General features: G+C 47.2%; 2 protein-coding genes across 4 annotated transcripts; one reads left to right on the top strand and one right to left on the bottom strand.

Annotated features, from left to right (window-relative positions):
- The first annotated feature begins 2,158 nt into the window (after positions 1 to 2,158).
- On the top strand, positions 2,159 to 65,894 carry Sting (transmembrane protein sting). Of its 3 annotated transcripts, none has more exons than XM_077632900.1 (8): positions 2,159 to 2,180; positions 25,766 to 25,923; positions 33,137 to 33,330; positions 38,158 to 38,253; positions 45,110 to 45,254; positions 48,737 to 48,972; positions 57,727 to 57,904; positions 65,776 to 65,894. In XM_077632900.1, exons 2-8 carry the CDS (start codon positions 25,773 to 25,775, stop codon positions 65,853 to 65,855), a joined length of 1,080 nt encoding a protein of 359 aa, XP_077489026.1. In that variant the 5' UTR covers positions 2,159 to 2,180; positions 25,766 to 25,772; the 3' UTR covers positions 65,856 to 65,894. The 3 variants fall into 3 exon arrangements, with proteins under 3 accessions (XP_077489026.1, XP_077489027.1, XP_077489025.1); XM_077632901.1 differs by lacking the exons at positions 2,159 to 2,180; positions 45,110 to 45,254 and adding exons at positions 5,529 to 5,682; positions 45,955 to 46,063; XM_077632899.1 differs by lacking the exon at positions 2,159 to 2,180 and adding an exon at positions 5,529 to 5,682.
- A 38,714-nt stretch (positions 65,895 to 104,608) lies between these two features.
- Positions 104,609 to 105,091, bottom strand: LOC144098037 (uncharacterized). Its single transcript, XM_077630603.1, has one exon. It carries the CDS (start codon positions 105,089 to 105,091, stop codon positions 104,609 to 104,611), a length of 483 nt encoding a protein of 160 aa, XP_077486729.1.
- Between the last annotated feature and the right edge of the window lie 16,805 nt (positions 105,092 to 121,896).

Raw genomic sequence — 121,896 nt, 5'->3', positions numbered from 1 at the left:
GCGTCTGTGTCCGTCGCGTTATGGGCTGAAGACTGGGACGCGTTGGAGGGAGTGTGGCAAATAGCGTCTGTTTCCATCGCATTATTGGTCGAATCCTGGGACGCGGTGGGTGGCATTCTAGCCGCAGTGGCATTCTGTACCTGATGCGCTTGTAACAGGCGTTTAATGTCAGCCAACTCTTTTTTAAGGCTGGCAATTTCTCTGTCTCGGGATTGTAGTTGGATCTGAAACTCCTTCTCTCGAGCGTCAATAGATTGGGAGGCCTCTGCTGGCCAGCTCACCTTTTTATTGGAGCGGCTATCGCTGCGTCCGCGGCTTGAGCTTCTCTTGTCGTTCCCTGCAGGGTTCCCCAGGGGCGGGAAGGAGCTGGAGTTGTTCCGGCTGTGGCTTCCTCCTTTTCCGGTAGCACCGTGTTCCTTCTTCCTGGGCCTAGACTGGTGTCCGTGTAGTGATGAGTCGTTGTCCCCTTGCTTGGGTGTCTGGTTGCCATGGGGCGTTCCTTGTTTGTTCTTGTTGATCAGCCGGAATTTGCAGTTCCGGCTGCCTGTGTTGTGGCCCCCGTTGCAGACGATGCATACGGGTTGGCAGGTTGGCTGTTCTCCCTCAGGTGGAGGCGAGTGATTTTCTCCGCAGCGGCGGCAAAGGTTCGTTGTAGGTTTGTAGCAGACATCGGCCCGGTGTCCTACTCTCCTGCAGTTGTAGCATACCTCATGTTGCTCCCTGAAGGGGTGGACCCGAAAGGCGCCGCACTGATAGATTACTTGGCTGGGTAGCTTCTTTCCAAAAAAGGTGATTTGTATTGTTCTGGATTTCCCGATCCTTCGGGCATCCACAACTTCTATTCCTTCGTTTCGGTTTCCGAAGCCTTGGCGAACCGCTTCGGGCGAGTCTCCCGCGTAGGCGTTGTAAATGACCCCTTTTACCGAGTCTTCGGGCGCCGCCACGTACGACGTTACGTTGTAGGTTTGATCTTGGAGGTTCAGTTTTTCAATATTGGCGTATGCAGTCGCCCGTTGACGATCGGGCGTGCATAGCGTAAAGGTGTTGTTGACCGTATTGACTCTGATAATGTCTTCATTCTTCACCGTATCATACGGCAGCCTGGCCACCTCGCAGGCGCAGAAGAGTAGTAGTCCGGGCGCAAAGTCCCTCAGATTCCAACCTTGTGGTCGGCAGACGATTTTGTAGTCGTCGGTCGGTAAGCGCGGGAGAAGGGCTTTCTTGCTGAGTGCAAGTAGCTTCTTCCCGTTCTTTCGCGATGGAAAATTGGAATTAGACTTGCCTTGGCCGTGCCCCTGCGCAGGCTCGTCGTCGGTTGATGCGGGCCCTTTATTCTTCAGGCCTCGTTGTCGGTCGCGGTAACGAAGAATGGTTTCCCATTTTCCGGCCTCGAGCTCCGACGGTGATATTTTCTCGCCTTCCACGGCGTACTCCATCTGTGCGGGTCCCTGGGCGCTCAGTTCCCGGCGGAGAGGTGACGAGCTAGGTCGAGCTCGATGGCTAGGCCGGCAGTCAGCCGGCAATATGCCTAGGTGTCCGTAGATTGGCAAAATCCGGCTGCAGCAGGCACTGGACAATGGCCCGGATGTCGTCCAAAATATTCGAGCCCGAAGGCTGACTCTTTCTGCCGAAAAGTGGCTTCGAGGCGGGAGCCCATGCGAGACACGTCAGCACAGCTCCGTGGATTGGATCAGTAGAAGCAGACGAAACGACAGGAACGGCATATTCAAACGGCCCGCGCTCCTTGCAACGCTCTCCTCGACGGCCTTGTCGTGACGCTTTGCACTACCGCAAACAGATGGCGCCACTGCCGCCCTTCAGCGAAATAGCGTCGTCTGTGGGTTTTGGTTATTATTATTTTGGTTGCCGATCTCTACGTAGACGATTACGTTTTCGCATCATGCACGGCTCAACTAAGTAAGTACCGTTGTCAAACTTGCTACGATACAAAAGTTACCATAATACGCAAGCTCTGTGTGCAGTTTCACCGCAAACGAGCCAGTGGTTGAGGCGGGGAAATTTTTGAAAGTGTCAGCGTCACGACAGGCCGACTAGGCTTTCCGCTGCCGAAAACAGATGGCGCCACTGCCGGTTCTCAGCGAAAAAGCGTCGTCTGCGGGTTTTGGCTCGCCGATCTCTCGTAGACGCTTACGTTTTCGCATCATGTGCGCCTGAACTAAGTAAGTACCATTGTCAAACTTGCTACGATACAAAAGTTACCATAATACGCAAGCTTTGTGTGCAGTTTCACCGCAAAGGAGCCAGCGGTTGAGGCGGGGAAATTTTTGAATGTGTCAGCGATAAAAACGCACAATACTGTATATGGACCTCCTTCACCCCGCGACGTCACGAAGATGCGGTGGCGCTGATGTTAGCAGCGACTTTCGCATGGTAGGCAAAACAGGTTCCGCTTGCCCGTGCCTACCGCAGGTGCCGCAGCTACCGCGGCGGCTGCTTCAAGCCTGCGCATTGCAGAAGCAGCATGTATTGACCAGCTGCGTCACTGCTGGATCCGCGTAGTAGCATAAAAATATTAAATTAGCCTCGATAGGTTTCTCGCGCATAAATGCCGCATTCGGAAACTGGCTAACAGGCACTGGGCTACGGTAGTAAAGCGCGAAGTCTGGGAGTCGATAGGCACTCCCACTCAATGCACTTAATAGCATGCAAGTTACTGCGTTCATTCACCTGAACTTCAGGATAGTAGGCTGATAATTGCTCAAGGAAAAAAAGACATATGCAGCTGCACACGTACTTAACACCTTGAGCCGGAGTGCACGGGGCGCCAACAGGTTCACTCGCCCCCAAGGAATGCGTTTTTTTTTTGTAATAGCACACCATGTTTTAATGGCGCGTTTTATGACATTTAATATTTACTTGAAACTGTTTCTTGATATGACGACGTAATTATTTCATTCGAGTAGAAAGAAGTCAGGTAAGTTGTGTCAATCTTGCGCGGTCGCGTTGGTGTGCTTAGAATAGCGTACCTTAAGTGTGCTAAACGCCATATGCTTTTTCATTGCATCATGCATGCGCCATGTTTCATGAGGTAGTACATGATCGCGAAGCTTGTTTGGAACGAAGCAGCCGCAGGCGTGCTACTAACAGACACGTGGCGAGATTGAGAGGGGACGCGGCAATGAAAAGTGTTTTCGTTATTCATGCATGCGATATGTAACTAAACTTGGTGCAAATATGAAATTCCTACGCTAGTTTCAGTAATTCCTTTTATTTATAGCTATACCTGGTGCAGTTCTGGGTAATTAATAATATAATTAACACCGTCGTCAAGTCCCCCCAAGGTGTCAAATAATTGAGTAGATAGTGCGCTGTTTTTTTATGCCAGCATGCACATAAAGCCCTGCTCTGTACGAAGACGCGATTAGTTCTTTTTCTATATGATCAGTACTTATGCATGCATAGTTACATGAAAACGTTTCTTACAAGAAACAACTAACACAGTACTGCACGTGTAGGGAAAAATATCGAGAGATTTATTACGGTCCTCAACGTCTCAGGAATAGTTTGCGACAAATGGAATCATTTGATTTTCATGCGAATTGCGAAGGTGAGTGATCCAGTCGCAGAAAATGTGAGAGGTCACAAAACAAAACTTAAAGTTTATTCCCTCGTTTATGGCATCTTCGCTTTCGCTTTGGTCAAAGAAATGCGGCACTGAAATCAAAGAAATTACCTCACAATTTTTTACGACCACACTTCTAAAAAGCGTAATTTATAAATTTGTACTCAATATTTTGCTATAATTTTTCGTCACGAAACTAGACTTCAGGGCTAGGAAAGAAAATAATTCTAGAAATCAAAAATTTTCACCAAATCGACGAGCTTAACAAGAGGACAAGTCGGCCTGGCTGGTGCGTGGTCATGCGGCTAAAAACAGCGCTAAGCGAGAAAGAGGAGATTAGGGACACGACGCTATCACCACTTTTCGCACAGCGCGACACGTACGTATGTCAGCAGACGATGAGCGCATGTCTGCTCCGACGAAACAAGGCCAGCACTTCCCCTCACTATTGTCCCGAAGTAAAATCATTCCGGCTAGTGCAGAGTGTCAAAACTTGTTTTATTCAATGCCTAGCGCATAAACGGCAGGAACGCTTTCTACATGTTTACTACTAACCATATATACAATACAGTGGCAAACTATTTCTCTTTATAGGCCGCACGTGGCCAACGCGAGCTCGTGTACTTCAACAAATTACTAAGTTGGAAGCATCGACCATTGCTATGATTCGCAGAAACTGGAAACGCGCATACAAGTCTTGAAAACCCGCGCTCAACACCTATCCGCGATGCCACTCCTCGACCTTTTGCCTACCACGAGCTCGCTAGCGACTGCAGCGCCACCTCGTTTGTTTACAAACATGCAGGGGGTCTATGGACCTATTACTATCTATCTAGCCTACTATCCTGAAGTTCAGGTGAATGAACGCAGTAACTTGCATGCTATTAAGTGCATTGAGTGGCAGTGCCCATCGACTCCCAGACTTCGCGCTTTACTACCGTGGCCCAATGCCTGTTAGCCAGTTTCCGAATGCGGCATTTATGCGCGAGAAACCTATCGAGGCTAATTTAATATTTTTTATGCTACTACGCGGATCCAGCAGTGATGCAGCTGGTCAATACATGCTGCTTCTGCAGTGCACAGGCTTGAAGCAGCCGCCGGTAGCTGCGGCAGCTGCGGTAGGCACGGGCAAGCGGAACCTGTTTTGCCTACCATGCGAAAGTCGCTGCTAACATCAGCGCCACCGCATCTTCGTGACGTCGCGGGGTGAAGGAGGTCCATACTCTCTCATACTAGGGCCAGTGGCGGTTGCCCATTGAGCGCAGTTATTTCATATAATTTTGACAGCAATGACTGAGCCAATGATGAATGCAATTCAGTATGTTAAGCTGCTGATAGTTCTTATTTTAAGAATCATTTTAGTTTTGCCTTGTTTGCCGAATATGCAAATGTTCGTGTGGATTGCGGCCCAGCTGTGGCCACTTGAAATCTAGTGGTACCACTTGAAAGCAAGTGGGACCATTTGTAAAACCACTTGCTTTGAAGTACGCGGTACCACTTGAAAGCAAGTGAGACCACTTGTAAAACCACTTGCTTTGAAGCGGTACCACTTGAAAGCAAGTGGCACCACTCGTAAAACCACTTGATATTTTCATCTATAAAACCACTTTGATATTTTCACCTGGGATATAGTACTGCAGCAATAGGCCGCAGCGTACTTTGCGTGACCAACCTCTCGCGATCAACCATTAATTTAGCCGAGACCTGGCAGGGTTGGCGCTTTGCCTACCCAGTGTGCAGAACGCACTCGTTGCAGAGGCCTCTACAGAGGCGTCTACTTGGCCGATACACCACAGCTTTCGCTCTCGCCGCAGCTTTGCCGGGACCACGACCTACTGTATACGGGGCCGGGACCTGCTAGCGCAGTATGAACTGTGGAGGCCGGGTTCTTCAGCATAGCCAATGGATGCCTGTTTCAAAGAACATAGCCAAATCCGGCCAAATCCTTATCCAGAAGCGTACATTTGTGGCGAAGTGGCACGCTGGTGCAGCTGCAACAGTAGCAGCTTATCTGCCGGAATTGTTTATTTGTGATGTTTCATTCTAGTCACAGCATCATCCACATTACGAAGTTCGTAACCAGCTCTTCGGAGTTATAGGTAGGTTTTATTTTTTTTTAGTGTTTCGTACTGTGTTTCCTATGTTTACTAGAACACGGCGGCGCCTGAAAAGGGACATAGTTGGGACCACGAGCAAGCGTTACCTTTAAATGCGCACATGTAGTACGTACTTTAGGCCGTATTTGCGGGAATAGCCTCCTCTCGGGAAGAAAAAAAAAATTGTTTCCTTTAGTTTGCCTTATCTGTGACCTAGTGTGTGCGCGTGCGTCTGCTGCGCTTTTACTCAGGAAAACGCCGTAAACATTAGCGATGCCCGTGTCGCACCTCCACGCGCGAGGCGCTTTGCATAATGAAACTGAGGTTTATGGCGCAGGAGACGTTCAGTGCCAAGCTGCTCCAAGGGCTGTAGCAGCACCCGAAAGATAACAGCAACGCAAAAAAAAAAAAAAAAATTCGCATCAGGAAGGAAACGCACACACGGATGATCGCTGCACTCGCAACTGTATTCGATTCGGAGGTGATTCACGGCACCAATCCTGAAAGTGCCGCTGGTGCCAGCGCGGTGCAGAACCAGTTCTGTGGTGCAGGTTGGATGGATGGATAAGGCTGAACCCTTTATATCGGGCGGTGGTTCAAGCCACCTAGCCGTGACTTGTGAAATCTTACTCTTGTCTTGATTTTAGCCACCAATCACGTAACCTTTGCTTGGTTACTTCTACCCGCGTAAAATCTACTTTCCCTTCACTGTCCTTAAACCCCAATGCCTTGGATAAATCAGCCCTGCTTTCCACTGTAGGGTGAAGCCCTCTACAGAAAAGCATCAAGTGTTCAGCCGTTTCCTCCTCCTCCGCACGCAACGCACAACGTGTCTACCTCGTGGTACTTGACTCTTATATGTCTTAGTCCGCAAAACTCCCGTCCTGGCCTCAAACAACAAAGAGCTTCCCCTACAATTATCAGATATTTTCTTTGGCAATTTCCTGCTTAAAGATCCTGTATGTACCCAGTGCTGATTTCGTCAGCATCCCTGTTTTCCGCAGGGCTCTCTCTGTTTCTTTACCCTTTTTCTTAACCGATAATTGCTGATTTTCTTCCCTACTTCTGTCCAGATATTTGCTTGTCAATTTTCTTGTTTGCTTTCTCCGTTCCATGTCAACATTCCTTATGTACAGGTATCTGAAAACTTTCCTAGCCCACTGCCTTTCCCCAAATTTTCTCAATCACTCCTCAAATGCTATCTTACTACTAGGTTCTCTGCTCTCGAACGACGCCCATCCCATATCCCCCTGTACCCCCTGATTAGGTGTATTGCCATGAGCTCCCAAAGATAGCCTCCCTACGCCGCGTTGTTGGATTTCTAACCTTGCTTGAACATCTGGTCTCATGCACAGGACCGCATTTCCAAAAGTCAGACTAGGAACGATCATCTCTTTCCAGGTGCTTCTTACGACTTAATACCTATTGTAATTGCACAGTGCCCTATTTTTTGTCAGCTGCATTCCTACTAGCTTTATTCATTACATATTTTTCATGCTCTGTCAGATACTCAGCACCATTATTTATCCACACCCCAAGATACTTCTACTCATCCACTACTTCTAGCGTGAACTTCTGTATTCTATGCTCGCCACCCTCATCATTAAATATCATGACTGCAGATTTTTTCCTTACTAAACTTGAAACCTAATCTATCTCCCTCTGTACCACAAATGTCTATCAACTTCTGCATATCTTCCTTGTTGTCAGCCCTTAGCACTGTATCATCCGCGCACATTAGTCCCGGTAATGATTGTTTAATCCATTCCCCTTGCTTGAAGAAAGAAAGATTGAAGCCTAGTCCGCTCCTCTCTAGTTTGGTCTCTAACTCTTGCAGGTGCAACATGAACAACAAAGGAGACGACATTGTTGCCTAAGCCCCCGCTGTATCTCTACAGGCTCTGATACATTTTTTTTCCATTTTATAAGCACTCTGTTACCTTTATATATATCTTTTAAAAGATTAATTACTCCATCTTCCTGATATAATGTGCCCAGTATGTCCCACAAATACTCTGGAGTAACGTTGTCGTAGGCCCCCCTAATATCCAGAAATGCTAGCCATGGGGGCCTGCGTTACGGCAGCGCGTCAGCAGCGCCGCACCTCGTAGGGACTACAATTAATTTACAATCAAGAGCGGGCAGGGTCATCTGCTCGTTGTGGAGGTGTTCAATTCTAGCGTGTATTTTTTGTGTGCGGTCGCTTTCGTGCCTCACGAGACTTGAGTCGGTCATGGAGTAGTCCATGGTTGACGACGACAACATCACATAGTTCCTTGTTATTGAGTAGTTCCACTCTTCTGACACTGAATATGAGAAAACCGACTCCGTGCTGTCTTTTGTCGCAACTCACTTGTTTGGACCGACCGCTGCCGAATTATGAAGTGCTATGAAAGCGTATTGCAAGATACTTCAATTTCAAATCCACGAGGGTGTTCAGACTCTCTGAAGAGAAGTTTGAATAACTTACAGCGCGCTTTAAGGCCCCTGCATATTTTCCGACGCCTAGGGATCACCGCCGAGAACACTCCCTGCTCGTTTAGCTCTTTATAAGCAGTAATTAAAAATAACAGTTCTTTGGCAGTGCCAGAGGGCTTCCTTGTTGCTTAACGCTAGCCCTGGCGCCCCGTAGCCACAGCAGAATGGCCAGGCAGTGGTGAACCAGTGGCATAACTCCTGCATGCTTAGTGCAGCAGGCAAAGGTTCAGGAGCCGGCTGTAGCAAAACACGCTTGGAATCGCCCTGCCTGCAGTTTGCCAACTGCCCACACACAGTTAATTGTTGCGATATCTGAAAAAAAAAAAATGTTTTCTGTGATCTCGCACGCACACAGATGGCCCATCACAACATGGCACCTACAACACAAAACAGAAAGTTACCTGCTGTTGCATAGATTTCAGCGCCATTTTCTCCCAAATTGCTATCGGACCCGTTAACAGCAGCAAAGACCTCCCTCAAATCACCTTCAATATTTACGAGTATGTTAACGTCACCTACGCGTCGTCTGCTGAAAGTTGTCTGCATGTGTACAACTTTTTAGCACCTCCTTGGTGGCTGGTGCGGTAGTTCCTTGCACCAAAGCGGCACCATGGCTGCACCCAAATCAATCGCGGATGGCTGTGCAGAGAGCACTGTGAATCAAGGGCTTTGGTGCAGTACACCCTGAACCGGTGCAGGTAGTGCAGTGAACCATAACCGAATCGAATTCAGCTTGTATCAACCACTTCACATATTTTGCAACTGTGTTTCCTTACTTTTGTGCATGTGTTCTTTTTTTTCTCTCTGCTGTTCTGTCTCGAGAATGCAACCAACTTTCCCAAAAGCTTGTTTTGTCACCGCATATTAGCGCACGCTATTCGTGTCATGAGCGCTTGTTTATGCTGGGTGGTCCCACGTGTTGAACACACTGTAGACGAGTGTGACGGGCTCGCCACAAAGTATGTGCAGTCGTAAATGGGGCATTGTAAGTGCTTACAAATATAGGCGAAAAACTGTCTGCTGCTTGGGTTGTTATGGGGTCGTGACCTAGCTGATCAAACAACACTATCACTGCTTCGTCTTGCATTTATGCGATTTTCGTACCCAAGACTGAAAACGGCGCGAAAAACGGGACAAGATAGAGAGAAGCAACACACACAGCACCGAACGTACAACTGAGTGTATTTCATGCGAGAGCACAATAAATACAGGAAGTACACATAAAAAACTAAAAGAGCACCATAATATAAGATTGACACTATTGCAGGTCAATATCTAAAAAGGCTATCTCTTTTCTCGATAAGCGAAGAGACGGCAGGCTCAAGCACTTGTCACCTCTCGTGTGGACGACGAAAGCTTCGTATAGTTTACGTTTTTGTTTGCTTGCGTACATGCGCAACACTTTGCTTTTGTTGAACTGGGGAGTGCATTTGCAAGTTGTCACATGCTTGGCGAGTGTGATCCCTCTGCCTACACTGACGTTTGCGTGCTCTCATAATCTGTCATTTAAGCAGTGGCCAGTCTGGCCAACATAAGTGGCACCGCATGACATAGGGATTTCATATATCACCTAGCTTTGGCAGTCAACATATTGCGTCACGTGCTTAGTGCCGCAGGATCCCCGCTTTTTCTCTGCCCCGTTTACTTTTCTGCACAACCTGCGCAACCTGCTGGGTGCCGAAAACACTACACGCACATCGCCTCGTCCCGCAATCTTTTTCAGCCGATGGCTGACGCCATGGACATAAGGGATGGCCGCTGTCTTGGCCAAACTTCGCTCAGGCTGCTTAGAGTCGGCAGGTCTTAGCAGTTCTTTCAAAAGATGGTGGGCAATGCTGTTGATGATGGCCTTCGGATAACCAGCAGCACTCAGTCTTTGAGCTTGCGCCTCTACACTTTCGAAAATGCGGTGGTGACAGGACCTGTTGAGGGCATTCTTTAGAGCACTCACAGCTATTCCACGCTTCACCACTTTGGAGTGCGCCGAAGAATAGGGTAGAAAGCCCTTCTGCAAACATGGAGCGTACTTCCAACAGAGGTGCCTGTCTTTCAAAATGAGCCTTGTATCAAGGAACTGCAGCTGGTTCTCCTCAGGCACTTCTTTGGTGAGTTCAAAGTCACCCAAGATGCTTGTAAACAGGGTATGAAGGTCCTCAACTTCCCTCGAGAAGCCGCCACTTGAATGCCTGAAGATTATCAAGTAGTTGTCAACGAACCGAAAAACCCGCTCGACATTTCTGTCATGAAAGGCCTCATTCAATCTTCTGTCAGCTCGTGCAAGCAAAAGGTCACTTAGCAAGGGCACAATACAGGATCCTATGCAGACCCCTTTTCGCTGGATGTACAGCTCTCCCTCAGACTCAACGAAGGTAGACCGCAGGTAGAAGGACAGCAGCTCGAGAAAGTTTTCGTTGCTGGCGCCGCAGGAATTTTGAAACCTAATGGCTCCTTCCTCTCCAATGCATTCTCTGACAACTTCACACAGGGCGTCGTGCGGCAGTGAGTAATGCATATCCTTCAGGTCAACCGAAAAAGCACCTACTCCCTTGAGAGACTTGCTTCTGAGGAAATCTGTGACTTCACGAATACTTCGAACGAGAAACGGGTCGTTCACATTTAGCACCAATGACGACCGTTGCAAGAATAGTCCTTGATCCTCACGTTCCTTGATCCTCACGTTCCTCCTCACACTTGATCCTCACGTTAACACCAGCACACTGCCCGACACAATCGACGTGGGATATTTTAAAGTCAATGTAAGACCATACATACCCAATCCTCGCAGATGTTCCAATTGTCAAAGGTTCGGCCATGGCTCACAGAGCTGCCGCGGTTGCAAAACTTACACAAAATGTGCTTCGAATGATCACCAGTCTGATGCATGTGACGCAGCGCTGCACTGTGCAAACTGTGAAGGAGACCATGCTGCATACTCCAGGGTGTGTCCGTCGTGGAAGAAAGATTACAGAGATAATCACCATAAAGACAAAGGAAAACATTTCATTTAAAGAAGTGAGAAGGCGTTTCGTGCTTACAAACACATTCTCCTTCACAGCAAAACAAAACTTCACTGATGTGGTGCGCAGGGGCGTAGCACCGCACAGCACTCTGGCATCTGCCAAGGCCGCTTTCACAGAGCCTATTGCAGGGCCATCCACGCCCCAGGCAGGGTCAGCGAAAGCTGCCCTGTCATTGCCAAAGCAGGGAGCGCCGGTCCACAGGTCGGCATCCCGCAGGACCTCCCTCCGTCGGGAGAGGCCTGAAACTAACACAACCGCGGCTGCGCGGTCCGCCAGCACCTCGGTTGAGGTGACGGATACAACACCCACTCCGCCTCCATTACAGAGGCGGAACAGCTCTCTTGAGCGGAAAAAAGACAGGCCCCTCATAACGGGCCCACCACATAAGTAAATCCCCTTTCATTTCCTCTCAAAAACATAAACATGGCTTTTTTAATTCAGTGGAGTTGCAGAGGACTTATGCGGAATTACAGTGACATAACACATATATTAGGGTCAATGTTGCCCATAGTTTTATGTCTTCAGGAGACCAATCTTGTTCCACAATATGTACATATCCTAAAACATAATAAAACATTTAGAAGCAATCGAGAGCAGGCAAATCTACTCTCGGGAGGTGTCGCAATTGTCGTTCAAAGCGGCGTCCCTGCTCAAGAAATCAAGCTCAAAACAAAACTTGAGGCGGTAGCTGTCAGCATCGTCAGCTACAAAACACTAACAATCTGTTCCGTATATGTTCCTCCACACTTTACATTAAGAGTCCATGACCTACAAGAACTGATAGATGAACTTCGAGAGCCATATCTGGTAGTTGGGGATTTTAATGCTCACTCCCATTTTTGGGGAAGCGAGCGCTGCGACTCTAGGGGGCAAACAATCGAAGATTTTATTCTCACAAACTATATATGCCTTTTAAACACAGAAAAGGCCACATACTACTCTCCAACTTCAGGCAATATGAGCTGTTTAGATTTGTCTTTTAGTTCACCATCTGTTTTTATGGGATGTTATCGACAACACATATGGCAGCGATCACCTTCCTGTGTTAATAAGTTTGACATCCGCACCAGAAATCATCTTAACTAAACCGCGACGTTGGAAGTTGCATTTAGCAGACTGGGAAATATTTAGAGCACAAGCCAATTTAGAAGATATAGTTTTAGAAAACGTCAGCATCGATGAGATAAATGAAATGTTCACGAATTGTATAATGACTGCCGCAAACTTAGCTATTCCTCAGTCTTCAGGAGTGGTGTGGCAAAAACATAAAGTGTGGTGGACAAAGGAATGCAAGGAAGCAAAAAACAACAAAATTAAGCTTGGGGAAAATTTCGCAGGTACCCTACGCATGAGAACCTTGTACATTTTAAAAAGGTAAGAGCAAAAGCTCGGTACGTCCGTCGCAGTGCCGAGAAAGCCTCTTGGCAAAGTTACATTTCATCTATAAGCTGTCAAATAACAAAAAAAAATGTGGGAACAGGTTAGGAAATTAAATGGCAACTTCTCACCGTTCACGATTCCTCTTTTGACAACACCTGGCATACAAGCAAACATAAGGGAACAGGCAGACATATTGCGGGAACACTTTGCTGCAATCTCCAGTTGATCTCACTATACGCAGTCATTCCTGAAATACAAAAGTATTGCCGAAAAACAAAGACTTTCAACAAGTGGAGGTGCAAACCAACAATACAACAATTTAATCACTCTCCTAGAAATCAATACTGTACTGTGTGCTGGCAAAAAAACTGCTCCAGGGCCCGACCAGATACACTATCAAACGCTTGCCCATCTTTCCCAGCCTGCCGTAGAGGCGCTCTTGAATTTTTTTAACAAAATATTCACAGAAGGAAAAATAACTAAGGAGTGGAAGAAAGCCGTCATAGTGCCATTCTTGAAACATGGAAAACCACCGACTTCCCTAAGTGGCTATAGGCCGATAGCCCTCACAAGCTGTCTCGCGAAATCTTTTGAAAGTGTCCTTAATATAAGATTAACATTTGTCCTTGAATCCCGCGAACTTCTTGATGTCCATCAATGCGGTTATAAAAAGGGATGCTCAACAACAGACCATTTAGTTTGCCTCGAAAACACAATAAGAGAAGCTGTTATACACAAACAGCACTTCGATATGGAGAAAGCGTATGATACAACCTGGAGGTTTGGGATCCTCCGCGACCTGGGCGACCTAGGTATCCGCGGTAGGATGTTAAACTGCCTCAATGACTTTCTTTCCGACCGCTCATTTCAAGTACGCCTGGGATCAACCATTTCCAGGAGCTTCGTTCAAGAGAACGGGGTTCCCCAGGGGTGTATTTTAAGCACTACCTCCATGGTACAATCCACTACCTCCATGGTACAATTTTCCTGCAATCTGTGATCTCATTCTTACACAGTTCCATAAAAAACAAACTCCGCAACGAGACATATAGTACAAGAATTCCTTGCACTCGAAGAAAAATACAGTAGTTTTATGTAGTTTTATACAGATGGTCAAAAACGGATGTTTACGTAGGAAGCGCAGCGGTCCGAGGGAAGTCGGAGAAAACAGTACGACATCCACAGTGCTCATCCATCTTCTCTGCAAAACGTTGCGCACTCTGTGTGTCTGTAGAAAAAATAGAAAACGAAAACCTCACCAACAGTACTATTTTCACAGATTCCCTCAGTATAATTACAGCTCTGCACTCTAGAAATGCAGTCACTCCGATTCTTGTTGACATCATACACAAGGTAGTAACAGCCACAGCTCGAGGACGAAACATAAAATTCTGCTGGGTTCCCAGTCATGTCGGAATAAGAGGCAACGAGAGGGCAGATTTCTGCACTGCTGAAGTTCATGGCAAGGAAATAAAAGAAGTAAATTACTTTTTAAGGATTGCATAAACTTAGTACAGCGTAAATTAAGAGAAAAATGGTAGTCGGCATGGAATGGCAAAGTGAATAATAAACTACACTTGGTAAAACCGGTTTTAGGTGAATTTATATCATGTGTTCACCAGGAAAATTTTAAGGAAGGGATTTTATACCGTCTCTGGATAGGCCACACGCACCTTACGCACAACTTCCTGCTAACAAAACAAGACAAACCTGTTTGCGAATGCGGAAATGATCTTACTGTTGATCACATTTTATTTTCATGTGTGAAACTTGAAACACTAAGAAAGAAGTATTTTACTCAATTTTATAATGAATGCATTCCTTTTCATCCAGCACTGCTCTTAGGTGATAATGCCATTGTTAGCATACCTTCCGTTTTTAGCTTTTTAAAAGAACCAGGGGTACTTGAAAAACTGTAAATTATGAACCACTGGTTTGCTTTATTGCATGATACACCTCAGCCACTTTCTCATTCCTGAGAAGAAGACTGAGGTCTTTATTTGATTGGTTGGGAGCGTCAGGATCCTTGCCCAGCCAAGGATAGCCGCTGAGGCTACCTTACCTTCTCTGGGGCTTTTACCATTAGCTATTTCCAGATTTCTTCTTCTCTGTTTTTTACTAGGCAGTTCAATATTTTTAGGCCATCTACACCATCGACGATTTTTCATATTCCTAAACATTCTACAGAAAATCAATTCTACACCTTTAGCTTGGCGCATGATGGCCTTAGCTGCCTATGTGCCATAAAACCCAACACAGCACAACACAGTTTCTGAGCTGGAAGACCCCGGTTTAGTCCTTTCCATGGCGGCTGGAATTAGATGGCTGTAAAATGCAATAAAGCACCCATCTGCTGTGAAAGCTCCTAATCTGGCCCAAATGAAATCTGTTATGTAGAAAAAATTGATGTCCATAAACTAGCATGTGTAGGAGCAGGATAACTCTAAAACATCAGGAGATCAAAGTCTCGTCGGTTCTTTATAAGTTTTTTTGCATGATTCCAAATGGAATCATTGGACTTAGGGTGTGTGAAATGCTTTGTTTTTGTGGCTTTTTCAAAAATTTAAATAAATATCATCTGCTTTGAAACTACGCTTGTCTCTACTGGAGTAGAGGATGCCACAGTTCTTACCAAGAATACGCGACAATGACATGACTCAGAGCTTGTACTTGTGTTGTTATTTTCTCATTGTATGCGGGCCAGTGTGTAATCCTATGTAAGCAGAATTCTTGAGTTGATTGACGACAGACACTGGTTCTTTTGAGACATGCTATGTAAGAGGCAGGGCAACCACGCAGCCAGTATCCAGATTTTCAGTCCTGAGCTCACAGCATCTACTTGCTACAAAGACAGTGCAAAAAAGGCAACCACAGAAGAGAAGACGACATGGCACAAACAGTGCTACTATTAGCTGATTTGTTTTGTCAGCTAGTCGTATGTATATAGGCGGTCACATCACATGGCACATTTGGGTAGCGCCAGCTATCTTAGACAGACTGAAATTTTGCAGATGTGAATGATTTTATCGCCTCTTTGGTTGTGAAGAGTAGCTGTTGACAGGAACAAGGTGACAACAAAAGAAGGAAAGAGATATGTCAAGGAACAGCACATGACATAGGAGCAAGCATGAAAGGCCTGCTAGCCTTCTTTATCTTTACACATTATTTCTCCACAAAACCACGCTAAGCCGAGTACAAGCTTATCGAGGAATCGCTGATGCGCTGATCTACTTTCTTTTCTATATGAAAAGCTTCGAGCAAAGCTCTTGCTTTTGTTCTTAACACTCCTGCGCAGAATCTTTGCCTCTTTAAAGCCGGAACACACTTGCATGCCTTTACATGCTTAACTAGCTGAGTTCGCGAGCTTATCTTGTTGCATTAAGTTTTGAAAAGGCTCCCTTAAATGGTCATGAAGACAACGCCCTGTCTACCGATTTAGCATTTTCTGCAGGGCAGGGGGATCATATTGCAGCGGGTAGACGACGACGACATTGAGCGAGTGAACGAGTGGACGAGAAGAAGACGAGAACTCATCTCTGGCTGTGTTCTGAGTGCCGCCTGTAGCTTTTCATTCGTTTTGTAAATAACTGTAAATATATTCTTTCCCGCAACATATTTGGTGGAGGTGCGGCTTTCCTCTACGCCTACCGAAGACGGAGCTCCGCAGCGGCTGCCAGCTGACTTCGCTCACCATAACCCAAGACGCCTCCCAGCAAACATCACAATCGGCAATGCCATCGCTCGTTCTTTCTTCCCCTCGTGACCCTGGGACATTTTCTGGCACCGACAACGTTGACGTGGACGACTGGATCAACATGTATGAACGCGTGAGTACGTACAACCGCTGGGATCCGACTCTTATGCTCGCGAATGTCATCTTCTATCTAAAAGACACCGCCCGCGTCTGGTACGAGACTCACGAAGATGATTTGACCAGCTGGGACGTCTGCAAGCAGAAACTGCGCGAGCTGTTTGGACGGCCGCTGCCGAACACTCGCCGCTAAGAGGGAGCTTGCATCCAGAGCTCAAACGTCTACGGAATACTATGTTTCCTACATTCAGGACGTGTTGGCCCTCTGCCACAAAGTTGACAATAACATGCCCGAACCTGACGAAGTGGGTCACGTGTTGAAGGGGATCGCCGACAACGCCTTCAACCTGCTCGTCTGCAAGAACTGCACTACAGTCGACGGCATTATTAAGGAATGTCGCCGCTTCGAGGAGGCTAAAAGCAGACGTATTAGTCAGCCGTACACACGCCTCCCCAACACGGCTGCGACTTCCTCATGTGAAGACCTGCTGCACCGGCAAACTCCTGCACCTCCAGAAAATGTGACCCGCATCATTCGACGCGAACTCGAAGCTATGTCCCCTGCCTCCCTGCCTCTACGTGATGGCGACAACCACTTGCCCACCATCTCGATGGTACAAGCCATCGTCCGTCAAGAGCTTGCAAACCTTGGTCTCCAGCCCGTCAGCCCTGTGCGTCCTTCATCACCACCCGACATCACTGCGATTGCTCCTGAACGACCTTCCTACTTCGCTCCACGTCGCCGTAACCCTAACGACTGGCGGACACCCGACGACAGACCCATTTGTTTCCCCTGCCACCGCATTGGCCACATCTCCCGTCACTGTCGCAATTATTGGTCTCGTCGTAGCCCATACAGTCATCTAAGCTCTCACCGCAACGATGACAAGCCCCGCCACTTCACGCCCCCTCCAGCCCAGCAGAGTGCTACCGTTGACGGCCAGATTTCCCGCTCCAGCCGCTCCCTGTCCCCCCTGCGTCGGCAGTCTCGTTCGCCCCTACGCCGTCGCTCCTCTCCTGGCCCCTACGGACGCTCGCAAGCGGAAAACTAGACGCTGCAGTGTCTGGAGGTGATGCTGCAGTACAGCCCCAGTCCCAAAATCCTCGCTTAGCCCTTCGTGCACACCAAAATTTGCTCGCTATTCATGTCGATGGAGTCCCTGTGAGAGCCCTGATCGACACGGGTGCGCACGTGTCCGTCATGAGTTCCACCCTACAAACGCCGCCTCAGAAAGGTACTGACCCCTGCACCCACAGCCGTTCTCCGCGTTGCCGACGGTTGAACGCCTCCTGTTGGACTATGCACAGCCCGTGTGACCATATCCGGCCGCCATACATCCGTTCTATTCTCTGTTCTGGACCAGTGCCCTCATGACGTCATTCTTGGCCTCGGCTTCCTGTCTGAGCATTCAGCCCTCATCAACTGTGCCACCAGTGTTGTCCAGCTTGACCTTCCTCTTTCTGCTGAGTCGCCGTCCCCAGTTGTACCTCGTCTTTGTGCTGTCGACTTTGTCCGTCTACCGCCTCAAGCCGCAACTTACATTTCTTTCTCATCTGTTCCCCCTGTCCCTGATGGCCCCAACGTAGTCACTCCAAACCTTGACGTTTCCCTCACGCGAAGTATTGCGCTTCCGCACACTGTCTTTACAGTGTCGGCAAACCGTGCGTACCTTCTGGTTCTGAACTTTGGCTCGTCTATCAAACCGCTCCCGCAAGGCATCTCACTCGCCACGCTGTGCCCTGCTGCCGAATGTGTCATATCAGTGGTGGACAGCTGCTTACCTTCCACTCATCAATGCCTGTTGCCTGCGGCAACATCACCAGAGAAACCAACGGATGACTACGCCGACATGATCTGTTCTGACCTACCAGCGATGCAAGCTCACGATCTTAGGTGCCTCTTATCATCTTTTCGCGACATCTTCGACTTTGATGCCCGTGTTTTGACTCGTATATCTGTGGTGACGCATCGGATAAACACCGGTGATGCCGCTCCTCTCCACAGACGTCCGTACCGCGTGTCCAGCGCTGAACGCACCGTCATAAATCAAGAGGTCGATAAGATGCTTGCAAAAGACATCATCGAGCCCTCGTCAAACCCTTGGGCTTCTCCAGTTGTCCTGGTAAAAAAGAAGGACGGCAGCTGGCGCTTCTGCGTTGATTACCGGCACCTAAACCGCATCACAAAAAAAGACATATATCCTCTCCCCAGGATCGATGATGCATTAGATTGCCTCCACGGCGCCAAATATTTCTCTTCAATCTCTTCAATTGATCTTCGATCGGGGTACTGGCAAATTGCCGTAAATGTAAAGGACCGTGAAAAGACCGCCTTCGTGACGCCTGATGGCTTATACCACTTTAAAGTCATGCCATTCGGACTCTGTAACGCGCCGGCTACCTTTGAACGAATGATGGACTCCCTTCTTCGCGGCTTTCAGTGGTCTACCTGCCTCTGCTACCTAGACGATGTTGTGGTTTTCTCGCCTACTTTTGCCACGCACCTTGAACGCCTCTCCAGTATTTTGACAGTGTTTCGTAATGCCGGACTCCAGCTGAACTCATCGAAATGCAAATTCGGTCGCCGCCAACTCACTATTCTCGGACACCTGGTTGATGCTTCTGGTGTACGCCCAGATCCAGTCAAAATTCAAGCCGTGAAGGAGTTTCCTCTTCCTAGGTCGTCGAAAGATGTGCGCAGCTTTGTCGGCTTGTGCTCGTATTTTCGCCGTTTTATCAAAGATTTCGCTGGCATCGCTCGCCCCCTCACCGACCTTCTTAAGAACGACACCCCCTTTATCTGGGGCCCTGCTCAAGAAAACTCATTTTCCTTCCTCGTTCATTTGCTAACCTCTCCGCCCATCTTAGCCCATTTTGACCCGTCGTCTCCCACAGAGATTCGCACCGACGCCTCCGGATATGGGATCGGTGCCGTGCTAGCCCAACGTCAACAGGGCCAAGATCGCGTCATCGCTTATGCCAGCCGCCTACTTTCCGCCGCAGAGCAAAATTACTCCATTACTGAGCGCGAGTGTCTCGCCCTTGTCTGGGCTGTCGCTAAATTCCGCCCGTACCTGTTCGGCCGCTCATTTACTGTCGTCACTGATGACCACGCTCTCTGTTGGCTGTCTTCACTAAAAGATCCCACCGGTCGCCTTGGTCGCTGGGCTTTGCGCCTTCAAGAGTATTCATACTCTGTCGTGTACAAGTCCGGTCGTCACCACCAGGATGCTGACTGTTTATCCCGATACCCTGTGGAGCCACCTGACTTCGAAGACGCTGAGACCCTACCCTGCCTCTTAGCTATCACTGCTCTCACCGATATCGCCAACGAACAGCGCAACGACTCATCTTTACAACCTATCTTTGATGGCCTCCGCTCTGCAAACCGATCTCCGTCTCTGCAACTTTATGTGCTCCAGAATGGCATTTTGTATCGCCGCAACCTACGCTCCGACGGTCCTCCGCTGCTCCTCGTCATACCCCAACATCTACGTTCTTCTGTCCTTGAGGAATTGCACGATCTGCCGACAGCCGGCCACCTTGGCGTGTCCCGCACGTACGCTCGAGTGCGGCACCGCTTCTTTTGGCCTGGTCTGTATCGTTCCGTCAAGCGTTACGTTGCTGCTTGCGACCTGTGTCAACGCCGGTAAAGGCCCTCCACTTTGCCTGCCGGTCTTCTACAACCCATCGACGTACCTCCGGAACCTTTTCACCGTGTTGGCCTCGACCTTCTTGGCCCTTTTCCCACGTCCCTCTCCGGTAACAAGTGGATCGCTGTCGCAACTGATTATACGACTCGGTACGCCATCACGCGTGCTTTGCCCACCAGCTGCGCTACCGATGTCGCCGATTTTCTTCTCCAAGACGTAATTCTTCACCATGGCGCCCCTCGTCAACTGCTCACCGACCGCGGTCGTTATTTTCTGTCCAGAGTGATTGATGACATTCTTCGTTCGTGTGCCACGTAGCACCAGCTCGCGACAGCTTACTGTCCACAAACCAACGGGCTTACGGAACGGTTCAACCGCACGCTCACCGATATGTTAGCAATGTACGTCTCACCGGACCACCGCGATTGGGACGCAGCCTTGCCTTATGTGACATTTGCGTACAACTCTTCACGGCATGACACAACAGGCTATTCCCCTTTCTACCTTTTGTTTGGTAGGCACCCCCTATTGCCTTTGGACACGCTCATGCCGCCTTCTTCAGTCCCCACCACTGCTTACGCTCAGGACGCCATCGCCCAGGCCACGCTGGCTCGCCAAATAGCCCCTAGTCGGCTCCGTGCCTCTCAAGCTTCCCAGAAGTCCGCCTACGACCGCCGGCACCGGGCCGTCGAATATCACCCCGGATCACTCGTCCTTCTCTGGACGCCGTCGCGCAGCGTCGGTCTCTCCGAGAAGCTCCTTTCTCACTACCGTGGCCCTTACCGTGTGGTGCGCCGAGTCACCGACGTGAACTATGAAATTGCTCCCCTTGCGTCCTCGCCATCGTCCTCTGGCCCCTCTACCGACGTCGTTCATGTATGCCGCCTCAAACCTTATCACGACGCTCCTACGCCACCACTCTAACGCCGAGACGGCGTTTCATCAGCCGGGGGTCCTGCAGCGGGTAGACGATGACGACGACATTGAGCGAAGTGAACGAGTGGACGAGGAAGAAGGCGAGAACTCATCTCTGGCTGTGTTCTGAGTGCCGCCCGTAGCTGTTCATTCGTTTTGTAAATAACTGTAAATATATTCTCTCCCACAACAATATAAACTACTCCTAGGCAAATTCTTCTTCGTGTTGCTTTTTGCAACCGCGCTTGCTCTCACCGCAGATGCGGGGGCATAGCTTAGTCAACTTGTTTGCCACAGAGAAAACAAGCGGCACATTGTGCCTGCTGGCCACTTTTTGAGGTTATGCAATACCTTATGAATATAAGGCATCACCTCTGGTTTGCCCTTCGCGCATTCAGAAGCAGCCACCTTTTGACGGAATCCACGTTTATTTAGGAGGGTTTCAGCAACTGCCGTGAGAACTGAGCAAGGGAACACAATGGTCAATAGCTTGCATACATGATAGTCCAAACTAAGGCCATTTCGTGCGGACTTGACTTGCGAAGCACCGATTCCAAACAGAGTAACGCAAAGGCTCTTTTGACAGTCTTGGAATGTGACGAGTCATAGGGCAAGTGGGAAATACACTCAACTTGTTTGTCCCTTTGATATCCTCAGGCTTAGGTCTAAGAAGTGAATCACTCCATTCTCATGGAAGTTCATGGGTGAAGGACAGGCCTTTATTATTCTCATTACCGTGCCTAAGACGTGTCGAACACAATTTTCAAAATAAGATTCATTACAGTCCTGTAAAAAAATACAAAAATCATCGGCATATTGAAAAACCTTTAAAACTGTGACTCCCATAAAAGATTGATCCAAAAGACGATCAACATGAGCTAAAAAAATATCACATAGAAAGGGCGCTACACAAGAACCTATACAGATACGATTACGCTGCACAACAGGCTGCTTGTCAAAAAGAATAAAAGTGGAACCCAAATAAAATTCTAAAAGCTTTAAAAAATCGTCGAGGGATAGCCCTGCTGATGACTGAAAAAGAAAGCCTTCCCTATGCTTCAACAGTTTCTCTCGCAGCAGCTAAAGATTCAGTTTGAGGAATGGAATAAAGTAAATCCTCAGCATCAACATAGAAATCATAGCCCACCCAGTGGTTATTCTGGAGAAAGTCTGATACTTCTTCTTTGGACTTGTTAGTAAAAAAAGAATCATTCACTTTGATCAACCTAAGCTTATTCAACAGGAACCGGCTAACACATTGCTGCCAAGAGCCATTCTCACTAACAATCGTTCTAAATGGAATACTAGGTTCCCGAGTCTTAGCAGTGAAAAAAGCATTCAGGCAATTTTTTCTGCAGTTGGAAATATCATTAGCTAACTTTGGCAAGTTAAAATCTTTGCAAAAGTTCTTAAATTTAGTTCTAACACGGATATCAACTTTCTTCACATGGAAAAAGTTCTTCTCAACAGCTTGCAGGGCTTTTTCCTTGTAAACACCCTGCTGAATGACGACAAAGCCTCAGTCTTTGTTCGTTTGTAGCCAAAGAAGTTCGTGATCTTTGAAATATTTTGCTATACCTGACGAATTAGAACACGGCTGGAACGGCGACTGGTAGTTTTTGCACACACATCATGATGCTGTCTACACACTCGAGAAGGCACCTCTCGCGGTCTTCTACACTGGCCTTCTGGGCCATATTTCTGTTGATGGTGAGTAGAACGTGAGCTCGCACTTGTGCATGAGAGGCAAACTTAAGACTTCTTTGTAAAACTGCTCGACGTTTCCTGGAATTGATATCCCCCAAGACGACCACTGGCTTCCTGGGTTCTCGCTGATTCCTTCCAACACTTCTGAGAAGGCATTTTAGTACACAAGCCCAACTAACCTGTGTAATTTGAACAGCCTGGGACTTGAGGGTGTGATACATGCATGGAGTGAGCTAATCAGGATAATGGCTTAAACATGCTAAGTGCAGGCAGTCCTGGAAAACCCTTACTTGATGCCATAACTCAGCTCTGAGGATCCGGCACAGTCTTTTCATATGGCCCCAGGAAGGCTTGACGGCTCCAAAGAGCGTGACCACTTCATCCGGAATCCAGCCTTTCCTTAGGCAGACAGCAAGGTGCCTGGCCTGGCATGCGGCATTCCCGATGTGACAAAGAAGAATGTTGATGGAAGAGGATGAATTGAAGTGATACGGCGGATGAGGGAGCCGCATGCCAGGCCAGGCACCTTGATGTCTGCCTAAGGAAAGGCTGGATTGCGGATGAAGTGGTCACGCTCTTTGGAGCCGTCAAGCCTTCCTGGGGCCGCATGAAAAGACTGTGCAGGATCCTCAGAGCTGAGCTATGGCGTCAAGTAAGGCTTTTCCAGGACTGCCTGCACTTGGCATGTTTGAGCCATTATCCTTATTGGCTCGCTCCACGCATGTACCGCACCCTCAAGTCATAGTCATAAGGTATAGCATAACTTCAAATAAGTGGCCAGCAGGCACAATGTGCTGCTTGTTTTCTCTGCGCCAAATACGGTGGCTAAGCTATGCCCCCGCATATGCGGTGAGGGCGAGCATGTTTGAAAAAACTAACACGAAGAAGCATTTGTTAGATGTGCTTTGGGAGTGGTTTATATGATCCCCCTGCCCTGCGGAAAATGCTAAATCGGTAGACAGGGCGTTGTCTTCATGACCATTTAAGGGAGCCTTTTCAAAACTTAATGCAACAAGATAAGCTCGCGAACTCAGCTAGTTAAGCATGTAAAGGCATGCAAGTGTGTTCCGGCTTTAAAGAGGCAAAGATTCTGGGCAAGAGTGTTAAGAACAAAAGCAAGAGTTTTGCTCTAAGCTTTTCGTATAAAAAAGAAAGCGGCTCAGTACATCAGCGATTTCTCGATAAGCCTGTACTCGGCTGAGCGCGGTTTTGAAGAGAAATTTGTGTAAAGATAAAGAACGATAACAGGCCTTTCATGCTTGCACCTATGTCATGTGCTGTTCCTTGACATATCTCTTTCTTTTGTTGTCACCTTGTTCCTGTCAATAGCTACTCTTCACAACCAAAGAGGCGATAAAAGCATTCATATCTGCAAAAATTCAGTCTGTCAAAGGTAGCTGGTTCCGCCCAAGTGCTACATGTGATGTGACCGCCTATATAAATGTGACTAGCTGACAAAATAAAGCTCTTTGTGTCATGTCGTCTTCTCTTCTGTGGTTGCCTTTTTTGCTCTTGTCTTTGTTTCAAGTATGAATCATGAATTAGCCCAGCACCATGTTTTATCACAACATCTACTTACTGCAGAAATTAAAAACCTGTAATACGAAAATCTCTAAGATTGAGTCAATGTAGAAGTGTTTGAAGTATTCGTACGATGAAGGGCTTCTTTCAGTGGGCGTTGCTACTTACGATTTCTGCCTTGTTCAGCACTATCGTGATGCATCCACAGTAAGGATTTTTTTGTTATGACTTTTTTGGTCATACAGCACTAACTGCTACGTGAGTCGATTGACATTTTGGATTTTGAAAGCTGTATGGCTTTCAGTCTTCAGTGTAGTTGTGTTACCACTCGGTTCTGCATTGTCCTGCAGGTTTAAATTTGCTGATATCAATTATATTCCTTAGAGGTTCAATTCTTTTGTGTTATGCTTTGCCTTTGGGTTGTTGTTGCTGATCTATGTGCGATGAATGCTATTTCTTCATTATCGAATGAATTCAATCAACTCCTCAACACGTCTGGTGGGCCACTCTTGAAACTTGTTCCTTTCAGTATGAAAAGTGCTTGAGCTGAATGTATGCATCTTTTTCGGAAAAAATGTCTATTGTTATATATAGACTGCAGAAGAGGCAACATTTGCACAACACAAGTGGTCACAGGTATCTCAAATCAGACCGCGCTGATTATTCTACAATAGGGCCTCCAGGTTGCAGTGATTACATTTGGAAGCATTTTTAAAAGAACGTCTTGCTGGGCAAGTTGGTACATCTTTGGATTACAGGCGCGAAAACAGACAGACCACAAGGTAGATAAACGGGACGGCGCTCCGTCCCGTTTATCTACCTTGTGGTCTGTCTGTTTTCGCGCCTGTAATCCAAAGGAAGCATTTTTATTTGCAAAATATTTTAGTGGTTGTAAATGTGTTTAGCTGAAAGAATTTATTTTGACGGAGTAATGTGAAGTTTACTTGTACCTTTCCATGTGATTAGAGAAGAACGAAAATGGTTTTCGTTCTTCTACACGGTGTCTGGGAGCACGTGGCATCAGGTGACGGTGACAGCAAAGCATACGCAGTTTCTATATCCTCCTCCTACCTACTAGCATATGTCAGTCAGGTGAAAGGCCATTAGCATATGTTGATGAATTGCTAAAGGTTGGAACTACTGCAAAAACAGCACAACCTTCTCGCTCAATTCAAGACTGGTGACCCCTAAATTTGGTGAGTCCCGTTGGAATCCAATTGGAATTGGTAAGTATGTAGGGTGGGTATGCCTCATGCACAACCACTCATCCATCCATGTAAGGCAGGTTTCCAGCACGGCAAGACAAGCACGGTGAGGATGCAACGAGGGGTGTGGGGGTGTAGCACAGTCAGTGTTGGAGTAGCCATGTACTGTAAACAACCATGGGGTGGGGAGGGACGTGGCACGTGTTGACTTGGATGCCGCCATCAACGGTAATGCGATCTTGTAGGATGGTATCAGTAGAGCTGTAGCTGGGAAAGAGTGCAGTTGTACGGATGCACAGCTGCCTGCGGGGTGTGCTTCATTGAGTGAGAGAAACAGTTGAATGCTTTCTTTACTTTCTCTTGGTCTTCCTTCTTTTCCCTTCCTCCTGTGTGCAGGTGCAGCATGGATGAGGGGAATCGGCCAGGCCAACTCAGGCTCCAAGACAACGTCGTACGATCACGGCGGAAGAGTTCCCTGCCACATGTCCTCTTTGCCACATTTGTGGGCCTTGTTTTGGTGGTGCTGATTCGCATCAAGCCGCCCAGAGAGATTGGTGGGCAGTCAGTTTGAATGATCTACTTCTGTGTGCATGCAACAAAAATACATACTGTACGTGCCACCCACTGGGTGCATACGTGTTCCCCTTCTTGAAGGTACCTGCAAACTCATCTAACAGTAAACGCTAGTTACAAATTCATCATCTTAAAAACAGTCAAAAGACGCAACACAGCAAGGAGGAAAGAACACGAGATGACATGAGAGCTTGTTTTTAAGATGATTCAGTACCCTATCACCCAGTTGACAGCCTTTTACTAATTCATTAGAAGAGTGGATGAGGGAGCAAACGTGAGTTAATGCCATCTAGTTGAAATGAAGAAATGGGCTTGGGCACGGCTTGTAAGGTGAAAGCAAGGTAACCAATGGTCATTGAGGGTAACAGATGGATTCCAGAGAAGGCAAATGTAGCAAGGAGCGGCAGAAGGTTAGGTGGGCGGATGTGTAAGCATTATGCGAGGATAAGGTGGCTGCTGCTGGCACAGAACAGGTTTAGTTGGAGAGAGATGGGTTCAGCCGTGGGCGTAGCGAGGCTGATGATGATGACAAATTCTTTCATTCCAACTCTCCTAAAGGACCTCTAGAAGAGGCTGTTACATTGGGGAGAGTTGACTTTAAATCACTATTTTGCAGCTTTGAATAACTCAAAAGAATATTTTAATTTTGATATTCTGAAGGGTACGCATTTGTTCACAAGGGAAGGGAAGTAATTCACACACAAAGCAAGACCTGCGCACCAACGTAAACAGCAGTGGACATGCCGCACTGTCATGACCTATGGGTTTTATTATTCTTTTTTTCACCTTCAAGTAAACAATGTTGTGCTCAGTTGGGTCTTGTGCATATAGTACGTTTGCATTCTATATCCACTGATGAAGGCATTAAAGGTGCGCTAAAGAGGATTTTGAGTTTGTATTTTTATCACGGGAACTCGATGTATACACTCCAAAAATTCTTAGAAACAAATTATCCTGTGTGGCCGATTTCTCTATTAAATTGGATTAAACGTCCCTGTTCCTAGCTTTTTTTCCTTAACTCTCCACGGAGAGTAGGAGTCAACCAACATGGCTACCATGGTGAAACGCACGTGCAATGTGCCTTTCAGCCAGTCACATGGAAGCTTGCTGCTCTGTCATTGGTGTAGTAATGTGTGGAGTGATCTTTGAAAATATGCGAATTGCTGCTCAGACTATGCACAGCCTGAGCAGACTGCCGGAAGCGTCATCCCTGTAGTAGCAGACGAAGAAAAAACATAGTCCGCTTGCTTCGAGCTTGTTATTTCGGTGATATGTTCTCTGAACCACAAATATGTAGTGGTTTTACCGAACTACTACTTACGTTGTGTCCAAAAAGAACAATAAAAATTACTCTGAGTTTGTCTCCAGATTATAGTATTTTCGTTGGCCATCGCAGAGTGATGAGGTTGAGTCTTATGAAAGCAAATAATCCATGTGCATTTTTCCCGAATACTCTTTAGTGCTCCTTTAAAGTGTGATAATATAGAGAAGCGTTGCTGGGGAAAAATACTGACAGTTTAGCTGGTTTCTTATAAAAAAAAGTAATGTATAATACTTTCAACCTGAATGGCACATTACTGTGGTTTAACCCGCCGTGGTGGCTCAGTGGTTACGGCGCTCAGTTGCTGACCCGAAAGACGTGGGTTCGATCCCGGCCGCGGTGGCCGAATTTTGATGGAGGCGAAATTCTAGAGGCCCATGTACTGTGCGATGTCAGTGCACGTTAAAGAAACACAGGTGGTTGAAATTTACGGAGCCCTCCACTTCGGCGTCCCTCATAGCCTGAGTTGCTTTGGGACGTAAAAACCCCATAAACCAAACCAAACCAAACCAAAACATTACTGTGGTTTAATTGGCTGGCAGTAACTGCTAATGTTTTGCAGTCAAGAAAGTCAAGAAAAAGAACAACGCTACTCAGGCGGTTCCACTGCATGTCTGAACCTGATATGCCCCGAGACTACCAAAAATGGTAAAAGAATGGTAAAATGGTAAAAGAGCCTACTTATAACAAACGTACGGTCACACGAATTGCATTTGTCGTATTCGGTGTTCGTAGTAAGTGACTCCCCCCCAATACAGAAAAGTAGTGTTAATTTGGTAGAAACTGCTTCTTGCACATGTACTGCTTGAAAGCAGAATCTACCATGGTGCTTTCTCCAAGGTGGTCATGTTCTCCTCGCCAAGACCCTCGGTGGCAAAAATCTGCTTTAGGGACAGGGTGTAACTAATTGTGGTTCAAGCATCCACGGCAACTGGTGTGAGGTCGGCCACAATAATCACGTTCCTGGATGTTGGGAAGTGCTCGTACTTTGTATACAACAGCTCCGTCAGAGCATGGCTCTGCAATATTGTCTGTGCATGAACGTAGTCATCTGAGTCTACATCTGGCCAGCAATGCATCAACGACAGGTTACCACAAATCTACATGTGTGATCGTGTGCGTTTTCGACAGCGTCATCTATTGTTCGTGGGCACATTGCAGCGACAAAAGCAGCGCAGCGCACATGGGTACACAATGTGCCAACTGCGCTGTCAGCTATCCGGCATTGTCTGTACATGTTAGCAGCACAATACCACAGCGTGGCCAGCAAGGTATTCAAACTTCTCAAATCACTGCTGTTACTTGATCCACAACCATGCGCAGTAACTTCTGCTCCCACTTTGCTGTCACCAGCCGGTGCACATGCAGGCACTGATTCACCTAGTAGGCGATTGGTGCGTGCAGATTGGCGGTTTCATACAGTTTCAGTGCTGCCTTTTTATTTTCTTTCTGGGGTGGTGTAGCGGGGCTGAGAGACGCTCCTCGGTCTCCATGCTTGCTGGAAGTGCGAGTTTTCCATCTTCAAGGTTGAGTTTATGGCACCTCCTTGTTTGCTATAACCAGAGTCCTTCAATGTTTTTACTGGTCACGAAACTCCGGTCAAAGTTTCATATAGGGACAGCGCTTGCCGCTAGTGGCGCAGCTGTCGGAGAGGGGGTACGAATCGGCCACGCGCCCTATTAGCAGCGGCTGTTTTGCGGCCAGCAGGCTCACTTTCATTTGATGTCTGTTTACTGCCGTATGGACGCTACTAGCATTTACCGGTTGTTACCTGAAAGCTTGGCTGCAGCATCGAGGCACTGAAAACCGCGATCGACGACGGCCGCTAGTAAACTTGCTAGCAGCCGCTTTCTGATCAACGCGCTTTTCTTGCCGACTGTTATGGAACAGCGATTTTTGTTCATGGGTCCAGGCTGCGCATTGCTGTGCCATTAATTTTTACCGGAACTTGACTGCAGTGTCACCATGGACGATCTAGCGTAGCGGTTTGCGTTGTGGCTGTGCTTGCCGAGTCCTTGCTTTCGTCGAAGTGCATAAGACTATTGAAGAACGCTTATGGCTGGCGCTTACCTTGCGACAAATACTGCAAGCTCACTGATGCTGAAAATCAGAAGCTATCACATAACGAAAGCAACAGCAGTTTGATAGCGCTATCTGACTAGTTTTTGCTGACACTTTTGGCGGTGGCAAAGCCAGCTTCTGAAGACTTGTGCTGCATAAGCCATTTATTTGCGGTTTGTCACGCTGCGATGACGAAGACGCTGGCGAGTGAAAGGAAATAATGAAATTTATTGTTCACTGCTCACTTGCTGGCTGCGTGCTACCAAAATTAGAAACAAGCTGTGAGTGGTCACGCAATAAACAAAAAAGTGAGCAGTGATAAGACGCATGGAGCAACATGCACAAAAAAAAACTATAAGCAAACGAAAGAGTACACTTGTCTACCAAACCAACAGGGTCACAGATAGGCATGAGCATATGTGTATGCGATAGTGAGGTAAAATATAAAACATACTAAGAAACACACACAGTGCGTTGTTACATGACAATGTGCTCACAATAAAATAGCAAAACATACATTTGATACTAAAAAAAAAAACTACGACCCAGATGCTTATGGTTCCAGTAAAAAAGGCAAAATAAAAAAGCATACAAATTCCTGAGGAACACACATCCTGCATCATTACACAAAAGCTATAAAATACAAAAATGAAGAAAATGAAGACACAACTATGCATGTTTTCATATCAGACCACACAGAATAACATACATGCTCCTGAGAGATGCCTGTCATGGATTTAGAAAAGCCAGAAAACAAATTTAAGATGGCAGTAATGCTTGCAAGTCTCAAGACTGTAAGACTGCGCTACTGCCGATGCTTCCTGCCACCACCTACTGGGCACGTAGACCGCTTTGTTGCCCGAGATTGCTTGTTTTTTTTTTCTCGAGTAAAAAAATGTAAACGACACCTCGGGAAAAAGTGAACAACCTATGCAGTGGTGGTTACGTAATGTGGTGCACAGCCAATACCAGCCAGAGCAGTACGTCTGTCAACGAGAACTTCAACAGTAATGCTTGCATATACGCCAGCACATGCAACTGTGTTGACAGTCAAATCCTCTACATGACTTTCAACAATTTGCAAGAGGCTTAGCAGCTGGCTTGATGGCACTTGCAGAAAGCCTTTTGATTTGGCTTGTATTAGAGCCGCTGGTTCCTATTTTTGGCTCCTAAATGTTTGCACACAGCTGGAGAATGACATTAACGAGAATTTTTTTACTACATAGCCAGCAAAGTAGTCCAGGATGCAGTCTTTTGTAGACAATTCATCAAGTGCACGAGAATGCTCCCTGCAGTCATCTGGCTCCACAAGAATATCGTCGAGCAGAACTGTCTCTGAGCGTCGAGATTGTGCGAAATCATGGCTTCGGCTTGCTCAAGTACGCTGGCAGTCCTTCGAATATCCGTAGAACGGCACCGGGCCTGAGTTTCAGCTTCTCGCGTTGCAGCGACACTGCTTCTCCGCTGACCATAAATTCCTCAGTTTGAATAATATCCGTGGAATCAAAATGCTTCTCGCAGACGCGGACATCCACCCCTTTCTTGTCGTGGTATCGCCCGCTTACATATTTCACACTGCTCGGCGTCGCTGGGCAAACAGAACAGTGAGACCTTTTCTTGCGTACCTCTGTAGCCGGAGCGGCAACCCGTCACGCAGCAAGTCTTCGGCATCACAGGTGAGCGTGTAACATGCGCTGCAGTTGTTTACGAAAATCAGCACAAAAAATACTAGCTGCCACACCACAGGCTCCGCAATCTGCATGTGGTCGGCTACACAGGCGCTCGCTTGCTCACGTCGTTGCCCCCACCGGCCTACTGGCGCCGCTTCGTGGAAGGTGCGGTCAACATATGAAGCTCTCCCATAGCGTTACGGAGAAGTTTCATGACCAGAAAAGCATTGAAGGACTCTGCTATAACCGAGTTGTGTGGCCACAGATGTTTGTTGTAGCCGAGATGAATTGCCATTGCCTTAATGCATGTTTTGACGGTAGCACTGCAAACATTTGTAATAAGCGAGCGTTCATTATATCTGTGGTCATGACAAGTGGGCTCGACTGTAAGGCACTTACTCGATAATGCATTAGCTTGGATGGTGTGTAGTTATGACAGCTGTGGAGATGTTGCACAGGTATTGCAGAAACGATTGTGACATTCACCAGGCACCTAAGTTCTTCCTTCCCCTCACCTTGTTTACTTGACCGTGCAGGGTAGATTCCTAAAAGAACTTGGACAACATCCTTTCTGGATGGCAAGGTACCTTTCAGCAACTGCACCTCATGCTGTGGAAGTGCCATTTAATGGCTGTTGTGAAAAGCCCGGACAGTGTACAAGAGTGTCAGTAAAGAGCCTGCTGGGAAGGGTTGTTCATGATGCCACTGGCCAGTAAAACTCCCAGCCTTGTACCACATTTGCTCTGGCTGCAAGGAGCCGGGTGTAATGTCACTGTTGACAGGCAAAGAGCCAGCTAAACAGCAGCAAGGCGATTCCAATGTCGGCGCTGAGCACAGTCTGCAGAGTTTCCAGATGCACAAAGGAAATACAGCTGACAGCAAAAGGTTATCCATCCCTACCTAGGCAAGGCTGGCCTGTGCAGGCTGAGCAACACCTCCGCATTGCCTGGAGGACAGCAATGGCACCGCACCGTCACAATGTTTTTGTCACATGATTCATGCTCACTACTGCTGGAGGGATTTCTCTGTCAAGTACACCCTTTTTAAGCTTTTTTTTTTTAGTTTTGGGAACGAGAAGATTAGGACTCCTTGCCTGTACCTATTTCTGCTTTGTTTCTTGCTGAGCCACAAAAAGTACAGTACTTAGCTTTGGGGAAAACCAGTCACTGAACTCATTTCGTCTGCAGCTTTTCTGAGTCATTTGCCACACCTGCCTTTACATTTCTTAGTGTGAACTGTTTCATCGACTTTGTGTGCATAGTCTGAGCACGTCACAGCCAAAGTTCACAAAAGAGTAAGAATGTTATGTTTTCACACAAAAGCAGTATTTCACAGTTTCCACTAAGGTAATAGCTAGCGCAAAAAAGGGCAATCTGTTTGCTCACTTAGTTGCATGTTTTAGGCTAGATGTGAATTAAGTAGGTGCGATAGCACTGTGTGGCCATTTTTTTGCACTGTTTGTCTTTGTTTTGCTTTCTTTGCCGTGGTTATGCTTTGTTATTCATGATATTATTATGTCATTAGAGTGGTATATTTTAAGTGCATTCTGTGTGTTGTGTGCGCTTTTGTGGGTTGGATGAAATACAGTAATTACACGAGACCATATTTATAGCAGTCATTCTTTGCATGCATATCAGTCAGGGCTCCCGTTCCGCAGAAAATCTGGCGGTGGCAGCGTTGAAAGCAGAAAAGCAGGTCATGTGACTTTGTCACCTAATTGCCAGCCCACTGTGGCAGGTGGCAAACACCTGCTTGTGAGAGCGCCAGAACGACAAGCGGCGTTTAATGCAAAATCACTTCTAGCCGCTCTGTCTGGGTTTTAGCGGTGTGTGTCTGTGTGTGAAGCCTCTGAATAACGAGTGCAACTGGGTCACTCACTGGGCCACCTCAGTCGCCCTGTGAGGTACATGGCAGTGGCGTCCACATGCAAAAAACAATGCTTTCGCACAATATATTATGCTTAACAATGCTAACCAACCAACCACTTTTTCCGTAAATGTGCTAAAAACTGCATTGGAAGTCACCTGTGCATTGTTACTTTATTTTTTTCTAACTATGAAGAATTGGCCCACTGGGCTGCGCTAGAGGTGCATCAGCTTTCCGCGCATTCTTTCTCATTTCGTGGTTCCTGTACCTGTGCAGGAGTACAAGTGGCGGTGATTGCAATGGCTGTGCTGATGGCTGTCGTCATTCGCCAGTGCTGCTACTGGCTCTGTGAGCTGCAGCGGCTGCCAGTCATGTCTGCCCGGGAGGTGTGGAAGGCAGCTGTGGAGTGCTCTCAGCTCCCAATCAGCACGTGGCTAGTCTTCCTTATCTGCCTGTTGCTCTCTCTCCTGGCAAGTACCAGATTGGGTCACGCAGCAACCAAACATTCACCTACATGTAATCTTCTGTTCTGCACATGCGCGAAAATGCAAAGGCATTTGTGAGAGCAAGTAATGCCGCATATAACAGCCTTAGAAGGACCTGGTTGTAGGCCAGTTGGTAGGACATTGTGAGGAGCAAAAGCGCAAAACAGGATGGGACTGAGGCAGGTGACAACACAGGGCGGTACTGACAACTGAACATTTATTGAAAAACCAGCAGAGCTTATATGGATCAGTCACGCGTGTAATCTGGCAAGCAATCGTAATATGAAGATGAAGCATGAGAAAACAGTTCAATGGCAACTATGAAGAAAACAATCGGTACGGCAAAGGGGAGGCAACAGAGCAAGGATTGCACAATCAACCTGTTTAAAACCAAACAAAAACAACCAAGTGAAATGCTGACAGAAACGCTAATTCCTTCTGAAAAGTCGACACAGAAGGCGTGCTGGCGCACTTATCTGACTCCGATCCCAGGATGGCAACAGCTTCGACAATTTCTCTTTCCAACTGTCCCTTTCTTCTGCCTACGATCTCTGTGTGATTCAGCTTAGGATAGCAGCCTTTACAACCGCGACAGTGAGCGGGCAGGGCAGGTCCTCTGGGCCTACTCAAGGGACGCGCATGCTCTTGTAAACGAATCTTTAAACATCTTCCAGTTTGTCGGAAATAAAATCAACCACAGCTGAGGGGAACCTTATAAGCCACCCCAGTTGCGCATGAAACATACTTCTTCGTATGCCTCATGCCGCAAACTACATGTGTTTAAGTCTGCTTCCTCACCAAATTGAAGAGTTTTGATAGCTTGCAGGGCGCAGACATGACCATGCCAAAGCCATGTCTGCCTGAGACCTTAAGATTGTGGGAAATATTAAGAAGATATGGTAAGACTACATACTTATTTCGGCTAGGTGGCTCAAGGGAAAAGGTGTATTTTTTTTGCCGTCTGGCGAAGCTTTTTGAGCAGCGATTCGGCCACAGATCTTAACAGGGAGCTCGGAAAGCCCGCCTTTTTGAGTTGCTCAAGTTGAAGATGAAAACTGAGCTGCACTTTGTGTTGGTATGATTTCAAAAGCGCAGACCTAAAACATGAAGATGCCAAGGCCCGTTTTACGAGCTTTGAACGGGATGAGTCGAACGGCAGTAAAGCTTTCTTCGATCTCGGCTGAAAAGCCCAGCAAACATGGCCATGTTGATTAAAATCTAACTTTGTCTAAAAACTGGATGTATCCATCTTGCGGAAGCACAAGAGTAAAATTGAGAGAATGTGAACGTCTAGAGAACACAGCTCATCGGCCACGTCAGCTAGTACATCATTAGGTGAGAGCTTTAAAATGATGAAAATCATCTATGTATCTAAAAACACCAGAAATGAAGGCATGGGTCAACCTGCGTTTGAGCACTCGATCTAAATTGGCCAGAAAGATTTCGTACAGTAGTGGCGCAGCGCTGGAGCCAATACAGATTCCTTTCCTTTGAACATAAAATTTGCCATCAAATGAGACAATGGTAGAACTGAAACAGAACCTGAGCAGCTCCAAAAAGGAATCCACTGACACACCTCGACTTCCAGAACTCTTGTGGTGAACTCTTGGGACTGAGCCAGCACCAGGCGTATGAAGACGCATGCCCCTTTTCGACACCTGGCGTGGGGTGACGCTTGACGCACAAGTGTGTGGCGTGTGCGCCTTGCGAGTGTCCACTGAGTCAAGTGCGAAATGCAGCGCAAATAAATATGTGCACTTTCCTCGCTCGCATCATTTGTGTTTTTGCTATCCAGGAATTACACTTCATATTATATTCGGGTCCATGTTATATGCGGGTTTTTACGGTAATCCATTCTACGCCCGCTGGTGGGATTGTATTGCCTGAAAAAGATTTATTACTTTGAGTAGCTGGCTTTGATCAGCCTGTGGAGTAACTTGACAGGAGGTGCAGAGACAGGTTTGCATGTTTGTGCTCTGAAATCGCACTCTCTACAGTCAGCCCCTTAGGAGAACCATCGTGGAGGGAAGAAAACAGCCGACAACAGGTAGACGTTGCCGAGTGGAGGACTGGGCAGCTTAATGCATTTGTGGTTCACTTTTGTGCTTTATTACAACTTGAGGTACATCAAGAACATTTAAAGATTGATCCAGTTTCCGAAAGAAAAAGTTGAAGAAAAAAGAGTTAGCCAAATGAACTACTGAGAGATTGCCATCGTACATATGTTCCAGGCTTTTAAAGCACCACAGCCTGTCCGTTGTATATTTTAGGCATGAGTAACGCAGGCGTCCATGTGTTCTTTGAAGCATTGTACACTTCAGCAATATGCTGAGGGCACTAATCCATGTCTTTTTTGATAATGCACATGTTAACAAGGTCTGGAAAGCGATTATAGATGCATTTCTGCACTGATAAATTGTAGTGAAGTGGTCTTTTAGCAAATAATTGTTTCAATTATAGTCGTGTGCCGAAATAGAATGTGGAAAGAACCAGCTTCTACTGATCCAGGCACTGCATTACAAGACAGTAGTCTTACGATTTTTGCTTTAAAGGAAGGGGACAGAACACTGAATTTTAAGCATATAATTTTTTTTTTTGGTGCTACAGAAAGCTTGTTGCTTACAGTGCTTGATTCCGCAACAGTTTTGTTAGAAACGCTGTAGACAATTTTGACCAACAATTTTTCGATCAGTGCGTGCACTTGTTTTTATTTACAATAAAACTGTTAATTCTTAGTCATTGGAGCCATGAAAAATGTTCAAAGAACTGGGTTTTCGAATTAACCAATCACAGCAAAGGAAAGGGACCCAGGCAAAAAATTATCTTGTGGGAACGTGTTACCTTTGTTGGGACAAACTTTTTGATTACCTTATCCTGCCGTATAAAAGTCGACGCCCTCAACCCGTAGCCCTTGCTGCCTTAAAGGGGCTGTGAAGGGGGGCTCTAATAAAGTTGCGGCATGCCTGGGATATTGAAGCACGCCGCTTCACAAATAATGTCCAGCAAGGATTTTTTAAATGCGCTTTGTAGAAGCTGAGTTATCTGTAGTTAAAATTTGAATTTCAGCGTCTTCGCGCCTTTCCCTCTCCTCTCGCCACTTTTTGCACGCTGGAAGGCAGGCTCTCCTTCGCGAACCCCCCACTGGGAGCGGATCTTCCTGACCTGGCGGAGCTAAGCGGCTTGTTGGCCGCGGCCACGGTAGCTGCCTGACGTCTGAAAGAATCTAACCAATGGCTGCCTCTCACCATGTCTACGCAGATGCGGGGGACGGAGGAGGGCGCGAGCATGAAAAAGTCGCCGGGAAGGGCTCGCCAACTTTGACGCGTGATTGTGGGTCGTCTGCTGCGTGTAGAAGAGTATTATTTGGCTCTGGTTTTCATGGCAACCGAGTGCAGTGATTAAGAGAGTTAATGTGCTCTCCTCAGAAGGCGTTTCCGAGCCCCTTTAAAAAAGTTGATTCAAAACACACTACAAGGCCATTTATGGAATTTCGCATGAGGTCAAGTTTAGCAGTGTCCAAATGTGATCTGCCCGCGTGATAAACTATAGAGAAGAAAGTGAACAATATCTTTGTATTGTCTTCCTGGCACTTTAAAGTTGATTGTCGGTAACGCGTTACAAGTAACGGCGTTACCAGTAACGCGTTACTTTTTTCGGTAACTTAGTTACGTACTCGTTACCAATTCGGAACTGTAACGGGTGACATACTTACATTAACATTTTTCGGTAACGTGAGGTGTCACGTTACTAGTTATTTTTTGTTCCAGTTGTGACCTACTCCGCCCCCTTTTTTAGAAATAAAAAACGCAGAGCACCTAAAGTGATGTAAATAAACAAAATGTACAGCTGCTCCCGACAACCCTTGTTGGGGCTCGCATGCATGCCAGAAAACAGCTGCCCTTGACAACGCAAACAACTAAAAAAAAAGACAATAGCCATAAAGCACGAAACACATGCACGGACACGCATTCCCATGCACACTCGCCTTCGCCTAGCTCCCCTTCCCAAACCACTTGTACAGACAACTCTACAGAGTGGAAGCATGCTGAGCATTTTGGAACATCACATTTTCAGAATTACTCTAAATTTGTTGAAAGTTCAGCGATGTTTTCTTTGTGAAGTTAGAATTGATGATGGAGTGTCATTTTGTGTTTAATGCCACATTCAGAAGATGGCTTCACCATGTGCAACAGAGTTAGAATCCAACACTTGTAACATCTACAGACAACTTTACGCCACTATAACATTGCTAAGCTCCTGCACATTTGTGCAAACTATTCTCGTTAAATCACGATATAGCGTAAAATCGTTGTTTGGGCTAGATGTTATATGTGAAATGTGAGCTTTATAAATTTGTTATCGTAAGTTCTTATATCCATGAAGTAACGGCAAAGTAACGTGCTGTACTTTTTTTCGGTAACGGTAACGCGTTACCTTTTTTTGTAGGTAACGTAGGGCACTAACGCATTCCTTTTTTGTTAACGTAACGAGTAATGTATTTAGTTACTTTTTTTCGGTAACGCCTACAACACTGGTTAATTTGCCGATATATTAAGTTTTGCCACGGTCAGTGAAAGTCGGCGTAGTATGCAATCACTGGCAAATATTTGGGAATTTTTTTATATTTGGAAATTCTCGAATATGAATATAGACCGAATATCAAACATATTCGATTCTTTTTTTAAATTTCAAATATTCGCACACCCCTACTTTTCATGTCTTCTTATGGCAGTTCAGTCGAAGTGGCAGTTTCCTGGCTGCATGCCTTGGGTTTTAAAACAGTTGTCTCCCTCCCTCCCCATTACATTTCAGACTGTCCTTGAGGATGCTGATCACATCTGGGAAACAATCAGCAGAGATGGCCACATGCACTTTCTTGTGGCTTTAGTCACTGTGCTTTGTCTCTGGGTGAGTGGTCATGGGGCTGTGGGGGCTGTAGCTTGTTGATGTACAATGCGTGGTGTGACTTTCTATGTATGGAAGGACTAAAAGCTAGCCTAAAGTTGTAGAACATGCATATAACAAAAAGAAAAATGGGACTCATACGAAGGAATTCCAGAGTTCCGGTTCACTGCCTTTCCTTCCTGTTTTGAAGTGTTAACTGCAACCTTGCACAATAACTCTGGCCAGTAATACCTGAGCCCATTAATTCAGAGAATTAGTGTTTCCTTGTGAATAACTGCCCATTCCTGTTTGTTATTTGTGATTTCCTAATGTCACCTTCGTGCTTGCGCACTTTCTAATATTTTGGGCATTTCTGTTGAGGGCACATTGACAATAACTCCATCTAATTGCTGCTCTGAGTACAAATTGACCCTATAGCTCTCTCTCGGTATATTGATGTTTGACCACCAGCACAAGATGGATTGTTATATATGGTAAAAGCTCGTTAATTTGGATTTACGTCTGGGTCCTGGCATAGCCCTGTGTATTTCAGTGGGGGAAAACTTCCGATAATTCGAACAAGTCGGCATCTGCTACGATTAATTCGTACTAGGAGCCACTGGCTGACACCACTCCTCATAGATAGAACTTGACCCATAGCGAGTACAATGCACTGCAAGTTTACGAGAGATGTAAAACAATAAAAAAAAGCCGAGCGCATGAAGCTGGCGAAACCCGAGCTTCAGTGCATGCCGGAGCAGCTTTTTGCTGCCGGAGCACTCGCCCATGCCACCGATGCTTCGGCGCAAGCTGTTTCAGGTTTTCATTGTGCCACGGTCGCTGGGTCGCAATCACGTGGTGTACACAAAGCAGTATGGAGGTTCGGGTGCCAGCATAGAGTTTCTTAGCTAGAGGGAAAGCTGGCGGCTCTGGACGCCCGAGGCATACTGGGAAGACAGCAAACCGGATTGACATCTAGTGGCTTGTTGACTGTGCTACAGATTGGATTGTTTTGGTTGTTCAGTTTCGTTTCCACCTCTGTAGTTTTCAGTGATGTTTTGTGAGCTTTGTGGTTGTGTACTGCAGCTGCGCACGCAGTTCATTGGAGATCCGAAGCATTCGAAGGCGCTTGACTCGAAGTGAGCTGAGCACAGTGTCTGGTGCCTGGTAGGCCTAAAGTCCGTTTGCCGCCTCACTGGGAGCCATTTATGCAGCAAGCTGGATTTTGCTCAGCGGGAACCTGTGCTAGCTGTGCATTGAAATGAGAAAGAAGGGAACAAGTTTTTTTTTGTGAACATAGAGCGCTACAGTCCGCTGCTGTAACCACTCTGCACATTTCTCGTAGGAGTCTCTGAGACACTTTAAAAGCGCACAATTAAGTACTCCGACAAGTGCAACTTATGTTAACCATACTCGCCAAGGATTGTGTTTCATTCATTTCGAAGACTGGCAGTAGCCGCGCATTGCATGCAGGAACGACTTCCACTTAATGAATTAATTCACGTAAATGCTCGCATGTTGCACTTGTCAGCATGAACACGGCCATCACTTACTTGTGGTAGGAGAGGTGTCGCTTCCTAATACATGTTTTTCTTGGCAAAATTTGCAAACGCAGTGCCAGGACATACCAAGAGCCGGCACTTAATTAGTGCGCGCAAACTAGCTTCTCATAGAAAAGCTGTGGATCGGGTTTGTTTCTCACGGTACAAACATATCCTATGCACGGACATTTGGTGCATCCCACAGTAGCAGATTCCACCAATGAAATGTTTGTTTTTCACAGTGCGAAAAATGAAGCTTCAAAAGTATAGTATTTTAAAAATTAAAAATGTTTTTGAAAGAATATTTTCTCTGAAAAGCATGTCTGTTGAATGCAAAAAATTATTTTCCATAGTTGGGTATGTGTAGCGGCATGAAGAGAAAGCCCTCTCTCGCCATGGGAAAATTCGGTGCAATCTGATTTTCTGCTCATTTATTGCGATGTACAGTGAACATATTTTATTAACACACATATTTATTGCAAAACAACGCTTCCTTGGAATATATAATTTGCGAAAATATGTATTTCTGATGTCGCAGTCATGTTTTAGGGCCGAGCCAAGTGTGTCTTGCTGCCTTACCGGAATTCCCATGGTAGATGAAGTGCTCTTTCATGGCTCTTTAAGCCGCTCGCATGGATGGTGGCGCCAGCTTTCCCTCTAGGTAATATTTAGAAACTCTACGGGCGCCAGCGTCGTGCTTCTTGTTGCCGTGAGCTACGTGTACAGCAATGTGGAGACGTTGGAGCTCTCGAGTGACGCCGATATAATTGAGGGAGCATGCTGTCAGCAGACGTCACAGGGCTCACGGGTGGTGAGCACAGCCGACAGTGATAAGTCCGATTGCGGCGATGAGCCTATGCCACCGCCAAGTGCATGTAGTGCATGTGAAGTAGCGTCGGCGCTCGATGTTGCAGCACGCCACTTCTCTGCCAATGAGAACTCGGACGTTGTGCTGGAGCTCTTGGGCAAGCTGCAGATGATGCTGATCGAGTCTCGGCAGAAGAAACACAAACAAATGCACGTCACTGATTACTTTCGATTTTGACAACCCTTCCGCGTAAATAAACATGTTTTGGAGCATAAATAGCGTCCTACATTCCAGCACTAAAGCTCACTGCTCACGCGAATGCATTTCGTACTTGTTTCTGGTGCATAACTGGCCGATCGGTTTGTTTCATTTGCCATTAGGACCGCATGAATTTAATTCTCAGAACCGCCCGCCACAAACGTGTAGTAGCGCCTAGCTTGCGATGATGGGTCTAGATGTGACTGCTTCTGATTCTGCAGCGTTGTGGGGTGCAATGACCGCTCGTTCTAGCGCCCATTCGATAATTCGAGCTTCGCTTAATTCGAACAATTTTTCGGTCTCCTTTGAGTTAGAATTAACGAGCTTTTACTTTACACGTGTGTATAATGCACTCATTAGCGTCATGAAAAATTAGTGACAGATTTTAGAAATGAGAAAGTAATTGAAAAATATTGGAACTTAACTGCATAAAGAATTTCTAAAGGCACACAACGCAGTGAACTGTCTGAAGAATCCATTGTTGTGCTACATGTTCTGCAAGCAGAGCAGTTGTGTAAAAGACAGTTCTGAGAAAAGTGGCACTGAAATTGTACAAGCAGCTCATGACTATCAAAATGCCCCAGGACTGTACCGTTCAGTGCCTTTGGCTGTGGGGGCCTTGTAAACGCATGTATCTGACAGGAGGAGGATTGCAATGAAGGCAGCTTTCCGGTGATACCAATCTTGCCCCAAGCAGCCATGCAAAAGCCGAGTTATCACACTTGAAAATCTGCCATTTTCGCAGAGATTTCAGCCAGTTTATTTGCTACATACTGTCACTGAGCTATTTTTTGAAGTTTCTTCTGGGTTGCTTTTAGCTATAGTTTTTTGGGATGCGATTAAAGAGACCTTAGCGATACCGGATTTGATGTTTTCTAGGTTGTTTTTTTTCGAGATTTTCATTATTTGAAAGCTGCGTCTCCTCCTAAATGGCATTTTTTCTGTGAACGCAGTGTCCTTGTTGTTACAATGCAGTAATTTGTGAATGCAGATCAACTTCAGTTCGTCCTCAGTGTCTCTATAAACAGCGCAAAGGATAACAGGCACACGGAGAACACGCGACAAGCGTATTGATTTGTATTGATTCAGTATGAATCAATTCCAACTTGCCCAGTTCACAGCCTTAAAGGGACTATGCAACGAATAAAAAGTCACTTGTAAATGTTTTCAATGCTTAGAAATGATGCTAAGAAGCATTCACATCAAGTATGAGTCTTCAGAACTGATCCGGCAATTTATTACGAACTTTTAAAAACCGTGTTTTTTAAAATTCGCGGGCCGATTGGTGTGCTCGTAGTGACCGATTTTGGAACTAAAATCGTGGAAGAAAGACGTCACACTGCCCATGACGTCGCCAGGCCACCACACGCTGTCATTCGCTCGAGCCACGGCAGCCACGACGTCACGGGCACACTTCCGGTAGCCGTGAAAATCGTCTGCTCGTGCCGCCGCGCGACCCTCTCGGGCAATTTGGCAGGCCAGGGCATTGCGTTCACGCATATGGTTTCAATTTTCCTCTGCCGCCTCCTTCTGTCGGGAGTTCCGGAGTCACTCGGACGGCTCTTCGAGCGCACGCATAGGGCTCGATGCCAATCGCGGCCGTAAAAGCGAGCAGTCGCACCTCGAGGTCCGGGTTTATCACTGCTAATTACCACAGATGACAAGCAAAGAAACCCGACGCGCGCCACAATAAAGGAAGGCGAAGAGACCGAAGAGATGCCGCCAAGCCGGCGACGCTGCTGCTGGGGGGCTAGGAGCGATAACCGGAAGTTGCAAAATAAACGTCAGCGGATGACGTATTCATGGGCGAGGCCCAGTCCCAGAGCTGTTCTCTTTATTTTTTTTTTCTGGTGCTCCTCGTGTACGAGTTGAGGGGGTAGAGGAGGAGCGTAATTTTTAATCGCCTATATCTTCATTGGTATTGATTCTAGCTCAAAAATTTTCGCACTGGGGTGACGAGTGATCGAATGACTATCTCTCGTCTGCTTTACGTAATCTCAAGTAATTTATTGCATAGTTCCTTTAATCTCTGTGAACTGAACATCTGATAATAAGCTGAACAAATTTGCAATAAGGTTTTTGTCGAGTCTGTCATTAATGGGCTCAGCTGTAGTTGGAAAATGCAGAGATGCCCTTCACACTACGAAAAGTGTAGCCTACAGAATTCCTTTGTCTGCATTCATCACATATTCATCACAAAGCTGTTGATCTATGTGAGTGGAAGTTCAAAGTCCTGATGTCATAGTTTTTTTCATAAATATTTTTCAAGGAATATGCATCTAAATCAGATTTCTCCGTCAACCAGTTACTAAATTTCAGCATCCTTGCCATGTGTGTGCATGTGTGTCATTAACCCTGTAATACTCAGGAATTGAAATTGTTGGATAAAAGTAATGAACTTCCAGGTTTTATCACTTATTGTCCCTTCATTGCAGAAGTGCAAAAAAATAAAACTGGGAGATTCATTGAGAATCTTGAGCGTGATTAAATTTTTCAAATTTTGATCATTCCTGGATGTCTTAAAGGACAAAAATTATTGTGGGCTCTAAAAAAGAGTGAAAAATAAAGTGTCCCTACCCATACCACTGTAAAGCGGCTTTATGTCTTAAAGGACAATAAAACAGTGTGGAAACATACAAGAGCAAATGTTGAATCCGCACCGTCAGCTGTCAATGCCATATTAAGACCACAAAACTTTAGGGTGTTTAGCCATTACCTTCTGCACGGATTCATCTTTCACAAGACCTCCTGCATTTTTGGCATCCGACACTTTGACCTTGCTTCAATAAGTATGCTGGAAAAGATGGCTTCTGAAATTATGTTGGCAATTTGTGCAGTTTTGGAAGCATAAATTGAAATTATTCACATTTTTACACTCTATTGGTGGAGGTGGTGCGATGGGCATTAATAGGGTTAATGTCCTGTCCTTCATATCCTTGCAGCACTAAGCAAAGCTGTCGGTTATTGCCATACTCCTATAGGCCAAGCTGCTTGCTGCTAAGAGGGTAGTTTATGTGTAATTTCAGAACGTATTCACCCGCCGCGGTGGTTAGGGCTACTGATCCGGAGTTCCCGGGTTCGAACCCGACCGTGGCAGCTGCGTTTTTATAAAGGCAAAATGCTAAGTCGCCCGTGTGCTGTGCGATGTCAGTGCATGTTAAAGATCCCCAGGTGGTTGAAATTATTCCGGGTCCCCCACTATGGCACCTCTTTCTTCCTACTACTTCTTTCACTCCCTCCTTTGTCCCTTCCCTTTATGGTGTGGTTCAGGTGTCCAATGATATATGAGACAGATACTGCGCCATTTTCTTTCCCCCAAAACCAATTATTATTATTATGAACGTATTCAAGATGTTTCACAATAACTTCAGCCAAGGAATTGTAAAAGCAGTGCACCACAGCTGGGTGAAATGAACAACATATTATTTTACGTCGTGTGGCGCTCCTTAGAGTAATTTTCAAAATTTTGCTTAATTAGATAATTAGCTGAGGTTAATTATGCACATTTTTAAATATTCATTTCGGTTCAAGTGCATTTATTTAAGTAGTGGAAGGGTAGGAAAAATTGGATTTTTTAAAAATTCCCTTTACAATTTAACAGAACACACTTGACCGTAAAGTGAATATTAAAATTTTTGCATAATTCATGCGAGTTCATGAGCTAATTGAGCGGAATGTATAAATTCATCTCATGAGTGCCATATGACGGCAAATAATGTATTGTTGGTTTGGCCCAGCTTCAGTTTCCTGCTTTTCTTAAATCCTTTGTTCAAGTTAAGTGAAACACCCTGTATGCATTCACGGTTATCTCAGTGCCTGCTGGTTGATTGAAAAGCATAAGGGCACATGAGAGTAATTGATGCAGTACCTCCCATGTTTTTTCTCCCTGCAGCTAAGACGGGATCCCCATTTACGTTATGCTACATTGTGTAGCGAATTGTTCATGCTAGGACAGTGCATGAATACTTAGCTTCACTGGCAGAGAGCAGCACCTTTTCATAGTGGGATTTCAGCCTTTAAAATACACCAAGGCACATGCCTTGAGTAGTTGATGTGGTTCCCTTTCGTAGCAACAGTTGCTATAAATGCTCATAAATAAAATTCAATTCACTGGAGACCTTTCTCCTGTCTTGCACGTTACTGGTGTCATGTTGGGTAGCTGGGCTAGGCTATGCCAGATCTCATTAGGAGTTTTCCGAAATCTGGTGTCATGCATTTGGCCCTGACTCGAACACCATGCTGGGATGGGTCACTGTGTGCGTGGGGCTAGTAGCAGGCGTCCAGGATGGAGCAGCAGTACCACCACTGCCACCTGGGGGTGTCTTACACGGGTGAGAACCTTGCCTGGTCCTTCACCGTCAACTACCTGCTGATGCTCGTGGATCCCTGCGGCAGGCTGCATGACCGCTCGCTCTGCTGTGAGTGCCTGCTAGTTGCGCTGCGTGCGTGGATGCGCGAGGCATGTGGGTGCATGCTTTTCCGGTCGCCCCCACTTTGACCGCTTATGGTCTCAAGTGTACGCTGCGCAGTTACTCTCACCTAGCTGGGCTACTCTGGGCACCCGGAAGGTGTTGCTCTGTGCAGAGTAGTCCCTGCACACTTTGGTGGTCAAGCTGGATGTGCTGTAATGTTGGCACACATGAAACATAATTCATGCACACATGCACACGCGGCAGGGTGCTGGTCCAGTCAAAGGCTCGATCACAGGACATTTCGATCAGATTTAGCGGATGGTGTTTCCCGATGGTGAGTTGAGTGTGCAAAGCCATGTTTGTGCCCTTGTGTGACCTCTGCTCTGGTTTTGCTATTGCGTGCCATTGACGTGCATGCTGTGCAAGGGAGTCTGGTCTAATTCGTCGCAAAATTTGTGGCTCAGTTGCACCTTTGGCTCGATCTTCGTTTAAGTTTTTGCTGCAAGAGGTCCTTTTCGAAGTTGTTCCTCATCGTTTGGTTTTAGATGCTGTTTTTGAAAGTATGATGCGTCTTCTGACTTTGGTCTGTTGCTGGCTTACACAGCGTGGGAGTTGAAAAACTTTGGTTTGTTAGCTTGTTGTCGTATGTTGAGAGTGGAAAGGAACGTGCCTCATAGTTCCCCCTCTCTGGTGTGTGACTGTGCAGAATCGAACTGTGCTTGGCTGGGCCATGGCGACGACCAGCAATGGCCCAATGCCGGGGGATGGCATGGCATGCAGTGTCTTCTGCGGCTACTACAGGCCGCTGAGTCAGAGTGAGTCGATCTGTGCCACGGTGCACATATGGCCACACAGGTCGTGTCAATCTAGCCGCACTCTCATGATGTCCACTTCAACTCTCAGTAGATTTCTGAAATTGCGTCCCCAGTACCCACATTTTTGGATTCCAAGAGAAGCCAAGCATAGCAGGGGTAGGAGAGGGAGTCAAATGAGTGGATGAACTTGGGAAGCTTGGGGGAATAAGGTGTGTCGCAAGGTGGGTTAGTTTGACCCTTTTCAAGAGCCACGGCTTGGGTCGGCATTTTCTTTCACTTCTAGTTCAGTCTTTTTCATTTGTAGTCTTGGTTTCAGCTGATTGAATTCAACAGGAGTGTTTGTGTTGCTGGCCTGGTGTCTGGCCCAGTTACAGCTCTGCATTAGACCTCCTCTGTGTGCCAGTATCCCAGTGCCTTATTTGACCGAGGGAGCAAAGGGACTGCAACAGAGCCACAGGGCACGAATTACATGCCTGTGATGGTATTGGTGGGCCAAAATTCAGGAGCCTCAGAGAGAGCAAACAGTGACCACACACGCACGAACAACACAGGTGTGTTATCACGAGATGGACAGGAGAAGTGAATGAAAAACGAGAGAAGCTGGAAAACAGGCACAAAAGGGGAAAAGGACATCCTACTCTGGCCTCTGTGGTGGCTAGCATTCATCCCATATGAAGGGCATTGTTGAAGGCGACATGAGCCTGAGTAGTCATCTGGCTGGTAGTGGCATGGCGGCCGGTAGCGGGGTGACACCTGGCAGGGGGTGCGGTCTGTGTCATCAGAGTGCCCTAGGGCTCAAAAAACGTATCATGTCATATGTGCACACTCTTATGCATGTGGTTTTCTTCTATATCGGGAGGCTGTATCGAGCTGAACTGGCAGCAACAAATGTCACCAACACAACGCCATGGCGCGCTAGAACGGTGTTTGGACGTCTGTCCATGGCATGGCTCGAATATGGAATGGCTGTTTTAGTTTTCCCTGTTGCCCACCTTCTGGAAGGTTTAGAGTTTCAAAATTGATATGGGTATTTTATGTATATTCATGTATATATTCATGTATTGAACGCAGAAATTCATCTCCTCGTACTTCTTTGAAAGAAGTGGTCAGCAGTCACGGATTTTAGTTATCGTTGTGGCCACCAGGGGCTATTACTGCTGCATTTTTAGCTTAAGGTGATTGTGAAAAAATATCGTCACTTGCCAGAAAAATTAGACAAGACAGACTTTATTCGTTTGGTTACAAAGTGCTGTTAAAGAGTGTTGTCTACTTAAGAATTCCTCTAGTTTGCTTTAAGTTCTATGCCAGATAGTGCTGCGGTGGCAGCAGAGGTGATAATACATATAGCTGTGAATTGTGCACCTTTACATAAAAGAACATTACTCGCAAAATTCTTTGGAGTGTCTGTGTTTGTAGATATAATGGATATTTTTTGCGACAGTTATGTTTAAAATGTCTCTTTTTCTTGAAAAAAAAAAAAAAAAGCTTGTAATGTCCTTTCAGCAGTGGGTCGTTTCAGTGCTACTAAATTTCTCCTGTGAAAATTAATGCCACCTTGAACTGGGGATGTTAAATTTTGCTGAAAGTTTTATTTCAGCTCCCAGTGTGCACAGTAGCTTTTACAAGCAACTACGCATTTTACATTGGAAATATGGCTGAACACTTGTGCCTGTATTCATTTTTCTCAAAGAGTGAAAACTTTTGGTAGCCCGGAAGGTTAGTCATAAGGGCTAGAAAAGGACATGCTTTATTTTTTGTTTTTCTTTCATGTGTTGTGCCACACACAATTGGACAAATTTTGTAAATTGGCATTCCTGTTAGACACAGTTTTGAAAACTGAAAATTGGTTTTTGGGGAAAGGAAATGGCGCAGTATCTGTCTCACATATCGGCTGACACCTGAATGCATAAGGGAAGGGACAAAGGAGGGAGTAAAAGAAAAAAAGAAAGAAAGAGGTGCTGTAGTGGAGGTCTCAGAATAAATTTGGACCACCTGGTGTTAACGTGCACTGACATAGCGTAGCACATGGGCCCCCAGCGAAATGCGGCCGCCGCGGTCACACACTTAATTTTGCGAGCAACATGAGTTTGGGGCAAAGCATTCCAATTAGAGGCTCAGAAAAGCTTGTAAACCTTGCAGTGCAGACGGATAGGTGTAATGCCATGCCAGTGTCTGTAACATGAATCTCTGGCTGGATTTTTCTGGATAGGGCTTCATTGCTTTCATGATGAAAGACTAGTTTCAGCAGGAAATGGTTGACGTGTAGTGCAAGTAGTTACTTCAGATGGTTTGCAAGTAGAATTTCCACTTGAAATTGATGAAAAACGTTCGATTTTTTGTTGTTAAACTATCAGTGTTCATACTCAAAACTATTCAATTTGACTTGCAGTTGATTTTTATTATTTGTAAAAATGTATTAAATGAAAAAATTGATGTTTGCAAAACTGAAAAGCTCAGCCGTTTTTTTTTTGTTTTGCCCTTGGGTCTAAAGTTAATCATACACTGTCCCAGTGTGTGGCAGTGGTGAATGCAACAGAATTTTACACCGGTCTTGTTTTGCGCGGGTGCTCGTGCCTAAATTGTGATTAAGTTCTTCAAGATGCCCTCCCCAGCAGCAATAGAGGATGCAGACGTTTGCGGTTCTTCAAATGCTTGCGGCCATTTCTTGTGCAGCACTGCGGGAGCGGATGGCCCAGTACGAGCAGGACAACGATGTGGTCCTGGCCGTCAAGAAACTGATCATCCTGATGCCTACGTCGTGCTACATTGAGCCCGAGCTGGGTGTGGGTGGAGACGAGGACATTGAAGTGGCCAACCGCATGGACAACCTGGTGATATCCCGAGCGGGCAACAAGGAGCGCATCTTCACCAACACAGTCTACAAGATCAGGAATGATGACAACAGCCCCGTATGTACCCATCGAGCTTCCTTTGTGGCCTACCTGTCAGGCTTCGGACACTGCTACAGTAGACTCTTGATGATGCGGTCACGGTTGATACAAATTTGTGGAATTCTCTGGCCAGAATGCATTTTGTACAATGTGCAGAATTTCATGTGATGCCACTACAGATGATACGAACTTGCGAGCTATGATGGCACCCTTGAGTAAAGGCTGCCTGCATGTCGCCAGTCATGTGGTGTGCACCGCGAGCAGTGGGTGGTGGCGCACAACCTGGAGATTGGCGAAGTCGCAATCTCCATTTGCATGGTATGAATCGAAGCAGTGAGCGATGGTGTGCAGCCGTAAATACATCCCATCGACTGGAGACAGATCTGTGTGAATACATTTTCCATGCTTCTACATGCAAATTTTGGTCATTTTGCATGATACAAATTTAGGGTGATACGAATACCGTATTTACGCGCATAATTTGCACACTTTTTATTAAGAATTTAGGGCTCCAAGAAGGGGGTGCGCAAATTACGCGGGGATTTCGCGAGCGCGACTTAAAAAACTCCACAAAGGTCATAACGCGCAATGTAGGTATAGTGTATGTTGCTGCGTATACGTCAGCACCCGGACCCGCACGCCACACTGGCCGGCCCCCGAAAAAACTTCACTCTAAATGAAAGGCCGCGATCGTAACAGCGGCCCCTGACACCATTATGAAAGCCCAGTGCACAAAAGATTCAAAAAGCCTTCCGAACAAACACGGTGAATAGCCGAATGCTACTGGGTAGAGCCATAGGGTAGAGCCCGCGTGCATGATGGTGGTCTAGCTCAGCGCGGTGCGTAAATATGCGAGTAAAAAATTTTTGTAAACCCGGGTCATAAGTTAAGGGTGCGCAAATTATGCGCGTAAGTACGGTATGTTTCATGGCCCTGTGAGATTTGTATTGCTGAGATTCATCCATAGTAGTCTTGCGACGGAAATGTGGACATTATCCACTGGCAGTACAAGCACACTTACTCACTTGTGCAGACTGATCCCAGGAATGGTTTTTTAACTTCCCTTTAAAGGGGCATCGCGATGCTTTCCTAAGTATTTACTAACATCATTAAACAGATTCATCATGTGTTGCAAAGAGCAATGCAGAAAGAATTATTGAAATCAGAGCATGCAAACGAAAGTTATTTCCATTTGAAAATAAAAAATAAAAAGATCAGACGAAAGAACGTTGTACTCACCCATTTCACTCGCCCAGTGTTGAAATTGGGCACTACCAATCAGAACCGCGTCTAGCGTACACACAGCCACCCCACAGCCCTGCATTTTGATGGGGCTGTAGACAGGACCCAAGTGACCAACGACAAAGGAAACTCCCCGATGTTTCTTTGTTGGTAGGATTGGAAGGCTGTCCCCCCACCCCCAACGTCTCCTCCAGTCTCTTGTCCAGCCTTTCTCTTATAATTTTGGGCAAGGTGTGTCGACTGGCTTTTCTTTTTTCATTGCCTTCTTGGTGTGGTTTGAACAGCGCTCGCCCCCCCCACGAAGGCTTGAAGTGGAATAGGAAGTGTCACCCCTAGCGTATTTCTTATTAGTTTTTGTTCTCTTTCACTGCCTTTTTCCAGTTTTTGTGGCATGTGAAAAGCTTTCAGTACTCAGAGACATTATATTTTGAATCCATTTTGCGAGTACTATAAAGGAGCGATATTCGAACTGGACACTCAACCAATCAGAGAGGCAGCGCCCAATCTGAATGCCGCATCTTTTCCACTGCCAAAAATGGCTGCTGTGTCGCGACACCATCGGCTGGAAACGAGAATTTCTTTAGAGGGTCAAAATATTAAATATTATGATTTTGGTGATCTCTTTGGGATTTCAGGCATGAAATGTCCCTTACTCTGCATACAAAGAATAAAGACCTTGTGCTTTGTATATGTCACAGGGCCCCTTTAAAACCAATATGCCTTGCCACAAGCCCAGTCTGTCTTGCACAGTTTTTGTACCAGCACAGCCTAGGAAAGACAAATGTTTTCTGACAATCTGTTGAATTGGTGTCTATGACTGTTATGCCATGACTGTTATGCCAAAATGCAACAAAATTTGTGCATTGTGTTGTTGCAAGCCTTGGCCAAGAATTTTTCTTTTTTCCTTGTTCGGGAAGGGACTGCCACATTTTTCTGATTTTCACATTCAGTGATGCAGAATGAACACCTGGTGTTTATAAGCAAGCAAGTGCAGTTTGTTTCACCATGAGTACGCATCACAGGTCTGTAGCAAAGCATGCCAGCCAAAATGCACATTGTGTTGGCACGCACTGTCCCAGGTGAAGAAAAGTGCAGGGCTGTTTTATAAAGCTGTGTTTGAAAGTGTTGGAGCCCTGTTGGGTCTTCTACTTTTTCTGCCATTGTGCGTTCTTTTGCTGGAATCGGCAGGATGATATGAACCCAGCTTTCGTTGCCGCAAAAAAAAATCAACGTTTACCGATTTATTTACCTTACCTTCATGGTCAGAGACTTGACAGAAAGGAGTAATTACAGTGTAGAACAGTGGAAAAGAGAAATGCTGTAAGACATGTATAAATAGGCATTGGTCTGTTTGGTTTTCATTTTTTCACTTCAGCAGATTCCTTTCGATGTTGATTTTAACATGCAGTTTTCAGTTTTTTTTTGGTGAATATTATTTGCTGCTGCTGAATTACCATACTTTTTTTTGTTTTCGCTGATATAATATGATATCACTGTGCGATCAAATGTCACTCGGATTTATGTCAGCGTCTTTTATCAGCCTAAGCATTTGATTTTTTGATTTACCTGCAATTAATGCACATACAGTCGATCCCGGATATATCGAATTATTGTATATATCGAACGGCTGAAAAATCCCCTTGGGAATCCCGTGCAAAAATACAGCGCTATTGTTCGCGTATATAGAACTCCCATGCACCGGCATATCGATGTATCGAACTCCGTGCTGAGCTGCGCCCCGGCAAGTGCGCTTCTCCCACCATACCCCACCCTTGCAAGTGCGCTTCTGCCATCGCATCCCACCCCCGCAAGTGCTCTTCTCCTCACGAAGCTCTCGTGATGTTCCTGCGATCTCACGCGCGGCCCCGCACTTGAGAGAAAGGGGCGTGTGGGTAAAAGGCACGTGACGAGGAGCACTTGGAGTGCGATTAGGTGTGAAAGGGAAGTGGGAGGGAGAAACCACGCTGACCGTAGGCGCCCGTTTCCTGTGTTTTGGTTGGCTGACACCGCTGGCGCAGCGAGACGAACGAGGTCAGTGCAGCTTGGGCTTGTGGTAGTGCGGAGACGCTGAGCGGTGCGTCTTTCGATTCGCTTTGTTCCTTATATTCACGAGGCCAACGCAAAGGATTGAGACTCGTATGGTGCAGTGCTTTTTTCTGTCTGCTTTTGGCATGTGTTCCGGAGCCATGGCTGCGAAAAAAACACAAGACTTTGGATTTTTCAACAAAGGCGGACATCATTCGACGGGTGGAGGCTAGCGAGAAAAAGTCGTCGGTCGCCGCGGCGTCCTGAATTCCTCGCAACACCCTGAGTACGATCCTCAAGAACAAAGCCGATGTTAAGCTGAAGGCAGTGCAGTCCAGTCGCCCTGGAGCGTGTCGTGTGCGCGTCCCAACCTTTGACAAGGTCGGGAAGGCATTGTACGCCTCTTTTTTGGAGACACGTGCCAAGAACATACCTGTTGACAGCCCAATGCTCATGGAGAAAGCCAAATGGTTTGCTGTGGCCTTGAGAGAAGAAAGCTTCACTGGTGGCACTGGTTGGCAGCAGCGATATAAGAGTCGCTACAGCATCGTCAGAAAGACCCTTTCGGGCGAAAGCGAAACGACTAGCATAAGTCATATAGAGAATGGTTGTCCGAAGAGTGGCCAAATATTTCCGACAGCTTTTCGCCATCGCAAATATTCAATGCAGATTAGACGGCACTGTTTTGGCAAATGCTGCCAAACAAGAATCTGCATCTGAAGGGCGCTGCATGCCATGGTGGAAAGAACAGCAAAGTGCACGTATCGATTTTGCTTGCTGCAAATATGGATGGGTCATGCAAACTACGGCCGTTTGTTATCGGAAAGAGCAGGTCGCCATGCTGCTTTAAGAACGCGAAAGGCCTCCCGGTTTGATACGCGTCCAATAAGAAAGCTTGGATGATATGTGATTTTTTATTTGAGTGGCTACAGGCGTGGGATGCCGAACTGGCGAAGTCTGGCCGCAAAGTTTGTCTTCTTGACAATTGTTCGGCCCATCATGTCATCTGCCCATTAAAGCAGATCACCCTCAAGCTTCTGCCGCCAAACACAACGGCAAAACTTCAGCCTCTCGACCAAGGCATTGTGAAAGCGTTTAAGGTTGGGAACAGATGACGACCGGTGATTCCTAATCAACCTTCGATTAGGAATTGAACTCAAGGTGGACCTCCTCGGAGCCATTCATATGCTGGCTGGTGCTTGGAACGACGTGAAGAAAGGCACAATTGTGAACTGCTTCTGCAAAGCAGGCTTTGTGGTAGCTGCAGACGACGGAGGGTTTGACAGTGAAGACGATGACGCTGGATGCCTGGACAGCGAATTTCGCGAGCTCTCGGCATTCCCAGGCGCCATGCGGCATTACAGCACGCGATTTCGTCAGCGCTGACGGCGTGCAAGCTGTAGCGGCGAAGGTTCCGACGAAGAGGACCAACCACCATGCACTGCAGCTGAACTTGCATCAGCTTTCAGCGTCATTCGCCGCTGTTGTGGCGCAATGGAAGGAGCTGGCCTTTCTCATTTGGACACTGGCAACAAGCTTGAGGAGAGCGTAATGAACTTGATGGTGCAGAAGAAAGAAAAAGCAAGCAAAGGTCACAGATTTTTTTCTTCCGAAATAAAGTGCTCTGGTCATCGTGCTGTGTTTTTGTTTTTTTATGCGCCTTTGAGGCACAGATCGGTAAGTTCCCGTTAGTCACGACATCGGGAAGCTGCCTTGAGATGTGTGGAGGTGTTAGAGAAGCTTTTGACATGCATATTTTATATTTCGAATTGTCGATATATCGAACTATTTCGTGATCCCCTTCGAGTTCGATATATCTGGGATCGACTGTAGTGGGTAATTAGTGCTAAAGCTCTTATAGATGTGTTTGCAGAAGGAAATGCTATCACCAGTAAAGGAAGTAATGGAATTAAATGATATCATTATACAAAAACGCGCATGGTAGTTGGTTTTTGAAAGGTTGTTTGCCATGTTATTGCGTGGTTATTGAGTTAGTTGAGTGAAAAGACGGTTTCTGTGTTGGCGATAGTGATGGAACTGTCGCCTAACCGTCACTGTAACCAGAATATCACACTTTTTCATGGTGCTTATGCATGGTTTGGAGTGTCTCGACATGCAGTGGAGAAGCCTGCCCAAAGCAGGTGATGACAGTGAATAGCTCTACACTAGCAGATGGTGTTCTGTTTATTAATTTTATTTATTTATTCACTGCTCTCTCAGGGCCCCGAGGCATTACAGTGAGGAGTGGTATACAAAACCAGCATCAGCTTTCTTGATACGGTCAGCATTGACGATGGCAGTGGTAGAGGCAGGGAGGTGGTTTCCGTCACTGGCAGTACAAGAGATGGACTTAATGCAGAGGCTGGTCCAACCGTGTGGGATCCCCGCCTTGATTTTGTGATCAGTGTGTGGTGGTACATAAGGTGGACGAAGGCATAGCAGATATTTGAGTAGGGTTAGTGTAAAGCATGTATCCTGCAAAAAAGGCATAAGCGAAGCATTTATGCCACTGAGAAAGGAGAGGGGAAGGTCTACGCTTGCTGTTCTAGAGTATAGAAAAAATGAAGCTGGAGCATACATATTCTAGTTTTGGCTTTATTAATGTTTTATACAAATGAAGCTTAACGGGGCTAGTTGCAGCTTAGAAGTGGCAGCATAAGTATCCAAGCAATGCGGTTAGCCTGCTTCAATATGTCGACGGGCTTGAGCCTTCCAGTCTGCAGAGGTGTGCAAGCTAACAAACAATACCTCAAAATTGCGCTACTTAATCCAGTACAACATGGTCTCACCATACCCCTGGCTTCCACACCTTGTCAACTTTCTCCTTTGATGGTGTAATTCCTACTTGATAGCCAGCCAGGTGCGGCATGCATGTCAAGGTCGCTGACCTTTTTTCAGGTAAAATTGAAATTGAATAATTGAATTCAGTGTACTTTTGTTTCTTTTTTGTCAATATAAACTGAAAAGTCCAGCCCCAAGATATTAACAGTAAGGTGCTGCTGATTATGCTGTGTTAGCTAAGGATTCTTCTTGGTGGGAACAGCCGAAAAAACCAAAACGCAGACACAGAAAGGAACACACAGAACGTAGACGAGGCTGACTGTCAACTAAAATCTTTATTGGAAAAACCGCGCTTTTTGTTTCCTTGTCAAAAAGATCTTGCTTTTATCTCCCGTGTGGTTCGTTCAAGAAGGAAATTTCTTTTCTTGACAGAGAGATGGATGGTGTGCTGACGCACCGCTGTCCTGTTTCCCGTATCGCCAATGCTTCAAGGATCTCACGTGTCAATTTGTCTGCATACCTTTTCATGACTTGAACTTCATGCAACTTGGGCTCACACTTGCGCACTTGTTTGCCTTTTTTGTTTTCTTTACAATCTCTGCAATGCAGGGATAGATTGCTGCTTGGGGCACCTGATAGCGATGATGCATGTTCTCTTATCCTATCATTAAGGCACCTTCCCGTCTGTCCTATATATTGTTTTTCACAGGCCAGAGGGATATTATAAACCACACCTTTAACACACTCGCTGAATCTTGTTCGGTGTGCGATCTGGCATTGCTGCTTCTTTTGCCTGTTGACTCGAGCACACATGCTCATTGCCTTGTTCGGTGCAGAGCAAACAACCCGGACCCCGTGCCTCTTGCCAATCTTCATGAGGTTGTGGGTCAATCCATGAACATACGGAACCACAGCTAATTTCTCCCTTTCAATGCCTTCTTCATGTCCACCTTTCCCTTCTTGCACTCCTTTCACTTTCCGCAGCAAGCTTTCAGCTACGCTGCTAAGCATCAGAACGGGATAGTCCGCATTTTTTAGCCTTTCGATCTGCCGCCGAAAGTGAAAGGAGTGCAAGAAAGGAAAGGCGGACATGAAGAAGGCATTGAAAGGGAGAAATTAGCTGTGGTTCCGTATGTTCATGGCTTGACCCACAACCTCATGAAGATTGGCAAGAGGCACGGGGTCCGGGTTGTTTGCTCTGCACCGAACAAGGCAATGAGCATGTGTGCTCGAGTCAACAGGCAAAAGAAGCAGCAATGCCAGATCGCACACCGAACAAGATTCAGCGAGTGTGTTAAAGGTGTGGTTTATAATATCCCTCTGGCCTGTGAAAAACAATATATAGGACAGACGGGAAGGTGCCTTAATGATAGGATAAGAGAACATGCATCATCGCTATCAGGTGCCCCAAGCAGCAATCTATCCCTGCATTGCAGAGATTGTAAAGAAAACAAAAAAGGCAAACAAGTGAGCAAGTGTGAGCCCAAGTTGCATGAAGTTCAAGTCATGAAAAGGTATGCAGACAAATTGACACGTGAGATCCTTGAAGCATTGGCGATACGGGAAACAGGACAGCGGTGCGTCAGCACACCATCCATCTCTCTATCAAGAAAAGAAATTTCCTTCTTGAACGAACCCCACGGGAGATAAAAGCAAGATCTTTTTGACAAGGAAACAAAAAGCGCGGTTTTTCCAATAAAGATTTTAGTTGACAGTCAGCCTCGTCTACGTTCTGTGTGTTCCTTTCTGTGTCTGCGTTTTGGTTTTTTCGGCTGTTCCCACCAAGAAGAATGAACCAACTAGCTCAGTTTTCTGCTCTTTTAGCTAAGGAATCCCCAAAAAAGTTGGTTATGACATGTGGACATAATTTAGTTGTTGATTTAAGCTTCAGTGATCAAAACTGCCCAGTGGGTTAGTGCCATTAGCTTATTTATTTATTTGTTTATTTATTTTGCATATTTTCAAGGCCCATAGGCAATACAGAAAGTGGTAAGTTTGCTACATAAGTCGTAGACCAAAAAAAAAAGCAACTATAAGGCACTTTCTGAGGAGGCGGGAAGGCGGTCCCATTCATTAGCTGTTCTTGGCAAAAAGGAGGAATGGTACGAATTAGCATGGCAAGTTGGCACTTCAACTTTGTGTTGATGGTCGATCCGAGATGAGATGTAGCTGGGTGTGGTGAAAAGATTTTCTTTCAGGAATGGATTAAAGTACACGGTGACTTTCGATTCTTTTGATAAATGTGCTAACATAGTGATCATGTGATCGCAGGGGTCATGTTTGTGGGCATATATGTTCTTTTCTTTGTCTTTTAACAATATATGCCCGCAGTGCTTTTTATTTTTTTATTTTTTAGCTACCCTGTAAATTGCAATCAATGTTAACCACGCTCTGCTGTCTTTGTTGTATTTTGCCTTGTACAAGGGGGCCCGGACTCCTTCAAGTGAATTTTGTTTCATTTTTCTGTGTGGGCCTACCTACATTGTCCTGATGTAAATAAAGACGAACTTGATCTTGAACTAGTATATTTTATGAAAAAGACATAGGCGAAAGTACTTGCGACGTAGTGAGAGGTCTAGCAGAATACGTATTTTTCTTGGACGTGATGTTGGAATGATGTCAATAATTAGAGATTATAAAATGTATACTGGCTGGTAGAAAAGCACTGAAGAAGCGAAATGGCTGTTGGCCGCACCTGTAACTTGTTTTCCTTCGCATGTGCAGTACTACTGTGTGGCTGAGGGTGCAACGCCTCTGCTGACACTGAACGACATGCGGGAGTGCGGAGAGCTGACTGCTCAGCAGCAGCAGGAACAGATGAACAACTTCTGCGACAAGATACGGGAGCTGGTCGAGGCAAACACCGCCTGCCGGTCACGCTTCCTGCTGGTGCAATACAATGGTAGGGGAGCTTATGCAACATTATTGTGTGCCTAGCCTGAAAGGCATCAGCTTGTGACATCAGAAAGCAGCTGCTTATTATTGAAACCGTTCGTTGCCCAGTGCGGAGATTGTGTGTCACAGTGGAGCACTCAGAATCCATGTTGACCACCTGGAGCTCTGACTTTGTGATGCCTTTGAAGCACGCTGTTTGAAACACAGGTTCAGGTTGTAGTCACTTAGGCAAAATACTCTTACCTACCTTGTGCAGGTGAGGAATATTTGTGAATGGCGAGGAGACGCCGCCACACTGGTCGAAGGAAGATGACGCTGCAAAGGCTGAGCCAAAGCAGAGTCTTACCTGATGTGTTCATATGGTGCAATGGGCGAGCACAAGCGGATTTTTGGCACGAGAGTGCAAGACTAGGGCGCCAGAACCAGCATGCCTCGATTGCCTTGATAACAACCCCCTTTACTGAGGCACATGCATGTAGTAACAAGTTATCATAATCATCAGCCTGACTGTGCCCACTGCAGGGCTAAGGCCTCTCCCAGATCTCTCCAATTAACCCTGTCCTGCTATGAGCCAGCAGTATCTAAATAGCCATGAAGGAGATAACGACACTCTAATGGAAGGAAATAACGGCAGCAACAGCCGCACCACTGTGCATCCTTCCCTTGGAGTTCACATGTCATAACTCGCAATATACCATATACTGCAGTGGAAAAGTGAACTTCCATTTTTTATAAAAACGATCATTCAAAATTGGGGATCGACCTATATGCACCTTTCATAAAGTTTTTCTGTCATCCTATCATGCTGCCTTTCATAAAAGTCGAGTTATAGAGTATTGAAGTTTTGCACATCAGGAATGGGGTGCGAAGTTTGTACAGTGAAAGCTCGTTAATTCGAACCTCGATAATTCGAATTTTCGGATAATTCGAACTACACTACTTGGTCTGGCCAAGCTCCATAGAGATCTGTGTGTAAAAAAGCCCGTTAATTCGAAACCGAGTCGATTCTGCTACGGATAATTCGAACTACACGCCGCCGCGTCTGGGCGGCCTGGCACACAACACGTGGCCAAAAAAGAAAAAAAAAGCACCTCTGCATTGTAAGAGGTTACGCACGTCCTAAATGGGGACAAAAGATGGAACCAGATAAAACCGTGGAAGCGGCCAACATGGGCTATCAGCGCGGACCAATCAGGGCGCGACCGAGTCTGACTTCCGCCCGCTTCTAAAACATGGCCGCGCCTGCCGAAGCGGCCTCTCACTTCACCATGAACTCGTCGTTGTCGCTGCACTGTGCCTCATGTCCACGGCAAACAAAAGTCGCACGAAGCCTTCGCTTTGTCTGAAGATGCCCGCAGCAAAGTTTTAGCGATGAAACGTGCCAGATTTTCAGAATGCTTCTAGAATTTCAAGGCTGCTAGGCTTAGCCACTACGAGTCGGTTGACGTCAAGAAGCGTGGGAGGTTCAAACAGGTTAACTATTTTGGTTCAGAAACAGGTCACAAAGAATAATTCGTCCCCTTTGTCATCATTGAATAAACAATAGCTTAATTTGTAAATGCACAGCTATTCTTTTCAGCATTTTACTAAGCATATGGAAACACGCCGTTTCTAAATCCTGGCGGCAGCGGTCTGGTGGCAGCCGCCCGTTTCCCGCTGCTTGTGGTGCTGCACGTGCGTCGGCGTTCCGCCACGCCGCTCAAAAAGGCTTGCACTCTGCTAAGTTCGCTTCCCCCCTTGCTAAAGCTAACATCAAAAGGTAAACACACCGTGATGTTATCGCTGCACAGCATCTTGGCGCACTGCCAAGAAATGCGTTGTGGACCATTACGGTGTGAAACAAAGGGAAGCATTAACGCTTTTTTTTTTTGCAAATTCTTAGGCAAAAATCGGGGGTGGGTGGGTTCATTATGCGAGTCGGTTCGTTACGCGAGTAAATACGGTACATATACCGTAATGCAAATGGTTCTTGTCAGTTTTTTCGAAGCCATTCGATAATTCGAACATCGGATAATTCGAACTTTTTTCCGGTCCCGTGAAATTTGAATTAACAAACTTTTACTGTATTTTCGTTTCTGAAGTGGAAGCTTCAGTACCCTTATAACTCAAGTTCTATAATAGGCAGGATGGTAATTTTACCCTTATTGCATTCCTTCATGTCAAGAGACTAGCCACCCTGTATACGCAATTCCTTATGACCTCGACCATACCAGAAGCTTGGAAGAATGCAAGCATTATCTTAATTCATAAGAAAGGAAGGAGACGCCAAGGACTTGAAAAACTAGACCGATCAACTTACCATCCGTTGCTTACAAGGTATTCACTAAGGTAATTGCTAATAGAGTCAGGGCAACCTTAGACTTTAATCAACCAATTGATCAGGCAGGCTTTCGTAAATGATATTCCACAATAGATCATATTCACACTATCAATCAGGAGATATAGAAATGCGCAGAACATAACCAGCCCCTATATATAGCTTTCATTGATTACGAGAAAGCATTCGACTCAGTGGAAACCTCAGCAGTCATACAGGCATTGCGTAATCAGGGGATAGAGGAGCCTTATGTCAAAATACTAGAAGATATATATAGCAACTGCACAGCTACTATAGTTCTCCATAAAGTCAGCAATAAAATTCCAATAAAAAAGGGCGTCAGGCAAGGAGACACAATCTCGCCAATGCTGTTCAGCGCATGTTTACAGGAGGTATTTCGAGGCCTGAATTGGCAACAGTTGGGAATAAGAATAAATAGAGAATACCTAAATAATCTGCGATTTGCTGATGACATTGCCGTGCTGAGTCATTCAGGAGGTGAACTGCAAATCATGATCAATGAGTTAGACGAAAAGGTTTCAGCTTAAGTTAAGGACAACGCAGCGAGCCATGAAAAGAAAAATGTAGGTGTAACTATAAGAGACGGAAGCGGGCAGAGTGGGTGAGGGAACAAACGTGGGTTAATGACATCCTAGTCGAAATCAAGAGGGAGAAATGGGCTTGGGCAGGGCATGTAATGCGAAGGCAAGATAACCGCTGGTCCGTACGGGTAACAGAGTGGATTCCAAGAGAAAGTAAGCGTAGCAGGGGGCGGCAGAAGGTTAGGTGGGCGGATGAGATTAAGAAGTTTGCAGGCAAAGGGTGGATGCAGCTGGCAAAAGATAGGGTTAATTGGAGAGACATGGGAGAGGCCTTTGCCCTACAGTGGGTGTAATAAAGCTGATGATGATGTCAAGAGAAACTAATGCAATGCATTGTAGCAATTTCCAGCAGCAATATTCCATAGAAGCTCTTCAGAAAAAACTTGCATAACATAATACATTGCTCAAGGAATTGTTTTTACATATTTACGATCGGCACACAACAATACATGTTCCCTGAAGATTTAATAATTTTGACTTCATTGATAAAAAAAATTTTACGACCCTCTTCTCTCTTAATAAACATTCTCTCGATGGTGATAGGACTGTCAGGTTTGCTACAATTCCTTAGGGCTGTGCAACATCTGTTGAGTGGTCAGCAAAAGTTTGATAGACATCTGCAAGGCCTTACTGTAGCCACTAGCGCATGCTGTTCACATAGTGTGTCGGCGGGCTACTTTAACCATTCATGTGATGAAAGGCATTGGACAACGATGTCATGCAGGCCATTGCAGCTGTTGTTGGTGGAGAGAGCCTTAAGGCAGAGTCACACTGCGGAAACAGTCAACAAACCCACCCGACAAAACAGTGGGTTCGTCAATTTGGGGATCCTGTCACACCGCGTCAACACGAACAATTGGGAAACATGCCGCTGTCGTCCGTCAGCATGTGTCAGCCACATGTGCGCCACTTGTTCAGAAACTCTCTCTGACACACCAGAAAAACCAGTTCCGTTGTGTTCCCAGCCGCTTCTCTGCTCTTGCTCACGCGCTCTACTCCGTGCGCGATTGTTGCGAAACTGGAGACACCTTGCGCTGCCGTAGTTACTGGCGGTTTTGCAGAATATCGGACGAACTATCACTGTGTGTGACTATACTGCGTCGTCGATTCTGACTGGGATGACGAGCTGCCACCGCAGAAGAAATCGCACTCCAAATGGACTGGCTGCGAAGGGCGCCTGAGCAAGGTGCTTTCGGAAACTTGATGTGAGAGAATTAAATTTGTGTCTGCTCTACACGCTTCTTATTTTGTGCTGCGCTGTTCCATAATGCATTACCACCCCGGCCGGCTTTCTGCCCTATTGAAGTATAATAAGGCTTAGCACCATAAGTACACACCGCTGCAAATCGCGCCTCAATCTGGGTAGATTCATAGAGTTTGTTCTAGCCTGTCAGACTACTAAACAAATGTATAATTTACACATCCTTCTTGCAACGAAATGGGAAACCAGTAAAATTATTCTGATTGCTGTCTCAAAGAAAAAATGCAGTACTGCTTTCTTGTTCATCTCAAGTTCACAAATAGCAGGACTGTAACTCGCACTCACCTGTGAAATCCGGTCCCAACTAGCAATTTCTTCTTTCAGATCATGCCAATGATATTTTGATATTTTGGGTGTGTTATATCCCATAGAAAGCGCCTTCCGCAGTCATCGCAGTCAGCTCACTTTCCTGGTGGCACGAGGACGACGGCGGCATGTTCACGCAAGCAGCTGGCACACTTGTCTGCTGGCTTCTGTACGGGTGGTCCTCGTGCACAACCCATCAAAAAACTGCTAGATTTTGTGGCCGGGGCCGTCTCTACACAAGGCACAAAGCATTCCTTTTGGCTCCCCAACATAGTCGCGTTTGTCAGGACTATACGCTTGCTCACAAGAATGCGACAGGGATTGCAGGAAACGTGCTTCTCCATGACGGTTGCGTCTGCCAGCTGACGGTGGCCACGGCAGCCTGCCCATTTGCATGCGCTCACCTGCACTATGCCGTACCGTGGCAGACAGCATTGTGACAGAAGGAAGCGCTCTTTGTTGCCCTTTTCAAACCATGTTTACAAGCAGGAAAGGCACAAAACTTCACTTCACTTCACTTCACTTTATTACCTTAAAGACCCCACTTTGGGGGTGTTACATAAGGGGTGGGAGTACAAATATGGGTTGAATATGATTGCTTACATGATATTTATGAAATGCATATTTAAATTGTTCACAAAACTTGATTGGCAGGTGATGGCATCAACGTCGTGGGGAAGGCCATTCCAGTCTTTAGCAGTGCGAAGAAAAAAGGATTCGGAAAAAGTGACGGTGCGGGTGCGTTGGCATGACACTTGCAGTGGATGGCCGGTGCGATGAGATATGCGAGCGGGCGGTGTGATGTAGGGTGGTTGTCCGAGGGAACTGTAAAAAAACTTATGAAACAGACTAAGAGAAGCAATGCGACGACGATGGGCAAGAGTTGATAAACCTGATTGTCGTTTAAGTGACGATACACTGATGTCGTATGAATAGGCAGAATGAATGAACCTCGTGGCGCGATTTTGGACAGATTCTAGTGAACTGATGAGATATGCTTGTTGCGGGCTCCAGATAGCAGATGCGCATTCTAGTTTTGGTCGAATGAGTGATTGGTAGGCGAGAAGTTTAATACTTTGAGGGGCGTGCCGTAGGTGACGTTTCAAAAAACCCAATGACCGGTTAGCTGATGCGACGATGTTCGTTACATGAGAGCGCCAGGAGAGATCCTGGCACAAGGTGACACCTAGGTACTTGTATGAGTGTACAGATTCTAGTGGAACGTTAGCAACGGAGTAAGAGAAAATATGGGGGTTACGCCGGCGGTGAAAAGATACGAGTTTACATTTATTAGGATTAAGCGACATTAGCCAGTCATCGCACCAGGCATGCACTGTGTCAATGTCGTTTTGCAGCTGTGATTGGTCAAAGGTGTTGGAAATCGTGTGGTAAATAACGCAGTCGTCTGCAAACAGACGAACATTGCAAACCAGGTTTGAGGGTAAGTCGTTTATGTAGATTAAGAATAGGAGGGGAGCAAGTACAGAACATTGGGGTACGCCTGATGTTACTGGAAGAGGGTTGGAACTCTGGCTGTTAACGAGAACAAACTGGGAGCGCTTAGAAAGGAATTCTTCGATCCACAATAAGACGTTAGGATGCAGTTATAGCATGGTTAGTTTTAGCAGTAAACGCCTGTGGGGAACTTTATCAAATGCTTTAGCAAAGTCTAGAAAAATAGCGTCAGTTTGTAAATTTAGGTCGAGGTTAGAGTGAACGCCTCAAAGTGAATCACCTCAAAGTGCTTGCTTTGGTTGGTGTGGTGTTTCCAGGAAATTTGCCCAGCTAGCGAACAGGGCAAACTGGGTCCACGAACGTTGTTTGCTTATTGTTCTGGTTCCCAAAAGCTGTCATACTGAGGCAACACCATAGTAACCTGTCTTGTTTCTTTGTCATTCGTGCAGTGTGACAAGAAGTTGTAGAACGAGTTTGTTAGGCGACTTGTTGACAGCTCTCTAGCTAATGTGTTTGGTTGATGTCACTGTTGTGTTCCCGCAGTGTGACACGGGGTTTAAGCTCATATTGTTTATCACCACTTTCTGATTCAGTACTGCAACCCATGCTGCAACACTCAAAAAATGTATAAATTAGCTTCCATATCATGCTTCCCACTACAGAAGCAGATGTCGTGGTTTTTGGCAGTGTGACGTGAAATTTGGCGACAGCTGGAGGCATTGGAGATAATAATAATAATAATAATAATTGGTTCTGGGGGAAAGGAAATGGCACAGTATCTGTCTCATATATCGTTGGACACCTGAAGGGCGCTGTAAGGGAAGAGATAAAGGAGGGCGTGAAAGAAGAAAGGAAGAAAGAGGTGCTTTGCAGCATCAGCAGCAGGGTCTGTTATCACCAGCTTTTCCATCACCTCTGAGAGAGAGAACACTATGCAGCGACTTTGCCACACATGAAGTGGGTGGTGACGAGTCTCCGCTCTGCAGCCCCAACTGCAGCTGGCTTCCGCATTTGTCACCACATGCCCCATCATAGCGGGCAGAAGTGTGGAGGACGCTTCGTGTGCCTATGGCCTCCTCTTGCAGCTGCGCTTGATGCAGGCGTCATGACTGATGTCTCACAGTTTAAGCCACTAAAAGCCTTCGCTGTAATAGTCCAATGTGTGGAGCAGCCGTGTGGTTACCCCAGTGAGCACTTTATGATCAAAGCATCACCACACTTATGACGTCCGTGGTAGTGTGTAATTACAAAGATATGGAATGCTTCCAGCTTTCTTGTCACTGCCTGGTGGCTGAGTGGCTTTAGTGTACGGCTGCCAATCCCAAGGTCGCCAGACTGAATCCCGGCCACTGCAGCTGCAGTTCAGTGGAGGCAAAATGCAAAAATGTGCGTGCTGTGCAATGTCAGCGCACATTAAAAACCCCCAGGTGGTCTAAATTAATTCGGAAGCACCCCCCAACTATGGCTTTCCTCATATATAGCCCATATGTCACTTCCTGTGACTGCAACTTTTGTGATGTGCCTGGTATATTATCATCAGCAGCAGCCTGACTACAAGGCAAAGATCTCTCCCATATCTCTCTGATTAACTCTGGCCAGCGCCAGCCGCAGCCACCCTATCCCTGCAAAACTTCTTAATCTCATTCGCCCACCTAACCTTCTGCTGCCCCCTGCTACACTTCCCTTCTCTTGGTACCCTGCCTGTTACTTTTAACGATGATTGGTTGCCTTGTGTTCGCATTACATTCCCTGCCGAAGCCCATTTCTTCCTCGTGATTTCGACTAGGATGTCATTAACCCGCATTTGTTCCCTGACCCACCCTGTCTTCTTCCTGTCTCTTAATGTTGCACTTATCATTCTCCTTTTCATAGCTCGCAGCATTGTCCTTGAGTTTGACCTTTTTTATTACACATAATTTTTTTCATTTTTTTTCCAGATGTGAGAGAAGATGGCACACCAGTACCTGTCTCATCAGTCCTGAGGAATGTCATAAGGAAGGAACTGGGAGTAGCGTGACAAAGTGCAATTTTTATTATAAAGCTTTTAACCAAAGAATGTTGGGATTTTACTTCAATGTCAACATCATGTACTTGTTGCACAATTTTATTTCTGTTGTGCAAATGTACTATCACATTGCCTCAAAAATTCTGAGAGACCACTTGACATTCAACAAACATGTAATAATAATAATAATAGTTTATTTCCATCACCATGCAGTGTTGGAGGGGATGGGAATAAAAGCGGTTAACGCTTGACAAGGTCCCCACCTCCGTGCAGCAAGTGGGCAGTGGCATGCGACGGCACTTCACACAATCACCAATGCGATGGCACTTCACAAAAAAAAAAAAAACACAATCACCAATGTGTGTAGAAAATCAATAAGGGTTAAAAGCAATAACAATAAAAGCAACAAAAAAGAAACAAAGAGCGCTGTTATAAAGATTGTAAGAAGAGGAATGTTCAAAGTATGAATACTAGGAAAATGTGGCTTCAAAAATAAAGTAGTCGAGAAGGTCAGAGCTGCTAATGTTTTCTGTATCAATATTTGCAGCGATTAATCTATTCAGAAGTGTGGGAAGTTGAAATGTTACCATTTGGCGTCCATAGTTTGTTCTCACTACAGGTACTACACAGTTTGGTTTGCAACGGCGTGGGTATGTGCACTGAAATAACTGAATCGGGGCTAAGTCAGATATATTTGTTATGCATCTTCTTTGTTATATTTTATAGGTGTGCAATAGTTTATAAGCATACAAGTTGAAAACATTAATAATCTTGTGCCTGGAAAATAAGTTTTTAGTTGAGCATCTATGTGGCAGGTTATGAACAATTCTGAGGGTCCTGTTTTCAAGAACAGCAAGTTTTTTCAGACTCGTTCGTGTAGCAGTACCCCGTACTAATGAACAGTAGTTTAGATGTGAGCGAAATAATGCACGATACAATAGAAGTTTTACCTTTTGTGGGAGACATTTAAAGCGCGTCATAAATCCTATGGCTCGAGATGTCTTTAATGCTATATGATTTATGTGATCGTCCCATAGCATATCTTCAGTGAATATTACGCCAAGCGATTTAAATGACTTTACTAACTCAATCTGGTCTCGGTTGTAACGTAGTTCACCGAATTCGCTGCACTTTTTGTTTTTTGGATGAAAAAGTATTGCCTTAGATTTTGTTGCATTAACTGAAAGAAGATTGTTATCGGACCATGTCTTTATTTTTTCCAGGAGTATGTTTGCATTTTCAAGTAACTTACTACCAGAACCATCAGATAAAAATAAACTGGTGTCATCAGCATAAATTATAAAGCGAGCGTTGCCATCCACACTAATGATGTCGTTAATATACAGGTTGAAAAGCAATGGTCCAAGAATACTTCCTTGGGGCACTCCGCAGGTGACTGTTCGAAGAGTTGACTTGTATTCTTTTATTTGGACATACTGTTTTCTACTGGACAAGTAAGATTTAAGTAAGAGTAACGCTGTACCTCTAATTCCATAACATTCAAGTTTTTTCAACAAAATGCTATGGTTTATGCAATCAAATGCTTTGCTGTAATCTAAGAAAATTCCCAAGACCAGGTTCGTATTTTCAAAATTCCTCAATATATATTCCTTCTGGTGCAAAAGAGCAAGTTCGGTTGACCGGTTTTTTCTGAAGCCATACTGGCAGTCGGTAAATATGGCGTGTTTATTTAAAAAGCTTTCAACTCGTTTAAGAATCAGATTCTCGAACGCTTTAGAGAAGACGGGCAAAATACTAATTGGTCGGTAGTTTCCAAAACTGTTTTTGTTTCCTTTTTTGTATATGACTGCTACTCTAGCAATCTGCATTCTTGCAGGGAAGGTGGAAGTTTCTATGCATAGGTTGTATATGTACTCCAATGGCGCAGCGATGATGTCGATGACATATTTAACTGGACGAATCTGGATATTATCCGCATCACACGAGGTACTGTTCTTTAGGGCACTAAAAGATGACAATTTCTCTGGTAACCAAAGACAGGTTCAAGGAACAAAGAAGGTGGGCGCCTGTCAATCAATATGTGAGATATATCAGCAGAGGGGTTCAACGCAGGAGTAAAATGCTTATTAAACTCTTCTGCGAGACGGTTACCTGTGTATTCTATGCCGTTGTTAGTAATTTTATCGGGAATACCAGCCTGTGAAACGTCAGAGTCAAGTGAGCGGATTTTACGTCAGAGTTTATCAGGGCGATTAGCTGTATCTGCGAAGTAGTTCTCGTAATACTTCAATTTTGCCACTCGTATGTCAGAGTTTAATTTATTGCTATACTTCTTGAAGCGGTCAAGAATAAGGAGATCTTTGGTGTGAATAAATAGCTGATATAGTTTGTGCTTTTCTTTAATACGCATATACAGTTCGCGTGATATCCATGGCTTTCTTATTGTTTTTGGTCGCCTCTTTAATTTTGAAACAAAGTATATGTTGTAAGCATGAATAAAGTTGTCTAGAAATAAGTCATAAGCGCTCTCCGCACTAGCCTCTTTGTATATAATGGACCAGTCCACGCCTAGAATATGCGCTCGAAATCTATCTAAAGCTCCTTCTGTTATATACTGACACATAACTTTCTCACGAGGGTCACGCTTCGGAACCTCCTTCTGACAAAACAAATATATGCCCATATGATCACTTATGTCACAGCATGTAACTCCTGAGTGAGTAAAGGCGCGCTCACACTAGCGGGAAGCTTCCTGCACCGGCACAGCGTCAACGTCGACGCTGCCTCGCAGCTCCTCAGAATGACGCTCACACTGTGCGCGTTTTCTCGCTGCGGTTGTCTTGGAATGTGGAGAGAGGAGGCGCTGAGGGAGGACCCGAACGAGCAGAAAGAGAAGGGGATAGTCACGTGACACCAGAGAAGACTGGAAAGTGCACCCTTTTCTCGCGTCGTTGTCTTGATCATCTGCTAGCTCCCCTCCCGTCGCCCTGGCAAAGCAGCCGCCGAGTGCCCGGCCGGCCGGCCGGCCGGCCAGACGCGCGCAGCCTCCGCCTCCGCCGACGGGGTCACTGTACTGGGACCGACGTCACGGTTCACGGTCGGCGCCCATTGGCTGTTCTCGTCAGCGGCACGGGAAAAATAGGTACCGGACCCATCGCTCGGCGGGACGGCACAGCAGGGCTGTCCACGGGAGAAAAACCGGCTTGCGCGGAAAGCGGCACGCGGAAAACGTCCTGTGTTGCGTGTTTTCCCGCTAATGTGAGCGCGCCTTAAGTGGAGAATCAATATTTGTTAAGAATAGATCTATGCATGTTTGGGAATTGGGAGTTATACGGGTTGCTCTGGTTATCATATTTGTAAAGCTATAACATCTAAGTAAGACATCAAAATCCACACTGCTGCTTAGACATTAGAATGTACTGCATTAAGAAAAAGTGTGCCGAGGATATTTTGCTAATATGTTTCCAGGTGCATTGTAGCAGATATCTGGTGGACATCCATAAGTCTACATTTATCTCTTCAGACAAGTATTAATGTTGTCTCTCAAGTGCAATTTCATTCACATGGTATGTCATTCTTTCTGCAAGAACGATCCTCTAAGTGTGTACCTTTTGGACACACAATTTTACAATTGCTCAAAAAGACGTCCATCTAAGGATGTGCCAGTGTTACGAGCATGACAGTTCTTGCCAAGACACATACCGGTTCGGCTGTCGCCGTCAACAGCTACACTCCGAAGAACACAAACCGCGTTCCACTGTGCACACAACACATACACTGCTTGTGCCGTGCCTTTTTATTCTCACCCGATCGTGGCGCTGCCTCTTGGTGGCGCCACGTGAACGACTGAATGGCTCAGCTCCAAGCTTCTACGGACGACCTAAAATTCACATACCTGACATCCCCCTGCAGCCACTTGCGAACTTGACCCTGTCGCCTCTTCGACATCTTTCCGACTACCTTCACAAGGTACTAGCGCCGCTCTCCGGCAGAAAACCCATTCATGTACAGCATTCGGGACATTTCGTGCATCTTGTCTCGGACCTGACTATTGAGGAAGACGAACGCCTGGTCTCGTTTGGCCTGGTGTCGTTACTCGCCTGCGTTTCAGTGCCCCTGGCTATGTCCGTTGCTCAGCGCTCACTCCAAAACGACGAAACCCTGCACGAGAGAGCACCACTCGGTGTCGATGAGATATGCCGCCTTCTTGACTTCTGTCTTCGCAGTTCCTATTTCAACCTATAAAGGCGAATTTTTCAAGCAAACAACCGGAACTGCCTTTGGGCCGTCGATCTCAGTCACAGTGGCTAATTTAACCATGGAAGACGTCGAAAGCCGGGCGCTTACCACCTTCAATCCCAAGCCAAAGTTGTTCCTTCGTTATGTAGACGACTGCTTTTGTGTGGTAAAAACGTCAGAAATAGAAAACCTCCTAACCCATCTAAATTCAACTGATCCGGCCATACAATCTGCAGTTGAACGTGAACAGCAAGACAGTCTGCTTTTTCTTAACGTTCTACTCACAAGGCACGACAAAGGCTCGCGGTTCTCGGTATCCAGAAAGCCAACCCACACGGGACGGCACCTCCATTTCAACTCTAACCATCCCACTCCCCACAAGGCATCTGTCATTACATCTTTATTGAAGAGAGTCAACACCATATTGTTACGTGAAAGAATATATTTACAGTTATTTATAAAAACGAATGAACAACTATGGGCGGCACTCAGAACACAGCCAGAGATGAGTTCTCGTCTTCTTCCTCGTCCACTCGTTCACCCGCTCAATGTCGTCGTCGTCTACCCGCTGCAGGACCCCCGGCTGATGAAACGCCGTCTCGGCGTTAGAGTGGTGGCGTAGGAGCGTCGTGATAAGGTTTGAGGCGGCATACATGGACGACGTCGGTAGAGGGGCCAGAGGACGATGGCGAGGACGCAAGGGGAGCAATTTCATAGTTCACGTCGGTGACTCGGCGCACCACACGGTAAGGGCCACGGTAGTGAGAAAGGAGCTTCTCGGAGCGACCGACGCTGCGCGACGGCGTCCAGAGAAGGACGAGTGATCCGGGGTGATATTCGACGGCCCGGTGCCGGCGGTCGTAGGCGGACTTCTGGGAAGCTTGAGAGGCACGGAGCCGACTACGGGCTATTTGGCGAGCCAGCATGGCCTGGGCGATGGCGTCCTGAGCGTAAGCAGTGGTGGGGACTGAAGAAGGCGGCATGAGTGTGTCCAAAGGCAGTAGGGGGTGCCTACCAAACAAAAGGTAGAAAGGGGAATAGCCTGTTGTGTCATGCCGTGAAGAGTTATATGCAAATGTCACATAAGGCAAGGCTGCGTCCCAATCGCGGTGGTCCGGTGAGACGCACATTGCTAACATATCGGTGAGCGTGCGGTTGAACCGTTCCGTAAGCCCGTTGGTTTGTGGACAGTAAACTGTCGCGAGCTGGTGCTACGTGGCACACGAACGAAGAATGTCATCAATCACTCTGGACAGAAAATAACGACCGCGGTCGGTGAGCAGTTGACGAGGGGCGCCATGGTGAAGAATTACGTCTTGGAGAAAATCGGCGACATCGGTAGCGCAGCTGGTGGGCAAAGCACGCGTGATGGCGTACCGAGTCGTATAATCAGTTGCTACAGCGGTCCACTTGTTACCGGAGAGGGACGTGGGAAAAGGGCCAAGAAGGTCGAGGCCAACACGGTGAAAAGGTTCCGGAGGTACGTCGATGGGTTGTAGAAGACCGGCAGGCAAAGTGGAGGGCCTTTTCCGGCGTTGACACAGGTCGCAAGCGGCAACGTAACGCTTGACGGAACGATACAGACCAGGCCTAAAGAAGCGGTGCCGCACTCGAGCGTACGTGCGGGACACGCCAAGGTGGCCGGCTGTCGGCAGATCGTGCAATTCCTCAAGGACAGAAGAACGTAGATGTTGGGGTATGACGAGGAGCAGCGGAGGACCGTCGGAGCGTAGGTTGCGGCGATACAAAATGCCATTCTGGAGCACATAAAGTTGCAGAGACGGAGGTCGGTTTGCAGAGCGGTGGCCATCAAAGATAGGTTGTAAAGATGAGTCGTTGCGCTGTTCGTTGGCGATATCGGTGAGAGCAGTGATAGCTAAGAGGCAGGGTAGGGTCTCAGCGTCTTCGAAGTCAGGTGGCTCCACAGGGTATCGGGATAAACAGTCAGCATCCTGGTGGTGACGACCGGACTTGTACACGACAGAGTATGAATACTCTTGAAGGCGCAAAGCCCAGCGACCAAGGCGACCGGTGGGATCTTTTAGTGAAGACAGCCAACAGAGAGCGTGGTCATCAGTGACGACAGTGAGTGAGCGGCCGAACAGGTACGGGCGGAATTTAGCGACAGCCCAGACAAGGGCGAGACACTCGCGCTCAGTAATGGAGTAATTTTGCTCTGCGGCGGAAAGTAGGCGGCTGGCATAAGCGATGACGCGATCTTGGCCCTGTTGACGTTGGGCTAGCACGGCACCGATCCCATATCCGGAGGCGTCGGTGCGAATCTCTGTGGGAGACGACGGGTCAAAATAGGCTAAGATGGGCGGAGAGGTTAGCAAATGAACGAGGAAGGAAAATGAGTTTTCTTGAGCAGGGCCCCAGATAAAGGGGGTGTCGTTCTTAAGAAGGTCGGTGAGGGGGCGAGCGATGCCGGCGAAATCTTTGATAAAACGTCGAAAATACGAGCACAAGCCGACAAAGCTGCGCACATCCTTCGACGACCTAGGAAGAGGAAACTCCTTCACGGCTTGAATTTTGACTAGATCTGGGCGTACACCAGAAGCATCAACCAGGTGTCCGACAATAGTGAGTTGGCGGCGACCGAATTTGCATTTCGATGAGTTCAGCTGGAGTCCGGCGTTACGAAACACTGTCAAAATACTGGAGAGGCGTTCGAGGTGCGTGGCAAAAGTAGGCGAGGAAACCACAACATCGTCTAGGTAGCAGAGGCAGGTAGACCACTTAAAGCCGCGAAGAAGGGAGTCCATCATTCGTTCAAAGGTAGCCGGCGCGTTACAGAGTCCGAATGGCATGACTTTAAATTGGTATAAGCCATCAGGCGTCACGAAGGCGGTCTTTTCACGGTCCTTTTCATCTACGGCAATTTGCCAGTACCCCGATCGAAGATCAATTGAAGAGAAATATTTGGCGCCGTGGAGGCAATCTAATGCATCATCGATCCTCGGGAGAGGATATACGTCTTTTTTTGTGATGCGCTTTAGGTGCCGGTAATCAACGCAGAAGCGCCAGCTGCCGTCCTTCTTTTTTTACCAGGACAACTGGAGAAGCCCAAGGGCTTGACGAGGGCTCGATGATGTCTTTTGTGAGCATCTTATCGACCTCTTGATTTATGACGGTGCGTTCAGCGCTGGACACGCGGTACGGACGTCTGTGGAGAGGAGCGGCATCACCGGTGTCTATCCGATGCGTCACCACAGAAGTACGAGTCAAAACACGGGCATCAAAGTCGAAGATGTCGCGAAAAGATAAGAGGCACCTAAGATCGTGAGCTTGCATCGCTGGTGGGTCAGAACAGATCATGTCGGCGTAGTCATCCGTTGGTTTCTCTGGTGATGTTGCCGCAGGCAACAGGCATTGATGAGTGGAAGGTAAGCAGCTGTCCACCACTGATATGACACATTCGGCAGCAGGGCACAGCGTGGCGAGTGAGATGCCTTGCGGGAGCGGTTGGATAGACGAGCCAAAATTCAGAACCGGAAGGTACGCACGGTTTGCCGACATTGTAAAGACAGTGTGCGCAAGCGCAATACTTCGCGTAAGGGCAACGTAAAGGTCCGGAGTGACTACGTAGGGGCCATCAGGGACAGGGGGAACAGATGAGAAAGAAATGTAAGTTGCGGCTTGAGGCGGTTGACGGACAAAGTCGACAGCACAAAGACGAGGTACAACTGGGGACGGCGACTCAGCAGAAAGAGGAAGGTCAAGCTGGACAACACTGGTGGCACAGTTGATGAGGGCTGAATGCTCAGACAGGAAGTCGAGGCCAAGAATGACGTCATGAGGGCACTGGTCCAGAACAGAGAATAGAACGGATGTATGGCGGCCGGATATGGTCACACGGGCTGTGCATAGTCCAACCACAGGAGGCGTTCAGCCGTCGGCAACGCGAAGAACGGCTGTGGGTGCAGGGGTCAGAACTTTTCTGAGGCGGCGTCGTAGGGTGGAACTCATGACGGACACGTGCGCGCCCGTGTCGATCAGGGCTCTCACAGGGACTCCGTCGACATGAATAGCGAGCAAATTTTGGTGTGCGCGAAGGGCTAAGCGAGGATTTTGGGACTGGGGGTGTACTGCAGCATCACCTCCAGACACTGCAGCGTCTAGTTTTCCGCTTGCGAGCGTCCGTAGGGGCCAGGAGAGGAGCGACGGCGTAGGGGCGAACGAGACTGCCGACGCAGGGGGGACGGGGAGCGGCTGGAGCGGGAAATCTGGCCGTCAACGGTAGCACTCTGCTGGGCTGGAGGGGGCGTGAAGTGGCGGGGCTTGTCATCGTTGCGGTGAGAGCTTAGATAACTGTATGTGCTACGACGAGACCAATAATTGCGACAGTGACGGGAGATGTGGCCAATGCGGTGGCAGAGGAAACAAATGGGTCTGTCGTCGGGTGTCCGCCAGTCGTTAGGGTTACGGCGACGTGGAGCGAAGTAGGAAGGTCGTTCAGGAGCAATCGCAGTGATGTCGAGTGGTGATGAAGGACGCACAGGGCTGACGGGCTGGAGACCAATGTTTGCAAGCTCTTGACGGACGACGACTTGTACCATCGAGATGGTGGGCAAGTGGTTGTCACCATCACGTAGAGGCAGCTGAGGCAGGGGACATAGCTTCGAGTTCGCGTCGAATGATGCGGGTCACATTTTCTGGAGGCGCAGGAGTTTGCCGGTGCAGCAGGTCTTCACATGAGGAAGTCGCAGCCGTGTTGGGGAGGCGTGTGTACGGCTGACTAATACGTCTGCTTTTAGGTTCCTCGAAGCGGCGACATTCCTTAATAATGCCGTCGACTGTAGTGCAGTTCTTGCAGACGAGCAGGTTGAAAGCGTCGTCGGCGATCCCCTTCAACACGTGACCCACTTTGTCAGGTTCGGGCATGTTATTGTCAACTTTGTGGCAGAGGGCCAACACGTCCTGAATGTAGGAAACATAGGATTCCTTAGATGTTTGAGCTCTGGACGCAAGCTCCCTCTTAGCGGCGAGTGTTCGGCCGAGGGGCCGTCCAAACAGCTCGCGCAGTTTCTGCTTGCAGACGTCCCAGCTGGTCAAATCATCTTCGTGAGTCTCGTACCAGACGCGGGCGGTGTCTTTTAGATAGAAGATGACATTCGCGAGCATAAGAGTCGGATCCCAGCGGTTGTACGTACTCACGCGTTCATACATGTTGATCCAGTCGTCCACGTCAACGTTGTCGGTGCCAGAAAATGTCCCAGGGTCACGAGGGGAAGAAAGAACGAGCGATGGCATTGCCGATTGTGATGTTTGCTGGGAGGCGTCTTGGGTCATGGTGAGCGAAGTCAGCTGGCGGCCGCTGCGGAGCTCCGTCTTCGGTAGGCGTAGAGGAAAGCCGCACCTCCACCAAATATGTTACGTGAAAGAATATATTTACAGTTATTTACAAAAACGAATGAACAGCTACGGGCGGCACTCAGAACACAGCCAGAGATGATTTCTCGTCTTCTTCCTCGTCCACTCGTTCCCCCGCTCAATGTCGTCGTCGTCGTCTACCCGCTGCAATATGTTCCTCACATGAAGAAAAAAGAAACGAGAAGAACCGAGTCGTCTCCGATCTCCAAAAAAATAGGGACCCCAGTTCATTCATCCGAGGCATTAGCCAAAAACAAAAAAGACAGAACAAAAGCATGCGCCAGAAGCAAAAACGCGTTTGCATCTCATACGTGAAAGGTGTGAGCGAGACATTGGCTCGCATTCTCGGTAAAGAAGGGGTGCTAACAACGCACAAACCGACTACCACCATTGAACGCCTTCTCCCCCGCCCGAAAGACCGTCACCCTAAAGAAAGGGCCCAAGGCGTTGTATACAAAATCCGCTGCTCGGTCTGCCTGGCCTCGTACATAGGGGAAACGAAGAACTTCGCGGAAAGAATGAGTCAACACAAAGTGCACGTCTGACAAATAAATCGTCAACGCAGCGCTGTGGCCGAACAGTGCGAGGCATGCGACCACCGGATTGACTGTGACGGCACTATTGTACTGGAAACCAAAGATAATCCGTGCAGGAGGCTTCTACTCGAGTCATGGCACATCCAACAGACACGGAAGAATCGCTCCCTTGGGCACACTTCCCTCTTCTTACATTCATGGTTTGCGGTCACTGACCCGGAAGTCTTCCACACGAGGGCTTAAAAAGCCGAGCTGCGCCTCGCCCATAGTCACACCATGAAGAAGAGACTGAGCCAGTCCCGAAATGTCGTTTTTTCCAAAAATTAACTTTGTTGGTGTCAGTCATCTTTGTCCTAAATTAAATTTCTCAACCAGGCAGACTTCTGTCAAATGCTTTCTTTTGAGTATAAAATGAAACTAGAAATGAAAACAACATTGTAACAGTCCTCCCCCATTAGATTGTTCAAGGAGAGGACTATGGCAAGTAGTGCTGCACTGGCTTGCGGCTTCTAGCGCTTCTTCACAACTGAGGCGTGCTGCACACTGACTTAGGAAAGTTCACAGCAGTCTCTTCTGTGTCACTAGTCACATTCACAGTTGTCTCTTCTGCGCCACTAGTCTTACTCAAAGCTGGCTCAGAGTGTGCAGAAACAGCAAGGTTGTGTCACGCACAGTTGCTGGATAGCTGCAAGCGTTTTGTGCCACAGGAGGCCCAGTGGTTGGCTCGAAGACTTCTTGGGATTGAGGGCGGAAGTGGTCGCCGTGCCTATGCCAGACAGTACTGCCACTGAGAGAGACTGTAGCTGCTGACTGACCTGTAGTGCTTGTAACACGTGCAGGTACCTACGGTTGCCCCTGTCGAAGGTTCTTTGTGAATACGTCGTCTCCCACATTTTGCATAAGAGAAGACCGGCACCCTTTATCGGCTTGCAGCTTCTGCGTAAGGTGTCTCAGCGGCACTGATATATGCAGATTTGGGTGAAGAACATCGAAACGCGTCTTGAACATCCTTCCCATGAGCATTTCACATGGTGCTCTGCCTGTGAATTCATGCGGTGTGGCTCTGTAATGAAATAAGAACCGTGAAATCTGGGTTTGAAACGATCAAGGTCCACTCTTCTTGATCTTGTTCTTGACAGTCTGTACGACGCACTGTGCCGCACCATTAGTATCGTGATGGTAGAGAGGTACAAGCATGCGACATATTCCATTACGTGTCAAGAATTCCAAATATTGCTCATTTGTAAAAGCAGGTCCGTTAGCGGACATGATGACGTTCAGCAGTCCATGCTGTGCAAATGCTGGTCTGAATGAATTGATAACATCCACTGACGTTGACGTCACTGGGAAAACTTCGACCCATTTTGAGTAGGCGACAACAATGACCAGGAAAGTATGAGCCATGAACGGGCCCCCAAATTCTACGTGAAGCCTTGACCAGGGCTTCTGCGGAAATGGCCATGGTGTACGCTGAATGCGTTGCGGTTCACGCAGGTAAGCTTGGCAGGTTGCACAGCTTTTCATGCTCTTAGCTATGTCACCATCAGTTCTTGGCCACCAGACATGGCTTCTGGCAATTTTCTTGCTTTTCAATGCCAGGATGCCCAGCATGGAGTAGCATTAGAACTTTGGCTTGCAAGGATTTTGGGATCTAAGCTAATAAAGTAATTAAACACGATTTAAAAAATAATCTGAGGAGCACCACATGACGGAAAATAGCCATGGCGTATGCTGAATGCGTTGCGTCCAGCTCCAGTGTGCCACTTTTTCTTAAATCCTTGCTTCATCTTAAATTTATGCATTATTCAGAAGTGGGAGGCGGAGAAGATGCATGACCTCAGAGTTGCAAAGGACAGGAAGTCAAGGCCCACGACAAGGCTAGAGGCGGGCGCAGCCGGCGGTCAAAGATCAAGCAACCACTCGTGGTCGGTCAGCTGGGCATCAATTGACAGAAGCAGAGGCGGATCAACGAAGTGATGCAGGGAGAAGACCACGGAGAAAATAGCGGAAAAGTTGAGCTGGGTAGCACGAGTTACCTTCGGTGCTCAGTTGTTGGGAAGCAGTAATGAATGTAGAGAACTGAAAAAAACTGGAAGAGCTTAGGGAAGAATCGCAAGCTTAAGGAGGAAATGAAAAATAAATTAAAAAAAATGATAATCGATAGTGTGAGGCCTGTCACCCAGAGCTCCGAGCCCAAACAAACTGGGGTTCCTGAAATTGCCTCAAAGAAATCAAGGATATGATCATACAGATGAAACCAGAATTTAGAGAGGAAAGTTTTCAGATGCGATCAAACCTGGAGCAAATGCAACTCTCCATCCATCGGTGCAGTTACAGCTCAACCAACATCAGCTCCAACAGGCGGTAGGCCTAGAGCAAAATGAAATAGCGGCCCTTAAGTTTGAGATGGACAGGAAAAATAAAAGAACAACGCTGGTCAAAAGGACCTCGGTCAAGAGTTGGACTGCCACTGGAGCTTTAGACTATGCTGACGAGTGTCCCGAACAAGATGAACAGTCATAATCAAAAGAGCAAATTAACAATTTGGCAATGGAACTTCAGAGGATTTAGGAAAAAAACAGGCCACATTACAGCAATATGTAAATAGCGTTGATCTCAATTAACCCACGGTAATAGCGCTGCAGGAGACCAACACGGACATGATGCTATTTGAATACAAGACCTTTAATCTTCACGTACCCAAGCACGTGCATATTAGTATGCAAAAAATACATGACCCAAGTCGTTGATCTGGAAGTGGAGGGGGCAGAATATACTTGCACAGAAATGTTTCCCTTTCGTGGCGAAAACAAGAGTACATGTATCGTAAATATCTATAGTAGGTTGAAGGATACAAGGGGCAGGTTCGAGAAAATTATTAGAAAAGCCAAACTTCGGCTACTGGAGGTCCACTGCTAATTGTAGGAGACTTCGAACGCAGCAAGCTGCCTATGGGGCTACTCATATGAGATTGTGAAGGGAGAAAACTTAGCAGATGCAATCGCGAATGAGGTGCTGTCGGGCGCGCGGCCTTATCGCATCCGAACGTAGCCAGAAGAAACGGCCGCCGCGGTTATGTGCGTGTTCGCGCGGGCGATTCGGCGCGCCCAAGAAACAGCTGGCGCTTTGTGTTTCTATGTGTGTGCTTGCCGCTCAGCGGCGACGGACGACAGACCCCCCCCCCCCCCCCCCCCCCCGACCAGCAGTTACGGTGGCATCATCCGATAAGCCCAAGGTCTGCGCGCCGCCTCCGTAACGACGGGAACCAGCTCAAGATGCCTTCACAGGGAGCCGACCGAAGGGAGCAGCGGGGAAGCAAGGACGAGAGAGAGCGAGCTGGAAAGGAGGACCGGGAAGAGAGGAGAGACGACCAAGAAGAACGAGACAGACGGGTGGTGGATGCCGAGACGATAGGCCGCATCCCGACGGCAGAGTCGTGTCACCGCAGTTGTGAATATAGATGTGAATTACGCACTGTGTTATCGGAATGTTCGGTGTGGTCTGGCTGAATCGGAAGGAGAGGAAAACAAAATAGAGGAAGGGGGAAGGAACCTGCCTGACTGTTGCTAATGATCGTAACGGGCCCAAGTGTCTATAAGGACACTATTTCAGATTTAACTCTAGGTAAAAATCTTCAGACATGCAGCCTGGGAGAATTTGAATGAGAACTTGGGAAGCGATCACTTTATCCTGCAGACTATACAGCTGAGTGCAACGAGTACCAGGCAGAGGGTGTTGGAAGTGGGGCTTCTGTACCGTAGCAGGCCACCAGTGTTGGGCCGGGTGATTGCGCTTCGATCCCACCGCTGCCAGGAGTTATGTGTGGGGCTCCAACCCCATAGCAGGAAACCGGTGTTGGGGGATTGCGCTTCGATCCCACCGCTGCCACCAGTTGTTAGATGCGGGCCCCTGGTTCGCCTGTGCCGTCTCTGGCCAAGGTCGGTGTCCCCGGGTTCCGGATCGGGAGACTGCTGTTGTGGGGATGACGAAGAGATGAGAGGGTCTTCGAGGTGAAGAAGAGACTGAAAGGGTTTATTTACATTTTTACATAGTTCCAAAGAGTGAATCGGGAGCTGGCGATCACACGCCAGATCGCTGCTTAAATAGAGTCCCCTGTCCCCAGGTCCTTAGTTGGGGAATTTAGTTCATTAAAAATGTGTCCAATCACTGTGACGTCGATCACGTGTCCAGTCTTTAGGGTCCGCCTTCCAGGACGGCCCCAACAACACACGCTTGCCACTTCTGGCAAGTTATGGTCCGCGCTCTCCAGGCAGCAGTGATGAATAGCCCGAAGGGGGTCCCATGGCAGCGTCGAAGGTCAGTCACCTGCACTTCACAGCGGTAGCGTGGGAACTAAAGGTTGCCACTGCAGTTTGCAGAAGGTTCCACGTGGAGCATGGGAACTAAAGGTTGCCACTGCAGTTTGCAGAAGGTTCCACGTATAAGGAAAAGCACAGTCTAAGACAAAGTTGTTTTCGAAGCACGAGGATTCCGGCGACGTTGGCTTAGTCAAACACGGCCGCATTTGCCACGGCTCATTTGCAACCCCGCCGCTCTCCGGCTCCCTAGCCGTCCCCTACGGGATAAAGATGTCCCGGGTGGGTCCGGCGTTTAGAACAAACGGCAGGTTCACCAAAGCCGTTCTCAGGCAGCGGACGGCCGTTTCACCCCCGTAAACAGCAGGGGGGGGGGGGTACCCTTGTAGACGCCACCACCTGCACTCGTGGCGCTGCAACCACGTCGACGGCCCTTTCAAACCCCTGTCGATTGATGCTTCTCAGTGGCTTGAATATTCATGACATGTTGGCGTCTCCAAACGTAACGAGGGGGCCCGGGGCAGGGAAAATTGCAAACTGGGATAAAGTCGGGGAGTGCAGGAGTAAAAACGAGCGCAGCATTGAACATTATAAGACATGGGCGAAAACGCTTTTGGAGGACGTGGAAACTTGCACCAAAAAGATTAAGACATTGGAGGACCTTCCGGGAAATTGACCCGCATTTATTGCATCTATATGGGAAGTGAGGAGAGGTCTCACAAAGAGGTGGAGGAGGCAGAATTTTTCAAGCAACTAAAGAAAAGAATAGTAGAGCTTACGGAGCACGCGGAGCAGTACGCCTCGAATTTGGCCAAGGCTAACTGGCACAACCTCTGCGAAACTTTCAGTGGCAGACTTAACCTCAAGATAACCTGGTCCATATTGAGATGTCTGATGGACCTAGGAAAGAGCAAAAAAGGGCGTCAAGCAAATCAATTGAAGGCCATACACAACTTCAAGGGGAGCGAAAGGGAGCTCATTGCAGAGCCTAAAAGGAGATACAATCGGAGGGTGTCGGTCTGGCATGGAAGAATACACGGGCACGCAGATTGAGGAAATGAACAAGGAGTTCACAACCTGAGAGGCACGTGCCGCACTCATGGACATAAGGAGGGACGCCTGCCTTGGCTGGTGGAGATTGGGCTACCACCAGTATGCTAGCTAACTTGGAGGCTATCTCGAAATTCTTTAACAAATGCTGGTCGGAAAGCAAAATTCCTGAGGAATGGAGGACGGCAGAAGTTCTGTTTATTGCGAAACCAGGTAAAGAGATTGGTATCAATAATTTGAGGCCAATATTGCTAACATTGTGCACCGGCAAGTTGACGGAGAAAGTTATATATAAAAGAATTTACAGATATTTAGATAAAAGTGGCCACTTCCCAAACACGGCGTTCGGGTTCAGACCAAACCTTTCGACTCAAGATGTACTTTTACAGCTAAAAGAAGAAATTATCGACAAACCTATAGAAGCTATCCGACCAGGGCAACCCTAGCATTAGACCTCAAAGGGGAATTTGATAATGCCAAACATGATATCATACTTAAAAATTTACCGGACTACAATTGTGTTGTAAGGACGTATAATTACATTAATAAATTTCTCTCGAACCGAAGTTAGGCTCAATGTCGGAGAAGTAAAGTCAGAGCTCACGCAGCTGGGAAGTAGGGGCTCACCGCAGGGCAGTGCTGCCTCTATGCTCTTCAACATTTCCCTGTTAGGACTACCGAGTAGGTTGGTGTCACAAAATTCGGCGCATCTTCGAAAAAACCGGCGCTGCGCGTAAGCAATCGCGCCCACACTCGGTAAAATAAAAAAAAAAACAGCGAGGAAGGATAGGATAGGATAGGATACACTTTAATGCTCTAACAAGGTTTTTCGGTCAGACAGAGGTCTTCATCTTCAAGCAGATGTCTCCCTCCGTCTTGCAGAGTTCGGCGCCCCTATTCCAGGGCACCGCTGAGTTTGGCCGCTCGCTGGGCATGGATGACCAATCCTCTTTGGGCTGCCGCTGGAGAGTACACTCTCCCACTGCTCCGCACTCGGATTTTCTGAGCCATGGAATGCTTTATTTATGTCACATTCCCAAGTAACGTGGTATAGGGTGGGTGTTGCACCACACCATAGGCAGATGTCCTTGTATTGGTTCGGGAACATTTTGCTAAGGATGCGTAAATTGGGGAAGGTTCCGGTTTGCAGCTTGCTCCAGTAAACTGCTTCTTGTTGATTTAATTTGTTGTGAGGAGGATACTTTAGTCTCGCGGGGAAGGAACCCCGGCGGTTGCGTAACTTTCCACTCATCTCGCCGGAGCGGCGCCAAAGTAAACATAGACACGCGCGGCGTCGATTCTTCTCGAATGTTGGAGAAGTTTTTGCTTGTCGACGGAAAGGGGTAACCTTGTGCGCACCAAAGTGATACCCTCCCCCCCCCCCCCCCCCTTTCGCTCCTGCGCCGATGTCTCAGCGTGCCGCAAATGACCTAGATTGTTCTAGAAGGTGGTTTTCGCGCTCGACCAATGGGGTTGCGCGCCCGGCGCAAGAATGAGGAGTTTGTTCTGTTGAAGCTGCGTGTATGTGCGCGCCTGCCCCGGCGCGAAGAACAAACAGACGTGGACTGCACCTATAAATGAGGGGCTGCAACCGCTGTCTGTTGCCCCAGCCGCCGTTTAAGCTTCCGAGAAGCGCGCCCGCTCGACTTCCGGGAGAACACCACTCGACCAGCCACGGACCAGCGAGGCAACGTGCGCCAGCCTGCGGATCGGCCCCGTCGTGCTGCTCAAGTCGTCGGACTGTCACAGTGCCCGGTGAACAAATTGGGTTTTGTTTATTTGGCTCTCTTTGTGTTAGCGCACTTTAGGTGCTAAGATTTGAAGAAGACGAAGACCTAGTGGGTGGATACGTGTCTGCTTCTAGGTCTGTGTTTTCGCTTTTCGCTGTCTTCTCGTGTGTGGCGTGGGTCGGACAGTGCCCTCCGTGAGACCGAATGCTGACGACGCCCCTGCGGAGAAATTCCCGGCACGGCGGGCGCATTCTCAAGTGAGAAAACCCAACCGGAACCCTCAGGGGCAAGCTAGGCTTAGCTCGGCGCTGCCGAGCGAGGCCGCGCTACGCGTCTGCATGGATTCTGCGTTGTCGACGACGGCTACGCGGATGCCCGCTGTGTTGCCACCTGACGCAGCCTCCACGTCCACGCAATCGTCAGCGCCTCTGGGCCTCCAGCCTGCGCCGTCTTCCGATGCTACGACTTTGGCCTGTGACATGGACTGCTCTACCGCCTCCGTGCCCGTGGCACTCCCTCAAGAAACTGTGCCCGTCGCGCCAGTTCAGTATTCCCACCAAGGGCCGTCACCAGCGTCTGAGCCTCCTCCACAGATGCCTCCCATGAGTCAAGGCTCTCTTCCGCCTGCTGCGAACTCGTTCCGCGTTACCATCAAGCCTACATTGCGCTTTGATATGACTGCCATCCCTGCCCGGAATGTTCAAGCCACAATTGACCATGCCCTTGGCTCTTCGAACTACTGCGGGTTTGTCGTCCATCGCCCATCGAACACCATCACGGTAAACTTGTCATCCTTGATGGACGCCCAGAAACTTTGCTCAGTTACGCGGATCCCCCTGGATGACAGCAAGCATGTCCCGGTGCAAATATATTTTGCATCTGGTCCTGACACACTCCGCTGCATGGTTCATCATTTCGAGAGCACGAGCCCTCCCGAGGAGGTGCGCGCAAATATTCGCTGCTCAGCTCACGTTGTACTGCAAGCACGGCCTATGGGTCGCCAGGGCTCATACCTGCTCATCCTGCAAGGCCCGTTGACTCTCCCAAAGTACCTTACCTTCTACGGTGCGATCGTCAAACCACAGCCCTTCCGAACTCGTCGTATTTTTTGTTATCACTGCCACAAAGAAGGACATATGCAAAATGCCTGCCCTAATCCAGCAGCTGTGGCCGACATGAATGAACCAACAGTTCTTTGTGCCCTGTGCAAATCGCCGGACCATGACATTCGCTCTCCCGCTTGTCCAAAGAAGAAGCAAGCGAAGAAGTTTCACAAGTCGCCTCCAAAACTGGATGTTCCTACAAGTAATCGCTTTGCAGCTCTCGCATGTGACAACTACTTCCCTGAACTTCCTTTATCTGAGCCCGCTGCTCACCATACGTCTTCTCACCAGCGTGCATATGCACAAGCGGCTCACCTTCCCGGATCAAATGGTACGCCAAAACGTCCAGTGCATCCATCACATGTGGATACCACAGATGAAGACACAGCTTTAGACAATGCAATCGCGGAGGCTCGCCGCCGACTAGACGAACTCACCCAGCGCCGGGAACAGCGTCGTTCTCAATCCTCTCGAAGAATTCTAATAACTCGGGAGCAATCATCAGAGGAATGACCTAGGGTAAGCACTGGGCCACAATCAGGTGCCGACCACCTGTTAGCCGTGACTACCCTGACAGTGGATAAGATATTAGCGCTGATGAAGCAGGTGACATCCCTCATCGTGGAAGCTCTTCGGCCTCGTCATGGATAGCGCATGATCATCGGTGGTGGTGCAGTGGAACTGCCGAGGATTCGCTAATAAGGCCTCTGAAGTGAACATCCGCCTTCGCGACGGAAAGCTGAGGGCATGGGCGTTCCTACTGCAAGAGCATAATGCACTCCCACGCCTTTCAGGTTTCTGCGCATATCATTCACCCTCTATCCCTGATCGCCGTTGCACCGCCTCCTCCCTCAGCCCAGGTAAATCTGCAATTTGTATTCACAGTTCAGTTACGCACACACCGCTCGACCTTTCACGGTGGTGCAACACACGTCAAGAGGTTGTCGCCCTTCTCGTAAAACCTGCACGCACACCCCTTATTCTAGTTTCTTTTTATAGTCGTCCTGGCTCCGCATCTCCCAATCTGGGATGGGTTCGTTTTCTACGTTCTACCAACTCGGGTATCCCTATTCTAGTTGGTGGTGACTTCAACGGCGCACACACTGCGTGGGGTTACCCATCGGATTCCTCAAGGGGTTCACACATCCAAGGGAGCTTTTCAGATCATTCCTTTCAACTTTTAAACCACCCGAATACTTCTACCCGCCCACGAGGTGGCCCGTATTCACCTGATTTGACTTGGTGGTTAGGCCCCGGTAACCCTCGTTGGGCTGTTGATTCTGATACTTGGGGTAGCGATCACAGCCCTATTTTTATCTCCCTCACGCCTACGCGTCTACGGAAAATACGCCGCACTGTACGAATAACATCATGGGATTCTGTACGCGCAGACAATCATTTATCTACATTCAACTCCTCTTCAGCATTGTCTACTCTATCTACTGTTCTCGCTACTCACACTATTACCACTACTGTAAATGAAGACGACCCAAACCCGGACATACATCTCTTGAATCTGTGGGCTCTTCGTCGACAGGCGGATCTTTACGCTACTCGTCACCCCGATGACCCTTCGGCTCTTACTACTCTTCACCGCGCTACCGCACGGGCGCGGCGCTATGCAAAGCGGCTAGGCAGGCAACGCTGGGCTGCATGGTGTGCCCGCCTGTCCTCTACGCAGGGCAATCGACATCTTTGGAGAGTGTTTCACGCCATGGAGCGCCCTTCTCAGGTTGCAGATTACACAGAGAGCATTCGCCTCGCGCTAAATGTGGATGAGGACACATTTGCCCAACAAGCGGCCCGTCAATTTTTTCCAAACCATGACTGCACCGCTACGTCTCCACCTGACTTATCGGTAACAGAGACCCCCGATGGGATTACTTCTGACCTCACCATGGCAGAGCTGCTGGCCTCCATTGACCGTTTAAAAACTACTACTACTCCCGGGCACGACGGCATACCTAACTCCTTATTCCGTAACTTGGAAGGGAGGGCTTTGGAAACCCTACTTGATACTTTTAACGAAGTGTGGCTTTCTGGCGTCATGCCGGGAGACTGGAAGCATTCTATTGTGGTTCCAATCCCCAAGTCAGGTCAGCCTCCAGTATCTCTCTCGGCCCTTCGTTCAATTTCCCTTACCCCTACCATCTGCAAGCTTTATGAAAACATTCTAGCCGCACGCTTATCATGGTGGCTGGAATCCCATGATTGTTACCCAGATTCCCAAATTGGTTTCCGCCCACAAATTGGAACGGAGGACGGCCTTGCTACTTTGGCTGCTGACGTGCTTGACCACTCTCCACAGAGTCACCTTGTACGAACCGTAATCGCTACAGACATAACCAAGGCATATGATAACATCCTTCACTCTGCCATTCTTGCCTCCCTTCAAACTCTTGGTCTCCCTCACCGGTTCCTCCTCTCCATTCACGCCTTTTTAGCAAATCGAACCTTCAGCGTGCGTGTCCACGGAAAGCCCTTTGGTAATTTCACTTCCAATAGAGGAGTGCCGCTGGGCTCCGTTCTCGCCCCCACATTATTTAATGTGGCTTTAATTCCTCTTGTTCGAGCCCTAGAGACCATCCCTTCTATCCGCGTGCTTGCATATGCCGATGATATCACCTTGTGGTGCTGTCATCCAGATGCGTCTATTCATCAGTCGGTCCTTCAACACGCGCTGGATGTATTGACATCTCGCCTCCCACCTTTGGGTCTAACACTCTCTCCTACTAAATCATGTTTCATTCGAATTGGAAATAAAGCCGCCTTACGGAAAGCTCCCCCTTTAAATTTTACGGTACATAATTCTCTGATTCCTCAGGTAGAAACTGTTCGTATTCTTGGTCTTCTCCTCCATACATCTGGGACTGGCACCCCGTGGCTGACAGCCACCCGTAAATCGGCTCACGCTACTCTAGGTCTGATTCGTCGCATAGCTATGCGCTCTAGTGGCGCACGTGCTCATACGGCCCGCCAGCTTGTGCGCTCTATCCTTCAGCCACGGATAGTATATCAGGCTCAATTTCAACGTCTCACCCGCAGACAGTGGGACTCCCTTGAAGCTGTCAATCGTGAGGCTATGCGCGTCATAACATATCTGCCTCGTTTAACACCCATACCTGTGCTACAGGAGTTCGCCCAACTTAATACACTCAGTGGAATCATCGACCAACGGGTGGCAAATAGAGCTCGAAAACAGTCTCTCAAACTTCATCGTTTAAAGACACTTCCACCGTGGTCCTATTGCCAGCTCACTGATAATCGCCCCACTGTTTCCCCGTCGGTATCAGCAGCGTATCTGCCTGAAGGGTGCATATTATACACGGATGCATCTCATTCTGCAGAGAGGGGAGTTACTGCAGTGTATAGTCCATCTCATCCGCATCTCAACTCTCGCGCAACGTATACTGCGGATACGTGCACTCCCCTGGCATTGGAACTTCAAGCCATTTACAATGCCATTGCTTCCCTTCCGCTCGTTCCAACATTCAATACAGTTCACATTTACACCGACTCCCGCGCCGCCCTTAAACAGCTGAAGGCTGTTCGACGAACGTTCCAGATTTCACAATCTATTCATGTGCTCTGCGCAAAGTATCCATGTCCTGTGCGCATACACTGGATTCGCGGCCATGCCCAGGATCCGCATAACATTCAAGCGGATGCTATGACTCATCTTCATACATTAGACGATCCGCCACATTCCCCTCTTCCCCCAGATCCGTTCCTGTCCCACGTTTCCGATTCCGAAGTTCTGCGCCAGCGAACACGCGCTCTAATTCCTCCGTGTTCGCATCCTCTCCCCCGTAGTCTTACTCGGCAGGAGGAGGTATCCGTGCGCCGGATTCGGGCAGGGGCGGCTCTGACACCATCTGTCCGTCATCGGTGGCGTGCCAAAGATCTGTCACTACCTGACAGGTGCCCTCACTGTGGCGCTGCACCGGACATATGTGATGTGCGGCACTTGTTGTGGACGTGCCCAGCGACGGCTGCTATCAGAAAACGGCTCTTCAGGGAGGTGGGCCTGCGGTGGAACCGCGAAAGTGACTTCGTGAAGTGGACAATGGACAACCGTTTTATTAACAACCTCTGCGACTACCTCAGCGCAACGGTTCTTCACTCCTTCTTTTAACTTTCAATCCCGTGCATTCCTTCCCCCCTTTCCTTTTTCAAATTATGCCTCATGGCACACTTCTCGAATAAAAAAAAAGGTGCTAAGATTTTGTTGAATTGTACCTCTCTCTATTGCGAATTTGCATGAGTTGCATTGTATTTGTGATTCACTTTGTATGTGCTCGTACGAGTGATTGTACATTTCTCTGTATCGTCCCTTTGCTGTATAAACTTTGTTTTGTTTTGTGAACGTTTGGCTCCGACCCATTCTCTTGCTTGCGACCGGCGAAAGCTGGGAACCAAACGACCAACCCCCTTGACACTTGGCAGCTGGTATCCAGCTGAGCTTGCCACGCTGAGTCGAGGGCATCCTCTGTGACCGAGACCGCTACCCCCACACGCTCTAAGGGTACCTGGGAGCGCACGCGAAAGTGCGCGAAGTGGTGACATTTGGACCATAGTTTCTTACTATTAACTAGAGGGAAAGCTGGCGGCACTGCACCTGTACCTCCATGGGCGCGCAAAGCATCATGGGGCGATGAGCTACTTGGTGCAGGACAGTAGGTTTTTCAGAACATAGAGTGGCGTTACAGAGATGTCCCATTCCGTATCCACGGCGCACGGAGGCGCGCAGACGAGTTCGGCGTAAAAGTAGTGCGCAAAAGCCATAGTAACGAGAGCGCAACAGCACACGACGCCAATAAAAGGGTTTTGTTTTCCGAAATGCTGTGGTAAAACCTTTAAAATTATTGAAGCGACATTTTTTTTCAGAAACACATTTCTTTTTAAAAGTGCGCCTGTTAAGCACGAAATATTGGCATTTGTGGTCTGCAATGCTTGGCCAATAGGAAAGCAAGCCATCGCATATTTTGTGCAAACTTTGCATTTACATGCTTTTCTGCTCGTTTGTTGCAATCTATAGAAAGGGTATTAAACGCTAGGGCATTCTTGATTATCGAACAACGTTTGTTTTTTAATTATTTCTTGGCCAAAAATTGTTCGGCACTCAGTAGCTTTCCGCCCCACGATGCTTAGAGCGCATATATGGTGGTACAGGTGGTCTCGAGGAAGCTCCATGCAAACTCCCATAGGCTTTCGCTCTAGTTAACAGTAAGAAACTCTATGGACGAAGTGCTCTTTCATGGTTCTTTCAGAAACTCGCATAGACGGTGGCGTCAGCTTTCCCTCTAGGTTTATTTAGAAACTAACTCTATGCTCCGCGGCCATACTTGTGCTTGATTTAGTGCATAGAGTTTCTTACTATTAACAAACTCTACGTTTAGTGAGCGGCCTTGAGACCCATGACAGACGCGGCATCTGCGCCGTGCCCTCACCAACAGCTGAAATGACAGTGCGTTTACGTGTGCGTGTGCGTGCGTGTGTGTGTGTTGTGTAAGCGCGTAAAGCCCCAACTCGATGGACACATCCTAGGCGTACGGTGAAGCGCTTACGCGCACGGGCGTATGCTGGAGCTGTCTGCGCGTGCGCGAGGCTCGACGTGCGAGCAGGGCGCAGATATCTGTACATGTCAAAGCGGCAACTCCATGAACACTTCCTCGCGTATGTGCGGAGCGCCTGCGCTCCCAGCGCCGCTCCGCGACGGGCGTCGAAAAGGGGCATGCACCTCCACGGCCGGTCTCGAGGGGGGCGCGCGCGCTCTTTCATACGGCCTTCGCATTCGCCGCAGAAGCAATGCGAGTTTTTCTCCGGGAGTTACGCCGCCCGCCGCCGCTAGAGGCGCGGCGACCCCACCGCTCGCTCCCCGCCTGCATCTGCAGCGGCGGGTGGCTTTTGACTGGTTTTGCGCTGTGGTCCGCTGGTTCATGGTGAGCGCAGCACCGAAGTCAAAGAAAACAAAATCCAGATGCTTAAGCTGCGTATCGGCAACAAAGTCCACATGTGCACAGATTCTTCGTCATAAACTTTGCTCGATGAAAACATTTAAAATGAGGAATCCCTCTCCCATTCCTCACAACTATGTCGAGCATTTCTAATTTTCAGTTCAGACGGAAATACTGTGATCACTTATATATCATGGTCCGTGATTAAATGACAAGTTAGTGGTAAGAGGAAGATAATGAAAACTCAGAGAACGAACGTTTGGTGCTTGTCCCATAAAAATGTACTTTATCGGGGAAAAAATTCCCTACGCCGCTTGAGCCATAAATTCGATAGCGCCGTAGCTGGTGGCTTGAGACGATACTTGAGTCGTTGAACTGTCAAATAAATTGCAAGATTGCTGGGAGGCGTATATAGTACTTAATTACGCCGATATCGCTTTTCGCAAGTCCTGAATGAACTTATTTTCACCCTCTTATACGTCACAACTTCCTTAAACGAGAGGCCTGTATAGATATCTCAAAAGAATGCTAATTACTAATGTGCGAGAAAGTGTCAAGAAGCATTGTAATGAATTTTTATCTGCTCAAAGCCAATGGCCCGCGGCCTTTCTGCTTTTGTTGTCAAACAAGAAGCCACCACATCCCTCTGGAATGTCTGTAGCCGCGTGCAAGTCTCTCTTCATATTCAAAATGGTCGTAAGCGCATTAGGCGTCTAATGTTTCAAGTTCCTGGTCACCTTTAAATTGTGCAAGGCCGAGAGCGACCGTCATTCTGACCTTCGTTGACCGAGCACTTGTTTAATCGCTGCGCCGCTGAACTGCATGCTTTATGTTTGAGGACACGAGTTAGCCCCAATAAACAATTTTCTAGTGGGACGCAAGCTTCCTTGTCGTCATTCTGGCCTGACTAACATTAATAGAATATACAGAACCAATCAGTACAAGCTGCGTATGCTGCCACAGATATTGACATGTACTGAGTATTGCAATTTCAGAAAGTATGTATGTCCAATAAGTGACTTCAGCTACCATAAAGAGCGCCATTTTTTTGTTCTCCGCGTATATTCAACCTGCGGCGTGTCCTGAAACTTCCTAGAATATTTGGTTTAAATATCATTGTAAAAGACATCAGATTATGGACTTGAATGCCGAATGCCCTCTATTTTCTTAAATTCAGGGCATTTTACTAACATGTAAGTACTGCAAATGTTCATTTTCTGTTCCTTGCATTATAAGCTAAGCCAGCTGGTATAACGCGCATTGCTGTGAGGTTTAGTGGAGCTCCGTTAAGTTGCGGAAAACTTTTTGTGGTGCTACTTTGTTTCCTGAATGACGTGAGGAAAGTTCATGCTCACGGGAGGTTTATCCGAAGCAAGGACGAGGCTACAGATATGCAGGAGAATAATGCAAAGCTGGTAGTCATCGCCACCAAGATAAGTTTGCTCGCTCGTAAAGGTCGATTTTATTAAGACAGAGCGCAGTTCCTAATTTTGCTTTGCTGGCAGTTAGTTCATGCTTGCAGTTACTGTAAACAAGTGACTTAATTTTCGCATTGTCATGTGGTGGGATGGGCGGTCGTGAGACGCCGCCAAACTTCAAAATGCCTTTCCAAGAGGAAATCTTGGACGTCGCGTGCGTGCAGCGTTCTCTGCTCCAGCAGCCAGGGTTGGGTTCCGTATATAACCGTTCCTTTCGCGAATGACATGACGTGTTTTCCTGGGTAGCACCATGAATTCTTGCTAATGCCGCTGTTGTGCAAACTTAAAGCAGCTGCGCTTGAAATTTCAGTAGCTATATTTGCTCTGCAGAATCCTTTACTCTTTGAAACTCGCCATCCAAGTATTACATGCCGCATGTCATTCTACACACTCCTAAATAACCTGCCGGAAGACGAACTATAGAAGCTGAAAGCCTTGCTTTTTAGCCAAATATAAGGATGGAACCTGTTGACGTTTGTGCTCGAAGCATACGTTCGACCATACACAGTCCGGCTCAAGGAGTGAGCGCGCAAACGTTAATCCGTTGTTTCAGATTTCGCCCATGGGAAAGGGGCTGACTACGCGGTCTTTGCGTAAAGCGTAAAGGGAAAAATATAAGGGCTTGACAGTTACCACTGACGCGGGCCGAATTGGGAGCGAGCGCGCGTTCTCCTTCGGAGTGAACGGCGGTCGCAGCGACCCCACCAAGGTGCGGCGGGAGGCGGAAACAGACCCCATTGCGAAGGCCGTAAGAAAAGCGCGCGCTCACCTCGAGACCGGCCGTGGCACCTCCACGCTCATAGTGCTGGCTCTTTCTCCCTCTCGAGCCGACGGAAAGAATTGCAAGGCGTGAAGTGGGTTGGGGGTCGCCGGAAGGACAACTCAAACCACGAAAAAAAGTGGGGGGAACCTGAAAGAGCTCCAAACCATGAAAAAAAAGTCCCCGAGAGCCCCGTGGTTCTCCGATTGTTTTAAGCCGGACCCCACTTCCGACGCGCGTGCGAGCGCCCGTGCTCTAGCGCCGATATCTGACATGTACAGAGATCTGCTAAAACCCCTTCATATTGAAAGTAGCGCATTTCTGTGAACTTTGCCGCCGCGCCGCGAACTCTCGCACATCCTCCCCGCCCGACTCTCTGCTCGACGCTTTTCTGAACGATGATTCGCCCGCCGGTCCGTCGCCCAGGCAACGAGCGGGAAAGGATCGTTTTCTTGTGTAGGGTGTCAAGCACGTGCTGTATGCTGACGACTGTTGTGCGCCAAAAGCAGCGGCGTACCGTACGTGCGTTGGCAACTGAGGACACAAGCTGTGTGCGTGCGTATCGACGCCATGGAGTGTGTGTGAGAGTGTGCAGGCGTCATGGCTCCCAAGTTGTGTATAAGTCGTGTATCGTGTTATTTAGCTATGTAATAAATGAAGTGCAGACAGAACGAATGGCGACGAGAACGGGATCAAGAATGCTCCAAGTACGCCCTGGAGATCGCCACGTCACGCGACAGTAACCGGCAACCGTAAGAAAAGCATTGACAAACACGAAGTGTCAGGCCTAACTCTGCGAACCATACGCTGGGCGGGCGAACAATGGCAGCTCAAGCAGCGCTAATCGGTAAGCTTGACAGTTTCGATGACACTGTTGAAGACTGGTCGTCGTATATTGAAAGGGCGGACGAATACTTCGCGCTCAATAGCTTACCGGAAGAGAAGAAAGTAGCGGCGATAATTACAAGCATGGGAGCGAAAACTTACGCTATCCTTCGCAAGCTGACCACGCCGAACAAATTTTCAGAGAAAACGTACGCAGACATAAAAAAGTACTTGGGAGACTACTTTTTACCTGTGCCACTTGAAATGTCAGAGCGATATCGGTTCTACAAAAGACTTCAGAGAGAAGGTGAGTCTGCTAACGGGTATATGGCAGAATTCCGGCGGCTTTCACAGAACTGCAACTTCGGGTCATTTTTGGACCAGGCACTGCGGGATAAATTTGTGTGCGGTCTTCGCTACGTGCAAGTCGAGCAGAAATTGCTAACCGCAAAAAAAGGTTATGCTAAAGCAAGCCCTTGATGAAGCAGTAGCGCATGAACTTGCTGTGAAGGACATCGCCGAATTCAAAAGCAGGGAAGAAGTGCCGGCTTCCGTTGCGCACGTCGAGAAGGAAGTGCGAAGATGTTAAAGGTGTGACCGCAAGGGGCATCCACCGTTGAAATGCAAGTTTCTCACAAGTGTTTGTCACAAGTGCAATAAAGTTGGCCACATATGTACCGCGTGTAAAAGCAAGTCAAGTGACACAAATAGAGCACCACGCCGGTCAAGCCTTAGTTACAAGGAGAATAGGCAAAGTCAAGTGCATGCAATTGAACAAGACAGTGATGCATTTGAACTTCTGGCACATGTCGACGATGGAAACAAAAGCAGTCCGATCTGGCTGAAGCCACAGATTGAAGGGCACACATTGGAAATGGAGATGGACACTGGATCCAAGTATTCTCTCGTGCCAAGAATCACGTACGAAGCGTATCTCTCTCATCTGCCTCTGGAGGGAACTTCAGTACGGTTCAAGACGCTGACGGGTAAAGCCTTCAGCCTTGACGGTGTGGCAACAACCAATGCCACGTCTGGAAAGTCAACGCAACGCGCGGTTCTTTGTAGTCGGCAATCCAGGGCCTCCACTCTTTGGAAGAGACTGGATTAATCGTTTCAACCTTCTCGAGCTAAGCAGTGTATTTAGGATTGACAACCAACTGGGGCCACGTGCAGATCAACTGAACAAGATCCTCGCAGAACACAGGGACGTCTTTGATGACAGCATTGGAAAACTCAAGCACATCAAGCTGGAACTGCACCTTCAAAGTGGTGCTGAACCGAAGTTGTGCACCCCACGACAAGTGCCCTATACCTTGAAGGAGAAATTGAACACTGAGCTTGAACGGTTGGAAGCAGTCGGCATCCTGACAAAAGTAAATCACAGTGATTGGGCCACGCCCATAGTGCCTGCAGTGAAGGCAAATTGAACTGTCCGCATATGTGGAGACTTCAAAACCACAATCAACCCTCACTTGGTGGTGGATCAGTGTCCCTTACCCCACATTGAGGACATCTTTGCAAAGTTAGCAGGAGGACAGAAGTTTTCAAAGATAGATCTCAGACAAGCCTACCTACAAATGGAAGCAGACGATGAGTCCAAGCCGCTCTTGACCATCAACACAGAAAAGGGGCTGTATCTGTACAATAGAATGATTTTTGGCATCTCTCCTGCGCCAGCGGTGTGGCAGAGAACAATAGAGCAAATCCTGCAGGGAATCCCAATGTACCATACTACTCAAGATGACATTCTTGTCACTGGAGAGTCAGAAGATTCTCATCTCAAGAACTTAGCACAAGTGCTCAGAAGGCTGCAAGAGTATGGGCTCAGAGCTAACCTCCAGAAATGTTCGTTCTGTGAAGACTGTAACATACTGTGGTTACAAGCTCGATGGAACCGGGTTACACAAGACAGGGGATAAGGTAAAGGCAGTGATGGGCGCCCCTACACCCAAGTCCACGTCTGAGCTGAGGTCATTCCTTCGCCTTGTGAATTATTACGGAAAGTTAATTCCAGACAGTGCTAATCTTTTCAGACCACTGCATGCACTTCTGGAGAAATCATCACCATGGAAGTGGACAAAGGAATGTGAGGTGGCATTTCAGCGAGCAAAGAAGATTATAGCCTCCGAAACTGTCCTCGTCTATTACAACCCAAACCTGGAAGTACGTCTAGCATGTGATGCTGGCACCCATGGACTCAGAGCAGTCCTTTCGCACAAAATGCCTAATGGGAGGGAAAGACCGATCGCATTTGCATCTCGAACCTTGAAGGCTTCGGGAAAGCAGTACTCTCATATTGATAAGGAAGCACTAGCCAATGTCTGGGGTATACAAAAGTTCTATGCGTACCTGTATGGAAGACATTTCAAGCTGATCACGGATCATCAGCCTCTGACACGTATCTTCGGCCCAACCAGCAGTATTCCTGCGATGCAAGCAGCACGCATTCAACGTTTGCCTTGTTTCTAGCTGTGCTCGACTACGAGATACAGTACCGCAAGTCATCGGATAATGCCAATGTAGATACATTGCCACGCCTTCCTTTTCCAGACAGTCCTGAAGACAAACCAGATGAAGCTGAACTTTTCTACCTGAACCAAATGAAGCAACTACTTGTAACAGCTCATCAAGTCAGACAGGCCCAGAGCGTGACCGCCTACTATCGAGAGTCCGCTACCATGTTGTGAATGGGTGGGACTCGTGCAAACAATACAATGAAATCCTCTATTCCACAGGCGTAGAGATGAACTCTTTCTACACCACGGCTTCATTGTTTGGGGCATAAGAACTGCCATTCCAGCTGCGTTGCGAGAAGCAGTCCTGAATGACCTGCATTTTGGACATCAAGGTACTGTGAAAATGAAAGCACTTGCACGTTCGTTTCTGTGGTGGCCATCTGTTGACACCGATATTGAAGCCATCACTAAGAGATGTGCAGGGTGCTCCAGCGAGAGCAACATGCCACCAAAGGTCTCTCCGCACCCGTGGGAAGTGCCGAGTGGACCATGACGCCGAGTTCAATTAGACTCTGCAGGGCCAATCCTGGGCAAAATGTTTCTTATTTCTGTTGACTCGTTGTCAAAATGGCCTGAAATTCATGTGATGAGTTCAACTACGGCAGAGCACACCGTGGGTACACTACGCGTTATGTTTGCATCTCACGGCATTCCAGAACGCATTGTCACGGACAGTGGTCCTCAATTCACATCAGAAGAGCTTCGGATCTTTCTCATGCAGACTGGTGTGCGACACACATTTAGCGCGCCATACCCCCCGGCGACGAACAGTCTTGCAGAAAGGTTCGTGCAGTCCTTCCAGCACAGTATGAAGGCCATGAAAGGAGAGGGATCCGTCATCAAGAAGTTGACAAACCTCCTTTTGACATACCGTACGACACCCCACTGTGCTGCTGGTGAGACACAAGCAAACCTCTTTCTCGGGCGCGAGCTGCGCACTGGACTGACACTTTTACCCCCACAACCCAGTGGACGCACGTATATGGGTTATCTCAACCAAGTAAGCCTCAGCGCTCCTTTTCTGAAGGGAGCCGCCGCGGTGGCTCAGTGGTTATGGCGCTCGGCTGCTGGCCCGTAAGACGCGGGTTCGATCCCGCTCGCGGTGGTCGAATTTTGATGGAGGCGAAATTCTAGAGGCCCGTGTGCTGTGCGATATCAGTGCACGTAAAAGAACCCCAGGTGGTCGAAATTTCCGGAGCCCTTCACTACGTGTCCTTCATAGCCTGAGTCGCTTTGGGACGTTAAACCCCCAGAAACCAGAAACCAAACCTTTTCTGAAGGGGAAGAAGTTTCAGAGCGCACCTAAAAGGACACGAGTAAGCGGGTGCCTGGAACAGTCACAACCAGAACAGGACCGCTTTCATATGAAGTGGAAGTTGAAGGAACAACCTGGAAACGTCACATTGATCAACTGCGCAGGGGTTACACCGACGACAACCGCCATCTGGATCCGGAACCTGAATTCCAACACGGTATATGCAAACCTCTCCGGACACTGAGACGTCACCTGCTCGTGTTCCAGATGAAAACAAATCTGCATCATCTCAACGTGATCCGTGTGTGAGTGCACCAGAAGACAAACTTAATACTCCTCGGGTAGCAGTTACCGTGAGCCTCCCTGATCCTGTCACAAGTCGCCCTGTGAGGGTACGTCGACCGCCGTCGAAACTGAACCTGTAAAAAAATTACAAGGGAGGAAGTGTTGTGTGCCAAAAGCAGCGGTGTACCGTACGTGTGTTGGCAACTGAACACAAGATGTGTGCGTGCGTATCGACGCCATGGTGTATGTGTGTGTGTGTGCTGGTGGCATGGCTCCCAAGTGGTGTATAAGTCTTGTATCGTGTTCTTTAGTTGTGTAATAAATGAAGTGCAGATACAAATCAAGTGCAGACAGAACAGCGCGTTGTCTTGTCCACATTTCTTGTGAATGTGTCTTATTTTGCGCTAACGTTTGTACACAACAACGACCTTACGATTTGGACCTCCAGATGGTCGATTGGGAGCATGCAGGAAAGACTACAATGTGCGGCGGATACTGTGCAAGGATACGCTAATAGCTGTGGACTCCAATGTGCGCACATAACAAATCAGTTACTAATATTTAGGAAGAGCCTGACCCTGTTGCAGTACTTGTTGTGGGAGCGCAAATTCAAGAGGTGCCACTTGCGAAAATCTTAGGTCTGTTAATAGACGGCAAGGGCAACAACACGGAATTGCTTAGGCGATTTTTATTTTTAAATTTTTATTTCTAATGCCCTCAGTGCCCGTGTCGGGCGTTACAGATGGAATACATAACATGAATAAGTGAAAAGCACAGGCATACATATAGCGATGTCAATAAAGAAATGTTAAACAGTGCAAAAATGATTAAATAGGAACACCAAAATATAACAGTAAGATTCCAAGAATACTATACAAGTAAGAATACTACAGTAAGAATCGAGAAATAATATATAGCGCATATACTATTAATTAGGGGCACCAAAAAGAGCTGTTAAAGCATTTTTGAACAAGATAACATCTGTAATAGACACAAGAGCGCCGGGGAAGGTGGTTCCACTTTTTTTATTGAACGCGGGAGGAATGAATTGTTCAAGGGATTTGTGCGGCGTGAAAAAGATTCAATTTTATGACTATGGTCCACGCGACGTGACATATAAGAGGGCCCCTGGAGAAAAGGTCGGGAAGTGTATCGTGATAGTATATTATTACGTGGTCCAAGGCGAGAACGACGCAAGAACGCCCCGGGCACAGCGCACAGGCAAAGGGCACAGGGCCCGCACAGAGCACAGCACAGAGCACCCAAGCCCAGAGCACGCGCACCTCCGAGACACTTCGTTCACCTCGTCTTCACCAAGACTATCCGTTGCACGGGCCCCGTCCGCAAAACCACTGTCTTGGTGTAGATTAGGGCGTGGCAAGGGATGGCGAGAGGTAGGGAATGAGGCGAGAAACGTGGACAACGTCATGCTGAGGTGCACGGGAGGTGGCCTCCGGGAAGGCCGGGGCGATTTCGTAGGTGACAGCGGTGACCTGGCGGGGCACACGGTATGGGCCAACATACCGGGACAGAAGTTTTTCGCAAAGCCCGACGCCGCATGATGGCGACCAAAGCAAGACGAGGGCTCCAGGGGAGAAAGTTACCATGCGATGGCGGCGGTCGTAGTAGTCCTGCTGTGAGGCCTGCGATGCTTGAAGTCGGGATCTAGCCAGCTGACGGGCGTGGTCGGCCCGGGCAATTGCGTCGTGTGCATGTTCAGAAGGCTGCGAAGGAGATGTCGGAAGCAGCGTGTCCAAGTATAATTGGGGCTCATGGCAGTACAAAAGATAGAACGGTGAGTAGCCGGCAGTGTCATGACGGGAAGAATTGTAGGCGATAGTCACGTATGGAGGGGCAATGTCCTAGTCCGGATGGTCCGGGGAAACGTACATTGCGAGCATATCCGTGAGAGTGCGGTTGAGGTGTTCTGTGAGGCCGTCGGTTTGGGGATGATAGGCGGTGGTCAACTTATGTTTAGTCGAGCAGGAACGGAGAATGTCGTTGACAACTTTAGAGAGAAAGAAACGGCCGCAGTCGCTGAGAAGTTGGCGGGGTGCACCATGACGGAGGATGAGGTCGTACAGGAGAAAGTCGGCAACGTCAGTAGCAGTACTGGTGGGGAAGGCCCGCGTGATTGCGTAGCGAGTGGCATAATCGGTGGCAACGGCAATTCATTTGTTTCCGGAGGTGGACCCAGGAAATGAACCCAAAAGATCCAAGCCAACACGATAGAAAGGTTCAGGGGGCACATCAACAGGTTGGAGCATACCCGCTGAGAGAGTGGCAGGACGTTTCCGGCGCTGGCACTGGTCACAGGCACGAACATAGCGTCGTACGGACTGGTAGAGGCGGGGCCAAAAGAAGCGACGACGCACGCGGTTGTAAGTACGCGAGACACCCAGATGTCCAGCAGTGGGGAGGTCATGGAGCTCATGGAGGACATCGGTGCGCAGGTGCTTCGGCACAGCCAGCAGGAGGTCGGAGCCGGCGGGGTTCGGGCTTCTGCGGTATAGAGTGTCATGATGCAGCACAAACCGGCGCAGAGCAGGGTCAGATGGGGAGGAGTTGAGGCGGTCGATAATAGAGTGGAGCACGATATCCCGTCGGTGCTCATCGCCAACGTGAGTAATAGCAGAGAGCCAGAACAGGTCGGCGGTGCAGTCACTTGCCAGAATGGTCAGAAGAGTCAACGGGATATCGGGAGAGGCAATCAGCATAGGTGTGTAGCCGACCGGACTTATAGACCACGGTGTAGTCGTAGTCCTGTAGGTGTGAAGCCCAGCGATCTAGCCGACCAGTATGATCTTTCAGTGAGGAGAGCCAGCAGAACGCATGGTGGTCGGTGACAACCGTAAAAGGGCGGCCGTACAAATACGGGCGAAATTTTCCAACGGCCCACACAAGGGTCAAGCACTCGCGTTCCGTGATGGAGTAATTGCGCTCTGATGTAGAGAGGAGGCGACTGGCGTAGGCAATGACACGGTCAGACCCAGACTGCCGCCGAGAAAGGACAGCGCCGATTCCGTGAACGCTGGCGTCAGTGCGGACTTCAGTGGGAGCAGCCACATCGAATTGTGCCAAGACGGGCGAGGTGGTGAGCTTCGAGATTAGAGCGGCAAAGACGTTTTCTTGTAGGGGTCCCGAGGTGAGTCATGTCCTTTTTTAGCAGATCACTGAGGGGCGGGCGATGTCAGCAAAGCCGGGCACGAATCGGCAGAAGTAGGAGCACAGCCCCAGAAGCTCCGTACGTCGTTGCAGGAACGCGGCACCGGGAAGACTTTCACAGCACTGATATTAGAAGGATCAGGGTGAACACCCATGGCATCGACCACATGGCCAAAGATTGTGATCTGACGACGTGCCAAACGGCATTTGGAGGAGTTGAGCTGCAGGCTGGCATGACGGAAAAGTGTAAGAATCTTGGAAAGGTCATTGAGGTGAGAGGAAAAGCTGGGGTAGAAGACAATGACGTCGTCGAGATAGCAGAGGCACGTGGAACATTTGAATCTGTGTAGAAGGGCGTTCATCATACGCTAGAAGGTGGCCGGTGCGTTGCATAAGCCAAAAGGCATAACTGAGCTGATACAGCCGATCAGCTAGGTGTCACAAACGCGGTCTTCTCACGGTCCTGGACATCCACTGCTATCTGCGAATAACCGAAGCGAAGGTCTATGAATGAGAAGAATTTGGCACCGTAGAGGCAATCAAGGGCGTCGTCGATGCGCGGGAGAGGGTGCACGTCCTTTTTGGTTATCTTGTTCAGGTGGCGATAATCGACACAAAAACGCCATGAGCCATCCTTTCTCTTCACAAGGACGACTGGCGATGCCCAGGGGCTGTAGGAGGGTTCGATAATGTTCTTATCAAGCATCTTAGTAATCTCGGCGTTAATGATCTGGCGATCAGAATGGGAGACTCGGTATGGTTGACGGCTGATAGGAGAGGCATCTCCAGTGTCGATGCGTTGCTTCACAGAGAGAGAGCGTGGCCCAGCGGGATGTTATTCAAATCGAAAATGTCCGAAAAAGATTCGAGAAGGGTTCGAAGCTGAGCTGTTTTGGCGGGACGCAGGTCGGAGGACATCATGGTCGCGAAGGCGTCTGTAGAAAGAGAGGTACTCTGGGGATGGCCTGCGTAATCTTGAGAAGGGGCGATGTCGAATGGAGCGACTTGACACAGTGTGAGGGGGGAGATCGTAGCAACGCAAATGCCGGATGGAAGAACTTGAGGAGAGAAGCCGAAGTTGAGGAACGGCAGAGACAGTGTGTTCGCCTTGACCGAGGCGATGGTATAGGGCAGAGCAACGTTGCGGGTCAGCAGGACATCGGTACTAGGTGCAACGAGGTAGTCGCCATGGGGAACGTGGGGAGAGGGTGTCAGTGCAACGAAGGAGGTGGCTTGAGACGGCAGGCGACCATAGTCTGCGTTGAACAGGCGGAGAGAGGGATCGACGTGCTCGGAACGGATTTGTGGGAGCTCAAGTTGTAGTACACCCTGCGAGCAGTCAATCAGACCTGAATGGTCGGAGGAAATCCATGCCGAGAATGAGGTCGTCGGCGCATGTGGACAAAACGGTGAACTGAACCGGGACACTGTGGCCGGCAACAGTGATGCGAGCAGCACATAGTCCGTCCACAGCAGGGTGCCTCCATCTGCCACGCGCACGAGGGACGTTGCAATATTTTATGCAGTAAACACAAAGTATCTGACGTCTCAGCGAGAGAGGTGGTAGGTGTACCGTGCTTTTCATATTAGTTGTGCTGGCAGTAAGATTATTACTGAGTATGTAACGAGCAGACCGATTATAAATAGCTTCTATGGTGGTTACCAGGAAATCAAGGCTGGGGTCTCATACAGAGGCATCATACTCAAGCTTGGGTTGGATATAAGTGCTTTATAAAGTGGTAATTTAAGGGATGAAGAAATGTTTGCAAAATTACGTTTCAGGTAGCCTAGAGAACGATTAGCGTTGCTGGTTATATAGTTGATATGCTGTTCCTATGATAACTTGGATGAGAAGAAGACGCCCAGGTATTTGTAGGATGTTACCTGTTCCATCGGATAATTCTGTAGGATATTAGATGAAACATTAGGGTTAGTTCAAGATACACGCATTACTTTACACTTGTCAAAGTCAAGAGTCATTAGCAAATCCTGACACCATGTAGTTACTGAGTTAAGGCCCAATTGCAGCATCTTTTCATCATCAAGATTGATTATTTCGCGATAAATTACACAGTCGTATGAGATTGAATTTTGGTGGGTAAGTCATTGATATAGATTAGGAAGAGTAAGGAGCAGGAACAGAGCCTTGTGGCACGCCATAATAAACAGGGATACAGTTGGAGTCGTTGTCGTTAACCGCTACGTATTGGGAGCGATTAGTAAGAAAACTTCTCAACCATGCAAAAACATTAGAATCCAGATTAAGTTTATTTAATTTAAAGAGCAGTAGACTGTGTTATACATTGTCAAAAGCTTAGAAAAATCTAAAAATATACAGTCAACAACACTGCCGCGGTCTAGGATGCTGTGAAGAAAGTGAGTGAATGATGCCAGCGGCGTTTCACATGAGTAATGCTTTCTGAAGCCATGTTGAGAACTATGGAAGAAAGAATGGCAATCAACATGGGTAGTGATTTGGGATATGATATGCTCAAGAGTTTTACAAGGAAAACTTGTCAAAGAAATGGGGCGATTGTTCTCAACAACATGCTTGTCACCATTTTTACATATGTGTACCACATTCCCGACGTTCCAGTCATCAGGTACCAAGCCCGTGGATAAAGATTGCTCGGAAAGTTTTGTCAAAATGATGGATGAGTAAAATTTGGTATTTTTAAGGAATTTTTAAGTGATGCCGTTAAGACCAGACGCAGAAGAGTGCTTCAGGCAATCAATAAGCTTTTCCACACCAGCTGGATTTACAGTAAGAGGAGGCATTGACGACAATGAGTATATGTCGAAACGGGGCTTTGGGACGTCTGTATGATTGGAGAACGACGCTGCGAAAAAATCGTTGAATGCGGAGGCATATTATTCATCAGCTAACGGTACACCATCACTGGAGTTAATAATCACACTATCGCTTTCAGGGCCTTTTACCGTACGCCAGAGCTATTGAGGATTAGAGCGTAGCGAATTGGGGAGGGTGTGTTTAAAGAAATAGTGTTTGGATTCGCGTAAAGCACGAGTGTAACATTTGCGGTGCGATAGGCATGCCGTCGTTCTGATAATTTCGAGGTTTTACCTAGGTGGTACAAACGCTTCTTTGTATTGGCTAGTCTTTCGAGAACTTTGTTATACTATGGTGATTTGGCGAATTTAATTACTCGCACGGGAATGTGCTTGTTGATGAGCTTGGCTGCTTTGATTGTAGGCAACAACTGAGCAAGTGGCAAGAATGCTTAGTAGGGTATCAAGCTGCAAGCATGGACTAAGAAAAAGAAACCATAAAGTTAATACAGGCTTTTATTGTGAGCAGGATAGCTTACACAGCACCTTATATGATATGAATGAAAAGTGAGAATAACAGGCTGGGCGTCATAATACGCAGAATATACAAAAGGTAAGTTGGTATCCCGGTCAACGCAGGAACAGAAAGATTACTACACGTGGACATTCACAATACTGTAGATGAAATTACTGAGGCCATTTGATATCGCAGAGGATACGGCTGTCAGGAAGCAGGAAAGAAAGGGACGTAGTCGATAGACTAGGGCTCCCATGCATTTGGTCTATGGAGGACAGTGAGGGCTTGGGAGATCAGTGGTGGTGGTAGTGGTTTTATTAAAAATAATAGTAAAAAGGAAGGAAAAGATTTTTGCTAGCCCCGGCATCTGCCATCGATACTGAAGCACCTGAGCTGGGGCAGCGGAAATAAAAGAGATCAGTCTAGAAGCAAGATCGAGGTGCAGCCCATTTCGAAAAATATGAACCCCCAGGGACGCCGGAAGTATATTTTCAGTGTGTATGTGTGTGTGTGTTTGTGGGGGGGGGGCTCAAACAAGTTTCTTTTTACTTGTTTTTTGTTTATTTACCTAGGTTTTTCAGATATTACAACCCAAGTTTGGCTCGAGAGAGAACAATTAACTGCGTGAAAAAATTGTTTTCGTTATGCAGTGTTTCTTTGATCGCTAGATGATGCACGTTATACAAGCATTAAAAAGAAAAAATTACAAAATGATTTTTAAGTGCACACATATTTATTGAAATTTGACAAATTTACATATTCAGGCATACGCGCATGAACAAAACCATAACATAAAACAGTTTAAATACCACAATATAAGCAAACGCGCTATAGTACATGTATATAGTTACCAATAATGCACGCAATTGAGCAGCTGACATTTCGGACAGTGCTGCTCTTTCTAGGTGCTTAGGCGGGACCAAAGGTTGCTGCTCGCTCCGCTGCTCTGCTCACAAGCTCCCTGATGATGCCGTCTAAATTTAGGAGCGCCGTTCTTTCTTTGTGTATATGCAAAATCAAAAGATGCGATAACCTCTTTTGAGTCGTTCGGCTGCGCAAATACGTTTTGATTCTGCGCAGAGCACTAAAAGAGCGTTCCCTAAAAGCGACAGACGCTGGTATCGAAAACAGAAGCTGAACATACCTCACGACCTGATGCATCAACTCGCGAATGTTTTGCGATTCCCTTTGTAGGATCTCCAAAATGACCAGAGTTGCCGTAGAATCAGAACCGTTTATAAGAGTTGATAATAGTATAAACTGCGCCGAGAGTCTGCACAAGTCAAAATCAACTGCATGCACTCCCAAAGCCGCCTCTAGTTCATCTGCTGTATACCGACTACCTCCAGCGGCGCTGGTTAAGATGTCTTCTAGTATTACGAGCTGTTTCATGCCCGGCTGCTCAAAACGCTGTTTTGTTTCGCTTATGATTCGGTCGGCAGTAGCGAAATACTCCTTGCGCAGCGCGGCATTCACGTCACGTGCAACTGGCTGGACAAGTCTAGCCCTCGTCTCATACCGCGCAGGAGGTTTTGTCGGCCTTGACATACGAGGTTCCTTCAGGCCTAGGCGTGGTGCTGTTGTGCTCGTGTGCTGCCACAGCTTCTCAAACGCAGTTTCAGAGCGCAACTGGGAGATCGCCTAGCAGAGATCCTCTGCTGCCTTTTTTGCACCTGCGGCGCAATACGTTGAGCTCTGGAGAGCCTCCTCCCGTTGTTTGTTGTATTGCTGCGAAATTAGACGCAAAACAGAAATGTCTTCCTGGCATGACAGATTCCGGCTCACGGAGGCCAAGTGAAATTTGCTCTTTCCATGTGACTGGAACTCGACAGCTTTTTTACAATTGTTAAAACCAACCTTAACAAAAGCTGGTTCCATACTTCCAGCACTGTCCCCTATTTCATCGAAATGTCGATGGCACTCGTGACACAAGACCACGTCGCTCTTGCTTTCATAAAAAAAAGCCAGGGAAATTGCAAAAACCAATCACGTTGGCACGATCTACCGCCTCGGTTTCTGGGGAACCTGTAAGTTTCGGCTGGAAGTGACCGACAGTCGTACAGCGCTGACTCGTCCTCCCTCGATTTGTTTCTTGAATTCGTGAAGGCAGGCGAAAGCACATTGCTTGTTTCATCAAAGTTGGTTCTTCCTGTTGTTCGAAGTGAAGGCCCCGGTGTTGGAGCTTCTACAAATGAAATCAAAGGCGTATGATCACATTTTGCTTTTCACATCGGGCTCCTCCAATTTTCAGTGAATGGTTTTTAAAACATGCGAAATCAAGTTTCCTCAACCTTTTCCCCGAATCAATTTATAACAAGGTATTATCATTAGCATAGCAGATAGGCGACTTTTCTTTTGGTTGGAAACACTGAAAATGCTTACCCGCTAAGCAGTCTTCGGATGGTAGGGACAGCTCGGAATGATGGGTAGAGTCATCGCCGATTGGTTGAATATCGACGGCGTTCGTGCTGTCGGGATTGGCTGGACTAATTTCTGCAGAAGAAGCGTCATCTGGTAGCGACCGGGAAAAGCGAAGCAAAAAGTGTGGTTGAACGGATGCATTGACACAAATGGAAGTCGGGATGAAGTACTAAGAACTGTGAGATATCTTACCTTGAGATTCTCTTCTTAGGCATGTACGCTTTGGAGCGGGTATGAAGAAACTGTTTATCTTTTTTTGGGAGCCAGAAATTACGTGTAAGGCTGAAATTAATACACTAGCGAATACAAGTGAGACGGAAACACCGCTTCAATGCACTGTGCATTCAATGCATTCACGAACACGAACACAGTCAGAGATCAAAAGTGAACTTCTCCATGAAGAGAGAATCTTAAGGTAAGATCATAATGGGGGATGCAGATGGAGGATGCAAAAGGAGCATCTCAAAAGGAGTATGATTCACTGCACATCGCCGTCCGGTTTTATACTGTTCTCCGTCCCTAGATTCCCCAGGTTGAGGACGTCTCCGCCAGGGTGTGAGTGGCCTAAAACTTGCATTCTCGCGCACAAACTCGCACGCACCAACTGACACCTCCGCACACATGGACACGCCCGTGGCATAAGTTGAGCACGAGCGAGGGGGATGCGGTCGAGACACCGCCGGCTTGGTAGGTGACGTCAGCTGGGCCGCCAACTCTCCCACGGTCGACGAACCCTTTTCTTCCTTCGAAGAAGCCGACGCGCTAAGCCTGAGCGCCCCGTCGGGAGATAATCCAAAGTGGTTGTGCCGACGACTGCTGTGGACGAGCGGCACTGAAGACCTCCGAGAGGGTCGATTTCCACGCTTGAGCTCTTGCTCGTTAGGATCCCGGGAAGCAATAATTGGTTGTGCCATTAGCGAGTGCGGGGAAGGTATGAAGAAGGCCGCGGCTGCTGGTCTCCCGAAAGCGGATTTTCGCAGAATCTTGCTCCCCGTTTTGGTCCCACGCCACGACCGGGCGAAGCGTGGTAATGGAACCATGCTGACACATGGGTCCACCTAGTGCAGCAGCACTCATTGCTGACTGGGAGCGATCGTCATCAAGTTGCTAATGATGAGACCCGCTGGCGCCGATCTTAATAACGTGCATCCGTCTGGCCCTGTTTGGCGTCTGGCCTGACTCCAGATGGTGACGAGAAACAAGCGTTTGCGGGTAGGTAGGCTGGAAACGCTGGTGTAGGTGTAGGAACAGCGCTAAGAACAGGACAGAAGTCAAACATGGAAGCACAGGGACGGGCGCTGACTATCAACTGAATCTTTATTTCGGAGCACAAACATATATAAGGTGGCAGCAAGGGGGTACAATCAGGTATGCGCGGTCACATGGAAACAGTGAATAGTCACGTCAAATAATGAATTTAGACGTCTGAGGCTGAGAAGGACGGAAGGGAAGAGGCGATGTAACAGACTAAAACCGATAAAAAACTGCACGGTGTAGAGGGCCGTCACGCGAACTAAGAAAAAATAGATGAAGGATTAAACAGGATGCGAGAGTATGGCGAAAAAAAATGGGTTTATAAAAGTTTAAAACTCGTGGAAACGATAGTGAAAGAATAAAAACATTAAAAACAATAAAAATTGCTGTGTGCGGCTAAAAACATGTAAAGAGGGCGTTCAACATTTCTCAAGTTTAACAGGGGCCAAAAGTTAAAAAGACTAAAAAGTTTTTTGAAGGCAGTCAACGAAAAACGCCAAAAACCAAAGCACCATGAACCCCAAAGAACAAGAGAGAGGGGAAAAAATGTCTGCTAGAACACAAATACCCTGAGTTAAGTCACCTCTCAAAAGGTATGCCCAGCTGCCTTTAAGAACATCAATTCTTTCTCAGAAAGGCAGATGGACGGAGTGCTCACACAGCAGTCCTTTGCACGCCGGATTTCGATGGCTTCGATTATTTCTCTAGATAAGCGATTCTGTCCTTTGCCAATGATCGCGCACCCGTCGTATACAGGGGTGCAGGTGTCGTTATTACACTTTTTGCAATGTTTTGCAAGGTTCCCGGTGATAGCTACCCTGCTCATATTATTGTGGTGTTCTTGTAGCCTGGTGTTTATACATCTCCCCGTTTGGCCTATGTATTTCTTTCCGCAGGTCAGGGGAACTGAATATACAACACCTGTGGCGCATGAAACGTTGGGATTGCCATGCGTCTGCCCACAGCCACGAGGAACTCTACTACTGTTAACTCTCTTGCAGAGTGAGGAGAGCTTATGGGGTGCCGAAAACACCACGTCCGCGCCTGCACGTTTGCCAACTTTTTTCAGGCTATGGCTGACGTTGTGCAGGTAGGGTATAACGATAACTTTTTTGCGGTCGTTTCCATTGGGTGCTGGTGGACGTTGTTCCCGTCGTTTCTTCTTGAGGCATTCTGCTACTGCTATAATGAGCTGCAAGGGGTAGCACGCAGCATGGAGGCGCCCTATCTGTTTATGAAGACTTTCTTGAAGAAGATGGTCACAAGATTTCTGAAGGGCGTTACTGAGGCACAGGCTGATGATGCCTCGCTTTACTAACTTGGTATGGGCAGACGCAAATGGAAGAAGTGGCTTTTTACCTCGCGGCTCGTAGGCCCAGCAGGTATGTGTGGCGGAAAAATGTAGCCGTAGGTCAAGAAATCTCATTGAGTTACTTTCCGGAAGTTCGGATGTCAGTGAAAGGGGATGCAAACACTGGTCAAACAGAGATAGCACATCGGGAACCGCAGTTTCGAAAGCTTCTTCGCTGCATTTTAAAAGGACGAGATAGTCATCTACAAATCTAAAGACTTTTACTACGCTCGTGCCGGGAATTCTGCTGTGCAGCAACCTGTCATAGTGGGCAAGAAACAGCTCGCTAAGGACGGGCGCGGCACATGAGCCTATACACACACCTTTCTTCTGGATATAGGTCTGGTCATTCCATGAAACAAAGGAAGATTTCAAATAAAAGTCCACGATGCGCAGAAAGTCATTGACGGAAACCCCAATTTGGTTCTGGAAGCTGACTACGCCATGGTTGTCAATGGCTTCTTCGATGCATTCCATTAATTGCTGGTGCGGCAATGAATAATATAGATCTTTTATATCAATTGAGAATCCTTTAAGGTTGTCATCATGATGAATGCTTAGGAATTTTATAATTTGCTCAGAACCGTCAACCACAAAAGGGTCGTCAATCGTTAATAATTTTAGCCTGTCTAATGAAGCTGGCTATTGGCTTCTGCCATGAATCTTTCTCTGAAACTATTACCCTAAAAGGGTAACCTGTCTTATGGGTTTTAGCAGAAAAGAAGGCATTTCAGGTCAAGCGGCTCGTAGAATTTAAGGCACTTGCTAACGTGTCAAGTTTGGCGGTTTTGCATAGGCGCATGGCTTGTCTCTTTACCTTGGAGAGGTTGACGACGTCCTTCCTGTCAAAGACCGTCTCAAGGGTAGTGGTGGCTCTCGCATTGTATTCTCCAGATGTAAGCACAGTAAAACCACCTTCATTGTCAGACGCTGATTGGTAAAAAATATCGTGACGTCATTTTTGTGACGTCATAGTGACGTGACGTAACGTCATGGTCACATGATTTTTAATGACGTCATGTATGGTTGGAGACAAGCACGTTTTCCCTAGATTTTTTTTTTAATTCCCCAAATTTTCTGACTGCGCGCGCCCCGCTCTCGCTGCCTGGTTCTGTCCGGATTGGCGGCAGTGTCCCAACAAGGGTCGACATCAACCTGATCGCGGTGACCGTAACTCACATTACGACGATCCTCATCATTATAGACGTTTCAGCGTCTGCTACAAGGTCCGCACTAAGCGGAAGAACATGCTGCAGCATATTAGAAATGCCCAGAAGTTGGAGACGGAAGGAGCATTCCGTAAGGGCGATCAGTGCAGCAGCGGACTGCAACGCTGGAAAATTTGGTTCGTCACTGCTGTGTAGTAGACCATGCAGTTCCCTCCCGAAAGTCTGCATCTTCCCTTTGGGAACGACAAAGGTAATTATTTCTACATCGTGCATGAATTTGAAAGCTGTCATTCGCTGTGACGTCTCTCAATGTCTTTTTTTTTTTGGGTCGGGGCCGGTAGAGCTTTGTCGTTCTTGAGCAAGTTTGTGCGAATGCAGTACAAATTAGTCCGTTGCGCGCATACATGCATATATGTGCGCTACGGGCGAGTTTGTAGATTTTTTCTGCGAGCTTCTGTGCTCCTTTCGTGGCTTGTGTAGAGGGCGCTCGAACGGCGGGCTCTGTTGTGCATTTATGAAAATCGCCACTTCTTGGCGTACGGCACAGCTTTTAAAGATATGAGGTTAAACACGATCCGAGTTCCATGGGAACGTGCATGCACGACAAGCCATAGGCCACTCGTAAATGACGCACGTGCACTCCGGCCACGGACAAACAGGTGTGGTCGACTTCACGTGGCACTGCATGCATGTAGACAGTTCTGGAGAATGCACGACAAAACCCCTATTAGTTTTTTGTTAGTGCTGACATTTCGCACGGGAGTACCGTTCGCCCGCCCGTTCCTGTTATACATTAAGTTTTGTAGGAGATATTCGAAGAAAAGGGTTTCTGGAAGGCGACTGTGACGGCAGTACTTGTTCGATATGATGGGCGCGTACTTTGGCAATAACTGACGCCACATACACGTTTTCTATTGGACGGTCGTGCTAGAAGACAAAACTGCCCGTTTCACTAACCTGCGCACAAATATTCCGCGGAATCGTTCGCCACTGTCCGTTGCGGGCATATTTGTACTAGGTTTGCAAGCTGGCCGAACAAGCGATAGAAAACGGGGATCACGCAGTGGAAAGCCGCGGCCTCGATCCGAGCTTAATACCTTGCGAACTCTTTTGCACCGAACTGTAATTAAATCTATACAGATACTTAACTGTGAAGCCGGTGATGCGCCTTCTTTGATCGAGCTTCTGCGTCCTCTCGTCTTTCGTCCTGTTTTCGTTTTGCGCGGATTTCCTTTCGACAAAGTTAAGTGACCTAATTGTTTGAGGCGATTTCGAGTAGCTATTATTATATGACAGCTGCACTCGAAAAAGCTTACATGCGCGATACGCGATAAAGAGGCACATGTTGGTCGATATATTGCTGCGGACAACCCCGGTTGTAACCGGGAGCCAGAGTTGCTTGTCCGGCGCGATCAAGTCGCCTTTTTGAAAATCTAAACACGGAAATGTTTGCTTACTTATCGCTTGTAGCTCTTGCAGAAGTGAACGTACCTATATATATATATATATATATATATATATATATATATATATATATATATATATATATATATATATATATATATATATATATATATATATATATATATATATATATATATATATATATCCCGTCCGTCGGCCTTCCAGTGGATATCTATGGTTCCTTGGTTAAACTTGCTTGGTGATTGCTATATATATATATATATATATATATATATATATATATATATATATATATATATATATATATATATATAGCAATCACCAAGCAAGTTTAACCAAGGAACCATAGATATCCACTGGAAGGCCGACGGATGTCCGTTTCGGATGTTCCGGACGTCCGCTGAACATCCACAAACAGCCGGTGAACGTCCGCCGGCCGTCCGATGGGAGTCCAAATGTATACGTTTGTCTCGCCGTCGGACGTCTGTTGCCGAATCTATCTCGGATATTTGCATATATGGTGCATGCATGCTTTTTTCACTCCCGCGAGGCAATAAAATGAAAAACAGCTTAATGTACAGCAGGCATAGTTTATTTTCGTTGATGTACATAAGCAGAGGAGTGACTTATATTCGTAAAATATATGACTTCAGGTATGACAAGCTTGGAAAGCACGTCCATAATCTTCCCACCCACATAATTTCTGAAAAGACAAAGCAACAAACATCAATCTTGTCAAACTCGTGCAAAAATGCAGTAGCCTAAGGAAACATCAACCAATTAACAGAAGTGTTTACAGAGCACTCCTATTATAGATCAAGTCGTCAAGCAAGCATTTTACATCATAATTTATAGCCTTTAAATGAATGTAGAAAGAATAAGTATACTGACATGAAAAGTAGTAGATGAATGAGGTGTAAAAAAACTATGAAACTGATTATATTGAAAAGATTTTGAGCAAAAAGTGCACCTAAATCAGATTACCTATGGCGATGGTAGAAAGTGAACTGGCACAGTATATCACACATTTTGAGCGGCAAGATTGTGATGTTCGCGGCTAACAAAGAAGCCATCACCTCGTGCTTGCAACCCCAGTATCATACGAACAAATGCTATATGATCCTGCGGCATTGCCCAAAAGTAATTTTCACGCAGTGTACTACTCACCTTCCTAGGCAACCACCTATGGCATTCACACTAAGCCTTCTTTCATCCAAAGTCGGCGCAGTAGGGCATTCCAGCGTTACAGATCTTCAGGCGCTTCCTGCGTCTTTCGAATTGCTCAAGTTTCCACACCACTTTTGTCCGCAGACCAAACAAGACCGCTTTGGTAATAACAAAGATATAAAGCAGCACCACGCTACACAACAAAATGACAACGGCGCCGCAATGTTGACTGTTAGATTGGATTGGACTTGTTGTTGTTGTTGTTAGCCTATCAAAAGATGGCACATACCCACACTGGGGGATCGGCCAAGAATCGGGTGGCTATTCACCTGAACGCAGTTAACAAAAAGGAAAAGCACGTGGGAGCGCAACACCGGTGGACTCTTCGTCATGAACAGAAAAGGGAGGAGTGTTTTTATTTTAAAATTTTAAGAATAATAATAAAGAGAGGAATTAAATAATAATGATTTAGTCAGAATGTAATAATTAATAGAAAAGAAAAGTTTGAACACTTAGCAAGGCAGTCGCTGAGATTCTATCAGGAAATTTAGAACAGCGGTACCAACAGATCTGTGGCTGAACCCAAATGCGGTGGCGCCAAATGATACCAAGAGCGGGCTGCTCAAACTAAGGCCAAGATGCTGCAAGGGCTCCTCCAGCAACCTTTTTCTCAGAGAGTTGAATCGGCGACAATACAGCCAAAAATGTACTATAGATTCAGGCTCACGGCAAAACGCACAAAGGGGAGAGAGCGCCAAACCCGACTTGTGTAAATAGAAATTTAGAGGGGGGATGCGGCAGCGCAGCCTCGTCAGTGATACTTCAATCTGCCGAGAGCAACAAATTTTCCTGTTCCAATAATATTTAAGGTGCTCATAATCCGCCGATGTTAAAAGTGATGTGTCTTGCGTGCTTAAAAACGCACGTCGCCGAAATCTAGATGCTGTAATATAGGCTGCAGCCGGGATGATTGGCAACACGGGGCCGCTGAGGGAAGCCTTTGCGAGATTATCAGCAATCTCATTTACTGTCACACTGCTGTGACCGGGAACCCATACTAAATGAACAAAGCTCAAATTCGGAGGAAGTAGGGATAAGAAAGTTGTTAAAATGGGACCGTCAACATGTGCAGCGATGGACGAACACAAAGATAAAGAATCAGTAATTACTGCAACTGCTGTAATAGAGGGGTCTAGCTTGCGTAGAGCAAGTACAACTGCTAGAAACTCTGCTTGAAAAATAAGGGTTAAATCTGGAAGGCGCAGTGAAAAGGACCAGTCTAAATGCGAGCAAAATATTCCCACACCTGCTTTTTCATTGCATTGCGATGCGTCAGTGGCTATTGCTATATCTGTAGGTAGGGTCCTCAGATGATCTTCTAGAAGACCATTTAGAATACTCTGTGGCAAAAGTTTTGCATTTTTTGGGAATATGTCGTCGAAAACAATGTGGATAGCGGGTCCATTGCGAAGCGCAGGACGGATATCATAAATGTTTACATCTAAAGGCTGAAGTAATCTTGGCACAAACACTACCTGAGGGGAATTGAAACGAGACCAGGGGACACCAAAAAAGGAGGTCGGCTGAGAACAGAACATGCTTTGGGAACGGTGGAAATGGGATTCATAGATCCTGAGGTAAGTTTGCACAGTTAAAAATTGAAGTCGTGGTAAGAGAGACAGAATGCGGGCTTCAAGGTACAGCACATTGCCAAAAATTTTGGAAGGCCGAGGCACATGCGAAGTGCTTCCCTCTCTAAAAGGACGAGAGGGCGAAGTTTATATGTAGCCGAGCCTGAAAACAACACTAATCCAAATTCTAAAATTGGCCTGACATACACAGTGTAGATCATAAATAGCGCATCTCAGTGCATGCCGTACCGGTGATGACATAATCTCCGTAACATGCCCACGGCACGAGCCCCTTTCGCCGCGACATGGTCAATGTGAGGTCGCCAGGTGAGTTTGTTGTCATAAATGACCCCTAGGTATTTTAGGGATTGAACCTGCGGTATTATTTTTAACTGGCATGTGAGAGAGACCACTACAGGAGTGAATAAAGAGAAAATAAGAGTGGCGCACTTGCCAACATTTAACTTCAGGTGTAATGCGCTCAACCAGTGCTCAATTGTATTCAAGTATGACTGCAACAGACCATACAGAGAATGTATATCCGGCGCAGCAGCAAAAAACGCAATGTCGTCCGCATAGACGTAAGTGCGTACATGGCGGTGGAGAGGAATTGAGCTTAACAGAATATTAAAGAGCACAGGAGAAAGAACAGCTCCTTGCGGTACACCTCACGTTTGTCTGTACCTCTCTGAATGAACACCATTATGTACGCAAAAGAGGCCAGACATTTGTTGAAAAGATACCATAGCCCTGTGGCAAAATTTTGAAGAGACTAAAGTTAGTAAACCCCCGCCTCCTGACTGGCGGTCTAGGCGAAATGAACGGTAATTTTTGATATGAAAATGTTTGTCGGTTGAAAGCCACGTTTCTTGCAGAATTATGACATCCGGTTTAAGCTGGGTAGAAATGCAGTGTATATCTGTGGAAGCGGAAAGAATAGAGCGACAGTGCCACTGCAGAACTCGCAACGACGCTATGGTTGCGGAAGCCTAGCAGCAGCAACTGCCTGCTCCAAAATGTTATCCTTGGGTTTAGTGCCAAGCTGCTTCTTCTTTGATTTGGGCTGGTTGCCCAGAGAAGACAACGAATGAGACATAGGGGACCCGCTGCGCTTAAGAAGCCGCGCATCAGGCTCCACCATCTCGGAATCATACATTATACCAACATCCCTCGAAGTACCCGAGGTAGGTACAGCGGAAGGGACAGAAGTTTGTTCCTGGGGTTGTGATGCTACTGGAATTGGAGACCGGATAAGAGGAGAGGGAATTGCTGTCGAAGGAGGTGCCAAACTGGCCTGCACGGCATGTGTAAGCTGAGTCGCTAGAACGTTTGTAAGGCACTCCGACACACTTGCGACAATCTTTTCTACCATTTTAGACATCGAAGCCTCCACAGCAGCCGCAATTGCCTGGGACAGCGTTGAGTTTAACGTGACACCTTGCAGAGCGGTCACACCGGCATAACCGTGGGCACGTCACGGCGCGAACAGCGTTTCCTGTCAATTATCTCCAGAATTTGGATTTCCTGAGCTCGAGATGGACAATTTGAGTAGTTTGCAGAGTGAGCACCACCACAAAGGCAACACTTCTCATTCTTCTCAGTGCAGGTGCTCCTTGAATGACCATCCCCACAGTTGCAACACCTCAAGTTGGATTTGCAACCGCCGGCGCTATGTCCATAGCGCCAGCAGTTGTTACACTGCAGAGGCCGAGATGATAACGGGTCTACCCGAAAAATTAGAGGCCATGCCTTGATTTCAGAGGGGCAGGAAGTGCCGGCAAAGGTAGCAATAACTGATTCAGTGGGCATCCGCAAGTTGTTTACATCCCGGCTACAGCGGTGCACAGCAACAACACCTGCAGCCGACAGAAGCTCAAGAGTCTCTGCCGGAGACAGGGAAGAGTCTACGCCTCGTGCAATACCTTTCGCGCACGCCAGATGAGAAAGGATGAAGGAATTTACCCGAATGGAGGCAAAGGATGAGGAGTTTAGCAAATCTCTTACACAGGCGAGGTCTGGCGATCTGCACAGAATCCCGCCGCGTCCAAATTGGCGTACCTCTGAGATTGACTCATAATGAGAAGTCGCCGACTGGAGAGCAGCCCGAACAGCACCAGGGTTGTTCATCTTGATTGCACCACCATCCTTAGGCACCAGCGCGACAGGGATACTGCCGACACCACTGCGCAAAAAAGCTTCCAACGGTAGGAGATCAGTGGACAGAGAAGCCGACCAGAGGGAGCTCCCCTGGCCGGGAGACTGGGTGGACATAGCCCGGGCTTACTGCCTTACCGCGCAAAGACGCAGAGAGAAAATGCCACAACCAGCCACCCGAAACTTAGCCGATCATAGCATCAGAGCATAGCTTCCAGGACCAGGCAGCGCTTCAGCAGACCAGACGGACCAGACGGCGGGTCAGCGGTTGACTCACGAGCGGGACCACATGGCCCGGTATATGCTGCTGTGAACTGCGACCGCGAGGCCGGTATTACTTCTCCGGTATTCTTGTGGATTGGACTTACCGCAAACTGACATACATGATGACGATGACAGGAGTATTTGGCGGGAGTTTTGAATTTACGAATGCTTTCAATTGCAAGTTTAACGAGCGAAGTGGGCATGATGTCGCACAATTTCGATAATTTGTAGAAGTTTATAATACCGTCGAGGTATTATAAACTTAGAATTAGTAACTGAGATGCTTCAGAATTGTGCAACACATGCTGCCATCCTTAAATTATTTTGGGTCATTGGCGGCCCTTGCACTACAGAAAGGATTATGGAATCGGTCCAGTTTGCAAACGTATTCACAGCAAACCCTGTAGCTGACGCAAAAAAATTCATGGAAGCAAATATGCACTTTGAATTAATACGATTTCGAGCCAACTTGCCCATAAAATTCACAAAATTTATTTCCGGGATAAGTCTTTCTCGATAAAAAGAATGCAAAATATACATACACGAAAGGAGCAATTTTTCTGTGCGAAAAAATAACAACGTCCATACTCATGTCCTGGGAAAATACTCAGCCGTACATACCTCGGACGTACGCTTCGTCTCTCATGCGGATATACAAAATCGGACACTGTTCGTACGTTTGATGAATGTACGGATATGTCCGAAACCGGATTCTGTTCGTACGTCCAATCTCTTCACAGGACGTTCGGATCTAGTTCGAACGTCCGACGGATATCTGTGGTAGCTTGAATTAAGCTCTGGAAGAATTGCCAATATTTCCGGTACACTGTCCGCACCCGGTAGATATATTCCGAGCATAAAATCCGCGCATCAAAAATGTCAATGCTAACGCTGATCATATATGATATGGACTGTAAGAGGAAAAAAAAGTTATGTCTCTAAGAAAGGCTCATGCCTTCAGTATCTACGGGCGCACATGTCCGCAAGCCAATGACTATAACATATTGCATTCTGTCACCTAATTGCACACTTCTGCGTGAAAGTGGGTGCTATTTAGGTAGCAACTAGGGCCAGCTAGCAAACACGCATTCAAATATTTATTCAGGTGACGGCAACAGAAGCATAGCTCGAGTATCAAACGTTCGTGATTGAAATGCATTGGGCATTTGAAGATATACAGAGCAATATTAAAAAAAAAATATGCTGTACGTTCTGCAAGGTGCAAAGTTTCAACTTTTAAGCATGTACAAGTGGGGACAGTGTACCGAAAATTACAGTGCTCATAATGCGCAATTCTTTTCTAACAGCCATGGTTGATGAGCACAGGAGCATGTTTAATTTGTCATTGATATTGAGTGCTTTCAATTTTAACACCCGTGTGCATTATATTTTGCATACTATATTTTCTGCACAATTTACAGAGTTCCATGAAGGGAAAGCACAGGAGGAAGAGATCCAAGTGTGCAAGTTCATAATATCTACATGTTAAAAAAGGCTTACCGACAGAAGTACAAGGACGTTCTACAATTGTCAGGAGTGGCTAGACCAAGTCCAGGCAACAAGACTCTTGCGAATTAAAGTCAAGGAAGCTGCAAGTGTGGTAAGACATGCTTCTCTTTTATGATCATTACAGGAGGTCAAGGTCTTATACCAGAGTACACATTATGGGCACGATACCAACATTGCACACCTGAGTATAGGTCGCCTCTTTTGGCTGCACTTTTTGCACTAGTTCACAAAAGTGCCGTGCTAGTGAAGCGTCAGTTTGTGCCGCGCGAGTGTAGCCTGACACTAGTACTCCCGGCGCAGTGGCCAAATCGAGTGCAAAAGTGCAGAAAAGTTCGTATGCTGCAGCCATGTGGTGGTGTTTGTCACGTCGTTTGGCATATGCGGAGGTTGTGCCAGTTGTATTCAGCACTGTGCATTTGTTCGAAGAGGCGCATCTCGTGGAGTGGCCATTAAATTTGTTTATTTCAAAAGTGATGAAAAATTTGACACCGTCCTTTTCCTTGCATTGTGCATAGTGGCGCAGGTTGACCGTCACTGAGTCAACGGATACCTGAGAGAGGCAACAAACTTGGAATTCAAGAAGTTATTCAGACTGTCGCTCGAGTCTACGTTTGACAGTTTATACGGGTGGTTCAGACTGTTGCCGTTATAAATCTGCAGTTGTCTGCCAGTAACAGCAGAAAAGAGTTGCCGGATAACTTGGATTTATTTGAACTCGACAACTCGTGTTCACTGTCGACAGACGGTACGGCAGAGTGATTATCAGAGACTGACTGGCAGGAAAAGGTGTCGGCTGACGGCGACCTCAAAGACAGTCGCTACTGTAAGCGGAGGTGTGGGTGATGTCGCAGCGAATCATCACAAACGTTGCGATCATTTACATATTAAACATCTCACAATATTCCTCTTATACAAATGCTCCATCGTACTGCGTGCAATAATATTTGCACACAACACAGAAATAGCGTAGAGCAACTTGCAGGGTCGGACAGAAAGATGAGAACCCACACGCAGTGCACCTGCCAAGCAGTCGCTCACATGCACATACACTGGTACGCATGCGCACTGTCATTTCAGCTCTTCGGTGAGGAAATAATAATAATAATAATAATAATAATAATAATAATAATAATAATAATAATAATAATAATAATAATAATAATAATAATAATAATAATAATAATAATAATAATAATTGGTTTTTGGTGGAAAGGAAATGGCGCAATATCTGTCTCATATATCGTTGGACACCTGAACGTGCCGTAAGGGAAGGGATAAAGGAGGGAGTGAAAGAAGAGAGGAACAATAGGTCCGTAGTGGAGGGCTCCGGAATAATTTCGACCACCTGGGGATCTTTAACGTGCACTGACATCGCACAGCAAACGGGCGCCTTAGCGTTTTGAGGGCATGGCGCAGATGCAGCTAGCGCCACCTGCACTTCAGCACTCAATCTGACTTCTGTGCCACAGGGCCAAGGGTGCCCTGTGGCACAGAAGTAATGGTGCACGGACTAGCACAGCAATATCCCTGCAGGCGGAGTCCCTCGTTGCCTAAGTCAAGCCCTGGAGGTGTAGCAATTCTGCTTCTAACTAACGTTGATAAAAGCAATTGTGCAGGTGATTTTCTCTCCTTGCAAAGACAAGTGGCCCGTGTGAAGCATCGGGCGTCAACTTAAACCGACGGCGAGCTGCCCATTGGTGAGTCGTCTGCTGACGGATACGGGTAGTGGCTTGATGACCCAGTTTCGTTGTTTCCCCCAAAGGCGTAGCCACGTTTTTATGCAGTATCTTTTTCACTCCTTCGGGCCATTGAGTGGGCCTTTCAAGTTGCACAGAGCTGGGCAAACGCGAAAATTCTGACGGCATTTAAGTCTGTTTACGAGGAGCAATGCGAAAGCACGTGTTTTGAGGAAATGAAGGGGTGCAGTAGCTCTCAAGTGTCGTCTCGGTGGGCACCTCAACCGCGCCTTAAAGCATGCAACTGAAAGTGCATATGTGATCGGTTAGAACCTCTGTCGCAAGCTAGCGTCCAACTTGACTAAAACACACAAAGAGAAATGCAAAGAGAAATGCTATGGCACCACCCGGAACGCTGTACGACGAACTGTTGCTCAAAATTTTGATGCTAATGTGTCGGCAATACTGCCACCACACTGAGGTCAGCCAGTGATGCTATCGCAGGGGTTTGATCTATACCCTCATGACTTCGGGAGTGGGGCTTGATATGACGTCACATTACGTCGTTGTCACGTGACTTGGTGTGACGTCACATTACATAATTGTCGCGACTTTACAAAGTTGTCACGTGACCTTGTATGACGTCACATTGCATCGTTTTCACATGACTTGAGATGACGTCACACAATTGTAATAATTAGCATCAATTAGGCAAGTTCATTTCTGTTAATTATTGGATTTGCATACACAGAGCTTTTATCGACCATTAAAGCAGACAGGTTCATACCTCGATTCTATGCCGAGTCTTTTTTCACACATAATTTTATTGTTATGCAATTTCTGCAAACCCCTGTGCTTCTTCATTTAGAGCTAACGCTTTTCACTGCTCTGGTCGTGTTTTTTTAACAGCGCAGCTGAAAGGCCTGCCATTCATGCCCAACTACTTCGCTTGAGGAGCATGGACACGAAGCTAAACAGTTCATGCAGAAGGCTGGAAGACATCCGAGGCATGTGCGTGAAATATATAGCACACAGAGTAGCAAGAGATAAATCGAATCTGTGACACATAATATTCTCTAGAGTGTATCAGATATCAAACGGCCCCATCACTGCAAGTATTGCTTATATATTTGTGCAAATACTCTTCATGCGTAATTCACATCACTCATTTATTCCTTATTCAAATACTGAGAAACAACTCTATTTGAACCCTAGCCATGGTTGCTTCAACCACAAAATATAACAAGTTGTCTGTTTTTTATAAAAAGTGGCAAGAAATAGAACCAATGACTTGAGATGTGCAAGACAGGTGTCACTTCACACCAGTCCCATTTCAAAGAGTGCTAATCTGATAGCAAGGTGGTTTAGAGAGCATGTGCCAAGGAAGCCGCAAAATTTCTTTATATATTATGAAGCACGACTTGAACGGCAGGCAGGTGACGCAGCTCGCCTTAACACCATATAAAAGAAGTCACTTCGCCTTTTGCTGCTAATATTTTTGCTGTGTTAGCGTGCGTTATCAGGCCACTGCATTCAAGCAATGAAAGACGCGATTGATGAAATGTACATGGTACAAGTCATGTGAGAGCTCCTTCTTAAAGTAAGCTGTTGGGCATTCCTAGTTGGGTCTGGCTTTCACATAGGTATTTCACAAACTATTAAATCGTCACTCACCATTGTGCAGCTTAGTGTACTCTGCATTAACATTAGTAAATACTACATAAATTGGCCCTATTGTACCTAAACTGTAACTAGGGACACACTCCGTGTAAAAGTTAAATCTGTACAGTATAGATTGGAACGCACCAGAATAAATGCCAATTTATCAGTTCCTGGAACATTTTCTGGAACCTCATGTCCACCACGCATTGTATCTGGTACGCTTTGGTTTGGTTTTATAACTTAAACATGGCATATGCTGTCAAGAAAGCTTCATGCGACTTTATGAAATCCCATAACACTTTATTGCCACCCACATTTCATATCCCATTTCGATATTCAGCTTACTGATTTCGAACCAGTTGCTGTTTGTACTCCGTAGCTCTGCAAGGATCCGCATGAATAATGTTTTCGTGCAGGTGCTGTGTAATTCACTCACTTGAGGTATCAGTGTGCGCGGATGTTCAGCAGTGTTTTGTGGATACCACTTGTGTAGATTTCTATGCATTTTCTAGGC

The sequence above is a fragment of the Amblyomma americanum genome, chromosome 7, assembly GCF_052857255.1.
Source record: "Amblyomma americanum isolate KBUSLIRL-KWMA chromosome 7, ASM5285725v1, whole genome shotgun sequence".
Taxonomy (NCBI): domain Eukaryota; kingdom Metazoa; phylum Arthropoda; class Arachnida; order Ixodida; family Ixodidae; genus Amblyomma; species Amblyomma americanum.
The sequence above is the reverse complement of the archived record's forward strand: the minus strand, read 5'-3'. Positions and strand labels throughout refer to the sequence as shown.

Coding starts and splice junctions, on each gene's coding strand:
- LOC144098037 (XM_077630603.1), bottom strand. CDS start 105,091: ATGAAACAGCTCGTAATACTAGAAGACATCTTAACCAGCGCCGCTGGA.
- Sting (XM_077632900.1), top strand. CDS start 25,773: ATGGATGAGGGGAATCGGCCAGGCCAACTCAGGCTCCAAGACAACGTC. Junction 45,255..48,736: donor GCATGACCGCTCGCTCTGCT/GTGAGTGCCTGC, acceptor TTTCTTGTGCAG/CACTGCGGGAGCGGATGGCC. Junction 57,905..65,775: donor CCTGCTGGTGCAATACAATG/GTAGGGGAGCTT, acceptor TTTTTTTTCCAG/ATGTGAGAGAAGATGGCACA.